Here is a 144,179-nt window from a genome sequence, read left to right as displayed (position 1 = left end):
TCTGAAGAGTGCGTGTGTGCGTGTGTGTGTGTGTGTGTGTGTGTGTAGATAATCTATATTTGGGCTTCCCTGGTGGCTCAGATGATAAAGAATCCATCTGCAATGTTGGAGACCTGGGTTCAGGTGGGAAGATCTTCCTGGGGTGGGAAGATCCTCTGGAGGAGGACATGGCTACCAATTGCAGTATTCTTGCCTGGAGAATCCCGTGGACAGAGGAGTCTGGCCGGCTACAGTCCACGGGATCGCAAAGAGTAGGATACAACTGAGAAAATAACACTTTCACTTTCAATCTACAGTTTGAGAAAATCTACCTTATAAGAATAATAGCTATAAATTCTCCCCAAATATTCTTTTGGACTCCTCTTTTGAGGAGAACCATAAGCTATAAGGGAATCCCCATGAAACAGACAGCTTGGGTTTAAGAAACCTGTTTGTTTTTATCTTAAACTTTTCATTTTAGAATATTTTTAGATTTACAGAAAAGTTGCAAAGGTACTACAAAGTGAGGGTTGGTTTTTTTTTTTTGTACTTTTTACCCAATTCCCTCAGGTATGTATGACTCTGGATACATAACCAAGATATATATTGAAAGTGAAGGTGTTAGTTGGTCCGTGTCCAGCTCTTTGCAATCCCATAGACTGTAGCTCACCGGGCTGCTCTGTCCATGGAATTCTCCAGGCGAGAGTGCTGACTGGATTGCCGTTTTCTTCTCCAGGGGATCTTCCCGATCTAGGGACTGAACCCGGATCTCCTGCATTAAAGGCAGATTCTTTACCATTAGCACCACCTGGGAAGCCCTAAGCTATATATCACTTGAGTGCAATTATCAAAACTCAGAAATTAATATTGGCAGAGCATTCTTAACTCACAGATTTCATTTGGATATTAACTATTTTTCTATGCATGTTCTTTTTCTGTCCTGGATTGGATCCCACTGCATTTAATTGTCATGTCATTGGTCTCTTCTAATCTGAGACAGTTTCTTAATCTTTCTTTCTGTTTCATGCTGTGGTTAGTTGTAAAGAATACTAGTCTGGGCTGGAAGAAGTCCCTCCATGTAGAACCATCTGATTTGATCAGAGTCATAGATTTTTGAGAAGATATCACAGAGGAGAAGTGTCCTTCTGGCTACATGATATTAAAGATATGTGATGTCAGTGTAAGTGATCACTGGTGACGGGAACTTTGATCACCTGATCAAGGTGGTGTCTGCCAGGTTTCTCCAAGATAAACTTACTATTTCCCCCTTTCCATACTTTATTCTTTGGAAGTAAGTCACTAAGTCTAGCCCACAATCAAGAGGGGAGGAATTAAGCTCTGCCTCCTGATGGGGGTGGAGGTCATAATACATCATTTGGAATTTTTGAAGGATGTTCCAGGGAGTCCGGCCTGAATGGCAGAGCCGTCATTGTATGATCTTAGTAATTCAAGTGACTCAAGCTTTCTTGGTTTCAGGTTTTCCTTCTATAAAATGAGAAGCTTCATGAGCTGCATCCCGTGGTTTGCCCAGCTTGAAAGTCCAGTGCTCAGCCTGTAATTTGGACCGTGTCCTTTACAATTAGAAAGATGAGTTTCCAACTTCAGTGCATGCTACCAGGATGGCCTTGGATAAGTTTCTTAACTGCTCTAACCTCCAATTGCCTTGTCTATAAAATAGAATGATGGTGGCACTGAGACTGCACCCATAAGGTGTTCAGCACAAAGCTTGTTATAGGGACGTACGACAAGTTTCAGCTAACGTTTTGACCAAACAGAAGCTCAGAAGTAGGATAGACAACATCACTGTTTAACGGTATCAGACGAGTGCATAGAATTATTTCCCTGCCCATGTGCTTGAAAAATGTCTCAGATCCTTTTCCAACTCTGTTGAAACAGGACACCTTTCAGAGAAGCATAAGAACATTGCTTGCAACCAGCTTCTGCAATGAATTCCACATAATTACAGTTTTGGTGAAGAAAATAGAACTTGCATTGAATGTCAAATGGAAAGCTTGACCCTGGACCAGCTCTTCCACTAAACTGCAGACTCTGCCAGTTTGTGCTTCGGTTTCCTCATCTGTCAAACAAACATGACCCTTGCAGCTCCCAGCATGGTGAACAGTATGTGGTGAATTTCCTGTTCCTGAGCTCAACATATGGCTTACCCACCATTAACTGCCTATTACAAAGGGATAGATGTACACACAGCCTTAATTATTAAAAGGCATAAAGGACCATGACATCCAAAGCGGGTAGCTGAGATCATGGCAGTGGTTTGATTTCCGATAATATAGTTCATGTTCATGCTAACAATAGACATGAAGCCTTTGCAAAGGGATTAGCATTTCCCTGTACAAATTTAATACCTTATTTGTGGAATCTGAAAAAAATGGTGCAAATGAACCTGCTTACAAAATAGAAATAGAGTCACAGGGTCACAGAAATAAAGTCACAAAAATTATGGTTTACATAGGTGGGGATAAATTGGGAGACTGAGACTGACATATTCACACTACTCTATGTAAAATAGATAACTAATAGGAACCAATGGTAAAGCACAGAATGGGTGTGTGTGTGTGTGTGTGTGTGTGTGTGTGTGCGCACGCACGCATGCACACTCAATCATGTCTGACTCTTTGGAACTCCATGGACTGTAGCCAGCCAGGCTCCTCTGTCCATGGAATTTTCCAGGCAAGAACACTGGAGTGGGTTGCCACTTCGTATTTCAAGGGATCTTCCTGACCCAGGGGTTGAACACTTGTCTCTTGCATCTCCTGCACTAACAGATAGATTCTTTGCCACAGTACCACCGGGGCAGTCCCATAGCAGAGGGTACTCTGCTCAATATGCTGTAATGATCTGTATGGGAAAAAAATCTAAAAAAGGGTGGATATATGTACATGTACTCCTGATTCACTTTAGGGCACAGCAGAAATTAACATAACATTGGAAGTTAACTATATTCCAATAAAAAAATTAAATAAATATATAAAGGCAAGACCATCAGATAAAGTTTGTTATTTAGGTATGTATTAATCATTTGGTGTTGGTAAAACTGGTGCACTCTTACATGCTGATGTGATGTAAATCGCTAAATTTTGTTTAAAAAATGCATATATAAATGTAGTCAGCAAGGCATAAAACTGTTCACATACTCTATCCCACAGGCCCATCCAGTGGTGGGGGGATGGGTGGGAGGCAAACCTAAAGAAATAGCTTAACTGAAGAAAATAGCAGTGTACATGGAGTTATTCATAGTTATCTCATATTTAATCATGAAAGAAAGGAAAACAATAGGAATTGTTGAGAGCTTCATAAACTATTTTGTAGCCAGATGCCACTAGGAGTGAAGCAATATATTAGATACGTAAGACAGACTGTTTCGTGGAAGTAATAGTAAGAACATGACGAATAGATCATGCTTGGAACCATGAAAATACATGCTCATGTACACAGATTCTAGAAGGGAACATACAAAAGCGAAAATATGCTTTTGCTAAGAGGAAAAGAAAGTAATTAGGTAAGAGCTAAACCAGTGTTCTTCCATTTTAAGTGTCCAAACAAACCTTTCAAGTTAAGGAAAACAGACGTGACTGTTGTTTGAATTTCTCAATGCTTTGGCATAAACATACAAAGGCCCCATGAACACCTTCTGCTGTGTGTAAATATTTCCCCAACCTCCTTCTTCCCTTATGCGCCTCTCAAAGCTCCTCAATAAAATTAATACAGTCAACAGAGCCATTTTTAAAGGACGGAGAGAAACAATTTCAGGACTCCACAGAAGGAGGGAATGAAAGGGGTTTTATTCTTTTCATTCTTCAGTGCCTTGTTAGAGTCTCAGAGCCTGTGTTAGTGAAACCCGAGGGTGACAAGCACTGAGGTGAATCTATTGCTGAGCCTGGATCTTTAATGAGAGCATTGATCAGAGAAGAGACGCAAGAAAGCGCAGTGCAGTGGCACCTGAATGAATATAAATTTAGCCCCGATTGAAACTCTTCCACAGTCGGCGTGTTCCCTGCTGACAGTGTTAGGGAGAAGAGAGAAAAGCAATTTCGGTCTTCTGTCTTGATTCTCCTCACGCTGTTGGCAGTTTTTAAGCAGAGCAAGTTAGGACTATTTTACCTCAAAAGGCAATGAGAACTTGTCAAAGAGTCCCTCCCTGGAAGCGACAACGGAAATGTTTCCTTGGTGCTAATTTTGAATCCGAAACCAATCTGCCTGGAGGAGGAAGTGCTTTCAAACCACGGAGTTTTCTGGGAACCGGACAGGCTGTCTCAGCAGGGAGTGAGTGCCTCATCACCAGAAGAATGCAAAAAAGACTGGGTTGACCAGGTGGCAGTGTTACTCAGTCCAAACTCCTACTGCTCACCAGATGACAGGCCAATAGATGGAGAAGTGAGGCATTAGGGCAAACAATAGTGACTTTATTCAGAAAGTCAGCAGACTGGGAAGATGGCGGACTAGTGTCCCAAAGAACCGTCTGAACTGAGTTAGAATTCAGTCTTCTTTTGTATTAAAAGGAGGAGGAGAAGTGGTTGGTTGCTGCAAACTTCCTGGTACCAGAATCCTTTGTATTTGCAGCTGTCCACGTAAGTCAGGTCGTGATGTTCCTGCGAGCTGCCAACAAGACAAATGTTCTTCCGTGTTCTGCAACTTTGTATTCCTATGTCAATGAAACAGTGTGATACCTTTAAAGGTAAGAGCCTTGAAAACTGGCTATCCTGTATATTTGAGTCTACAGGCAACATTCTTAACTAGTATCAAAAATAAGAGACTACAAAGGTTAAAGACAAAGAAGCGGATCCAATATGGGATCAGATTTGATCTTCCCTATTACAGCAAGATATTTCAGAGGGTCTCAAGCACCAAGAAGAGATCTGGGGAGTAGAGGACTGGGGTTACCTTTTAGATTCCTACAACATGGAGATTTGTTATTCTAGAAAGTCAGCAATGGAATGCTGAGGATCACAGGACTTTAGGCCCAGATAGATGGCATTTTGGGTTTTGGCTTCCCTATGTACTGTGTGATGTTGGCCAACTTCCTGTCCTAGTGACATGTACCTCAACCTATCAATCAAATGGAGATGAGAATATTACCTAACTCACAGATTTCTCACAATCAAATAATGCAGGGTGTCAACTGTTCATCACAGCGTCCAGAGTGTAATACATTCTGGGTAAATGTCATCATGATTATGGTTATTCAGGGAATTTTCTTTGCATTCAGCTACCATACCTAGAACCCTTTCTTGGGTGTTTGGCATTTTCAACCACGACACCTCTTTTACAAAAATTATTTGTTTATATTTTTTGGCCATGCTGGATCTTAGTCTCTGCACGCGGGCTTTCTCTAGTTGCCGTCAATGGAGACTACAGTCTAATAGCAGTGCATGGGCCTCTTGTTGTGGTGGCTGCTCTTACTGTGGACCACCGGCTCAAGGATGCGTGGACTCAGTAGTTGCTGCAGGGCCTAGAGAAGCTGGGACACATGGGCTTGGTTGCCCCATGGCATGTGGAATCTTCCCGGACCAGAGATGGAGCCCATGTCCCTGCGTTGGCAGGCAGATTCTTAACCACTGGACCTCCTGTCAAGACTCAATCATGACATCTCGCTTAAACTTCTGATATGGTCTGAATTGTGTTCCCCATCAAAATTAATATGTTGAAGTGCTAAACTCTAGTACCTCAGAATGACGGGAGAGAGGCGGCTTTTAAAGAGATAAGTATGGTGAAATGAGGTGCTATGGGTGAGCCCTAGCCCAGGATGACTATTGTCCTTGCAAGAAGAGATTAGCATGTGGACATGTGTAGCGGGAAGACCACGGGAAGACACGGAGAGAAGATCGCCATCGGCAAGCCAGGAGAGAGGACTCAGGAGAAACCCGAAGGTGCAGACGTTTGGTCTTAGACTTCTGATCTCTGGAATTGTGAGACAATTAACTTCTGTACTTTAAGCCACCTGGTGTGTGGTACTTTGTTACGGCAGCCCTAGTGAAGTAATATGTTCTTCTTGGGGGTTATGGATGGTTACCGTCACTTTTCAGGAGACGAGACTGAGGTTCAGAGAGGGCCAGTGATAGCTTCAAGACCACAGGGCTCCCTCATTTTCCCTGAGTATCATACTGAATAAGCATCTTAGTAAGTACCTAAGTACGCAGTGGGCTTCCCAGGTGGCGCTAGTGGTAAAGAACCCGCCCACCAATGCGAGACATGAGAGACACGGGTTTGATCCCTGGATTGGGAAGATGTCCTGGAGGGCATAGCAGCCCACTCCAGTATTCTTGCCTGGGGAATCCCATGGACAGAGGAGCCTGGTAGGCTACAGTCCATGGGGTTGTAAAGAGCTGGACATGGCTGGAGCGACAGCGCACACACAGCGCTTAGCACACAGCAGAAGCTCAATAACAGTGAGAGCCTGCCTGGTGACTGAGCCAGGTCTCCAGCTCAGCCTCCCCAACTCGCCCTCTTTTCACCATCAGCCTCTGCTTCCATCCTGCTCTGAAATACTATTCCCTGCTCATCTGCTTCCCCTACACGGTAAGGCTCCCGTTTCTTCTCTCTTTCTCCCCTCTCTCCCCCTCCAGACTCTGGCACATAGCACACCTTTTGATTTCTGCAGCCTCTTCAGAAGTATTTTTGACACAAACAATAGTCCCCATTTCTGCCTTTTCAAGAGGCACTCGCATAGCCCGAGCAGACCCTGGCAACTCATTTTCATCATCGCCTTAAAGCAATTCCCTCTGTGAGCCCAGACCCGGCAGGCCTCTCTGTGCTGTGAAATCTAATACTATTTTTATGCCTTTTAATCTATCTTTTAACAGCCTCCTTGTTTAGAACTCTAGGCCCTGGATTCATGGAAAGCATGTTTTTGAGATTGGTGAGGACAAAGCTGGCCAGTCTCAATCAAAGGTTCAGGGAGCCTGGTCTGGGGTCCTTCTCAACCCCCAACTTTCCAATGCTTCCCCCGCACCGCTCCCCTTTATAACTGCCTCAGTGGGAACTCCCTGGCCGCTTGACAGAACAGCTGACTGCTTTCTTTCATCTTAATGACTGACGGGCTTTCTGAAGCAAGAGGCTGTCAGAAGGTTTCAGGGTTGCACAACTGAGTCACTGTTATTGCAAAGTCCTTACCAAGATGACATTTCAGGATGGACGTGCGAGGGGGAAGTCAGCCCCTTCCTCAGAACCCCTCCCAGATGCCCTTAGCGGGGCAGAGCTCTCTGGCTGCTCCCGGAGTTTAAGAAAGCTTGGTGCAGTTTTTAGGGCTCTGTCCCATTTAATGCAACAAGCACTCTTGAAGGGGTTTTCCAGGTGGCACTATTGGTAAAGAACCCACCTGCAAATGCAGAAGATGTAGGAGAAATGGGTTCCATCCCTGGGGTGGAAAGATCCCCTGAAGGAGGAAAAAGCTACCCATTACAGTATTTATTCTTGCCTGGAGAAGCCCTTGGACAGAGGAGCCTGGCGGGATATAGCCCATGGGGTCACAAAGAGTTAGACACAACTGAACTGACTTAGACGCAGAGTTCCTAGTGCTGAGTCTCATTTAATGTAACAAGCACTCTTGAAGATTTAGCAGGAAGTGTGCCTTATGCTCACATCAGTGTCTTTCTTTTGCACTGTTGTGCTAGTAGGAGTTTAAGGTGGGGACACAGCACCCTGACCCTGAGTCTCACCCCTCCTGCCCTCTGGAGATCCAGACCGAGAGAGCTGTACATACAGCAATGATAGCCAAAGGAGAGATTAATCCACTTTATTCACAGAGTAACTGGGCAAATAACTCGTATCCTTCACCTCACAAAGCCCTGGAAGACTGAATGGGAAAAAGGAATGAGGGCCTGGGTCCCCTGCGGGACTTTAACTTCCCCCAGGACCCTGCCATAAGACCCAACAGGGGTCCTGAGACCTTGACCATGAGCAGCAGGGTGGACAAGCCGTGTCCTGGATGGCTTACTGCATGGGAAAGGAAGTAAAAGAGAGAGCCAGCCCCGGATCTGGGTCCTGATGCACCCGAGGTCACAGCCTATCAGCTGAGCATTAACTCGTCCCAATGGTTGGTAGGTTGCCAGAAAATCTCCCTTTTCTTTACGAGAAGAATGGGAAGAAATATTTCCTCTTCCCAAATATAACAAGAATAAGAGAAACGTCAGCAGAGAACATATTAACAGAAGGCTTCCAAACTGATCACAAACATGATAGCTGGATGGAAAATGTGATTTCATAGTGATTTAAAAAAAAATCAGTTAGTAGAAACCAAATCCAAGAGAGTGCGCATGTTGCAATTGCAAAGACTTTATTATTTTATTTTTTTAGGGCAATACATTTTTAACTTTGTTAGAGGCCAACACACGTTTTTCCATGCGTTGTACAATTTTATAGATCCAGCAATGGTAAAGGTGCCAATTGCCAAATATTTTTAGAAAAGTCTTTAAAATGACCATTGGAAAAAACTTCACATAAGGGAAATTTTGAGGGAGCAGATAGAGAAATTTAACAGAAAAATGTAAGCTATGAAGAATTCAAAGAAAATTCTAGAACTATAAAGAATGAACAGAAATGAAATGTTTAATGAACAGATTTGGCAGCAGATTGGGGATGAGAGAAGAAAGAGTCAGCAGACATGAAGATGGGTCAATGGAAATTGCCCAGTGAGGGACAGGAGAGAAAAAAAAAGATGGAAACTTAATCCTCTGCCTGTGTGTGTGTGTGTGTGTGTGTGTGTGTGCGTGTGCGTGTGCATGCAGGCACATGTGTGCATGTGTGCACACACCTGTGTGGCTTTAAAAGGCAGTTAGCAAGTGAGGTGGGTGGGTGTCAATTCTCTGCTCACAGACTTCCAGCCAATCCCCATCTCAGCCTTGCTCTTTGCTGGTATCTGGTCCCCTGCATGCGGTACTTTTTGGAGATTTCACAGGGCAATTTGGCGCATTTCTCATTGCTCTGCTCCACTAGTGGCATATCTGTTTTCTGCCCTTGATCTCGCCTTCTCCTTTATAACCTGAAGTTAGCAGCGCTCTCACTTTACAGGAGTGAAATGAGGTGAATCTGGGAAGGGGCCTGGCATAGTGCTTGGCACACCGTTTCTTGATGACAAATGGTGTCTGTTTTCACTGCCTCCCACCTTGCTGCCCTCCCTGCACTTTCTCCCTTCTTCCCTCCTTTTCCTCTTTCCTCCTCCTAAGCATTCTGCATTCACATATTTCAACCAACTCAGGCCGCTTTCAGGACAGCGGTTTGTAATTACTGCCACGTAGTGTATAATTTCTGTGGCAAATTTATTTCTTCTCATATTTCTTGTAAGTGTTGCTGATGCAGAATGAACATCTCAAATCACTCAGAGGCAAACAAATGAGACGGAAAACCTGCCTGTAATCGAGCTGGCACAGGAGGCGTGTCCATCTTTAAAAATACTGTTTCTCTATCTTAAACTGTGGGGCCAATTAGAGGCTTGTCTGGAGAGATAGCAATCCAGCCGCCTCCTGGGGGCCTGTTTCCTTGTGGACACAGCTGGCCCTGAGCTAAGGGAAGATAGGAAGGTTAGTGCCTGACCTCGGCCAACGGCCTCCATCCACAGAGTGAGTCAGCAAAGGAAGGGACCTTGGAGATGAGCCAGTCTGGCCTTTCCCAGGGAAGGTGAGCTGAGCTCTGATCCAGAGAGTGGGCTGAGTTCTCCCAAGGCCAGTGCAGTTAGTGCTTGAGCCTGGAGGAGAAACTAGGTCTCACCTGGCCTAGGTTCCTTTCCAGCTCACCAGGTACAAAAAATGATCCAGCCTATGACTGTCCCTAGCACCCAGCCAGCCAGTTTGGATTCTAGTCTTATTTGCAACATGAACTAAGAACTTCCAGATGTATACAAGCTGGATTTAGAAAGGCAGAGGAAGCAAAGATCAAATTGCCAACATCTGTTGCTGTGCTGTGCTAAATTGTGTTTGACTCTTTGCAACCTCATGGACTATAGCCCGCCAGGGTCCTCTGTCCATGGGGTTATCCAAAAAAGAATACTGAAGTAGGTTGCAATTTCCTTCTCTAGGGGATCTTCCTAATCCAGGGATCGAACCCAGGTCTCCTGCATTGCAGGCAGATTCTTTACTGTCTGAGCCATCGGTTGGATCATAGAAAAAGCAAGAGAATTCCAGAAAAACATCTACTTCTGTTTCATTAACTATGCTAAAGCTTTTATGTGGATCACAAGAAACTGGAAAATTCTTCAAGAAATGGGAATAACAGATCACCTTACCTGCTGCCTGAGAAATCTGTATGCAGGTCAAGAAGCAACAGTTAGAATCAGGCATGGAACAATGGACTGGTTCCAAATTGGAAAAGGAGTACGTCAAGGCTGTGTATTGTCACCCTGCTTATTTAACTTATATGAAGAGTACATCATGAGAAATGCCCGGCTGGATGAAGCACAAGACAGAATCAAGATTGCCGTGAGAAATATCAATAACCTCAGATATGCAGATGACACCACCTTATGGAAGAAAACAAAGAGGAACTATAGAGCCTCTTGATGAAGGTGAAAGAGGAGAGTGAAAAAGCTGGCTTAAAACTCAACATTCAAAAAACAAAGATCATGGCCTGCAGTCCCATCACTTCATGGCAAATAGATGGGGAAACAATGGAAACAGTGACAGACTTTACTTTCTTGGGCTCCAAAATCACTGCAAATGGTGACTGCAGCCATGAAATTAAAAGATGCTTGTTCCTTGGAAGAAAAGCTATGACCTACCTAGATAGCATATTCAAAAGCAGAGACATTAGTTTGCCAACAAAAGTCCATGTAGTCAAAGCTATGGTTTTTCCAGTAGTCATGTATGAATGTGAGAGTTGGACCATAAAGAAGGCTGAGCTTGGAAGAATTGATCCTTTTGAACTGTGGTGTTGGAGAAGACTCTTGAGAGTCCCTTGGACTGCAAGGAGATCCAACCAGTCAATCCTAAAGGAAATCAACCCTGAATATTCATTGGAAGGACTGATGCTGAAGCTGAAGCTCCAATACTCTGGCCACCTGATGTGAAGAACTGACTCACTAGAAAAGACCCTGATGCTCAGAAAGATAGAAGATAGGAGAAGAAGTGAGTGACAGAGGATGGTTGGATGGTATCACCGACTCAGTGGACGTGAGTTTGAGTAAGCTCCAGGAGATGGTGAAGGACAGGGAAGCCTGGTGTGCTGCAGTTCATGGGGTCGTGAAGAGTCCAGCATGACTGAGCAACTGAACAACAATAACAACTCGAGCAAATATTCATGGTTACACTTCATGATGCCAAACATCATTCCAGGCACCGCAGACTCAGATGAAGGAGGCTCTATCGATCTCCTCAAGATGCTCACAGAGGATTGGGATGACTGATATTGAACAGGCTCTCTCAACTCCCTGTGGCTGGTGACAGAATATAGGATAGTCTTGGGACAACAGAGTAAATAGCCCTAAGCCTGCCCGGCAGTGGTGGGTGCTCAGAGGGCTTCTGGGTAAGAAGTTGCTGGAACTAAATTCTAAGGAGAGGGGAAAAGAGAGCTTGTCCAAGAGGACTCATGAACGGGATGGTAGAAGCCACCAGTCCATGTGGGGAAGAACCCAAGGTGATGCTGGGAATTGCACAGTGGTGGCGGGCTCAGACCCCGCCTGGGGGTGCTGCAGTCTTAGAGGTCTCTGACGATGGGCCAGGCTGCCTGTGAGCAAGCGAGTCCCCTGTCCCTGGGCTTGTGCAGGCTCGGGCAGATCGGGTGCTTGTCAGAGAACTGGCAGAGTGGATTCCTGCCCTGGATAGGAGGTGGCTGGGCAGGTGAGGGGAAGCTCAGAGAGAGGAAGGGACTGTGTTGAGGCCCCACGATGCCTTACGGGCAGGATGAGGGTTAGGTGTCTACCTGCAGAGTCTTTTTTTTTTTTAATTTAAAAAATTTATTTATTATTTGTTTCGTGCTTTGGCTGTGCCGGGCTTTTCTGCACTGACTTTTCTTCATTGCTGCATAGGCAGTGAGCAGGGGCTGCTCCCCACTTGCGGTGCACGGGCTTCTCATTCAGAGGCTTCTCTTGTTACAGATCATGGGCTCTAGGGAGTGAGGGCTTCCCCGATTGTGGTTCCTGGGCTCTGGAGCACAGACTCAGTAGTTGTGGCTCATGGGCTTAGTTGTGCAGCAGCATGTGGGATCCTCCCGGACCAGGGATTAAACCTGTGTCTCCTGCATTGGCAGCGGATTCTCTGCCACTGAGCCACCAGGGAAGCCCCCTGCAGAGTCTTAATAGTGTAAGGAACTTGGGGGGAACAGTGGTGTGAAGGACACTTAAGCCCAAATGGCCCAAGACAGAGCACCACTTGGCTGAAGAATAGCGCGCCCACAACACCATGCCCACTGTTACCAGGTCAGATCAAGGCCCAGGATTTAGGAGGCAGGGGAATGGACATTATTATGCATCAGGGTTTCAGGGTGCCCTTCACATGGTGAGCTGTGTGAGACTCAAGCCTTTGTTGCAGAAACCCTGGATCTCCAGGGACCATGAGCCCTGAGCTTAGACTCAAGGCCCACACCAGCCTCCGTCAACTTCTCTTCTGGAACTGCACAAGGCTCTGGTTATTGCACGAGCCAAATGCTGGGTCAGCCTGACTGACTGATGGGGCAGTGATAAGAGGCACATTCCTGGGACGAAGGAATGTGCTTGGCCTGGCAGAAGTGTGTTGCTGGAAAGGGGGTGCTTACATGAAACAGCTCCTGCAGGGATGGGAAGACGTCATAGATATGTGAATAAAAATACCTCTGTGTTCAGGCTGAGAGAGAGGCAAAGATTAGCCGCACCTAACTCCAGGGGAGGGCAATTTGGAAGGGTCAGGAGTTACAGTCAGGTTTCTTCTCCTTTGTAGTGATGTTTTTTGGAAACCGCATCATTCCTGCATAAAGCATGCACACATTCATACCGTCCATCAACATTTCCCAAATATCTACCGTGCAAGACACTGAGCTTTGAAGAGGTATGAGAAAAGGTCTTTCAGCCCAAGCAGCTCACAGTGTAGAAAGGGGTGGGTTTAGGCAGGTAGGTGATCATGGCACTGTTTGGGTGATATGAGAAGCAGAGTAGAGAGCTACAGAATGTAAAAATGCTGTGAACCCAGCCACAGAGTGAGGGGGTCATCAGAGGAGAACTTCCTGGGAAGAATAGGGGAGAGTTGCTTGGGCTGGGGGTGGGGGCGGTGCATCACTTCTCCCACCCTGTGGCAGCCACTTCAGTCCTTGTCTGGCTCCCGTCCCAACTATCAGCTCCTGACTCCTGAGATCGTGTCTCAATTGTGATATCTGCAGCAGACAGGAGCTCTCGGTGTGTTTGTTTCATGACTGTAAGCAAAGGGCAAGGACGTCAGGTGAACATTCTCTGCAAAAGACCTTCTCTCGTGTCATGTGACTACAGTCTCCTCCAGGACAGGGACGTGATGGGGTTGTCTCTGGGACTCTAGTCCTTGCTTCAGAGCTTGGACTCAAGTAAGAGCTCAGTATAGGGTTTTGAATTACGGAATCAGTGAACAATGAATGAATAAATTAAACAGGGATGACCATGAGAATGAACTTTGTTGCCTTCTTCTTTAATTACTGATCTGATTTTCCTCCATGGCTTTCACCCTCGTCTCAGTAGAGGAAACTCTCCATCCAGGGCTGCTGTATACAGTTGTTCAGGCTGTGCACTGCACAAAATTGCCAGCTCTAATAAGATGCAACTCACATTGCAGCCATGCAGTAACTTACATAAGAGTTGAGCAGAAATTGTGGATCTCACCTCTGAGTCCTGGAGCAGTGGAGGGAGGGGCCTCTTATTCACAACCATGTGCGCACTTGGGCCCTGCCCTGTTGCAGCCGTGCTGTGTGCTTCCCTGGAAGTCCCTGCCCTCACCCACCTGCACTGGCCCTGACAGGGTGGCCTCACCCAGGAGGCACCTGCAGACGCTGTCCTGCAGGCAGTATGTGTCCTGGTTTTGGGGTGGGTGTGAGCTGGTGTCTGTGTGCTGCACCCAGGTCTGTAGCCTCCAAAGGCCTCTGGACATCCCCTACTCCTGCAGAGCTAGGCTGAAGCCAAAGGGAAGCTTTTTACCCATAAAAACCTGGAACATTGCCCTAGCCTCCCCTACCCCGCTGCAAGTGTGTTCCCTTTGGAGTCACTCAATTTGTCCAGAAGGGCATCTACTCACATCCACTTTGCCCCAGGTCAGCTTGACCATAATACGCTGACTTTGCAAAATGCATTTTAGAAAATAAATGATTATTTTGGGCTGTGCTGCTGTTTTTCCTCTGCTTGCAGTGCGTGGGTTTCTCACTGCAGCGGCCTCTCTTGTTGTGGAGCACAGGCTCTAGCGCATGGAGTGGTTGCGGCGTGTAGACTCAGTAGTAGTGGCACACAGGGTTAGTTGCTCCAAGGCAAGTGGGATCTTCCCAGATCAGGGATCGAACCCATGTTTCCTGCATCGGCAGGTGGGTTCTTTACCATAGAGCCACCAGGGAAGCCCTGCAAAATGTGTTTAGGAAGGGAAGTACCTATATAAAACATTTCCCAAATGTCTAGTACCAGCCTTGGGTGGATTGGTGTCAGGCTTGAGAAGAACTGAATGTCTGCCCTCCCATTCGGAAATCCTGCGTGGAGTTAGGAATGAGTGTGCGGAGCACAGGGGCAGGTGGCTGCAAAATTGAGGAGGCCCCCTCCCCGTCCTCCCCCACAGCGTTCCTACAGGCTAGATGGAGGACAGGTTCCACATCAGACCCCAGAAAGTGGGAATGGGGAGGGGGTGAGAAATGGATGGCTGTCACAGTCTTTCACGCTAAACACTGAATGAACTATCCCTCCCTTTTAAAACTGCCCCACCTGGGACTTCCCTGGTGATCTAGTGGTTAAGACTCCATGCTTCCACTGCAGGGGTTCGATCCCTGGTCAGGGAACTAAGATCCTACATGCCTCGCAGTGCAGCCAAACAAGCGAAAAGAACCCAGGCCGCTTGCTTGCTCCTTGCAGACCGTCCGTAATGTCTCCCCCACAGCCCAGCTCCATTCCCCCCACCAAACCCTCACCAAATGGTACTGTCTTGGCATCCCTTTTTCTTCTCTAAAACTGACTCCTTTCCAGCACCTTGAGCCCCTCCTGGAATGTAGCTGATTGCAGACGGGTTCTCTGCCCCAGGCTCGGGAATAAACACCTGCCTTCACTTTGTCTCAGATTCAGCTACATGGTTAGCACTTGGGACTGTATAATAGAAGATTTTGGATAATGATAACACTGAGAATCACTGAAGTTTACTGCAGATTTACAATGTGTCCACTACCGCTTTCACGACTATTGACACAGAAAGTACTGTGAAGTGGACACCTTTGTCTTCCTCATGCACATAAAGTACGGAGAGGAAAACAGACTTGTCCAAAGTTACTCAGCTGTTGAGTGATGGAGCTGGGATGTGAACCCAGGTAGTCTGACTCTAGGTGATTCTATACTCTTGCCCGCAATGCTGAAACGTGAAAGTGTTAGTCGTTCAGTCGTGTCTGACTTTTGCAAACCCATGGACTGTAGCCCACCAGGCTTCTCTGTCCATGGAATTTTCCAGACAAAAATACTGGAGTGGGTTGCCATTCTCTTTTCCGCAGGATCTTCCTAACCCAGGGATCAAACCTTGGTCTCCTGCATTGCAGGGGTTTCTTCACCCTCTGAGCCACCAGAGAAGTCCACAGTGCTATGTGGTTCTGATTCCAAGGAGAGATCTTTGTTCACATTTCTGAAGGATGGTAGCACTTTTGAGTAGGGAACCCATGGGCTGGAATTTGACCTTTGATGGATGGCTTTGGCATTCCTGAGAGAGATGGTAGCATCAGAGGAAGTCTGAGCCCCGGTGGGAGTCTCTGAGCCGGCCAGGCTGGAGGTAAGTGTTAGACTTGAGACCCCTCATCAAGGGTATGGTCACCTCTTCAGTACTGAGCCTTTAATGCCTTCAATGCCAACCGCAGACCTTGGAGAGGTGTGGAGTTTTGTAGAGGATGAATACACAGAGGATGAAGAAAGGAGTCACTCAGCTAACCTGTGGTAGAACAGGGTGTTGAGAAAAGGTTGGATGGCGCTTGATGGTGGACACAAAAACGGGGGTCACAGGGGTGTAGCTGTCCCTCCTGCCTGTGACCTGTTGGAACAGCCCAGGTTTTGTCCCATCTGTGGCTCCTAGTGGTAGATCCTGAAAGAGGCATTCTGCTTTGAGTCTGAGAGGCACTTTTGTACAGCATCCTTTGTCCCCAGGACAATAGTGAGCCCAGGGTCCTTATTTCCACCTTGCAGCTGGAGAAGTCAGTTCTTGGCCTCCATGTTTAGAGCGTATCGATTACACAAGTTGCCTCCATCATCTGATTACACTAGCGGCCACCACCATCTGCTTGCCTCACTTGAAAATCTGGGCAAGGTGGTGAAATCAACTGTAAGCATGTGTGTGTTTTCCTTTTAAAATAAAATTAAAGGATAAGCTCGAAGAATCGCAGCAATTGGAGAGTGGAGGTGAGCTCTAAGGCAGGCTTTCTGCTCTTCTGAGAGGCCACTTGACGCTGGTCTGATCTGCTTCCAGGCCCTGGGAGGCATCAACCTTGCGTTGACCGGAGCCCTCCACAGCTTATAGAAGTGGGAGTGCTATTAGGATCTGAAGTCGGTCACTGGCCATGGCTGGTAAATTGAAATCCAAAATGTGTGGAAGATGCCTTTGTTTCTTAGGAAGGTGACATCTTCTCTGAGTGCCTTGGGCTTTGGGAAAGTGTTATTTGCTAAGAAGAGAAGAAATCACACACAGCAGGTGATCAGTCTTCACGTGTTTTTTTCAAAACACCTTTCTCAATGACCGCCGTGGGGCGTAATAAATCTTCTACACTGAGGGAAAGCTGGAGAATTCACTTCACCAATAATACAGAAATGCAGGGAAATCCTCTGTTATCCTCTGTTTCTGTGTGGACACGTCTGTGTGTGTAGGCACACGTGTGTTTGCACACATGGGTTGATATATACACAATGCGTCTCCAGGGTTCATAGTGTCTCAAGGAGGAGAGATCAAATGGCTCCTTAGAAACAGCTACTTTCAAGGACTTAAAGAAGTGGCCTTGCCCTGGGAAGCTCAGAGCATCAGAACGTGGAGCAAACTAGTACATTGTGGCCCTTGGAAGGGATGAGGAGTAACGGAAGGAAGACCGATCTAGGAAGCAAAGTACTTAAACTTGGTTCTGCCCCCAGCCTGCTGTGTGACTTCATGAAACTCATTGCCCTCTCTGAGCTGTGATTTCCACGTGAAGTTGTAAAACCCAGACTCCTTCCCAAGGCCTGTAGTGGATGCTGTGGTGTATGGTCCTCCTTCAGGACTGAGCAGACTTTCTCCCAGCTGCTGGGAGTGCTGGCAGCTTGTGGCTTCCCAGAAATGAAGAGAGTCCCCTTAGACATGGTCACACTATCCACCCTGGGATCAGCTGGTCAGTGCAGGGGATCGGGCCTGGTTCCCTGTCCTTCAGGCAGGGCAACTTTGCAGGACCTTTCCGCTCCAGAGTTCCCTGGGGCGTTCAGCTGAGGGTGAACCACATTGCATGCAGCCCAGCTTCTCTCTCCTAGAATCCTGCTTCCTTTCCTCTCCCTTCCAAGCTGTGTTCCTGAGAGCACCCTCTGAAGAATCCCCTTGCATGCTGATCTCCATCTCAGAGAATCCAGACCAAGGCCCCAGTGTTCTGCAACTGCGTGATCTTCTCCCTTCCCCTACCCTCCCCCCACTCTCTGCTCCAGCTGTACAGCCCTTGTTCTCAGCATTAAACTCACCGAGCTTGCCCCTGCCTCAGGGTCTTTGCACATCCCTTCTGCAGGAAAACTTTTCCCTCCACCTTTTTTTTGTGGTTTTTAAGTCATCTATTAGTTGTTGTTCAGTTGCCAAGTTGTGTCCGACTCTGACACAACTGGATTTCAGCATGCCAGGCTTCTCTGTCCCTCACCATCTCCCGGAGTTTGCCCAAGTTCGTGCCCATTGAATCGGTGATGCTATCCAATAATCTCATCCTCTGTCACACACTTCTCCTTCTGTCTTCAGTTTTTCCCAGCATCAGGGTCTTTTCCAATGAGTCAGCTCTTCAAATCAGGTGGCCAAAGTACTGGAGTTTCAGTTTCAGCATCAGTCTTTTCAATGAGTATTCAGGGTTGATTTCCTTTAGGATTGACCAGTTTGATCTCCTTGCTGTCCAAGGGACTCTCAAGAGTCTTCAGCAACACAGTTGGAAAGTATCAATTCTTTGGCACTCTGCCTTCTTTATGGTCTAGTTTTTAATCACTTAAATCTCAGCTGAATGGTCATCTTCTCAACCAGGCTTTTCTTGACCACCCAGTCTAGGTTATCTTCCCAGGGACTCTAACTATACCTCCTTGTTTTATTTTCTTCAAGGTCCTTAGAAGGAAATGGCAACCCACTCCAGTACTCTTTCCTGGAAAATCACATGGACGGAGGAGCCTAGGAGGCTGCAGTCCATGGGTCACAAAGAGTCGAACACGACTGAGCGACTTCGCTTTCCTTTCCTTATCACTCTCTGATAATGTATTTTTCACTTATTCAATTGTTGATCTTCTGTCACCCACTCCATTGAATGCAAGCTCCCGGGACGGCATAGACTAAGGCCAGCTTGTGCACTGCCCCGTCTCCAGTGCTGGTAGCTACAACCTATAAAGTGATCCTTCTGCAGAGACCTACGGACTGAATGTGTGACAGTCCCGCTGGAGCAAGGGGTCTTTATGCTAGAATTTGAGATGTCGGTGAACTTAGAGGATGTGTTGGTTTCTTAGAGCTGCTGTAACAAATGACCGCATACTGGATGGTTTTAAGCAACAGAAACATTTTCTGGTCACATGGGGAGCAGCATCAGAGGCAAGAAGTGAACCCTGAAGCATTGAGACCCAAGAGCAAAGACCTGGGTTTGGAGGGAGAAAGTGTCCAACCCTCGTGATGTTTTATGTCTCCCGAGGATGGTTACCTGTCACCTCATGGTCCTGGCAGAGGGCGGGGCAGCAGAGAGCATGGAAAGGGCTCAGGGCTTGGGGGCAATCCAGAAAAGGCCAGCCGAATTCCACCTTAGAGCCCCTGAACCCACCGCTGGCTGGCGAGCATTCACAAAATGAATAAACACATAAAGCATGTTTAGAGCTCTGGTTCAATAAAAACCCCCTCTGTAGACAACTGAAACCAGCTCTGTCTCTAAAAAAAGCTTCTTCCCAGCAACCAGGTGCAAGTTGAGCCTGAAACAACTCTTCAGACACAGAGTTGCTGTTGTTCGAGCATCTTAACCTTCGGCCACTCCAGGCCTCCCTGGATCAGGCAGCCGTGGTCCATTAAAATGGGTGATAAATATTTCATGCTCTGAGCTGGAGGGTGCTGTTGGCTTCTGCTCACTTCCTCAGATGCCTGAAGCCGTGATGGCTTTGTTTCTCCATTAACTCTGCAGATTATGTCAAAGCCACCTAGACGAGACCTGCATGCTTACCCTGCCTGCAAATCAGATGAGATGGCTCCAAAGACCTCCGTGTATTGCCCGGAGCTTACTGTTCAACCTGATTTTTTTTTTCTTGTTTTGTTACCTACTGGTTTTTTAAGGTGTTTCTCTTTTTCAATTAAAATTTTTATTTCTTCAATTTTTGTTTTTTATTTTTGAAATTTTTATTTTATATTGGGCAATAGTTGATTAACAACGTTATGTCAATTTCCGATGCACAGCAAAGTGGTTCAGTCATACATACACATGTATGTATTCTTTTTCAAATTCTTTCCCCATTTAGGTTATTACAGAATACTAAGCTGAATTCCTTGTGCTATATAGTAGGCCTTTGTGGGTTAAGGTTACTTTCCATTCACAGCTCTTTGGTGTCTCAGTAGGGAAAGAATCTGCCTGCCATGAGGGAGACCCAGGTTCAATCCCTGGGTGGGGAAGATCCCCTGGAGAAGGGCATGGTTGCCCACTCCAGTAATTCTTGCCTGGAGAATTCCATGGACAGAAGAGCCTGGCGGGCTGCAGTTTATGGGGTTGCAGAGTTGGACACAACTGAATGACTAACACTTTCACTTTCATTTCCATCTACAGTTATGACAAAATATTAGTTGTATTCCCTATGTTATAAAATACATCCTTGAGCCTATCTAATGTCCAATGGTTTGTACCGCCCACCCTCCATCCCTGTAATGCCCACCCCTGCCCCACGTTTAACCATTTGTTTGTCTTCTGTATCTGTGAGTCTGCTTCTTTTACATTATATTCACTAGTTTGTTATATTTTTTGGTGCCACATATAAACGATCTCACAGAATATTTATCTTTCTCTGTCTGAGTTCTCACTCAGCATAACGCCCTCCAAGTCCATCCACGTTGCTACAGACGGTGACGTTTCATTCTTTTTTATGGCTGAGTCATCATATTCCACTGTATATACACCACATCTACTTTCAGCCTGAAATATTTTGAAGACAAGGATGTTAAGCTTTAAAGAGGAACAGTATGTAATTTCAGATAAGAGTCTGCTAACCCTTGCCCTTATGTTCACACATGAGCCTCACTTGGAAGGACTTGAGTGATGGGTGTGCCTGCCCATCTAAAGCCTGGAATGGGGCTGATAGCCTTGGACTTGGGGTGAGCTATCTCTGGCTGATAAGGACCCCACTAAAATGTCACAGTCTCGGCTTTCTCGTATGTGAAATGGACAAAAAGAATCCCTGATCCTTCCTGCTTCCTGGGTCCCCAGGGACCAGAATGAGAGAATGGATGTGAATTCCTGTGTGAACGTGAAGGGCTACAGATGTAGGAGGGGTGTTTTTATCTGTGTTTCTCATGGCCCTGGCCTTAGAAGTCACGTAAAAAGTGAACAGCATTGCCATTTCCTAAACAGCCATCATCATCCTGCTTATTCCCTGGGGGCAGCACTGACTGGTCTGTGCTCATGGGTCATCCTCCCACCTCCAAAAGGTGACCCTCCTCCCCCAGCAGAAACTCATGGACATTCTGCTCTCTTGCTGGATGCCGAGTTTGGTAGGGCCATGTGATGGTTCCAAAGAATGAGATGCCAGGAAAAGCCCATGTGGATGCTTGTGGTCTTGAACAAATAACCCAAGATGGTAATTCTTCTCTCCTTGCCTTTGGACATGTCATGTGAAGACAGTTGCCACAGATGTCTTAACGCTCCGAGGATGGCATTTCCACTATGTGTAGATGACAGAGTGGACAGATGAAAAGTCTCAGGCTCGTGATGAGATTGCCGAACTGGTTGGTTCACATGGAAACATCTACCTCTGATTTGCATCACGTGTGATGTTATGGCCTTTATCATCTATGCCATTTTGGTTGCATAATTCTATTTTAGTTGAATATTCTTTTACATGTACCACAAAGCATTCTAATGGATACTGAAGGCTATCAGAATTATGAGCAAATTGGGTCAGTATACTTAAATAGTAAAGATTTAGTGCATGGCTTTTGTGATGGCTATTGGGTCTTTCTCAGAATATTTTCCCCTTCCAGTGTGGTCTGGATGCTGAGCCTGGTAGCCCAACCATGTGGCATTAAATAAACAATAGTGGCCAAGGATTTCACCTTGACCTCCTGAGGCTCTGCCCAATACAGACACAACAGTAGTTCAAGGACTGTGAAGGGCAGACTACCTGTGTTGCCATTAAGCCCCAGTTTCCCCACTACTTTGCTCAGCCCCTAAACTGAAATCATTATTAATTTAATAGGTGTGTGTGAGCATATGCTTTCAGTCATGTCTGACTCTTTGCAACACCACAGACTCAGCCCACCAGGCTCCTCTGTCCATGGAATTCTCCAGGCAAGAATACTACAGTGGGAAGCCATTCCCTTCTCCAGAGGATCTTCATGACCAAGAGGTCAAATTCGTGTCTCCTGCAATGCAGGAGGATTCTTTACCATCTGAGCCACATGGGAAGCCCAAATATGACCATGCAAAAAGTACAAAGGCAAGCAGGAGGAGAAAGGGACGACAGAGGATGAGATGGCATCACTGACTCAATGGACATGAGTTTGAGCAAGTTCCAGGAGATGGTGAAGGACAGGGAAACCTGGCGAGCTGCAGGTTATGGGGTCACAAAGAGTCAGACACAACAGAGCGACTGAACAACTACAACAAAAAGTCAAAGATGTATCTCTTCTTCACACCATACAGCATGATCTCAAAATGAATCACAGACTCAAATGTAAACTAAAACTATAAAAATCTTAGACTAAAATACAGTAGCAAATACTCATGGTCTCAAGTTAGGCAAAGCCTTCTTAGATATAAGACTAAAAACACAAATGACAAAATAGATTAATTAAACTTCTTTTAAATTCAAAACTTCTATGCTCGCAGGATGCCTTTGAGAAGGTGTAAGATGATCTATGGAATGGGAGAAGAGATTTGCAAATCGTTGATCTTTTAATGAACTTTTATCTAGAATATAAAAAGAACTCTTGCAAGTTAATAATAATTTATGTCCACACAAAAACTTGTTCATGAATGCTCATAAAACATTATTCATAATACCCAAGCAATAGAAACAACTCATATGTCCATCAGCTGATGAATGGATAAATAAAATATGGCATATGCATACAGTGGAATATTATTTGGACATGAAAAGGAATAAAGTACTGATGCCTGCCACAACTGCATGCATGGCATATGGATAGAGGAACTCTGAAGACTTTATGCCAAATGAAAGAAGCTGGTCACAAAGGACCACACATTATATGAGCCCGACTTTTATGAAATGCCCAGAATTGGCATATTTATAGAGACTAAATGTAGATTAGTGGCAGCCTAGGCCTGGGGGGAAGTGGGTGGGTTGCAGGTTATATGATGACTAAAGCATGTGCGTGTGTTAGTCACTCAGTTGTGTCCGACTCATTGCAACCCCATGGACTGTAGCCCACCAGCCTCCTCTGTCCATGGGACTCTCTGGGCAAGAATACTGGAGTGGTTGTCATTTCCTTCTCCAGACTGGTCATTTTTAGAGACAATGGAAATGTTCTAAAATGGATCGTGGTGATGGTTGAGCAATTCGGAACATACTAAAACCCGCTGACTTGCATCATTTAAATGTGTAAGGTGTATGGTTTGAAAATGACATCTTAATAAAACTGCTAAAAATAAAAACCAGCCCTCTAGATTCCAAAGGGCTTGCTCCATCCTGGTGGTGGGTGGCACCTGGAGGTTGGGGTCCCCTGAGACCAGGGCAGGTCCCCTTAGTTCCAAGTGGGCAGGAAGGGGCTCTGGCTTAAGTGCAAGGGCAGAAGTGGCCTCTCTGGGGACCCTCCTTTGAATCCTCACTACAGATCTGCCTCCTGACCTCATTTTGGGCAACTTTAGGTCTTTCCTGGGCTTCTGTCTTGGTGCTTACTCTTTGCACACCTAGGGGTTTTGAATAGAATGGAAATGGCTATCCACTCCAGTATTCTTGCCTGGAAAACCCATGGACAGAGAAGCCTGGTGGGCTACAGTCCATGGGGTCGCAAGAGTGGGACACGACTGAGTGACTGAGCACATACACAGACACACACACACACAGAGGAGTCTTGAAAAGAGAGGTGGGTATTAGAGGTAACACACGATCGTCTGTGAGCTCTGGCTCAGCTCTGTGGAAGTTCCGAGGCACTGGCATGTCACCCAGTGTCTATGGGATTCCATTTCTTCCTCTATAAGTTCAAGAAGAAAAGATGCCACTTGTGTCCGCTGGTGAGAGGGTGAGATGGATACTCTAGGATCAAGTTTGGTGTCTGGTTCCTCACGAGTGTTCAGTGCTTAGCGACAGTCTCTGCCTCCCATCTCCCACATAAAAAAGATACTGATGATAAAGGAATAGCCCTGTCCCTTATCGAGGGCTTTTCTATCTCCAAGAAGATTTGCACATTTCAGCTGTTCAGTGCTGGCTCTGCTTCTAGCAAGGAACCTGGGACGAGGGGGCAGGAGGCGGCAGGGGCCTTTGGAGGGCTGTGGGGACCGCTGAGTTGGCCGGAGGAGCCCAAGTTCTTCCTGCAGCCCAGGCACTGCTCCCGGTCCTCACTTTGGTCTCCAGCCTCCCTCCTAGATCCAGGCTGCTTCCTTGTGTTCACGGCACATTCATCTGGCTTGGAACACAGAGTTCTGATAAGTCAATAGATGTGCAGGGTCCTTGAGAGGTCAAGGAACCTGGGGCCCAAACGTCATCTGTCCAGTGATGAGAGCCAGACGCTGCGGAGGAGCTGAAACCAAAGGGAAAATAAGAAGTTAAATGGAAAGGTCAGGAGGCCGAGAAGCGGCCACCAGCTCCGTGGAGGCTTGTCATCTCACCATCACTTTCTCTGGGCCCTCTCGGCGGGGAGGCAAGGCTGAGCCCCTCCTGCCTGCATCCCTGCCCTACCCTGGGCGGCAGCTGGGGACGGCGGGCCGAGGCCTGCTCTCAGGGAGAGGAAGACTGTGTTTACATCTGGGGCAAGCCCCTTACCCTGTGGCAGGTAGATGACAGGATTTATGGATTGGTGGCACGCCATGGACCCCACTGAGAAGCCACTCTCTCAGCCATCAACAAGGGAAACAGCAGCCCAGTGTAACAAAGGCTGTCATATATTAAGTTTCTACTATGTGCCAGATATTGACCTGGTGTTTATATACATGATCTCATCCAATCCTTAAGTCAGGGTTATGTTGCCCTGTTTTATTTTTTGCAAATAGGGAGATTGAGGCTCTGAGGGTTGAGTGACTTGTTAGTTAGTCATACTCTGATAGCTCAGTTGGTAAAGAATCTGCCTGCAATGCAGGAGACCCTGGTTCGATTCCTGGATCAGGAAGATCAGCTGGAGAAGGGATAGGCTACCCACTGCAGTATTCCTGGGATTCCCTTGTAGCTCAGCTGGTAAACAATCTGCCTGTAACTCGAGAGACCTGAGTTTGATTGCTGGGTTGGGAAGATCCCCTGGAGAAGGGAAAGGCTACCCATTCCAGTATTCTGGCCTGGAGAATTCCATCGACTCAAAGAGTTGGAAACGGCTGAGTGACTTTCACTTTCACTTTCAGGTTGGGGGTTAGGGAGCAGGGTTTGAATCCGCTTCTCATTTTGTTTCTTATTCTATACGCCACCCACGGTAGCTACTATTGCTCCATGAAGAGCAGAATCAACAGGTCGTTCCCAGGCCCCCTGACTTGCTTTGGCCAGTGAACTATGAGCCGAATGGAAAATTTAAGAGCAAGTACCCGGTCTGCCATGTTTCTGGCCACAGAACGGTTTGAAAATGGGCGAGATGAATCTTGAAGCCTCTATCAAGCCTTCCACAGGAGCTGAATCTTTCCTCTTGCGAGAAAGCGGAGCTATGAAGAGTTACTTATTAGGGCCTTCTCTGGTGGTCTAGTTGTCAAGACTTTGAGCTTCCAATGCAGAGGATGTTTGTTTGATTCCTGCCCAGAGAACTAAAGTCCCACATAACCAAAAGAAGAGAGAGAGTTACGTTTTAGAAAATTCACCTTCACTGCACTGTGGATACAGCTTGATACAGGGAGGCTAGTAAGGAGGCTGTTTTAATAATATAGGTAAGAGCTGAGGTGAACTTGAGTTAGGGCCATGCCATAGAGGTGGAGAAGAGGAGATAGCACAGAGAGAGCATTTAATTGAGTAGACTCTGTAGGACTTAGTGGCTGACTGCATATAAGGGGGTGGGAGAAGAGAGGTCAGCTTCATTCTGAGGCCTGTGTTCTCTCCTCCTTCTGAGCTGGCATCCTTCTGATAAACGCTTTTACATTCATCATCTAATTTGCTTCCCCAAAGTGTTCCCTAAATTCAGTTGAGCAGATACTATTTCTGCTTTACAGATGAAGACACCGAGCCTCAGAGAGGTGATGGGATGGGCTGCCTAAAAATCAAAGTGCTTGAACGCAGGTCTCCTTGTCACCAATCTGTTCTCCTTGCTTGAAATCACCCTGGCCTCGTTTACTTAGATATTTTAGGGGTGGAGGTGGTGGGGAGTAAGTAGGTGAGAGGGGGCTGGTAGGAGGCGGAGCTGTGGCTTTTCAGCCATGGTTATCCTGCTGATTTATCTCCGGGCATTCAGGCATATGCTGCACACATAAGGAGCAATATGCTCTGAGGAAGCGCCGTATAGCACAGTCTGGATTTATAAGACTCAAATGAGTGATTTTTATTCCATTGTTAAAGGCTTTTCCCCACTCCTACTCCATCAAAGGATTTCTCCTAGGGTTTCTTAAAAGAGCAATCTCAGTCTCCCAGGATGCTTTTAAAATGCAATTTCTCGAACACATTTTATTAGCATTCCACGAATGCAGAGCATTTTCAAAGTGGCATGCATCCACCCACCGAAGGATGCCAGCGTGTGATGTCATGAGTTTGGTATTTGCAGTTGTTTTCATGGTGGTTTAGGAGAGGTGCCCAGTGAGTCCAGTCTGTGGGGAAGTTTAAAATGGTCTAATTTCTCCAAATCAAACTCAGGGTGAAATATTCTATGGGCACTCCCAGGCAGAGGCGGGATGTGGGTCTTGGAGAGACGGCAGCTGGAAGACTCAGCCTCTGGTGCTGTCCTTGACATCAAACTACATGGCCTCTCCCTTCTGAGTCTCACTTTCCAGAAAAGGAAAGCTAGGAGGAGGGGAGAAGCCAGTGGCCTAACACTTCTGTGGCTTATTCCTTTTGTTTGTTTATTTTTCAGCTGCTGAACCCTTTCCCCCTAAAACAAAATATTATGCAGAAGCCCAAAATATGAAGTAAATATAAGCAAGCAGCTCTTGGAGCCCTATGCTCCTGGCCAAAGTTTATTTCCATGGAATGTTTTGGGAAACCAGGCTACAGGGAATTTTTAGGGATAGATGCTCACTGGTCACTCAGGTGCCTTCTAGCTGGGTGTATGCCTGGGTTTTTCTCTAGCCTACTTTAGCCACCCAGTAGCTCTGAGCTCTCAGAGGATCACACAGCTGCTTCCCGTCTCTTTTCTCCTCTAAAGTAGGGCATTCGTGATACACTTCATGGTTCTGATAGAGAAAAATTCCGGGATGTTGTTGAGACGCACATGGATGCTTATTGCGGTGCGTGTGTGTGTAAATGCTGACATTTACTGAGTACTGATTACATAATGGAACTAATGAAAACACTTTACGTGTATTAACTTATTTAAGGACTTCCCTTGTGGACTGAGCGACTTCACTTTCACTTTTCACTTTCATGCATTGGAGAAGGAAATGGCAACCCACTCCAGTGTTCTTGCCAGGAGAATCCCGGGGACAGGGGAGCCTGGTGGGCTGCCATCTATGGGGCCGCACAGAGTCGGACACAACTGAAGCGACTTAGCAGCAGCAGCAGCAGCAGCTTGTGGTCTAGTGGTTAAGAATCCACCTGTCAGTGCAGAGGACACAAGTTCGATCCCTAGGCAGGGCAGATTCCACGTGGCTCGGAGCAACTTTGCCCATGCACCACAACAATTAGAACCCACACACCCTGGAGCCAATGCTTGCCTCAACGAGAGAAGCCACTGCAATAAGAAGCTCACACACCTCAACCAGAGGGCAGCCCCAGCTTTCCACAACTGGAGAAAACCCTCATGCAGCCATGGAGACCCCGTGCAGCCAAAAATAAATAAATAAACTAGAAAAAAAAGGTATTTAATTCTTGAGCACTATAAAGAAAGCAATTTTATTCTCCCTCAATTTATAGATGAAGAAATGGAAACTCAAAGAGACTGGGTAACATCTTTGAGGTCAAAGAGCAAGTTATTGATAGATAAGAACATTGGCAGTTTTATATATATTTGGTGCAGACCTTGTCTGAAAACCTAGTCCAATTTTTAATAACCTGAAACTCAGGTTATTAAACCAGAACCCTGACCCCACAATTCTGCCACAAAACCTGTGCTTTCTGCATTTCTGTAGCATAGCCCCTTTGCCAAATGTTTATTCTTTTTAATAATTAAAAAGGCAATTTTTCTGACTTTTATAGGAATTTTACTAGGTGAGATATAAAACACCTTTGGAAGTTTCAGAATCAGTGACCAACCAGCTCAGAAACTTGGACTGAGGGTGCTGCTTCAGCTCTTTGTCTTTGGTGTGAACTGTTTCTTCAAGGCTGCATTTCAATGAGTCAATACTGTGGTTTTACTTGCCTACTCAATCCCTTTCAGATAAGAGTGTCTTGATAGTGGATGTGATAGCCGGACTGACAGCAGCCACATTCCAACCATGAGGTAACAAATATGAGGCAATATGGCAACTGGTAAGGAAGGCAGAGAAGACAACCCAGAGTTAGTTGGGTGTCTGATGCCATGGTCAAAGCGGCCCAACCGAAGTTAGGAGCCCTCTGTCTCCAGACCTTCCCCCATGTGCAAAAACAACAAAAGTTAAAAAAAAAAAAAGACAAGCCTTATTTGTTTAAGCCACTATTGATCCAGTTTTCTGATTTGCCTGTGAATATATTCCTAATGGAAACATCCTTCTAAAAGTAAAGATAGTGGTTGTATAGCTTTAATGGTGCTTTTGTGAGAACACCTCAGAGCACACACTCAGTACTCGCTAACGCCCATTATCAGCTTGCCATGTGACTCTGACTCCAGTCCGAGAAGCTTTCCTGTTTCCCAGGCTTATCTCTACCTCAGGGCAGTGGCATTCTGTAGGGGTCTCCTGCAGTCAGAGTTTATTTATCTCAACCCAATTAGCCTTTGGCTTTTGAACTCTTTTCTTTCCTGTCTGACATTCATCATCTTGTCAGCCTCCCCCAGAGGCTCTTCAGACAAGTCTGGGAATCTGAGGAGTTCCTGGAGCATGTGTAAGGGGTGTCTCTTCTCATCACAGCCCTTCCTGGAGCCTCTGAGCGAGCTGCTGGTCCCAGGGAATCTCATATTCAGAATTCATTTTTGCAGTGATGTCAACCCTGACTTTTTCCTTTGGGAGGATGAGGGGTGGGGAGTGGGTTATCATGGGGGCAGAGCTGGACAGTATTGGAGCTGAACAACGAGGCTTCCGCGTCACACCCTCCAAGAGCATCATTCCCCTGTGGTTGCCGTGATGGTGCCAGTGGAGTTGTAAAGTGCACACCTAGCACCGTTGGTGGACTGCATGCAAGAATCTTGCTGGCTGCAGAGCTGCAAGGCCTCTGGACATTGCCCTGTCCCATCAGCTCTTTATATAGAGGCCACTAAGGACCAGAGAGGTTGAGTAACTTGCTTGAGGTCACACAGCCCAGAAGGAGAGGAGCCTGGATTGTAAAAGAATCCGATTGGCTCAAAAGCCTTTGACCTGCAAGGTTATGTCTGGCTTCTGCCACCTGCCAGGACACATTGTGCTGTGGTCACACTTGTCTGATCTCTCACTTTTTCAGCTTGTTCTGCCCCAGACCTTTTGCACTGACTCTCTCCTCTGCCTGAGACTTCTTTCCTCCCTTCTCATGATTCAGGTTTCAGCCCACACGTCAATTCATCGAAGAGGATTTCCCTGATCACCCTACCTCCCCCAACTCTGCAAGCCACTTTCTTACACATTTTTCTATTTCTCATCTGTCTGTAGCCACCTTATCTACGTGTTATGTGAGAACACAGACCACATAAAAATGGACTGTCCACTTTCTCACTGTTATTTTGCTGAGACCCAGCACTTATCACATAGTAGCTGTTCAATATTATTTTAGATTTAGTGAATTAAATAGTTGGCACTGGGATTCTCATAGAGATAATATCCAACTATAATGTAAGAGGTTCACAGTAGGAAAAATGGGGTGTGAAGTCTGTTCTATCTTTCCAAGTTCTCTGTAAATCTAAAGTTATTCTAAAATCAAAAGTTTATCAGAAACAAACAAGCAACAACAACATTCAAAGGGAGCTGCAGGTGTTCACCCTTGCAGCTGGGCTACGGAAGACCGTCTTATGGTTTGCACAACACGGAACCCCTGGCTGAGCTCAGGAGGGATGGAAACTTCTACAAAGCGTCCCCACAAGGCAATGGGACCACAGAAAGGACTATGTACACCCATAGGAGCCGTCTTTTTCTTATGCCTCTAAAGGTTTCTTAAATCAAGGGCTGCCCTCCCTTCTCCCATCCCATTCTCCTTTCCTGCTTTCCTGCTTTTATTTCTGCCTCTTGCTGTGTTCAGTCTCCTTTTAAAAATGTTAAACTTTTCACAGATCGTTACCCAGGCTTCTTCTGATTATCACTGTTTCTGAGATGGGTTTCATGCCGGAAGGGTCCCTTCTGCTGACTAATTGCCCATGTGCTCCTACGTTTGAGCTGCTGGTATCATGGTTTGCCCTGAATTGTTTTGTTTCTCTCTGCTTCCTTGTGGCAGTATCTGTGGTGCCCTCCAGAGGTGCAGTGGGAATAACCCTCGACCAGAATGCGCCGCCTTAGGCCGCCATCCCTTTTCCCACTTCAGCAAATCCTCCCCCATCACTGGCCCTCGATGTCTAAGTGCAGAGCCAGATGAGCTGCGTGATGCTGACCGTGGGGCTGTGTCTCTCTGCGCTTAGTTTCCTCGGTGAGCCTCTACTTCCTTGTCTGTGAGCTGGGGATAGTCATAGTTCCTATTTCACAGGGAGGTTGTGAGTTAGCTCTTGTACAGCTCTTAGAAAATTTCCTGGCAAATACTGAGTGATCAACAAACACTAGTGTAATCAGCCCTCCACATCTTCAAATCGACCAATCACAGATTGAAAATACTGAGAAAAAAATTCCAGAAAGTCCACCCAAGAAAAACTTGAATTTGCCAAGTACGAGTAACTGTGTCCCTAGCACTTACATTGTATAAGGTGCTATAGGGTAATCTAGAGATGGTTTAAATGAGGTCATGCTTAGGATGCACGCACGCTGTATGCAAATACTCTGCATTTTATGTAAGGGACTTGAGCAACCTTGGATTTTGCCTTCCTTGGGGGAATGGCTCCAGGGACCGCCCCCCAACCTTGGATACTAAGTGAAGACTGTAATAATAATAATAATTGTTTATAATAGCTAATAATTATTACTGGCATTAATTCTTATTAACATGAATGCCAATTAGATAAAGCAATCGTATGAAAATACAGTTCTAAACAGAGTTTTCACTGTGTATAAAGTCCTATCACTGTACGAGTGTCCACTTGGTGCCTTTAGTCATGAACTTTGTAACATGAAGCAACACAAATCAACACAAATCAGAAAAGTACCATCTTACAGTTTAAGGGGTCAGAGGTAAAAGTGAATTTATGGGACTAAAATCAAGATACAGGCATGGCTGCTTTCTTTCCAGAGGCTCAAGGGGAAATTCTCCAGCTTCTAGAGGCTACTACCTACATGCCTCAGTTCTTCATGGAATCACTGTGACCTCTGTTTCTGCCACACATCTTCTCTGACCTTCCAGCCTCTCTCTGATAAGGACACTGATGACTGCATTGGGCTCACCCAGATAATCCAAAATAATCTCTGCATCTCGAGATTACTAATGTAGTAACACTTGAAAATCTCTTTTGCCATGTCAGTTCACATCCTCACAAGTTCTGAGGGTTAGGAAGGTCTTTGGGGAGCTGTCTACCTACTACAGACACTTTGAGGAATTCTTCTGCCTGCTACAATCCTCTTTAGTATAAAGCTTGAATATTTCACACTGGCATCAGATCTTCTAAAATTTGGAGTCACTCCAATATTCTGAGCCTTCAGTCTATTGAATCTCTTTTCCATCTCATTTGCTGTTTTCCCCACAAGCTTGAAATCCCCAGGTTCTTGCCTTTATCTTCCTGTTTCCATCTGGCAGCCCCCCTACCTTCTCCCTAATCCAAATCATATCCTTCCTTCAAGATCCAACTTATCTGTGTTAGACAGCAATTGCCACAAAAATGCCGCACGACACACCAACCCCAAACTCAGTGGCTTAAAGCCACAAACGTTCATTCTCACTCATGCTTCTCCAGGTTGGCTGGAGATCAGCTGATCTAAGCAATACTTAACCAGGATTGGCTCCCAGTAGGAGGCTGGATTCGGGTCTGCTCCACACATCTTGCATCCTCCCTGGTCCAAGGTTATTTTGGTCATGGTGACAGGGGTACTGCGAGGAAAAATAAGAAGTTTTGCACCAGCAAGCACACTCAACTCTGTTCTCTACCATGCTCACTAACATCCCATTGGCCACAAGTCACACCTCACATCAGTGGAACACGGAAATATACTCTGCTTATAGGTGAAGAGGAAGGAGAGCAAGTGATTTAAATTAGGATAATGTCTCCTCCTCCAGGAAGCCTTCTTTGAGTTTCCCAGCTTCAAGCTCGTTTTCCTTCCTTTGGCAGCTCAGAGCCCTCTGTGCTTTTCTTATAGCCCTGTGTTTTATCAAAAGCATAGTTTTCTTTACCAGAGTAGAGACACCTTCTAAACCGTGAATTGCTTCAGATCTGGACTTGAGGCTGATTCATGCCTGCATTACCACTAATTGCCACCCTCCACCCCACCCCAAATGCCCACTGATTGCTCAGTGAAGGTCTTTTGAATAAGAGAGCAACACCATCCATCTCGTTTCATGAAGATTAGAAGTAGAAGCCCCCTCAGACTCACCATATTGAAAATTCTCTTCTCAATGATGTCCACAAGCTCACAATATTTGGGGTACTAAGTTTGGGGCTGAGAACACATTCAGGACTCCCTGACATTATATTCTCTCCTAGTTACAAGAGGGAAAAGAAAAGTCTGGTCATTTGATGAATGACTTTAGGACACATTCTCAATGGACATTTTCAACACAACGGATTTTAAACCAAAGAGGACACCAGGACTCAGACACTAGGAATCTGCAGGCACATGCTCTATCAGATCTGAGCCAAACTTTCTGGGCCGTGGAACTCCCTTCTCCTGCATCACACATATTAACATCCTGTGGAGCTCAAGGAGGAGGACATTTACCCATGGGCCTATCCACAGGTGCACTTAAATCTCAGTTTAAAAAGTTTCTTTATTGAGGGGGAAACACACCACTCCACCACCAGCAGGACCAGTTCATAAGACTCTATTCCAAGAGCCTGCTCCCTGCTGGGATCTGGTTTTATTCCTCCTCAGTTGAGTGACCTCAAGCAGCTTAAGCTCTCTGAGCTCCAGTTTTCCACTTGATAAACAGGAGTGATGGTCGTCCTTTGTCCGGAGGAGCTGTGCGCACTGAAGCGTGAGGTTTGCAAGTGCACAGCCCGTAGCCGGCTTGGCAGGAGGGCTCTGTGATGGCCGCTGTGACCTTGCTGTGCCCCCTGGCCCAAAGCAGGATACGTGGCTTCTTTCCCCGGCCTGCAGGAGTTGGCTGGGATGGTTCCACGTTTCCTCCTTGCGTGCTGGCAGGTTTCTTCACTCCCAGCTGGTGTCTCATAAACCCACAGCTCAGAGTGGGTGGGTCAGTGCCCTGGAAGTGTCAGCTCACACATCCTTCCTGGCAGGGTGGTGTCTGCCCGACCCAGAGGGAAGCCTGGAGATCCAGGGTCAGGAAGGGGCTGGGGACTGTCCAGATGCAGCCAGGACCCAAACATGGCCAGTGTGTTTCCTGGTAAAGTGGAAGGTAATATCTAAAGGGCTACGTGGCTACTACCAGTCTGTTCTCTATGTCTGTGACTCTGTTTTTGTTTCAGATACATTCATTCGTCTCATATTTTATAGAATCTTATGATAAACCATAATCAAAAAGAGTATTTTTAAAAAATGTATATAACCAAATCACTTTGCTGTCCAACAGAAATTAACACAACATTGGAAATCAAGTATACTTCAATCAGTTCAGTTCAGTTCAGTTTAGTCACTCAGTCGTGTCCGACTCTTTGTGACCCCATGAATCGCAGCACTCCAGACCTCTCTGTCCATCACCAACTCCCAGAGTTCACACAAACATGTCCATCGAGTCTGTGATGCCATCCAGCCATTTCATCCTCTGTCTTCCCCTTTTCCTCCTGCCCCCAAACCCTCCCAGAATCAGAGTATTTTCCAATGAGTCAACTCTTCGCATAAGGTGGCCAAAGTACTGGAGCTTCAGCTTTAACATCATTCCTTCCAAAGAACACCCAGGACTGATCTCCTTCAGAATGGACTGGTTGGATCTCCTTGCAGTCCAAGAGACTCTCAAGAGTCTTCTCCAACACCACAGTTCAAAAGCATCAGTTCTTCAGCGCTCAGCCTTCTTCACAGTCCAACTCTCACATCCATACATGACCACTGGAAAAACCATAGTCCTGACTAGACAGACCTTAGTCAGCAAAGTAATGTCTCTGCTTTTGAATATGCTATCTAGGTTGGTCATAACTTTCCTTCCAAGGAGTAAGCGTCTTTTAATTTCATGGCTGCAGTCACCATCTGCAGTGATTTTGAAGCTCAAAAAAATAAAGTCTGACACTGTTTCCACTGTTTCTCCATCTATTTCCCGTGAAGTGATAGGACCAGGTGCCATGATCTTCATTTTCTGAATGTTGAGCTTTAAGCCAACTTTTTCACTCTCCTCTTTCACTTTCATCAAGAGGCTTTTTAGTTCCTCTTCGCTTTCTGCCATCAGGGTGGTGTCATCTGCATATCTGAGGTTATTGATATGTCTCCCGGCAATCTTGATTCCAGCTTGTGTTTCTTCCAGCCCAGCGTTTCTCATGATGTGCTCTGCATAGAAGTTAAATAAGCAGGGTGACAATATACAGCCTTGACGTACTCCTTTTCCTATTTGGAACCACCAGTCTGTTGTTCCATAAAAGATATTAAAAACTGAAAAAATTTTTAAACAAAAATGAACTACTTGGAAAAGAAAAAGAAATATTGATGAAGCTGGGATCCATTTGTGTAGAGGAAAGAAGGTTGAAGGAAATTAGACTAATACTAATGTAGTAAGGAAGATTCACATAGTTCTCTCCCCACCACTCAGTCTTTCCTTCTTTCTTCCATTTTTTCCATTCATTCACCCATAGAACATTCACTGAACAGCGCGTGTCTCCACCTTAGTCCCCCAGGGTCCTCAGCTACATGATGTGAGTCCACTAACCCTCAGCAGAGTTCAGCAGACAGCTCCTGAGCAGCTTCTCTGCCCCAGCATCAGATACGCCCTGGGATCCCATGATGGGTGAGACACAGTTCCTGTCCCACAGGTCTCTGTCTAGAGCAAGAAACAGACATACAAACCAGGAATTACAGTGCCCTGAGATAAGTGTTAAAAGAGCCACACACACATCCCTCAGGACCTCATTTCCTCATTTAGTAGAAGAGAGAGAATTTACTTCCATGCTGATTTCCAGTTTTGACACCCCTGTGCACCAATGCTTTCAGAATGAAAAGTCAGAACAAGCTGTTCTGCGTCTGCTAACCTGCTAACGCCCAGATCAAGCACTCACGGTCTTCATTGTCTGCCTTTAGTAATTCCTGATGAACAAGGAAAGGCTATGAAAAGTTTATATTTTAAGTCTTAATGCCCTATGAAATAATAATGGGTCTTGCACAGAAAACCTCATTTGAAATTATGAAGTCCTCCATGTCAAAACGTCAAAAGATGTTTCTCGATGTGCTTAGTGTCTTACAAGATTGAATAATAAAACATGTTGAGACAGGAGGTGGATATTTATTTATATGAGGTAGTAAAAGCTGGATTCATCCATAAAGGAATTTGAAGAAAAGAAAATTAATAAGTATTGACATTGCATAGACAAAAATAAATATTAAAGAGATTTAATAAAATGTTATAGTTGTCTTTGGGAGATGGAATTATATGTGATATTTATTTTCTTTTCCACATTTTTATGTATCTCCCCCAAATTCTATAATGAGTGTAAATTTTGTATATTTTTAGAAAATAAGCATTACTTTCAAAAAAACTCTTGGTGACTTGAAGATTGGATTGTTATGGGGCTGTATCTGCCCTGAATTTTCCTGGAGGAGATGATGAATAGCCTAGTGTGAAGCTCTTTGTTTCTAAAATGAAAATTAACTAGGTTTAAAATAACTTTATGAGCTGACCTCCTAAGTAGACTGGGCTGTCTTCACGTTTGTAAGGTGAGCGGGAGGTGCTGAAATGCCAGCCTTCTGCAGAGGAACCCTGTCCACTAAGCAATTAAGGGACTTCACAGGAACAGGGTTCGATACCTGGATAGGGAAGATACCTTGGAGAAGGGAATATCTACCCACTCCTGTATCCTTGCTTGGAGAATTCCATGGACAGCGGACTACAGTCCATGGGGTCGCAAAGAATCGGATACAACTGAGTGACTAGCACACACACACGTACACACACACACAAAGGGACATGACACTTGCTTCAACTAAGTGTGTTAGAAGTGAGCTGACGCTTATTATTAGAGATAATAGCAATAAAACCACCAACAACAATGACAAATGCTTATTCTGAACCAAAGCTTTGTTCCACGCCATTTTGTTTATGTTCCTCATATGTTAATTCCTTTCAATGATGATGATCAGCTGAGCAAACCAAGAGAGGTTTCGGAAAAATTGGGGTCTAGTCGTTTTAATTCTTTGGGCTCAGTTTTTAAATCTGTAATAGGAGCATAATGCTATCTTTTGAGTTGAGTTCATCAGAGGGGTGATGTGGAGGGTGGAGTGATGTTAGTGAGTGAACCAAATTCCCTCACAGACTCATTTATTCATTCAACAATCATCATACATTTTAGTTTAAACTTAATTTTGAAAAGAGAGATGGAATTCTCTTTGCCCAGTGGTCATTTTGGGGGTCATATAACTTCCTCATTTCACAGTAACCCTGCAAAATTCCCCCTGAAGGATGTGTCCAAAGTCAGCCAATCAGAGACTCCTGGGAAGGCAGGAGGGCATTGAAGGGCATCAGCATTAAGTTCAGTCCAGTGCCCCAGGTCAAGGCTGATACGGTGTCCCAGGACCTACCTCATTACAAAGCAAACTAGGGTCTCCAGTGAGTCCAGTGTCTGACCTCTTCTATACAATAACCTTTTGTTTCCATGTCAACAAATGATAGATTAAAATAATGCTTTTGGGTAAATCTTGAAATCCTCCTTGTTATTGAATGAGCCGTTAAGTACTTAAATTGCAGAAATGAGCTGTATCCATTTAAATGTGCAAGCTCAGTTGTTTTCAGCTCGACTCTTTGTGACCCCATGGAACGTAGCCCACCAGGTTCTTCTGTCCATGGGATTTCTCAGGTGAGAATACTGGAGTGGGTTGCTGTTACCTCCTCCAGGGACTCTTCCCCACCCAGGGATCCCCTTAGACAGTTCATCCCTATTATGCCAGTGAGGCAACTATGGCACAGAGAGGGCTATATTTACTCAGGATCACACAGCAGCTCACAGTAGAGAGGAGCCAGGGTTCTGATGCGCTAGCAACAAACGCCCCCTATCTCCATCCCCACCAGGATAGTCTACTGAGCACTCACCAGGACAGGGGATGGATTTGGGACATGAGGAGCCTACCGAAAAGATTATCTTTACCTCCCCACAAAGGAGAGAGAGTGTTTATACAGCGACCAGTTATCTAGAGCTTCCCTGGTGGCTCAGTAAGTAAAGAATCCAGCTGCAATGCAGGAGACTCAGGTTCAATCCTTGGGTAGGGAAGATCCCCTGGAGGAGGAAATGGCAACCCACTCCAGTATTCTTGCCTGGAGAACCCTATGGACAGAGGAGCCTGGCGGGCTACAGTCCACAAGGTTGCAAGAGGCGGACACAACTTAGCAGCTAAACCTCCACCACAGTTTGTTGATCTAGGGATGAGGACAGAGAAAGGCAGCAGATTGGGTTGTGAATAATCAGAATCCACAGAATTCTTGAGGGTTTTCTAAGTGTTGCACTGTTTCGTTCTTTGCTTGGTCCTCCTCCAGCTCTTTGATTCCTGGGCTGGGAAGATCCCCTGGAGAAGGGAAAGGCTACCCACTCCGGTATTCTGGCCTGGAGAACTCCATGGACTACAGTCCCTGGGGTTGCGAAGAGTCAGACACGACTGAGCGGCTTTCACTTTCACTTTCCTCCAGCTCTGTGCAGTTAGGGTAATCAGTGCTCCTCCTTCACAGACGCAGAAGTTGCTGCTCAGAGGGTCAAGGCCTTGATCCAGCATCTCTTGGCACTGAGCTACCACACAGGGAAGATCCCTAGGAAAGGAATAGATCCTTCAGTTGAGAGCCTGGGAACAAGCCTCAGGACACAAGATAGGAACACAGGGGGCTAAGTGGCTCTAGAGTGATGCAATAGTCTACAGGGTGCATAATTAGATTTTGAAAATCAAAATCTCCTTACCCTATACAGTCATGGTTTAGATTCAGAGGGGTTCTGTCTCCGTTTTTAATTGATCCTGGAACAGCTGAGCTCTGCCTTTTTTTCTTATATCGTTCACACCCTCAGCCTCCCTTTTCCTATCTCTGCTGAGATGTTCTACTACTAACAGTCACTCGTGTCAGGGAAACTACAAAAACCCAAGTCCTTTTTGTAGAATGCAATGAAAATTTTTAAAACTTCTGACTGCCAGTCCAAGGTAGTGTTTCTCTTGGTGTGTATATCTCAAAATCTGAAGATGCATTTGTTTATTTTCACTTTTATTTCCTTTGCCTTAGAAGACAATCCAAAAATGTATCTCTATGATTATGTCAAAGAGTATTCTGACTCTGCTTTCTTCTAGAAGTTTTATGGTTTGTGGTCTCACATTTAGGCCTTTAATTCATTTAGTTATTTACTTAAATAATGTATTTATTAATAATTATTAAGTCATTTAATTCATTGAGTTATTTTTGTATGTGAGAAAATGTTCTAATTTCATTCTTTTGCGTGTAGCTGTCTGGTTTTTCAAGGACCACTTGCTGAAGAGATTCTTTCCCCCACTGTACATTCTTGCCTTCTTGGGATTAAAATATACAAACTACTATACATAAAATAGATAACCAACAAGGACCTACTGTATAGCACAGAGAGTTATACTCAATATTTTGTAATAATCTATAAGGGAAAAGGATCTGAAAACGTGCGTATATATGTGTGTGTGTGTATGTGTGTGTGTTTTTATATATGGATCACCATGCTGTACACCTGGAACTAACACAACATTGTAAATCAACTATACTTTAATTTAAAAAAATGAGATGCTTAACAAAATGTTAAAAAACAATCTGAAGATGCAGAGTCTCGAGAGACAGAGATGACTTGCCAAACACACACAGATGAGCATAGGCAAAATCAACATGTTTTCTCTACATTTCTTCACAACGTGTGTTCTATGAATGTGTTACCACGTGCTAGGCATCTCGAACATACTCATGTTATTGCCTAGTTAAAGAAGGTAAATAAAAGAAATGTTGCTTGGTTGGGAAGTCCACTTTCTTTTTCTCTAGGTGGCCACAATGTAGTCTAACACATCCTAAGAAACTTCATATGATTTATTTTTTTATCCAGCGTGACTTTCTGACTGGACTGTAGCCCACTAGGCTCCTCTGTCCATGGGATTTTTTTTTCAGGCAAGAATACTGGAGTGGGTTGGAATTTCCTTCACCAGGAGCTATTACTGGCCCAGGGATCTAACCACCATCTCTTGCATCTCCTGCACTGGCAGGTGGATTCTTCATTACTGAGCCACCTGGGAAGCTTCTGAAGACACTTTGTGCAAATGCAACATCAATTTCCTTTTCCGTCCCGCCTAATCCTCGCATTTCCTGGACATCACCAGTGTTATTGATTTTTGGCCCTGTGCAAATGTAGATGGGATGCGTCACACTCTAACGAAATGCCATTTGAGGCAACAGATCAATAAGGCTGATAATTCACGTTACAAAGGCATCCGGAAGAGTGTATTGGAATAATTGGTTGCCGAGAATGAACATCTGTAGAGGGGCAATGTGGTCCGGTGAGAAAAGTCTCAGGCTTCTGACCCAGCTCTGTCTCTTTCTCTTTGGAATCTCTCTCCACTCTCTTTACACAGGAATGGTATAAATGGCAGGGGTAGCTGTGGGAGTAGAGATGGTGACAATGACAATGACGAAGTCAGTTGAAACTTATGGGTTTGCTTTGTAAAGTAATTGAAATGAATAATAATAATAAAAAAAAAAAAAACCAATTGCCCAAACAAAGAACAGAGGGCTAGACCACTGTCATGGAAATAAATAGCAGTGTTATTGTTGTTGCTTAGTTGCTAAGTCATGTCCGACTCTTTTCGACCCCATGGACTGTAGCCCATCAGGCCCCTTTATCTATGGGATTTCCTAAACAAGAATACTGAAGTAGGCTGCCATTTCCCCCTCCAGGGAATCTTCCTGACCCAGGAATTGAAACTGCATCCGCTGCATTAAAGGCAGATTCTTCACCACAGAGTCACCAGGGAAACCCCCAAAACAGTATGGATTATGACAATAACTCTGGGAAACCCTCAACCAAGAAGAAAGAGGAAGCGCTTTGAGGAACAGATATAACATGGGAAGACCTCACCCTTGGAGTGTGAGCCGGGCAAGACTCAAGGGAAAGTATTTGACTTGGAAAATTTTCTTTCCTGCAAATTAGACCCAGGCTCTGTCCATCTTGGCCCCCTTTGGGCGCCAGCGCCTTATTCCTGGTGGTCCAGGTAGATGCAAACTTTGGGGGAACACTCTTCGGTCCACCACCCCCTTCTTCTACCTTTCTTGGACTCACCATTGTCTGAGAGAATCTCCATTCAGTCATTTTCTGACTGCCATTTCAAGAATGCCAGCTGTGAAACTCTAGGGATCTGAGTCTGTCTGTCCCTGCTGTTGCTCCTTTGGTGGTCCTGATGCCTAATAGGGGCTCCCTCACCATGTGTGCGCTGGAAACTAGAGTCCTGGACCACTTCGGGGCAGCCTCTGCCTCTGTGAGGGGCTCCCTGAGTCAGCAGCACTCCTTTAGGCTGAGGATTCTCTCGGTCCCTGGAGTCTGAGCACTGGTCCCTATGGGCACTGCCCCAGGGAGCAGCCGAGGGGGAATTTCCTAGGGTTGTTCCACCAGCCGACCCAGCCCAGCAGGCAGAGGTGCAAGTGCTCCTTCTGCACAGCAGTTTTTATAAGAATTACCGTCTCTCTCTTTGCTTACTCTGATTAAGAAGGGAAAGCATGGCATGAACTTGATCAGCTGGGTGGGCCATTGTTAATGGCCTTTGCTGTATTTTAGGATCTGTTACTTGCTTTTACACTGCTTCTGGAGTTCTAAAGGGCCAACCAAATCAAATAAAAGAATAAGCAAGGCTTCCCCGGTGGTCCAGTGGTTAAGAATCCACCCTGCAGTGTAAGGAGATGGGGGTCCAATCCTTGGTCAAGGATCTGAGATCCCACATGTGGTGGGACAACTAGTCCTGGGCACTGTAGCTGGAGAGTCCTTACAGGGCAACGAAGATCCCGCATGCCAAAACTGAACCTGATGCAGCAAAATAAAAATTTTTTTTAAAGTAATGCATGCTCACTGAAGAGAAAAAGAAGCCAAAGATGGAAAAGTAAAATGTGAAAAGGAAAAAAATATCATCTGTTAGTCTACACCCATAGGCAACCGTCTTTGGTTTCTTCTCAAATAATTTTGTATGCTATATGAATAGTGGTTTTGATCATACCCTACACTCAAGTTTAAATCATGCTCTTTTTTCCCTTAAAATTAGGCCCTGAGCATTTAATCCCACATCATTGGAAGTGTTAGTTGCTCAGTCATGTCTAACTCTTTGTGACCCTATAGAGTGTAGCCCGCCAGGCTGCTCTGCCCATGGAATTCTCCAGGCGAGAAGAGCAGAGTGGGTAGCCATTCCCTTCTTCAGGGAATTGTCCTGACCCAGGGATCAAACCTGGGTCTCCTGCATTGCAGGCGGATTCTTTACCAGCTGAGCTACCAGGGAAGCCCTTCCACACCATTAGAAATTAATACCAGTTATTGATTGTGCAAGTGGTACCCTGTGCTGGACTCAACATACTCCTTTAATTTTCACAGCGGCTACAGGCGCTGAGACATGGGGCAGCAGCTGAAGGGCTGGGCTTTGGCACGAGATGTCATTCCCGGGGTTAAGGTCCCAGAGCTGTGCGAGTTTGGCAAAGCAGGTATGTTCACCTTCCATGGGAGCTGTAGCAAATTACTGGGTCTCTTGAAACAACAGCAATGTATTCTCTGATGGTTCTGGCCCAAAGTCTGAAGTCAAGCCAGGCCCATGTTTTGTTGACAACCGTCACTTTGTAAGGTAGTTCAGTTCAGTTCAGTTCAGTTGCTCAGTCGTGTCCGAGTCTTTGTGACCCCATGAATCGCAGCACACCAGGCCTCCCTGTTCATCACCAACTCCCAGAGTTCACTCAGATTCACATCCATCGAGTCCGTGATGCCATCCAGCCATCTCATCCTCTGTCATCCCCTTCTCCTCCTGCCCCCAATCCCTCCCAACATCAGAGTCTTTTCCAAAGAGTCAACTCTTCTCATGAGGTGGCCAAAGTACTGGAGTTTCAGCTTTAGCATCATTCCTTCCAAAGAAATCCCAGGGCTGATCTCCTTCAGAAGGGACTGGTTGGATCTCCTTGCACTCCAAGGGACTCTCCAGAGTCTTCTCCAACACCACAGTTCAAAAGCATTAATTCTTCGGCACTCAGCCTTCTTCACAGTCCAACTCTCACATCTATACATGACTACTGGAAAAACCATAGCCTTGACTAGATGGACCTTAGTCGGCAAAGTAATGTCTCTGCTTTTGAATATGCTATCCAGGTTGATCATAACTTTCCTTCCAAGGAGTAAGAATCTTTTAATTTCATGGCTGCAGTCACCATCTGTAGTGATTTTGGAGCCCCCAAAAATAAAGTCTGACACCGTTTCCACTGTTTCTCCATCTATTTCCCATGGAGTGATGGGACTGGATGCCATGAAGATCATTTTCTGAATGTTGAGCTTTAAGCCAACTTTTTCACTCTCCTCTTTCACTTTCATCAAGAGGCTTTTTAGTTCCTCCTCACTTTCTGCCATAAGGGTGGTGTCATCTGCATATCTGAGGTTATTGATATTTCTCCTGGCAATCTTGATTCCAGCTTGTGTTTCTTCCAGCCCAGCATTTCTCATGATGTGCTCTGCATAGAAGTTAAATAAGCAGGGTGACAATATACAGCCTTGACGTACTCCTTTAGGCAGGGTTTAAATTATTGGGTTGGTCAGAAAGGTCGTTTGGGTTTTTCATAAAATCTTACAGGAAGACCCAAATGAAGTGTTCGACTACCCCAATATACTGATGTGCTTCTACGATGAACATGAGTCTTTCTCTTTCATATTTCTTTCCCTCCTCTATTTTGTATATGCTTATTGGCAACCTAAGTAGCTCTGCGAATTCTTATTTTTCAGTATTAATTTCAAGGAAGTAAATTGATATTGCTTTACATTAGTTGATTTTCAGTAAGTTTCAATGGTTTTGGAGAGTGTTCATTTCTCTTATTTAAATCTTGTGGTCTCAATATGCTACATTTCTTGCCAATTTTCATGAGTTCAGTGCTGAGTCAAGAAGTTAGTCACCAAAAACCTTAGCTGTGATTTTTCCCCAAACTCATTTTTTGTTCATAGTAGTTATGTGCCTATTTTGATAAGTTTTGCATTTTTACATGTTTTACAGTCATTTTACACTTTTTTTTTCTTTCCTTGAGACTACTTCAAAAACTAAAATTTAGAAGGTCCTCACTGTTAAAGAAATTTGACAATAAGGTAACCTAACTTAGGATAGAGTTTTATGTTTTAATTCTGATAGTCTGCTTTGTAGTTTATCTGGAGGTTATTCTGATATGCAGTGAGAGTCCAAGCTTACTTTTCTGCCCAAATATTAAAATCAGTCTTTTAATTTCCACTTGTTGGTTCAGAGACACATAGACACACTCAAATTCCTGTATGTAGTTCTACAGATAAAAACACTGAGACATGCAGAGGCATAATAATTTTCACGGAGCCCCCTGGTTAACGGAAGATCTAACAGACCGTCCCATTTCTGAGGATTCCAATTCAGTGCTGTTCCATCCATCCCATAATACTCTGTCTCTTATCTCATTAGACACCACAGTTATGACGTCCCTCATTTCCACTATCCTTCCAAGTAGACCTGTGCCATATGGCAACCACCAATCGCATGTAGCTACTGAGGACTTGAAACGTGGCGAGTTCCACCTGGGATTTGCTGCAACTGACAAACACACCCTGGATTTTAAAGACTAAGTGTGAAAACAAGATTGTAAAATGCCTCATGAATAAGCTTTATATCAGTTACCTGTTGAAATGAAAATATATCAGAAATATGGGATTAAAAAATATATCATTAACTTTAATTGTACCTATTTCTTTTCACTATTTTAGCAAAAATTTTATTGGAGTAAGTTCACATGCTAGTAAAGTAATGCTCAAAATTCTCCATGCCAGGCTTCAGCAATACGTGAACCGTGAACTTCCTGATGTTCAAGCTGGTTTTAGAAAAGGCAGAGGAACTAGAGATCAAATTGCCAACATCCGCTGGATCATGGAAAAAGCAAGGGAGTTTCAGAAAAACATCAATTTCGGCTTTATTGACTATGCCAAAGCCTTTGACTGTGTGGATCACAATAAACTGTGGACAATTCTGAAAGAGATGGGAATACCAGACAACCTGACCTGCCTCTTGAGAAATCTGTATGCAGGTCAGGAAACAGCAGTTAGAACTGGACATGGAACAACAGACTGGTTCCAAATAGGAAAAGGAGTACGTCAAGGCTGTATATTGTCACCCTGCTTATTTAACTTATATGCAGAGTACATCATGAGAAAAGCTAGACTGGAAGAAACACAAGCTGGAATCAAGATTGCTGGGAGAAATATCAATAACCTCAGATATGCAGATGACACCACCCTTATGGCACAAAGTGAAGAGGAACTAAAAAGCCTCTTGAGGAAAGTGAAAGCGGAGAGTGAAAAAGTAAGCCTAAAGCTCAACATTCAGAAAACTAAGATCATGGCATCTGGTCCCATCACTTCACGGGAAATAGATGGAGAAACAGTGGAAATAGTGTCAGACTTTATTTTTTTGAGCTTCAAAATCACTGCAGATGGTGAGTGCAGCCATGAAATTAAAAGACGCTTACTCCTTGGAAGAAAAGTTATGACCAACCTAGATAGTATATTCAAAAGCAGAGACATTACTTTGCTGACTAAGGTCTGTCTAGTCAAGACTATGGTTTTTCCTGTGGTCATGTATGGATGTGAGAGTTGGACTGTGAAGAAGGCTGAGCACCGAAGAATTGATGCTTTTGAACTGTGGTGTTGGAGAAGACTCTTGAGAGTCCCTTGGACTGCAAGGAGATTCAACTAGTCCATTCTGAAGGAGATTAGCCCTGGGATTTCTTTGGAAGGAATGATGCTAAAGCTGAAACTCCAGTACTTTGGCCACCTCATGAGAAGAGTTGACTCATTGGAAAAGACTCTGATGCTGGGAGGGGTTGGGGGCAGGAGGAGAAGGGAATGACAGAGGATGAGATGGCTGGATGACATCACGGACTCAATGGACACGAGTCTGAGAGAACTCTGGGAGTTGGTGATGGACAGGCAGGCCTGGCGTGCAGCGGTCCATGGGGTCGCAAAGAGTCAGACACGACTGATCGACTGAACTGAACTGAACTTGCTCTGCTGTGTTAGTTCGGGTGTACAGCAAAGTGAATCAGTTATACATATACTTGTATTCACTTTTCTTTTCTTTTTTAGATTTTTCTCCCATATAGGCCATTACAGAGTAGTGAGTTCCCTGTGCTGTACAGCAGGTCCTTCTTAGTTATCTGTTTTATCTATCGCAGTGTGTATGTGTCGGTCCCTGCCTCCCAGTGTATCCCTCTTCCTTCCCGTCCCCTGGTAACTGTAGCTCTTTTTCTACATCATGTCTCTACTTCTGTTTTGTAAATAAGTTCATTTATACCCTCTTTTCATATTTTCAATATGGCTATCAGAAAAATAAAAAATTACATGTGTGACTTGTATTATGTTTCCTTTAGAGAGTATTAAGACTAGGTGGTCAACTCTATGCAGGGACTGCATTTTGCTTGCTTTTTCTTACCATCTTATCATGAAACTGAGAAGGATCCTGTGGGGTCTTCCTAGGGACAGACTCCCATCTCTCCTGCCTGCCTCTTGTCTGTAGAAAACTTTTAGCCTCCTAGGTCTCCCCAAGTTCCAAAGAGCAACTTTAATCAGAGCAGTGAGAAAATGCAGAAACAAAGGCAAACAGTTAAGCAACACAAAGCCATAATAGTTTAGCTATAAAACAAAGTCTAGGACCTTCAATTCCTCCTTAAGGGCTATAGATAATGTCCCAAGACACATCCTTGAGTTGTTTTGCAGATAATAAAATCCACACCATGTGGAAGAAGTTAATTGCTGACCACGAGCAGGTGGACTCTAGGTGGGTTGGAACTAGAAGGTTGATGATGTTGACTCTAGAAATATCACCTGGTTAATTCACCACCAACCAGTCAGAAGAATGTCCAAGAGCTGATCAGGTACCCTGCAACCCTCTCCTTGCCTTTCAAAACCCTTCACCAAAAGCTACTGGTGTGGAGTGTGAGATGTCCATTCTCCTTGGTTAGCCTTGCTTAACACTGTACTTTCTTTCACCACAACCTGGTGTGTATAGCGTGGAAGGCCGGTTGCCTGAGGTGGGGGAGGGCAGTGGAGAATGGGGAGTTAATGTTTAGGGGGACAGAGTTTCAGTTCTCAAGGATGAAGAGTTCTGACGTGGATGGTGTTGATTGTTACACAACAATGTGAATGTACTTCATGCCCCTTAAAAGTGGTTAAAATGGTAAGTCATATTATGTTATATACACTTAACCACAATTTTAAAATTGAAATTAAAGTTAAATAAAGAAGGGGAAAACATAGCATCGAATATTTATCGTATATCTCCAGAGGGTAGGACATCAATAAAGGACCAAGGCTCACGGGATCTCTCCAGGGCTGTGCCTACCTTCTCATGGGGAGGACCAATTAATGGGTGAAGCTTTGTGATACCGGAAGAGAGGTGTTCTTGGACAGACTCCCAGGGGCTGGGCAGACACAGACATCTGATTTTGGGGGTGGTGGTTTTCCTGAAGCACCTCCTGATCATCAGCCAGGTGGGGCAGTGAGGGGTGAATTTGGTTCCAGCAGAGGGCAAAGCAGGCCTGGAGGGTGAAGGATGAGAGAGCCCAGGACACACATGGGAGCTGGAGACAGATGCAGGTGGGCAGCGGAGGAGAGCATGAGAGATGAGAACCGGATGGTGGAGCTGGAAAGTGAGAAGCTGACAGATCAGCAGGGCTGGGTGAATCATTTCCTCCAAGGGCACCAGAGAGTTTTTGAAGGGCTCAGAAAAGGGAGTGACACATTCAAGTGAGCCTTTCTGACAGCAAACTGGGGCAGCAGCACAGAGGATGGGTGAGGTGACAGGAGGAAGATGGGAAACGTAGAGAACACTCAAGAGGGGCTTCGATGTCAAGGTGGCTCCCTCTGTAGCCGTGGCAGTGTCCACAGAGCCAAGTGAGCAGATGGCAGAGAGTCCACGGGTGAAGGACGGAGGAGGAGTCACAGATGGAGCACAGATGCCTGGCTTGGACAAGTGGGTAGATGGGCAGCTGAATAACTATTGGCTGCCTGGATGTTTGGTGGATGGATGGATGTGTAAATACTGTGATTCCTTTGAAACTCTGCCTTTGAACACACTGTTCACTTCCAAATGTTCTAAATCCTTTTAAGTCCTTGAAAATACATCTCAAGTCTCCTCTGAGCCCTTCCTTCCAAGCTCCTTCCTTTAGGTTCCCATGGCATCCTGCAATTTCCTTTTCTAAGCACTCTATTAAACTTGTCAGCTTGGGTCTCTGCCTCTATACACTTTAATAAAAAGAGGGACTCTATCTCCCTTCTCTGTGCTCCCAGTGTCTGCCTAATAGAGGATGTTAATTAATGCATGTTGAATGAAAGGACATGTCCCACAAGACTTCCGATCCACCAGATCATAAGCCCCCTGAGAGCAAAGTAGTGCCTGTCTAATTCTCTACCTCATTCTCTAGTCTCCTGAAACTCAAGAAGCATCTGATCGTGAATAGTTGGTCCATTTCAAGGCTGACCTCATGCTGAGGTAGAATATGGATTTTCTTAGAGGATCAGATATGAAAAATGTATGTAAATAAATCTTCGCTCCTAGGAAACTTGCCTAATGTGTGTGTGTGTATGTGTATTAGTTGCTCAGTTGTATCTGACTCTTTGTGACCCCATGGGCTGTAGCCCAGCAAGCTCCTCTGTTCAAGGGACTTCCCAGGCAAAAATACTGGCGTGGGTTGCCATTTGCTTCTCCAGGGTTATCTTCCCAACCCAGGGATTGACCCTGGGTCTCCTGCACTGCAGGTGGATGCTTTACCATCGGTGCCAGCAGGGAAGACTTCGTAGTACCATAGGACTACAGATCGTAGCATTCTTTCCCTTTCTTATATGTATCACCTATGAGGAGGAATTTTTCCCTTCAGGGCTTTAGGGCTTAGCACATAAACGTATACACTTTTTCACTCACTCATTCATTCATATAATCATTCACTCGTTTATTTATTCTTTCAACAATGTCTTTTGATCTGCTCTGGTCACAAAAGCCTGGAGGTGGGCTTGCTGTTTCTAGGCACTGTTCTTTAACAGCGAAGTAAAGCTATGGCAAAGATGAGGGTTGTCTTAAGGATGTGGTCCTTGTCCAGATATTAATTAGGAAAAAAAAATAGGAGGTCCAAGATCTTTTCCTTCATACTCTAATGATCTATGTGAGAAGGAATGGTCTAGATGAGTTATGGGAAGCAGATATCAGCTCCTCAAGAAAGTGGCCCAACCCAGCTGAGAGTGGCTTCCTGTGAGCTGGGGCCCTTGCTTCCTGTGTGGACAGAGCATCCCAGTGGCTGGGTGTGAACCTGGCTGAGATACTGTGTGGTCCTCTCCCAGGTAGAGTCACAGACCTAGACAGGTGAACTCCAAATTTCATTTTAAGTTCCTAGAATCCATAGACTGAGTCCCTTGCCATCTTACTTTCCTTTAATCCATCCGTGATGTTTTTCAACTAATTTGCTCACATCTTGAACAGAGGAACCATGTCATTAAGCCAGGGCCATGGCCCTAAATATAGCCGGTTTGAATTTTGCTTGACTGTCCATTAGCTGTGTGACCACAGGATAGCTTACATAACCTCCGACTCTCAATGTCCTCCTATAGTAAGGAGCTCTACACCTGCCTCGTGGGTTGCCATGCAAATTACTTGCGATAGTGTATGTGAAACTCCCAGGACCACCTCTGGTATAGAATGTAGGGAGAGGATCATAATTCATTGCTATTTATTGACAACCAACTCTCATTTTTGGCAAGTGACCTTGAAAAACTGCACAAAGAGCCTCATGTCAACACTCTTATGGCCAAAGAGAGCCCGCCTTCACGATTCTGTTAGTTCATAGACGCAGGGCTCATAGAACAGCAGCTGCCATATGTAAAGCACTGACAGCATTTAAATGTTAGCAACAATGATTACTTGTAGGTGTCCTCCAAGCAACCTGCACATCCTCCAGCCCAGTTCTCATTGGAGCGTCTTGTAATCACCAGTCTTGTCTGCCCCTTACAGTAGTATCTCCCTGCTCCAGCCCCACCCCGAATCCCACCTCTGAGCAGAGCCTGTGCTCAGTCCCTTCAGTCGTGTCTGACTCTTTGTGGCCCTGTGGACTGTAGTTCGCCAGGCTCCTCTGTCCAAGGGATTCTTCAGACAAGAATACTAAGTGGGTTGCCCTTCTCCAGGGGATCTTCCCAACCCAGGAACAGAACCTGCATCTCTTAGTCTTGTGCATTTTTGGCAGGCGAGTCCTGTATCACGAGTGCTGCCTGGGAAGCTCCAGTGGGTCATAACAAAAGTTCAAGTCATGCATGGAAATGAAAGAATGCAGAGCCCACTGTGGCCTGATGCTTAGCTCTGCAGCTCTGTGTTCAGCTCACTGGCTGGATTTCTCAGGAATACAGAGGAGTCCTGCCCCCAGGCCAGGGCTCCACACTGCACAGCGCGGGGGTATCAAGTACTTTGGTTTCTCTGCCGATGGCCCCACTGGGCACACTGCGTGTGTCTGCTTTCCCTGGGATCTCAGTGTGCCAGGGACACTGGCACGCAACACAGGGCCTGGGTAATTAGCACTTATCTGTGAGATATGAGGAATTCCTGGGAAGCCACAACCACTTATTTGAGTCTATGAGTTGATAAAGTATTCCAGGAAAATGTAAAGTGCTGACAACCATGTCTCATTCTGACTCTGCAGCTATAGAGAGCCTGGTGTTAGGACAGATAAGAAAGGGAATGATTGGGGAGTATCTGGAATTCCAATTAGTTCTGGGCTTCTCCCAGGCTAGACTTCACAACTCAGGATGAGTCTGTTGTGAAATATTTGGTGACGTGAGTGTTGACGTGAGGCTCTTCATACAGTTTTCCTGCGGTAACCAGGGCCTTAAGGCAGGTCTCAAAAGGGTTATTTCTTCTCCCTCGTGTGACATCTCATGGTGGGAAACAGTGGACCTCTTCTGGAAAGAAGCTGTGAAATACAGGTAAGAGTGCATTTGGGGTGGGGATGTAGGGTGGGAGGGGGCCATGTATCGGAAGTCATTTGGACTGAATGCAATATAAACAGACCCCAATTTGCTTAATTGAGACTAAAAGAGACCCATTTGTGGGAAGAATCCTGACCAGCTCAGGAACTGAAAGAAGAAATGAATAACAAAGATGTCCAAAGGAAGAGTCTAGAGTGCTTCAGGACACCCAAGCCCCTGGTGTTCGGGGTTCTCTCAGAGTAGAAGGTGGGCAATCTTTCTCTGTAAATATCTTCTGTTCTGGGAGCCACACTCAGCTTCGACTTTGTAGAGCAAAAGCAGCCACAGAGCGTATATAAACGAAGGAGCATGCCTGTGTTCCATTATTTAGAAAAGCAAGCACGTGGCAGATTTGATCGTCAAGTAGTACCTGGTGGGTGGGGGGCGAAGAGAACGTGGCCTGTGAAGCTGTAGAGAGGGGCGTGGCTTTCTTCTCCAACCATTCCCACCTCTGACTCTCCCAGTGTGCTCTCATCCCTGCAAGGCTTGGTTCTCATCCCTGCAAGGCTGATCCTGATTAGTTCAGTACCCCAGGGCTAAGTCAATAAATTCACTGATGCACAGCTGGACCTCAATGAGTGGGCCAATCAGAGTAGAGCAGGGATTTTTTGCTCACTGAAAGGAGAGATGGTCCCTCATCTTTCCCTCCATCCTTGCTACTCTCCATTTCCCCTCCTCTGCCTCCTCTTCCTCTTGCCCTCCCTCATCTCTGTACTTTTTCTCTCTCCATATTTTTACTCTCCTTCTCTCTATTTTCCTCTATTACTCCTGTACAGAAGCAGATGATACTGACAAAGAAACTTATGGAATTTAAGGTTTCCATTAGCCCAGGATCCAGGAATTCTTCCCCACCTCACTTTCCAGTTCAGGTTAGATCAAATTAAGATAATTTGGTGTCTGGAGTCATAACTATGTACCAGGTGGTAGTGAGTCCTAGGCCCTGGGGGTAGAGAAATGAATAAGCCATTCCCCACTTATGAATAAGCAAGCTCATGGCTGGTAAGGGGGGTGAACATGCAGTCAATAAAATCTCAGTACAATATGATACAGCAAACGTTAGCATGAGCACCAGGAACTGTCATTATGCAGAGGGTGGCTCATGGTTGAGAGAATGCAGAGGGTCCAGGCCAGAGACTGGAGGGATCCAAAGTGTGATGGGGAAATACAAACACACACACATATACACAGGGGCAAGCAAGTGCAGTCACAGAAAGTGGAGAACCCAGGTGTGTATTGGACTGAGTGAAGTGAAAGTCAGTAGTGTCCAACTCTTTGTGACTGCATGGACTACACAGTCCATGAAATTCTCCAGGCCAGAATACTGGAGTGGGTAGGCATTCCCTTCTCCAGGGGATCTTCCCAACCCAGGGATTGAACCCAGGTTTCCTGCATTGCAGGCGGATTCTTTACCAGCTGAGCCACCAAGAAAGCCCAAGAATGCTGGAGTGCATAGCCTATCCCTTCTCCAGCAGATCTTCCCAGCCCAGGAATCGAACCAGGGGTCTCCTGCATTGCAGGTGAATTCTTTAACAGCTGAGCTACCAGGGAGTATATTGGAGATAACTCTTCAAATATATCCTCCTCCAACTGCCCCATGAGACCTGGGCCTCTTTAGAATGGTAGATCCCTAGAGGAGCCTCAACATCATCACTTAGCAGCTAGTGGAACCCCTAGTTGGCAGAGCAGAGCCCAGAGGTGGCAAAATAAGGAGCTGGCCCTCTAGCGCACAGGTCTCCAGGCCTATCCCTGCACCACTGCCATGCATATCTGCAGCCCCCTGAACCCTTTAATGTGCAGTCTGAAGCTTGATTGAGGTCACATAGACTTGCCTCCCAATTCTGGCTTGGAAACCTCCCCCCACTGTATCTCTCTGTGTGTAGTTATCTTGTTTGTTCACTGGATCTATTTTCCAGGAACTGCTAGTGTGTTCGGTAAGCATGGATATAGAGTGTCTGGCACTTGGTAGGCATTCAGTAGACATAAGACTAACTGTGTTATTATCAGTTCAAAAGGCAAGTTCCAGGATGCAAAGTGGACCTATGGAAGCAGAAGATGTTGGAGGTAGGCAGGGGTGCAGTGAGAAATGTGGAATGAAAAAATAGTGGCACAACCTCAAAGTTGAGAATTATGTTTTATTCATCAGGCTTACTGAGGACTATAGCCCGGAGACGGCAACTTCTCAGATAGTCCCGAGGGACTGTTTCAAAGCATTAAGGGAGGAAACAGGATCTATAGGAGTTTTCTTGAAAAAAAAAAAAAATGTAGTCAAAATCAAAAGATGACTGCTAATTACAAAACCAGACATCTGAAGTTAATGGTTTTAGTGCTTTTCCATGTATGAGAAGTTGCACTAGTCTGTTCCTTTGCTGTTGATCTTGACTATCTAAGGCCAGTATCCTGCTTATACCTTGAATGCCCCGTGGGGTACAACCTTAGGGGCAGCTGCAGTGGCTGAGTGTTTTATACTCACAATATCCTTTGTTTACTGGTATGGTGGGTAATATTCTTTGTCCCACAGAGGATAGACCATGTGGAAAAAAATGGAGATTCCTGTCTACCTCCCTGGGCTGCTCAAGTCATCATCAGTTGACCCAGATGTGCCCTCAACTTGGTGATTTTCTCTTCACAAGTCAGGACCAACCTTTGACATCTGGGCTCTTGTCCATGCCCTTTCACCCACCCAAAGGCCTCAGCACTGGAGTTTCACCCACTCACTGTGTATATCTGTTTAAAAAAGAGATCTGTTTAAAGTTTTTAATTACTTATTATAAGGATATTAATGAACATATCTTAAAAAAAAAATAAGCCTGATACTATTTTTAAAAACAGCTTAGTGGGCCCAGGAGGGTCTGTGCTTTGCAGGAAGACTTTGTCATGCGTGATTTGGATGGTAGTTTTCACCAAACTTTAATTTCCTTTTCTTCCCACTGCATCCAGATTGTCAGTGAATGATCCCTTGGAACAGACATGTCTTGAGCCTTTTTGGGCGCTGATGTTTTGAGGATCAAGAGCGTTATTTGTTGTTTGGAAGAGGAGAGCTCCCAGATGGAGATTTGTTTGCATTGCTGAATCTGACTCCTGTACTTGTGGGTGATTCATTTTCACAGCTTTAGGCTTCCCAGCAGCCTTTGCAATTGACAGGCCCCTGTGTTCCTTCTAATGAATGAGCCCAGAAAGGGAAGTAGGCCTCAGCTGCCCAGGTGGATTGGAGCAGAACGAAATATCTTCATCAAAACCTTTGGCTTATCATGGAGGGCTCCCTGGGGAGCATTGAGAGAGCAGCCTTGGGTGACCTTGTAAGCAGCCTTCCTTCCCTCCCCAAGTATTTATTCAATGTGCAGAGCCCTAGACAAGGCCCTGGAGACACAGAGAGGAGCCAGCCACAGCCCTTTCTCTTACAGGCCTCTCAGTTCAGTGGTTGCCTTACTTTAGCTCTCTGGGCATCTGAGAGCCCAGAGTAAAGTACCCCCTGTCCTAAATTAACCAGTGAGATGAATACTCATGCGTAATAGATACTCTTTTGGGCACTAGTTGTTGTTGTTTAATCACTAAGATGTATCTGACTCTCTGTGACCCCGTGGATTGTAGCCCACCAGTCTCCTCTGTCCATGGGATTCTCCAGGCAAGAATACTGGAGTGGGTTGCCATTTCCTTCTCCAGGGGATCTTCCCAACCCAGGGATTGAACCAGAGTCTCCTGCATTAGCAGGTGGATTCTTTACTGCTGAATCACCAGGGAGGCCCCCTTTTGGGCATTAAGGCCACAGTAAATAAGGTCCACTCCCTGTCCCAGAGGTGCTCGCTTTTCTGGGGCACAGGTGGCCACTGCAAAGGAAGACATTCTCCTGGGAAGGACGAAAACCATCCCCAAGAAGAGAAGCTTTCTGCTGCGACACCTGCCGTGAGTTCAGCTCTGGGTTCAGCCTTTCAGATCTAATTAGTGTTATTAGATGGTTCATAAATGAGGCAGCATCTGATCTAACAACTAGAAGGGCGCTCCAAGAGGTTGTGCAAAATGGAAGGTTTTCATAGGAAGAATGGGGAGGCATGGAACTATTAGCGTGATAAGAGAAATGAAGTGTGTTTAAGGTCAGAACCTTTGGCGGAGGAGGAAGGAACTCCATATTATTATTATTATTAATGTTTAGTCTTGCAGACTACCTTTTCTTCCTCTAGGGGATGGAAAGGCCCACATGGCAGATTACTTCATTGGTGGTGATTTAGTCGCTAAGTCAGTTGTGTCCGACTCTTGCAATCCCATGGACTGTAGTCCACCAGGCTCCTCTGTCCATGGGATTTCCAAGGCAAGAATATTGGACTGGATTGCCATTTCCTTCTCCAACTTCACTGATGCTGAGCAGAAAATTCCAGACTGGCAGATTAAGGCTGCATTTCAGGTTCAGGTCAAAACTGCAATGAGTTTAGATATTAAATCTAGGTTCAGTAACACGGGCTTTAGCACAGGTGACATCACTTGGGGCCTGTGGTTTCTCTCTTTAACAGGTATCAAGCCAGTGACCACTGGGAGGGCCAGGGACTCTGCCTGCTCAGGGCCTTTGAGAGGTGGTGTGGAAGGGTGAGGAAGGTTGTACAGGGGACCACAAAGGGCTGGATACCCTTTTAGATGTCTGCTCTCCAGAACTGTAAGATGCTCCATTCATGTTGGCTTAAGCCACTATGCTTGTGGTAACGTGTTACAGCCGCTGTAAGAAACCAGGACAATAGGTGACGCGTTCCCATCTGCCTAGTACGTCTGGGTTCCCCACATGACAGATGGAGGGGCAGATGCTCCGAGGACAGTTCCACTGCAGTGAAGAGAGCCTTGAGCGAGACGGGAAGGTGAACAGAGCAGGGAACTGCAGGAAGCCTTGTAGAAAGCAAACTCTCAACCTTTGGGCACCATGTTCAAGGTCCTTAACCATTTGGCTGAACATACACTTCCTGTCTTCCTTGTCTCAGTCTCCCCCAGTCCCCACGCTTTGGCTCCGCCTGATCGGCCCTCACTCTCCCAGGCCTGGAATGTGCAGCCCGAAAGCTCTGTCCTGCTGGTCCCTCTCCTGGGGGACAGCTTCTACTCAGATTCATCTATTTCCCCGTCTCCATCTACCTTGCTCGTTCTTGCTGTTCAAGGTCAGTGGGGGACGCAGGGGCTTACTGTGCATATCGTACGGCGGGGCTCGGTCCTTGGAGAACCTGATCTGTGATAGGATTTTTGAGCTTCCACCAGTATATGGGGACGTAGAAAAATGTGTTCCTGTCCAGCTAGTGTGCTGGCACACACCTGCATGTTTTAAAAACTTATTTATTTTAATTGGAGGTTAATTACTTTACAATACTGAATTGGTTTTGCCATACATCAACATGAATCCACCACAGGTATACACGTGTTCCCCATCCTGAACGCCCCTCCCTCCTCCCTCCCCATACTATCCCTCTGGGTCGTCTTGTATTTTAATTAGAGTATAATTGCTATATAATGTTGTGTTCATTTCTACTATATATAAAGTGAATCAGCTGTAAATATGCATATATTGCCTCCCTTTTGAGCCTCTCTCCCACAGCCCCATCCCACCCTTTAGGTCATCACTGAACACTGAGCTGGACTCTACAGCAACTCCTCACTAGCTATCTGTTTTATACATGGAAGTGTATATACTGTCAACACTACTCTCTCAGTTCATCCCATTGTCTCCTTCCCCCGCATGTCCACAAGTCTATTACACCTGCACTTTAGATTCAAAGTTAGTCTAGGATCTTCGCGGCCAGGGTGGCAGGCAGCTAGGAGGGGGTGGGAAAAAGAAGGAACTCACTTTCATTGAGTACAATCTTCCTGCAGACACTGCAGGAACCCTTTTCCTTTTTATTCTTCAGAGTCACGAGGCCTTTCCAGTGTTTCCAAGTGTGAACTCCAGAGCCAGAAAGCTCAGGTTCAGATTCAGGATTTGTCAGCTTCTAGCTATGTAACCTTGGGCAATACCTTAAAATCTCTATTTCTCCGTCCCTTGGTCTGGAACGTGGGGAGAACAGCAGCAGAGGCCTTGTGAAGATGCATTTTTAACCTTCCTAGAGGTCTTTGGCACCTGGAAAGAGTGACAGAGGTGCTGGCTGTTATTAGAACAATTGTCAACTTCATAGCGTCCTCATTTTTCACTCCTCTAAAGATGTTGCTTCCCTCTGTTTTGCGGCAGGTAATACAGGCTCATAGAGGCCGGGCACACGTCCAGAGTCTCACGGAGGGCCTGGCAGGGCTGAGTTTCAAAGCCAGAGCCCTCTGTGCATTGTGACACAGACCGCTCAGCCTGTCTGTTCCCCGAGTCCAGCTCCTGTGCCCTCAGGCTCTGTCAGTTCAGATTCCCCGCTTTGCTCCTGGCTCTCGCTTCCGTAATGAGCTCTCTGTCAATTACCAGCTCCTGCCCCGGCTGTCTCCAGGGCAGTGGAACCTGATTGTTCTGTCAGGCCGGGGTCTGGGCAGGGCATCTCAATTTGGGCAGCTATTCAGTGGTCAATCACCATCTAAAACAGAGACAGCAGGGTGGCCTTCCATCCAGTGATTTCTGGAACGTGGCCAGCCCCTCTCCCCAATAAGGCACTCAATTTCTCAGCATGGAATTTCCATCAGACATTTCATGCTAAGCCAGGCTAGTCCTAATTATAATTGGTTCTGGCGAGTTTTTGTCGGAGCTATTAAATTCTTTATTTGCCCACCCTCTGAGGCTGTTTCTGACGTTGGGGAAAGAGCCCCGTGTGTCCCTGAAAAAAAGTGTTCTCCCCCAATCTTTGCTAAATCTCACTTTTGCTCCACTTCACTCCAGCCATCAGCAGTCTCTTTAAGTGGACTTTTTTTTTTTTTTGCTAGAATATTGGTGCTGGTTATTTCTGCGGTAGTTGGATGGTGTGTCTCCTGATTTCCTTGATAGACTTAAAAAAAAAAAAAGTTACTCAGTCATGTCCAACGGTTCTCTGTAGGGAATAAAAGAAAAGTAAAAGAGAAAGTGAAGTCGCTAAGTCATGTCCGACTCTTTGTGACCCCATGGACTGTAGCCTACCAGGCTCCTCCATCCATGGGATTTTGCAGGCAAGAGTACTGGAGGGACTGGTAAATCAACCTTCTCTTCAATAAGGACTAGCCAGTGGAAGTCTGGACAAAGTATCCTTGTGGTTTCTAAGTACACATTAAATCGGAAGTAGATGGGGTTCAACATGTGCCATCACTAAGTTTAAAAGTGTTGATTTAGGATTTACCTTTTAGCTGGTTATGGTTTGTAGTACCCATGGGGATTTTAGTACCCATGGGGCAGCAGAGAGGGTGGGCGGGGGCAGGGCTCTCTACAGTTATAAAACACAGGGCACATCCATTATTCTTTTTGGTCCACCTGAAACCAAATCTAAAAACTGATGATTATTACTTTCTCTGTCTACTGGATGAAGAAATGAGGCTCAGAGTGGTTAAATACTTTGCCCCAGGCCACACAGTTGGCACAGACCCAGGATAAGAATCTCATGTCAGTTGGATGACAAGCCTCTTCCTTCTGCCCACTCTCAGTTGTTTATTCATTCATTCCAAACCTATTTATTGGGAGCTTGCCAGACAGTGATCTAGGCACTTGGGAGTCCAGCAGCAATGAAGCACATTTTGCCTGGGGCGGGGGGGGGGGAGGGCAGACAGCCACCAACAACAAACACTCCTGAAAAGTGGTGATTGCTCTGCAGAGGATTAAACTGAATTGAGGCTGGTGGAAGTGTGACGTGGGACGACTTCTATGGAGGGCAAGGAACGGTAGCTATGAAAATGTAAAATGCACGTTCGCTTTGACTGCTGGTTTGATCCCTGGGTCGGGAAGATGCCCTGGAGGCAGAAATGGAAACTCACTCCAATATTCCTGCCTGGGAAATCCCATGAACAGAGGAAATTGGCAGTCTACAGTCCATGGGGTTGCAAAAAGTCAGACACAACTGAGCATGCAAGCACAATTTATCCCACAGGCATGTTAGTGCATATGGAAAACAAGGCTATTCATGGCATCATCGAGCTAGCAGATGAGTGGAAACAACTTCTATGTCCACCAATAGAGTGGCGATTAAATAGAATGGTGTGTGTCCCGACAGTGGAGCATTTTGTAGCCATTAAAAAGAGGCAGACAGTTTACAGATAAATGATTGACAGATGCCTAAGTGAAATGGCATCGAAGATATTTTGTCAAGAGAAAAAAGCAGCTTGTAGGGGAGTACATTTAGTGTGCTGCCACGTAATTATGGGGGAAAAAAATCAAACCAAAGAGTATGTGTTCTTAACTGCGTAGAGCACATTGGAAAAGCAGTAACAACAGTTGCCTCCAGGGGAAACTGAGCTGCCTGGAGAAAGAGGAAGAACACTTTTCTTTTTTTTTCCTCTGTAGACTTTTGTATCATTTAAATGTACATATTCACACAGTCTGGAAAATCATTTATTTTTTAGTTATTTTTAAAGATTTTTGTTTGTTTTTGATGCGGCCCATTTGTAAAGTCTTTATTGAATTTGTTACAACATTGCTTGTTTCAGGTTTTACCTTACTGGCCTCGAAGCATGCAGGATCTCAGTTTCCTGACCAGGTATTGAACTTGCACCCCTTGCCCTGGAAGGCAATGTCTTAACCAATGGACTTCCAGGAAAATATTTTAAATTTAAAAAGGAGCTACATGAGAGTGAAGAGTGGTTATTCAGTTAAAGTCTCCGGGTAGAGTCTCTATTTAAGCAGAGATGATGTGGTTACCTACAGCAATACTGAATTGCTTGGATGTAGGCCAAGGAATAGGTGAAGAGCAGAATTGATGGCCAGGTAAGAATGATGGGTGGGGAGGAAGATATTAAGACTGCTCTCAGGAAAGGATTTCTTTCTTTCTTTCTTTAATAAATTTATTTATTTTAATTGGAAGCTAATTACTTTAAAATATTGTAGTGGTTGAAGGCAATGGCAACCCACTCCAGTACTCTTGCCTGGAAAATCCCACTGATGGAGGAGCCTGGTGGGCTGCAGTCCATGGGGTCGCTAAGAGTTGGACACAACTGAGCTACTTCACTTTACACTTTCATGCATTGGAGAAGGAAATGGCAACCCACTCCAGTGTTCTTGCCAGGAGAATCCCGGGGACTGGGGAGCCTGGTGGGCTGCCGTCTATGGGGTCGCACAGAGTCAGACACGACTGAAGCGACTTAGCAGCAGCAGCAGCAGTGGTTTTGACATACATTGATATGAATCAGCCACGGGTGTACATGTGTTCCCCACCCTGAATCCCCCTCCCACCTCCCTCCCCATCCCATCCCTCTGGGTCATCCCAGTGTACCAGCCCTGAGCATCCTGTCCCATGCATCAAACCTGGACTGGCGATTTGTTTCACATATGATATTATACATGTTTCAGTGCCATTCTCCCAAATCATCCCACCCTCACCCTCTCCCACAGAGTCCAAAAGACTGTTCTATACCTCTGTGTCTCTTTTGCTGTCTTGCATACAGGGTTATCATTACCATCTTTCTAACCACATATATACATTAGTATACTGTATTGGTGTTTTCTTTCTGGTTTACTTCACTCTGTATAATAGGCTCCAGTTTCATCCACCTCATTAGAACAGATTCAAATGTATTCTTTTTAATGGCTGAGTAATAATCCACTGTGTGTATGTACCACAGCTTTCTTATCCATTTGTCTGCTGATGGACATCTAGGTCGCTTCCATGTCCTGGCTATTATAAACAGTGCTGTGATGAATATTGGGGTACACGTGTCTCTTTCAATTCTGGTTTCTTCGGTGTGTATGCCCAGCAGTGGGATTGCTGGGTCAGATGGCAGTTCTATTTCCAGTTGTTTAAGGAATCTCCACACTGTTCTCCATAGTGGCTGTACTAGTTTATATTCCCACCAACAGTGTAAGAGGGTTCCCTTTCCTCCACACCCTCTCCAGCATTTATTGCTTGTAGACTTTTGGATAGCAGCCATTCTGACTGGCGTGAAATGGTACCTCATTGTGGTTTTGATTTGCATTTCTCTGATAATGAGTGATGCTGAGCATCTTTTCATGTGTTTGTTAGCCATCTGTATGTCTTCTTTGAAGAAATGTCTGTTTAGTTCTTTGGCCCATTTTTTGATTGGGTTGTTTATTTTTCTGGAATTGAGCTGTAGGAGTTGCTTGTATATTTTTGAGATTAGTTGTTTTTCAGTTGCTTCATTTGCTCTTATTTTCTCCCATTCTGAAGGCTGTCTTTTCACCTTGCTTATAGTTTCCTTCATTGTGCAAAAGCTTTAAAGTTTAATTAGGTCCCATTCATTTATTTTTGCTTTTATTTCCATTACTCTGGGAGGTGGGTCATAGAGGATCCTGCTGTGACTTATGTCAGAAAGTGTTTTACCTATGTTTTCCTCTAGGAGTTTTATAGTTTCTGGTCTTACTTTTAGATTTTTAATCCATTTTGAATTTATTTTTGTGTATGGTGTTAGAAAGTGTTCTAGTTTTATTCTTTTACAAGTGGACAAGGAAGGGATTTCAATGATGAACCACAGTCCTTAAGGTGGGGAAGAGGAAGGTGTAAGACAATGCAAGGTAACACTCAGTTCAGTTCAGTTCAGTCGCTCAGTCGTGTTCAAATCTTTGCGACCCCGTGAATTACAGCACGCCAGGCCTCCCTGTCCATCACCAACTCCTGGAGTTCACTAGAGGACGATTAATCATGATGCAGATTTCCAAGGAACTGAGAGTTTTGAACATGAATTTTAAAGATAGTGAAGATTTTAAAGATGGTGAAGAAATAGTTAGGGAACAAAGAGGACACCTTCCTCACCTCTCATAACTGTGTAAAATACTAAACAGCATGGCAAAAATATTGCCTGGCCTTTTGGGGCTTACAGTCTAGTATGATTTACACAGAACTGGAAATTACTAGACTGTTGACTGTTCCAAAGCACAGGGTGCCATAAAGGGTTGTAAGAAGGGCACCTGTGCTTGACTCAGTTTTGACCTTCAATATTTGTTAAATGGATGGGCTTTCCTGGTGGCTCAGGAGGTAAAGAATCCGCCTGCAATGCAGGAGACCCAGGTTAGACCCCTGGGTTGGGATCCCCTGGAGAAGGGAACGGCTACCCACTCCAGTGTTCTTGCTTAGAGAATTCTATGGACAGAAGCATCTGGCGAGCTACAGTCCATGGGGTCGAAAAGAGTCAGACAGGACTAAGAAACTAACACTTTCACTTTTCACTTCATTTGTTAAATGGATACTTCTTAGCCTTTTATTGCAAACTCTCATCTTATCTCATTGATTTATGTATATTTTTCTTCCTTCTCCAATAAAATAGAAAGGTCTTTAAGGGTGGGGAATGTATGGACACATATTTTGCTTTCCCTACAGAGCCAAGAGTACTGTGAACCATCGTGAACTGTGAACTTTGGTGTTGGAGAAGAGTCTTGAGAGTCCCTTGAACTGCGGGAAACTGTGGGAAATCAAACCAGGCAACACTAAAGGAAATCAGTCCTGAATATTCATTGGAAGGACTGATGCTGAAGTTGAAACTCCAATACTTTGGCCACCTGATGCAAAGAACTGACTCATTAGGAAAGACCCTGATGCTGGGAAAGATTGTAGGCAGGAAGAGAAGGGGATGACAGAGGATGAGATGGTTGGATGGCATCACCTACTCGATGGACATGAATTTGAGCAAGCTCCGGGAGTTGGTGATGGACAGGGAAGCCAGGTGTGCTGCAGTCCATGGGGTTGCAAATAGTCAGACACGACTGAAAAACTGAACTTAACTAACAGAGCCAAGCCCCACAAGTTCAGGTATAAAGGCATATTTTAAATTGGTTTATTAACCATGATTTTGGTTGCAATTGACAGAAAGCTAACTCCATCTGCCTTAAGTGAAAAATGGAATTAACTTCCCCAGAAGACCAGAAAGTTCACAGAGTGAACCTGGTTCCTGGCACACCTATATCCTTGGGTTCTTTATGACTTTCTCTGGGATTCTGTCTGGGCTGCTCTCTCCCCACTTTGTCCATGCTGGATCATTGCCAGATAGTCCCTCCTGAGTGATGCAAAGGCCACTGGCAGCTCTAGGCTGCAGCGTCCTTAACCACAGTGAGAGGAATACCTTTTTCCATGGAATTCCCATGGTGGACAGGATGCATCTGCCTTGGGTCCACATGTCACCCCAGACTAGAGAGAGGGGCTTCCTTAATAGGCTGTGTCATGAGCTGATTTTGGAGCCAGGGAAGGGGTCAAGCCTATCAAATCTCATAAATAGAACATGAAAGAACCACATTTTCTCAAAGGAATGTTGGGATGCTGTTACTGAAGAAAGCAGAGGAGTCTGGCTGGGTAGGCGAAAACCCCAAGGATCTAAACACCTGGGGATTGCACCAGAAGCTGCTCACCAGGTTACTGGGAAGATTAAGTGAGATCCAGTGTATAAAGACCTGCCACGGTGCTAAGTAGGGGTTCACTACATTCATATTCTCTATAATGCTCCTGTTGTATTTTGGGCTCGGACTATGCCTTGTTGTGTGATGGCAGTTAAAAATCTCTGACCTCTTGGGGTCCATGAGATCTGAGGATGTTTCTTAGTCTGAGGTTTCTCGTGGTCCATCTCAACAAAAATGGCCACAGCTGTTCTCTCCGTATCGCACTCCTTACCATGTGACTGGCAGCTCGTTCCATCAGAAGTGCTGTCTACTCTCGCACATCTTGAATTGAGGTGGTGACATGTTTTGGACAAAGGAATGTGGCAGAAGGAACAGTATGTCATTCCGAGCTGGGCCTCACCTTTCCTGTGCAGTGGATCCTGAGCCTGCACTAGCCTGCTGGAGGGTTTCCCTGGTGGCTCAGTGGTAAAGAATCCGTCTGCCAATGCAGCAAGCGCTGGTTCGATTCCTGGGTCAGGAAGATCCCCTGGAGAAGGAAATGGCAACCCATTCCAGTATTCTTGCCTGAGAAATCCCCTGGACAGAGGAGTCTGGCTGGCTGCAGTCCATGGGGTTGCAAAAGAGTCGGACACAACCTAGTGACTAAACAACAACAAAACAGCAAAGCCTGCTGGAGCTTGAGACCACGTGGACACAGTGTTTCCAGCCAAGGCTCATCCTAGACTAGCCAGGTCCCAGCTGACCTGCCATCCATGCAGACTCTGAATCAAGCCAGGATCCGTAGGACTGCCCAGTGGACCCACAGACAATGAGCTAGATAAATGACTGTGATCTTATGCCAGTAAACCTTGGGGTGGTTTGTTCTGCTGAATAACAATTCCACATGTTCTTTTGTAGCCCAGGTCTTCTGTACCTTCAAATCTTGTTAAATGCTACTTTCTGCTCACTCCCTGAATATATTTGGGGAGATAAAGGCCCTTTGCTCCCTGCAAAGCTGAGCCCCTCTGCATATTAAACAGCTCTCTTTCCGTAGCTTCAGTTCCCAGGGTTTGGATCGACAAGTGTTGGGCAGTTGTCTCTGCAATACAAGCAGTTTCAAAGATGCTGCTCTTGATCATGTCAGCGTGGCATGTTGACTTTGCTTGTTTGCTGAAGTCATGCGTGTTTTAATGAGGAAGCCTATCCTTTCCCCTGGTTGCTGTATGGTTCCTGTCTGTGGTTTCTAGAAGTTACTCTTTTACACCTTTGTTTTCAATGTTTTACTAAACGAGCCTTTGGCGTCAGACATCAGAGGACCCAGGCTGTATCCCTTTGAGCGGATCTGCTCCAAGGTTTCCTCAAGGGCAGCTCTAGAGGTCGTCAGGATTGACCTCAGAGGACTTCAGAAACGATGAAATAGAACCAAATGCCTGAAGGTGTTAGCACAGAGTCTGACATGTGGAAGGGGCTTGACACACAAATAGTTCTTTTTCTTCCTAACGCTTGTCACCCTCATGAAGTCCCTGCCATGTGACAGGTCCTGTGATGGTAGCTGGGGATACAGCGACAAATAGGGTATCAAAGAGGCTATGTTTTAATTAGGGTGATTATTTTTTAAAAAAACATGGTAAACAAACAGCCTGGGCTTTCCAGTGGTAAAGAATCTGCCTGCCAATGCAGGAGATGCAGGAGAGGTGATTTCAATCCCTGGGTCAGGTAGATCCCCTAGAAAAGGAAACGGCAACCCACTCCAGGATTCTTGCCTGGAAAATTCCGTGGACAGAGAAGCCTGGCAGGCTACAGTCCATGGGGAGGCAAAGAGCTGGACATGACTGAGCGACTGAGCACATATGTAGAGAGCCCAGAGGATAAGGGAACACGTAGGAGGATATTTACTCTCCTCTGTAGCATGGAATGGCCATGGAGGAAAAATCTCAGATCTGCCTATTGGGTGGTGCTCAGGAACAGGGACTCAGGGTCGGTCGGCATGCCTGGTTTCAAAGCCTAGTTTTACAATTTATGACAGGTGTGACTCCATGTAAACGACTTCAATTGCACTAAGCCCCAGCTTCTTCATCTCCAAAAATAGTGAAATGTTGGTACCCAGTTCATGGGGATTTTGTAGCAATGAAATGAGAGGGAGTGGTCACCTCTGAGCAGAACGCCTGCTCCATGTCCAGAAGGATGTTTTTCTGGCCTTCCCACGGTGTATGAGAAAACCAAGCCTCTGAGAAGCGCTGTGACTTGCTGAGTTTGTGCTGACATGGAAGGGCAGGGCCAGGCCTCCTGGTTCCCAGATCAAATTTTTTTTTTTTGCACTCATTGTAAGTTTAAATAAGTGGTTATTGGAGTGGAAATCTTCCAGGGTATAAAATGATAAAACAAATTCTCAGAAGGGAGAAAAGCTCTCTTCCAATTCCTAAATCAAATAGTTATTTTTCAAGTTTTGAAAGAGAGTTGATTTTCTTTCTTTCTTTTTTTTTTAAATTTACAAAAAGAACAAGTTAAAAGGTAGCACTTTATTTTCTTTTTTTAATTTTTTAAAATTGAAGGATAATTGCTTTACAGAATTTTGTTGATTTCTGTCAAACCTCAACATGAATCAGCCACAGGTATACACATATCCCCTCCTTTTGAACCTCCCTCCCATCTCCCGCCCCATCCCACCCCTCTAGGTTGATACAGAGCCCCTGTTTGAGTTTCCTTAGCCATACAGAGAATTCCCTATTTTACATATGGTAATGTAAGTTTGCAAGTGACTCTTTCCATACATCTCACCCTCTCCTCCCCTCTCTCCATGTCCATAAGTCTATTCTCTTTGTCTGTTTCTCCATTGCTGCCCTGTAAGTAAATTCTTCAGTCAATTTTCTGAGTTTAAAAAAATTGATTACAAATTAAGCCAGTAAACCATCAGAGCTTTTAGGGAGTTTAGCGAACAGCCTGTTAGCCAGAGGGATTGATTTGGTTCCTGGGACAGGTCTGCTATCCTGTTCTACCAGGCACCGTGGAGAAGGTAGGAAAGCAAACACCTAGGATCCTCCGTCCAGCACACACGAAGAAGAGTGTTGGGAAGCGAGGGGCTGCATAGGGGTGGCGTAAGACAAACAGGGCGCTGGAGAGAAGGGAGCAGGGCAAGCTCCGTGTGTTCCAGGAGGCTTCCACCAGAAGCTCATCCACCTGGTGACAGCCAGGCCCCAGAAAGGCCAGACTGAATTAGCAAATCAGACAACATACATACAGGCCGAGCAAGGCAGCTTCGGGGTGGTACGAATACAGAACAAGTGCATAAAGGAACAACGGTGAGCTTCATCAGATGCTGTCTTTTTTTTTTTTTTTTTTGGCTGTGCTGGGTCCTAGTTACAGCATTTGACCTCTTAGCTGAAGCACGCACATTCTTAGTTGCAGCATATGGGATTTGTTTCCCTGACCAGGGATCAAACCCAGACCCCCTGTATTGAGAGCTCACAGTCTTAGCCACTGGACCACCAAGCAAGTCCATGACCTCTTTTCCTGATGTGAATGAATTCCCTTGTTATTGGGAAAATCCTATTTTATAAACACAACCATTAGGTTGGGTAGCTGTGTTGATCAGGGTGACTGATGTCAGTTGTTATAACAAACAACCCCATAATTTCAGTGGCTTAACGCAATCAAAATTTGTTTCCTCCAACATAAAGTTCAATGGGGGGGGGGGGGGACAGCTGAATGTCCTAAGTCCAGATGACTCAGTAATCCAGGTGCCATTCGGTCAAAGCCCCAGATGTCTGCAGAACATCAGAGTCCCTCTGCAGGCTCAGAATTCGATACTAGAAATTTTACATTCCGGTAGCACATGATCAGTAAGAAAGAGTAGAATAGTTCATAGTTCGGAACCAGCCATAAGATTAGGATCAGAGTCTGGGAAATACAGTTTGACTGTGTGCTCAGAAAGAGGAAGGTGGGTCTGGTGACCACTTGGCCAGATGCTGCCTTGATATCAGAGGCAAGAGCAGCAGTTGGATGAACTGGGAGGGTGGGTTCACATCACCCGCGGGTCCTTTCTTCAATCCAGAGTGCTTTGGTTTCTTCCTTCTTCTTAAATAACTCCAGCTCTTAAGGGAAGTGAATAGAATAGAAAGCTTCAGGTGTGTTTAAGGCTGGCTTCATCCTCTACTTGGTTTTGTGCCAGACCCAGTGGGCAAAGTGAGGAATGACAATGGGGTGCTGACGTTCACAGCTAACAGAGGACACAGGCTCTTGTTTCAGCATATGCGCTAAGTCACTTCAGTCATGTCTGTCTCTTTGCCACCCTATGGGCTGTAGCCCACCAGGCTCCTCTGTCCATGGGATTCTCCAGGCAAGAATAATGGAATGGGTTGCTTTGCCCTCCTGCAGGGGATCTTCCCAACCTAGTTCTGCTCTGGCAGGCAGATTCTTTACCACTAGCCCCACCTGGAATCCAGTTTCAGCATAATCCACAAAAGAATCCATGTACATATCAGACACTAAGACTTTGGTTTCTTGTCTAGCCACTTGCTGGGTTGGTCCAGGCACAACTGGTCTGTTATTCCTGGTAGTGTGGGTGCATCTTCAAGATCTTCAAACTTTCCTGGGGAAAAAAATGTGCTGTACAAGGCAAAGTTTAGGAGGGCAAGAGGGATAATTAGGGGTCTGTGATGGAGGTAAAGGTCTCTTATCAGTCAGTGGGAGAGGGAGGTTTGAAACTGAGCTTTATCCTTTATCAGTTGAGCTCTGTTAGCCTAAATTAATTATTTCTATGGTTTATCTTCTCATTCACACGATTGTCTTAAAGTCCGGCAGCTCTTTATTCAAATTCATTCTTTTATGCTTTGAGCTGTTGGCTTTTGGAAAGCCCTTTAACTGTTTTAAACTTCTATTTTTGTATTTCTAAGTTGGATTTGATGATTTCCAAAGCCACTCTGGACTCTCATCTGTTATGTCTCTCTAAAGGACAATCCAAAATGGAAGAAGTGGAGGTGAATGGCTAAGAGTCCTGGGGTCCATCTCCACTGAGATCTCAGATTTTCTCTCTGAGATTCTGGTAGGCGTTTCACAAACATTCTCACAACTTACAAGAGAGGTATAATTATTACCATTACATAGCTGTAATCATTACAGTTCTGCTAGGCTCAGTAACTAGACCAAGACTGAATTGTTTGTAAGTGGTGGAGCAGAGATTCAAATTCACTTCTGCTTACACCAAATGCTGACTCCCCTGTAGGGAGGAGCTGATTAGACATGAAGACAAATAGTAAACTCAGACAATAGAGTTTGTTCAGATATCCACATTGTTGAAAGGATTTACCATTAAAGATAGGATATCCAGGAAAGGGGTTATTGTTAGAGGAAAGAAAGAGACTGAGAGACAACAAACAAAAGCAACATAATAACAGCAAAGCAAGTGCAACTTGCAAACAGCACTTTTGCTGGATGGAAAAGCTGAGAGTTAGCTGGGTTTCCCAGGTATCCAGTGGTAAAGAATCTGCCTGCCAGGGCAGGAGATGCAAGAGGATTAAACAATCCCTCACTCAGGAAGATCCCTGGAGGACAAAATGCAACCCACTCCAGTGTTCTAGCCTGAAACATTCCATGGACAGCGGAGCCTGCCTGGCTACAATCCGTGGGTTTGCAAAGAGTCAGACTGAGTGACTGAGTACACACACACACAGGCAAGAGTTAGCTAAGGTTTATTTTGTGCTTAACATATGACTGGGTCTTTCTGGTGCATGTAATCGAAGCAAACTGGAACTAATGTGTTACAAGGATATAGTCTTAGAGAGCTCAAGGTCATGGAGTTAGCTGAATTTACGAGTAGGTTTGGAAGTGGGGATCAGAAGGATCTAAGGCTCCTAACTCTTGTCTCTACTTCTCTCTGCTGGTTTATTTTAGCCTTTTCTTCCTCTGCGACAGACAGGCTTCCCCTGATCTACAATCTTTGGGGTAGGACCGGGCTGTCCCATGAGTTCCTGGTTGGCGTGCTTCACAGAGCCAGCCACCCACAGAGGCTGACTTTCTGTCTCAACTCCCACTTACTGCCAAGTCCAAGTTCCTCCAGAAAGAGTGATTGGCCTGGTGGATTAAGGAAGCCATCCACTTGGTCCAGTCAATCCTGGCTTTCCATTGCATTGAAGCAGAGAGCAAGCAGTGATAGGCTGCAGAGGTTAGGAGCCTGGGAGGGCCCTGTGGGGTCCTGCCCAGGTGTCTGACCAGGAGTTGAACATCTATCAGCCCTCTTCTGACACTGCCTTGCCTGCAATCATGTCCATTTTATAAGAGAAATAGAGGACCTCTCGAGCCAAGGCGTGTCCACCTTCCCCTATCTGGGACATGTCTGAAGACCCTCTTGGTTCCTGAGGTCCTTTTGGGCTGGTGTTCGCCTGTTTGGGGCTTGAATCACAGCTTAACTTCTTCCTCTTCTCTATTCTATGTCCTTCCCTTCTACCCTGCAAAGTTATCCTCCATTAAATTTTCTGTGTCCAAATTTCCATTTGCATCTGCCTCCCGGAGAACAGAACCCATGGCAGCTGGTTCCCTGAGGTGCCTAGGAAAGAAGATGCTAAGGTGAGATTCTGGAACTACTTATCGGTGATGAGGTCTCCATCCATGGGGTTCAGAGGAGCACAGAGGCCTGCAGCACCAGGCAAGAGAAGATTCACTGCTGGTAAGCTGGGATGGTTATTGCTGGGAGCGGATGCATTCGTTGGCGTCATGTATCAGATGTCTTATAAATACGGGGCAAAGAGTAAATAGAAGGGCAATGAAATAGAGTGACCATTGCTAAGCTCAAGAGATACTCTGGAAAACCATAGTGAAAAGGAGACAGCAACTAAACTGGCAAAGAAGAGCGAAGAGTGAAAGCAGGGACCTCCTGATCAGCATTACAAAGAGGCTTTCAAGCACACAGCAGCAAAGCAGAGAAAGCTGAAGACAGGTCAGAATTCTTGAAAGAAAAATTAACGGATATTGTATATTAACGCACACATCTGGAATCTAGAAAAATGGTATAGGTGGTCTTTTTTTAGCTTTTTATTTTGTATTGGGGTATAGCCAATTAATAAACAATATTGTGACAGTTTCAGGGGGACTCAGCCGTTTATATATATATGCTGCTGCTGCTAAGTCGCTTCAGTCGTGTCCAACTCTATGCAACCCCATAGACGGCAGCCCAGCAGGCTCCCGCATCCCTGGGATTCTCCAGGCAAGAAGATTGGAGTGGGTTGCCATTTCCTTCTCCAATGCATAAGAGTGAAAAGTGAAAGTGAAGTCGCTCAGTCGTGTCCAACTCCTAGTGACTCCATGGACCGTAAGCCATCAGGCTCCTCCATCCATGGGATTTTCCAGGCAAGAGTACTGGAGTGGGGTGCTCAAACTTTGAGTTAAGACCCTCAGGCAAGGAGTCCTAAGGCATTGAATTTGGCGCTCAGGATGGTCGCTACACGGTTCTCGGTGACAGTGGCTAGAATCCCAATTCAGGACTGCAAGGAAACAGTGAAATTCCACTATCGTAAGGCTGTCATGATTACTAAGCTTCTCAAAAACACGGTTCTGCAGGTTGAGAAAAAGAAGGCCCTCAGGAAAAAAGCAGGAGAGAAAACTTAGCCCCCCCACCCCTGCGCAACGCACATCGCACTGCAAAACCCCCGTATGTATATATATACGTGTATCTATTCTCCCCCAAGCCCCCCTCCCATCCAGGCTGCCGCATAACATTGAGCAGAGTTCCATGTGCTATCCAGGAGGTCCTCGCGATCCATTTTAAATATAGCAGTGTGTTCATGTCCATCCCCAATTCCCTAAGTATCCCGTGCCCCCTCCTTCCCCTTGGCAACCATAAATCCACTGTCTAACTCAGTGAGTCTCTTTCTGTTTTATAAGTTAGTTCGTTTGTATCATTTATTTTTAGATTCCACAGAAAAAGGATGTCATAGGATATCTCTCCTTCTCTGTTTCAGTTACTTCACTTGGTATGACAATTTCTGGGTTCATCCATGTTGCTGTAAACGGCATGGTTTCGTTCTTTTCATGGCTGAGTCATATTCCATTGGGTATATGTACTACATCTTCTTCATCCATTCCTCTGTCGATGGGCATTTGGTTGCTCTCATGTCCCGGCTGTTGTAAACACTGTGGCAATGAACACTGTGGAGCATGGATCCTTTGGAATCATATTTTTCTCCTGATAACATGCTCAGAAGTGGGACTGCAGGTCATATGGTAGCTCTATTTTTAAGTTTTCTTTTTTTTTTTTTTTAATGGAACCTCCGTACTTTTCTCAACAGTTGCTGCATTAGGGTACACTGGGTACCTTAATTTTGATCTCAAGGTCTGTTGCTAGGGTAACCATCATGCTACAGACCCCACGCTCCTGATGGGCAGGAGACCCCAGAATATAGTTACTGGACATCTATTGCCGGGGTCCTGCCCCGGTGGATCCAGGGAATTCGAAGGGGAGATGGTGTAGGTGAGGAAAACTTATTTATTTAGAAATATAATAGAAATTAAGAAGAAATAGTATAGTAGGAAAATTTAGTGGAGAAAAGAGGCTGAATAACTTGGTTTATGGGGAAAGCTAATAAAACCTCAGGACAAGATATTTGCGCCATCTACATTGGGCTGCCAGCACCCATTTGAATAGTGGAGGGTGCCCCGCCTTGGGCTCCCTCTCTCATGGATCTTAGAAGCCAGGGCAAGTAAGTAGACATGGCAAGCCTCTCCGCTCCAGGTGGAAATTTAGCCAGAAGAGGAGAGGGAGGGAGAGGGAGAAAGAGAGAGAGAGAGACATGGGGGGAGCCAGATTTCCAAGAAACTAGTTCGAGAGACTAGTCTGAGAAACTGGTCCATCATTTATTGTTTGAAAAGCTTTTTATGCTTTTTGGTTGTACATAGAGATCAATGGATAATATAAAATTATGCAGTGTCAACAACCCTGACTCTTATCGAGACCAGGCTTTCTCTCTGCATACCTAGTTGTATACAGAAGTCTTAGGTGATTTATATCATCTTCCGGCCAGAAGGCCAATTAACATTTTATGGCCCTTTTCTGATAAGGGTCTGTCAACCAGAGAACTTATTTGTGTTGTTCTTCCCAAAGTCTGGTGCCACTCTCAGAAAGCACTAAATAAAGTTACATTCTTACATAGCAAGGATACAACAATTTATAACAATCAAAGAAATACAGTGATTTATAACAAAGAGAAAATTAATTAACTCAAAAGTCTAGTATTGCTAACATCAAAACTACTATATTCCTATTTCTGCATCCCATTTACACTGATTAATATCCTCTCAGGTGCCTAAAAGATAAAGGATATGGAGGCCTGGTGGCAAACATTAACTCAACAAACTCTTCACCAAACTAATTCTTAACTCTAAAAGGCTCTATATCTTTAAGACGTTTTGAGCTTCGTGCCTCTCACAGTTGAGGGCTGTAAACAATCCGCAAATTGTAAAGTCCAGTCCGGCAGACCGGTCAGATAAGTTAGAAAGCCATCAAAGGGGTTTAAGCCGAGACATTCTTTTTATATGCAGGAGACTGTTAACTGGAGCCCTAAGTTAATTCTTTCCAGAGAAAAGGTGGCAGTATCGGAAGAGTATAGTATAGCAGACAGTCAACAGACAGATTTTGGTTTCGGGTAGATGCTCAGACAGAGGACCCCTTGAGACCTGACTCGCCCTGCCCATCAGGCCTCTCCGCATGACCTTGTCATGGGTGGGATCTCCCGTGCTGGCTCCCAGCAATCTACTCCCTAGACTCTCTCTATATATACAGCCTGGAAGAGCAAATGATTTTCCCAAACCATATTAACAGTGCCACCAAGTTTCAGATGCAACTTCGTCTGTCTTCAAAGCCATTGTTCTTCCTTTTATATCCTGCTGTTTTCCTATTTAATGCATATTTTTAAATAATCAATCTGTTGGCAAAGTGTCTAAATTTACAGGCAGAGAGAAACCAAGTTGATAGACAACAACTGCAGCGTGTAGTTGGAAACAGTTGGAACACTGTGTGTAAGACAATGAGCTGAGTGTTCGTGATTTGTTCATTCATTCTTTGATTTATTATCTAACAAGCCTTTATTAAGCCCTTACACCATGCCAGGACCTAGGCTAGGTACTGTGGATACAACAAGGATTAAAGCTTAGATTCTGATTCCAAAAGTTTATGATCCAGCAGAACAGAACGGCTTGTAAACAAGTAAGTGTAATAAATCATTTAAAGGCAGATAAAGGAAGATGAAAGCTTCCATTTATAACCTATGAGAATAACTGAGCACCATTTTTTGAAGTCAGAAGCCTGCAGGACTACTGTGCCCACCAGAATCAGTTAAATGCTGGCATTAACTGGTATAGAATAGGCGATTAAACTGATAACCCTATCTTTCCCTTGCGCAACTGATCCTGGTGTGAGCCCAAATACCAGGAGGCATCCTGTGTCCCACGTCACAGAAAATCACAACCAGTGCTTTGTGAGGGGAAGCTCGAGCAGGTGTGGCTCACTGACAACTTTTGAGCAATGCAGAGTGTGTTGCCTACATCGTCACTTTAATTTCTCCATTCAATGATGATTTCCAGTGCCAAGCACCATTTTTTTGAAGTCAGAAGCCTGCAGGACTACTGTGCCCACCAGGATCAGTTAAATGCTGGCATTATCTGGTATCCTTCCATTCAAAGTTGGAAAGAGCACTGTTGCGTTAGGTGCTAATAAAACATGATGACATGGTCCACTATTTTTCTAGCACTGGGTTCTGTATGTCCCGTGTTTCTCTATGTCCCACAAACATATATGTATGTTTCTATAGTCTACAGCCGCTCTCCTACCCACTGGGCCCCTGTCAGAGCTTCCAATGGTAAAAGTTCAGGAAAGAAGAGCTGTTGGTTGCCTGGCAGGGTCCTCGTGGAGAAGAGTCAAAGCATCCATATGCCCTCCCTTCCGTTCCACCTCCCCACCCTTACAGGTGGCTGGATGATGAGTTCAGGCCCCACAGCTCCAGCACGCCAGCTCCCTGGGCCCCATCCCCCTCCCGTGTGCATCATCCATGCAGCCAGATGTTGACAGACCCAAGCTTTGGATTTCATCCGGTGCAGGGGTCCTCTTGGCCTCAGATGGCCCATCTATGCTGTGACTGTAGCATTCTGCTTTCGTGACAGGGGCTCAACTTCTAAGTCAAGTGATACTTTGCCTTTCATTCTGCTATCATGCCTTATGTTTTGAACTTTTTATTTTGTATTGGGGTATAGCCGATTAACAATCTTATGATAATTTCAGGCGAGCAGCGAGGGGACTCAGACATACATATATACACATCCATTCTCCCCCACACCTCGATCCCATCCAGGCTGCCACTTAACATTAGGCAGAGTTCCATGTGCTATACAGTAAGTCCTCGTCGGTTATCCATTTAAAATGTATCTGCTACTATGTATATTTTTTAAATTTTTAATTGGAGGCTAATTACTTTAAAATATTGTAGTGGTTTTTGCCGTACACTGACATGAACCCGCCATGGGTGTACATGTGTCCCCATCCTGAACCCCTCTCCCACCTCCCTCCCCATCCCATCCCTCAAGGTCATCCCGGTGCACCAGCCTCGAGCGCTCTGCCTCATGCATTGAACCTGGACTGGCAATCTATTTCACATATGATATGATACGTTTCAATGCCATTCTCCCAAATCACCCCACCCTCTCCCTCTCCCACAGAGTCCAACAGACTGTTCTTTACATCTGTATCTCTTTTGCTGTCTCGCATACAGGGTCATCGTTACCATCTTTCTAAATTCCATATATATGCGTTAGTATACTGTATTGCTGTTTTTCTTTCTGGCTTACTTCACTCTGTATAATAGACTCCAGTTTCATCCACCTCGTTAGAATGGATTCAAATGTATTCTTTTTAATGGCTGAGTAATATTCCATTGTGTATATGTACCACAGCTTTCTTATCCATTTGTCTGCTGGTAGACATCTAGGTTGCTTCCATGTCCTGGCTATTATAAACAGTGCTGCGATGAACATTGAGGAACACGTGTCTCTTTCAATTCTGGTTTCTTTGGTGTGTATGCCCAACAGTGGGATTGCTGGGTGATATGGCAGTTCTATTTCCAGTTTTTTAAGGAATCTCCACACTGTTCTGCATAGTGGCTGTACTAGTTTGCATTCCCACCAACAGTGTAAGAGGGTTCCCTTTCCTCCACACCCTCTCCAGCATTTATTGTTTGTAGACTTTTGGATAGAGCCATTCTGACTGGTGTGAGATGGTACCTCACTGTGGTTTTGATTTGCATTTATTATGTGTTGTGTCTACAAATTTTTTAGAATCCAAGGGAGGAAGAGGGGCCACTGGTGGGGCAGAAATCGGGTACTGACGCCTGAGTGCTCTTAGTACGGAAACAACAATTTCATTCCTGCAGCCAAGGCAAGAGCACAAGAGTTGAGGGGGAAACAGGCATGCTTCATCACAACTGCTCCATGTGCCAGACAGGCATGCTGAGTGCACACATCCACCAACAGGCGCTGGGCTCCGTGCCGGCCTGGGCACACTCATGGACCTCTAGCCTGGGTGGACTTGTCCTTGTTATAGCCAAGACTGCATGGGTCTTACTGCCATGCTTGGCACAAATTCACTCCCAAATAAAAAAAGGGGTTGATGCTTAATGTGGTTTAAGAATGGATGCTCAGTAGACTGTCCCAAGAAGGATGGTCACATATGTGACTCAAATGAACCCTCTATGCATCTGTATCACTCTCTTGGGGACTTCCCTCATAACTCAGCTGGTAAAGAATCTTCTTGCAATGCAGGAGACCCCAGTTTGATTCCTGGGTTAGGAAGATCCGCAGGAGAAGGGATAGGCTACCCACTCCAGTATGCTTGGGCTTCCCTTGCGGCTCAGCTGGTAAAGAATCTACCTGCAATGTGGGAGACCTGGGTTCGATCTGCCTGCAATGCAGGAGACCCCAGTTCGATCCCTGGGTTGGGAAGATCCCCTGGAGAAGGGAAAGGCTACCCACTCCAGTATTCTGGCCTGGAGAATTCCATGGACTATACAGTCCATGGGGTCCCAAAGAGTTGGACATGACTGAGCGACTTTCACTTTCATGTATTCTCTGTGTGTGTTTTCACACATGTGTACACACACACACGTATCTGAGGTTCCCAGGAGGAGGGAATTACTCCTGCAGAGAAGGAGGCTGGCATTGGCATTTCTGTGAGTCCTGGGCTATCAAGAGAAGTACAAACTTGGAAAAAGATTCAGAAATATCCTCTAAAAACAAGCCAGAAGAAGTTCCACGCAAAGAGGGGAGTAAGGGTCCACCACCAGGAAAGCTGACCCCTGTTTCCCCTCCAGCCTCAGCCTCCAGGCACCCAGCCTCACCCACCGCAGTGGCTTTGCCCGCAGACCTGTTTCTCCCACACACAACTCTTCCATCTTTCCCTGGTTCATGCTGTCTCCCTTCCTGGAAAGCCACCATGTATCCTCGCCTCCATTTGACGAGGGCCCCCTCCCCTGTGCTCCGGCGGCTGTGGGTGCTCCCCAGCCCCACCCTGTCTCAGCTCGCCTGCAGCAGCAGTGAGCGGCCACATCTGCTTCCAGCCACCAGCCCCTCCCGCCTGCTGCTTCTCTGCCCCATGGCTGCCTTTGGCAGAAGCCAGCTCCACAGAGCACAGGGAAGGTGTGAAGAGACTTCACACCTCCCGGAGCAAACCCCAGTCAGCAAGGGGCAAGAACATGTGAACACATACATGCCCAGCTTCCTGGGCCCTTGAGAGGACAATTCTGCGATGCATTTTACACAGTTGTCACTTGTGGGTACAGGGTCACCTGCCCACGAATGCCTCTTGAATGGCTTTTGCTCCTCTGGAATCACCTTCCCTTGGATCTCACTTCCTCAGGGTCAGCTGGGTTGGGGGAAGTCCTGAGATGCCAGATAAGATCTGCAAATTCCTCACAGCCTTAGCAGGTGCTTAGCTGGCACCTGACAAATGGTGAGGGTCCTCTCCTCCAGGTGCTTCCCAGGCAATGCTAGGGGTGAAGAACTCACCTGTCAATGCAGGAGGCATATGGGATGTGAGTTCGAACCCTGGGTTGGGAAGATCCCCTGGAGGAGGGCATGGCAACCCACTCCAATGTTCTTGCCTGGAGAATCCCATAGACAGAGGAGCCTGGAGGGCTACAGTCCACGGGTCAGAAAGAGCTGGACGAGATTGAAGAGACTCAGCAGGCACGCCTTTCTCAGAGCGCTGCCCATAACAGCACGTAGCTCCATGCATCACAATGGCCTGTTTTCTGCCCTGACCTCCCCCTTCCCCAGACCCTGCGTTCCTGGCGGGGAGGCAGCTATGTCTTTGTCCCTTTAGACTCCCAGTGCTTGGCAGATAGGAGAGTCTCAGTAAATATTTGTTTTTTAACTCAAGGATTCACCAACCTCAAGGCTTAGTTACTTCCTTTACAAACACGCCTATAATCCCCCTGATTAAGAGTTTCTGAGAGGACAACAGAGTCACATAAAGCTCCAGGCACAAGGGGGTGTCCTGATATATTATGACCACGTGTTATGGCCTGAACCACACCCCCTCCCCAGATGTGTATGTTGACGCCTAACCCCCAGCATCTCAGAATGTGACTGTATTTGTGAAACAAGCCTTCGAAAGAGATATATTTAAGGTAAAAGGAGGTCAAAAGGTGGGCCCTAACCCAATCTGACTGTTGTCCTCAGAAGAAGAGGAAATGAGATCACAGAGAGACTGCCACCAGGTGCAGACGCAGAGAAGACAGCATCACTGCAAGACGAGGCGAGCGGCCTCAGAAGAAATCAAACCTGCCCGCATTTTAATCCTGGATTTCCAGTGTCCGGAGTGATGAGAAGACAAATCTGTTATTTAGGCCATCCAGTCTGTGGTATATTCCTACCGCTTGCCCTGGGAGACTAATACACTGTGGTTATCTGCAGTTATAATCATAGATGCGGGGAGAGTGTATCCCAGAACCAGAAGAGCTGGCTTACATTTCTTAGATATTTTTAGGGGCTTTGATCTTGCTCAGATTTTTTAGTGATCTTTTCTGACCCAACTTTTTTTTTTTTTTCCCCATATAAATGCTGCTTCCAAGGCAGGATTAAGATGTGATGAAAAACAATCTGGGTCATAATACATAAACACACACATGCTGGGTCTGCCTTCCTGATCCTGAAACCCTTTTCCCAGACTCATGGGCCAAGTAGTGTAGCTATAACCGAGGTGAGCACTCCCACTGCCGCTCAGGCCAAGATGTGGCCAGAGCAAAGCTCGAGAACAAGCCTGGGCGACAGGGACAGAGAACACCTTGCCCAACGCAGCGCCCTCCTGTGATCCGTTCAAACCGGGTCAGCAAGGAGCTCACCAACACCGAGATGAGCCACTGGGTCACTCTGGATGGGCCCCCCACCACCCAGCATCATGGTTCTCCCAGGAAGGAGCCTGGTTTCCAGCCCCGTGTATGCCCTCATCCAGGAGAGAAAGAGCAGCTCGATTCATCGACACCACCTTGCAGATCTTTAATGTGTATCCAGGTTCAGGGCCAGTTATATTTTACAAATAGATTTCTTGCAGCATTAAGTTGCATGCCACAATACCCATCTGTTTTAAGTGTACAGGTCAATGATTTTTCACAAGTATATTTACAGATTTATGCAGCCATCACCTCATCATAATTTTTTAACATCTTCATCCCTCCAGGAAGAATCTTCATGGTCATTCGTGGTCCCCTTCCATCCTTCTTCCATCCCTCCTTCCACTCGAGGTAAACACAAATTGACTTTCTGTCTCTGTAGATTTTCCTTCCCTGGACATTTCTTATCAATGAAACCAGGCAGCATGTGGTCTTCTGCATTTGGCTTATTTCACTGAGCATCATGGCTCTGAGGTTTATCCATGTTGGAGCATGCATCAGTACTTTGTTCTTTTTAATTGCTAAACTGTATGTAATTAATTGCATACAGTAATCAGAGGTTACCGCTTTAAGTTATATTGTGTGTGTGGCGGGGGGGAGGGGGCTAATAGGAGTTGCAGACATGTGGGGTAGGTGGGGGTGGCTTGCTCTATATTAAGCTATTTTAGTGTCTGTCCATTCCTAAGACTTATGTGACCCTTTTATGGGGCTCTAAGCTGGGGCCAGACAGGGAATCTAGCTGGTGGCTGCTTCTATTGCAAAGGCAAGGGCTGGCCAGAACAACCTGTTTTTCCCTCCTTCCCAGGCCTTTGGCACATTTCCTCTGAAATCAACAGAGATCCCTGATTGCTCAAGCCGTAGGACCTTCTCCCTCATAACTGAATTATTTTCATGCTTGACTTGTTTTATTTCAAAAGTTGACCTCCTCATTCTCTTCAAGACCAAGGTCAAGGTCATAATGACCTTATTACGCTCTGTCCCATGAGGAAAGATCTGGGGCTTGAGTTGATAGGGAGTTCGGCAAAACGACACCTTGCGGAGCACCTGCCAGAATCCTCCTGCCCCGTGGTTGGCCTCGTGGGATTTGTTAAGTGGTACCCAGACCAGGCTCCATGCCGACCTCAGCGAGAGGACCCAGGCAGTGCCCAGAGGGATGCTGAAGAGTTGGAGCGTATCCCAGTGTTGTTATTGTTTAGTGGTTAAATCCTGTCTGACTTTCTGCGAACCCATGGACTGTAGCCCACCAGGCTCCTCTGTCCTTGGGATTTCCCAGGTAAGAATACTGGAGTGGGTTGTCATTTCCTTCAGGGGATCTTCCTGACCCAGGGATCAAACCCTTGTCTCCTAGGTCTCCTGCACTGGCAGGCAGATTCTTTACTTCTGAGCCACCAGGGAAGCCCTTATTCCAAAGAGGCCAGCCTAGTAGGCAGAGTATCTACCATATTCATGCAGCATGTTCGTACTTGTGTTCAAGAAGGGCCATCATATGGGAGGAATGAGCTAGGAGCTCCTCTCTGAGTGTCCAGAAGGCTAGAAAAATGTCATTTGTGTGAGTCACGGTGTGTGATGATAGGGTGACCGCTGCAGGGGAAGAGTCCCATGGGCAAGGGGCTTGCAGTCCAGCCAGAACACCAGACCCGATAGGTGATGTGGATCCCCGTTCGGAGTTTAGATAGAATTCTGGTTGTGTCGGCTGGGAAACTTAGCTTGTGCTGGGAGGAGAAAGCTGGTATTTGTGCCTCGGACTCTCTTCTGCTGAAGGCATGGGGATGCCAGCATCCTGCCTGCCCTTGGCCAGGACTGTTGAGTTTCTGGGCATGGCTGACCCTTCTCAAGAAGAGCCTCTGGGTACTTGCGAGTGGCTAATTTCTTTTTTGTCACTGTGGGCACTTTCCCGTTTTCTTGAGCTCTGGGCTTTGGGGTTAAATGGCTGGGGTTAAGTAATGAGAAAGAAGCAAATCCATGAGGGATTCCCCCATAGCCTGACGCCCACAACTCTATTGTCCCCAGTAAGTCCTCCCTAATATTCCCAGAGTTACTGAGGCAGTTTAATGGCTCCTGTATTTAACAAGGACAGCGAACTCATCCAGCAGACATTTTTTATAAGATCCTTTATGAATTGCAACAATGTCCACATTACGATTTTACATCCCACTTTAATAAGGATTGAATTGCCATGGGCGATTTTGAATGAGAGGGTCTTGTCTTCTAACTGCAGTAGGTCTTCTGGCAACAGGCCTGATTTACTTCCTGGCTCCGTACCAGATTAAATTAACTTTCTCCACAGTTCATCTTTTAACCCTCTTTGGGCAGCAACCTACATGGACAGATCAAATTTTACAGAATTTCTGGCTCTTAGGGGGCTTTAGAAGCTTCTCAACAAAGCATAGGCATCCCGGAAACAGCAGGACAGATCGGTGAAGGGTCCAATCTCTGCAGGATAATGTCAAGGCTGGGCTTTCCTGTTCTAGCAGCGGGCAGTTCTTGTGTTCAGTGATTCCATAGAAATTCCTACTGAGCAGAGAAACATACATCAGGCAAAATGGTCTTGGAAGCAAAAAGATCTGAGTTCTGTCTGAATGCAATGATTAATTTTATGTTACTTGACTGGGCTGAGAGATGCCCAGATTAACAGGTTAAAATATTATTCCAGCTGAGCTGATGGGTATTCATTGGAAGGGCTGATGCTGAAGCTGAAACTCCAATACTTTGGCCACCTGATGCGAAGAGCTGAGTCATTTGAAAAGACCCTGAAGCTGAGAAAGATTGAGGACAGGAGGAGAAGGGGATGACAGAGGATGAGATTGTTGGACGACATCACTGACACAATGGACATGGACTCTGGGAGTTTACAGGGAGGCCTGGAGTGCTGTGGTTCATGGAGTCGCAAAGAGTTGGATACGACTGAATGACTGAAATGAACTGAACTGAGTTGATAAGGATGCTTCTGGAAGAGATTAACACTTGAATTGGTCGGCAGTAAAGAAGATTGTCCTCCCAGTGTGGATAAACATTGACCTGTTGGGGGCCTGCATAGAAAAATGGGGTGGAGGAAACATGAATTTGCTCTCTGCTTGAAATGGGACAGGCATTTTTTTCTTGCCTTTGAACAATAGCTCTCCTGGTTCTTGGGCCTTTGGACTTGGACTTATACCTTTGGCCCTCTGGGTCCTTTTATCCACAAACCATACTTCATGGATAGATATGCTGGTTGTCGTGTGTGTGTGTGTGTGTGTGTGTGTGTGTGTGTGTATGCTCAGTTGTGTCTGACTCTTTGGGACCTCCATGGACTGTAACCCACCAGGCTCCTCTGTCCATGGGATTCCCCAGGCAAGCATACTGGAGTGGGTTGCCATTTGCTTCTCCAGGGGTTCTTCCCAACCTAGGGATCAAATTGGCATCTTCTGCATCTCCTGAATTGGCAGGATGATTCTTCACCACTGAGCCACTTGGGAAAGCCCAGTTCTCGCTTACTATGTGAATAAATGAAGGTTCAAAGAGGTTGGCCAACTTCCCTAAGGCCCCACAGCTAAGGCAGGATATATCCAGGACACAAATCCAGATTTGTTGAATTCTAATTTGAATTTTCTCCATGCATTAGTACACTCTGCACCTTCTGTTCTTCAGCAGATGCTGAGTTATAATTACTGCAGGTATGTGTATCTCTTAAAAAGATCTAAAACCAGTAAATAGAAAATTAATTTGAAATTATTTTTAAAAATATTTCTCAGCTAAAGAATAAAATTCCTGCCTTGAAAATCGAAGTCATAGAGTAATTACAGGGGCACTCAAAAAGCCCTTCAGTATTTGGTCCTGAACTTGAATGGGAGAATCTATTGAGATCTGGTATGAAAAGGTGACTTGGGGTCTGAGATTAGCCCAAAACAGATAAGGATAAATGTTTTCTTCGAAGCTGTTAGTGCTGGTGGGCTATGTACGTGTCTCTAAGTGGTAAAGAATCCAACTGCCAATGCAGAAGACGCTGGAGACATGGGTTCGATCCCTGAGTTGGGAAGATCTGCTATAGGGAGTGGCAACCCACTCCAGTATTCTTGCCTGGGAAAGCTCATGGACAGAGGAGCCTAGCGGGCTATAGTCCATGGATTTAAAGAGTTGGACCTGACTGAGCGACCAAGGACACACCACACCACACACACACACACACACACACACTCAATCACACACACACACAATCACACACACACTCACACACACACACTCAATCACACACACACGCACACTCACACTCATACACACACACACAGTCTGTATAGGTCAATCCCGATCGTCCAATTTATTTCTTCCCCCTGGCTTATCCCTTAGTAACCATAAGTTTGTTTCCCCATCTGTGACTCTATTTCTGTTCTTATCATCTTACCTAAACATCTTTAGGCAAAAAATGCAATATTCTTGCCTAAAGAATACAGGACTCGATTTTTTCATTTTCCAAAGTAAGAATAAGGACATCTATCTATTTAGAAAGATAATTTGATGAGATCAAATTATCAATGCCAGGCACATAGTAGACAATAAATGCTTATTATAAATAACTGAGAGGCCTCCCCAGAGCCTCACCAGTAAAGAATCCACCTGCAATGCAGGAGATGCTGGTTTGATCACTGGGTCGTGAGGATCCCCTGGAGGAGGGTACAGCAACCCACTCCAGTGTTCTTGCCTAGAGAATCCCATGCAGGAGCCTGGTGGGCTACTATCCATGGGGTTGCAAAGAGTCGGACGCGACTGAAGTGACTTAGCATCTATGCCTCAATAACTGAACTAACTTTGTAACGCGAGTCTCCAAGAATTTACAGAGGAAAAGAAAGAAGAAAAGAAGACAACATCAAGAAGTACCCTCCCCTCTGCCACACACACACAGACACACATCCCTGACTCCTAATGCTTTCCCCACATTTCCCATTGCTTTCTGAAGCCGGTCACATCCAGGAGAGATAGGTTTTCTTGCAGTGGACAGTTCCCAGATATTTTCAACTGTCACTTAAACACCAAGAGATGCTGAGTTTGTGAAGCTGCACGTGTATCCAGCTGTGCTGCCTCTAAACAGACAGTGAGCAAGTGCCTGCTTTCTGCCTCTGCCTTGGACCTGATACCCTCAGCTCCACCACGTGTAGCCCAGAGTAGGTGTTGTGTGCTGGTCTGAACTCAGGAGGAAGAAAGAGAAGAAGCGAAGGGAGAAAGCGAGGGTGGAAGGGGAGAGAGGTTGGTGTACATGTCCATACACATCCAGGCATATCCGTGCCACCAGGCGTGGGTGGCAGGAGAGTGTGGTTCTTGGGTAGATGTCAGAGCACTTGCTGTTTGAAAGCACCGTCACACTTCTAATTTTGCATTAATACCATGGCATGCCCCCAAATGTTGGCTCGGGATGGTTCCGTGTGGCCTGCTCTGCTGAAATGATCCTGCAGCTGTTGCTGAAGTACCAGAGGATTCTGGTCACTGGTAAGTTCAACACTTGCCAGATTCTGTTAATAGATGCAGGAATTCATTGATCTTCTAACATATGGTGATCTAACAAAGGGTAAGAAGTATTTCCAAGTGGCTTTAATGGTAAAGAATTCTGCTAATGCAGAAGATGCAAGTTCGATCCCTAGATCAGGAAGATTCCTTGGAGAAGGAAATGGCACCCCACTGCCTGGAAAATCCCATGGACAGAGGAGTCCAGAGGGCTACCATTCCCTGGGGTTGCAAAGAGTTGGGCATGACTGAGCATGTGTGCACACAGACACAATGGCAGCTTTTGCCTTTGCACAGCACTCTGGAGTTAATTTTCTCTGCAGACTACTGCCCTCTCCCTCCCACCTCCTGGACATCTCAGCATGTGTGAAAGCAATTAGAGCCCACTATCCCCCCAGGTCTCTGTCTTACCCCTCCTCCTGCACCATCCAGCTTGTCAACTGATAAAGCTGCTGGCCCCTGGAATTTAGAAGTCATTCCAGAGCAGTTGGTTTCCGGCTGACCTGGATTCAGATCCCAGCTCTGTCCCTTGTCAGCTGTGTAACCTTGAGCAAATTACCTAAATTTTCTGAGCCTCAAGTTTTCCCATATGCAAAATGGGAAAGAATGGACCTTACTCATTCATAGTTGTTGCAAGAATGGTAAAGGGTGATGCTTGCAAAAGGTCCAGTCTTGTAGATATGAGATGATCCATGAGTCTTCCCCCTCCTCTTCTCATCCATGGATATGTCCCAGAAATTTATAAAACATTCCAGGTTGACCATTTTTCTTTGTGTTTATCTCAGGATCCTAGCACATAGTAGGGCAGCAGGTTTCAAACCTCTGTCCATCAGTGTGAGCTGGGGCCTGTTACAGACACAGGTTCTCAGGCCTGCATGTAATGATTCTAATGTTGCAAGGTTGCAGAGCCTAGGAGTCTGCTTCTAAAGAGGAGCCTTGGGGGATATAGGAATCTCCCCTTGAGAAAACCTCATATTCTGTTAAGACCCAGGGTTTCACTGAAGCTCACCTGACAGGCTGTGGGTCTGTGGGGCAGAGGAAAAAGGAAAAGGGGGATTGAATTACCACCTCACACCCATCAGAATGACTATTATCAAAGAATGTCCACACAATAAGTGCTGGAGAGGGTGTGAGAAAAGGGAACCCTCTGGCACTATTGGTGGGAATGCCAATTGATACAGCCATTAAGGAGAACAGTATGGAGAGTCCTTAAAAAACTAGGAATAAAACTACCATGTGACCCAACTATCCCACTATTGGGCACATACCCTGAGGAAACCGCAATTGAAAAAGATACCTGTACCCCAATGTTCATTGCATCACTATTTACAATACCTAGGACATGGAAGCAACCTAGAGGCCCATTGACAGATGAATGGATAAGGAGGTTGTGGTACATATACACAATGGAATATTAGCCATAAAAAAGAAACGTATTTGAGTCAGTTCTAATGAGGTGGATGAACCTACAGCCTATTACACAGAGTAAAGTAAGACAGAAAGAGAAAAATAAATATGGTACATTAACACATATATGTGGAATCTGGAAAGACGGTACTGATGAACCGTTTTGCAGGGTGGCAATGGAGACGCACACAGAGAACCGACTTGTGGGCCCAGGGGAGTGTGGAGAGGATGGGACGAGTTGAGAGCGTGACACCGAAGCATGCATACTACCATATGGAAAAATAGGTTGTCGGTGGAAATTTGCTGTATGATGCAGGGAGCTCAAACCTGGTGCTCTGCGATGACCTAGGGAGGTGTGACAGGTGGGAGGGAAGCTCAAGGGGCCCTGTGTATGCCTACGGCTCACTCGTGCTGACGTATGGCAGAAGCCAACACGGTACTGTAAAGCAATTGTCCTCCAATTAAAAATAACTAAATTTTAAAAAGAGAGAATGCATTTCTGTTGCTTTAAGCCAAAAAAAAAGGGGGAATTTTCAAAGATTGAGGAGGACAGAGAGGGAGGGACCCTTCACAGCCATCTTTCTCTAGATGGGGAACGTTTACAAAGCTCTGTCTCTTGTTACCCATAAAACAGCTATTGTGCTTAAATTGGCGATGTTTAGCAAAAGAGGAATGCCACCTTGGCTCCAAGTGACTGTAATCACAGCACTTAATTAAAGGCTGCCGGCGGGAAGGCCTTCTTGGCATCAGAAAACTCCCTCTGGGGCAGCCGCCCAAACGCCAGCAGTTGGTAGCTGGAACTCTGGGAGGATGGCTCCCTGGGGGTTCCTGAGGAACTTAGTTCTGATTCTTTGCACCTCCTGATCAGCATCAGGGAACCGTAGCGGGGAGACTAAAGGTTTTTCAGCATCAAGATCCACCTGGTCTTCAAGGACTTGTGATGCCGAAAAAATAAATTACCCCCATTCCTCCTCCTGTCTCCTGCTTTCACCTGAAGACGGTTTCCAGGAGGGGAATAAGTGGTCCGGGGGGTGAATCAGAGGCGAGGGCTGCGAACACCAGTCCCCAAGCCCAGGGCTCAGTTTGGTTTCTGCCCTCGTTTCAGCAATTTTGCTCTTTCATGAGCCTGATGAAAGTGACCGCAAAGTCCAACAAGAGATTTCATTGGCTGCCGGTTTCAAAGTTATTTCACAGAAGGCTTCCAGAGAGGGTAAAGTTTTAAAATAAGAAACTAAGCCAGCCTCATTGAAACCTCAGGAAAAGCAATCTAGTAAAATATATACATATGCAGAGAAATATATGTACCTGTAGAAGAAACGGAACTACACTGGTTTTCTTGAATCCATGTGTAATCTGGAACAACTCAATTCAAGGGCAAAAAGAAAAATGAGGTTTAGGGAATATTCAAGAAGGGAATAAGCCACTTCTCCTGAGCTAGATTGCAGTGTAATATAAAAGCTAATCTGAGAACTTAATTTCTATGAAAACAATCTAATTAAAACACCAGTTGTTTTGTACATGTCAGAAGAGTTCTGACTCCTCAGTTAAATAGCAAATGGACATTCCTATGGCAGAGCTCTGACTCCTCAGTTAAATAGCAAATGGACATTCCTATGGCAGAGTTCTGACTCCTCAGTTAAATAGCAAATGGACATTCTATTTCTGAATGGCCAGAATGGCCACATTCTCTGGATGTGTGTCCAGAGAGTAAAACGGAGGCATTTGACTCTCTAATTCCTCAAAACATCCCATCTGTGGAAATAAAATGGATTGCAGTATATGCCCTGGCTAAACATATGTCATTTATGTTATTGTATGTTGGACCTGTTAAAGAAATGAGCCAAGATGCTGGCTTAGAGTACTTTAAAAATTTTCTCATCGCTATTACTTTTTTAAATCAGCATGTTATTGAGAAAATAAATGTAATGTGCAAGGTGCCAGGCTTTAAAAAAAAGAGAGGTTTGGGAGTGGGAGAGCTGGGGTTGTGGTCCAAGGCTGCACACGCTTTTCACAAGGCTGCTGTAGGCGCGGTCCATGGCCGTCACCCCTTCATCCAGACTATCCCCGCCTGTAACACGGCACTACCCTCTCCTGGAGTTTGCGTAGAAATGAATCATCCTGCCTCTCTTCCAGCAGCACAACTCCAGCCGTAACAATTAATCACCGAGAAACATAAAATAAAGCAGGAGAATATGCATGCATGATTCCTTTCCATCTGGGCCTCAGTTGCTGTGTGAAGAGAGGTCTTGGGTACATTTCTGATTCCACCTCCTGGATGGTCCCATACCTGAACAGCAGGCTGGGAGGCCCACTTTCAAGATTTCTAACTCTACCTTGAACACCTCCCTAAGTGGTAAGACACACAAAGGCTTTTCAAAAAACAATTTATCTTGTCATTTATTTTTAAAATTAAGATATAATTGACATATAACTTGGTATTAGTTTTAGGTGTACAACATAATGCTTTGTTATACTTACATATTATGACATGAATACCATGACCAGTCTAGTTAATATCTATCATGCATGATTACAAATTTTTTTCCTCATAAGAACTTTTAAGATCTCCTCTCTCGGCAACTTTTAAATATGCAATACTGTGTCATCACCCTGCTGTACATTATGTCCCCAGGACTTGTTTATTTTGTGAAAGGAAGTACATGTCTTTTGATTACTTTCACCCATTCATTATAAGCGCTTTTTAGTTTCATTTATTATATGATTATATCTTAAGTGTTAGTCGCTCAGTCGTGTCCAACTCTCTGAGATCCCAAGGACTGTAGCCCACTAGGCTCCTCTGTCCGTGGAATTCTCCAGGCAAGAACCCTGGAGTGGGTAGGCATTCCCCTTCTCCAGGGGATCTTCACAACCCAGGGGTCAAACCTGGGTCTTCTGCATTACAGGCAGATTCCTTATGGTCTGAGCCACCAGGGAAGCCCCCTTGATCCTAAGGCTCAATGTAAATATACACATGTACATGTATATGTGTATATACATATATAAGCTCATACATACATATACTTACATGCATATTCTAATAAACAGATATAAACACACGGATATATGTTTTATATACATATACACATATACACACAGGCACTTATACCTATATACACATACTCATAAACATGTATATAACATTCACCCACTACGCGTACACATATGCACACACACACACACACACACATATATGCACATATGATCAGCATGTGATGGGGAGTCCAGCTGTTCCTCGGGTGTCGAGAGGGGTCAGCAGGGCTCCTGGGCTCTCTGAATTCTAGCCCATCACCTAGTGAAGCTCCGAGGTGTCCCTGTCCCTGCTGGCCTCCTGGCTTCTGCCCGGCCCCCTAGTGCCATCACCTCAACTGCAGCTGCTCCCCTCAGGCCCACAGGGCTTAGCGGGAGACCAGCATGGCCCCATCTCAGTTGCTCCTGACCTTGGTGAGACCTCACTGCAGAGCTGCCTGGGCTCTGGGAGACTCTAGCTTTTCTCCCAGCCTGTCAGGGGCAGGTAAGGTGAGCTGATGTGTGCCTCTGTCCCAGCCAGCCGGGGCCCTGCTGAAACCCTCACTGCAGGACACCTTGGCCTCCTGCTCCATCCCCTCCCCTGCCCCCCGAACATGCAGCATCGCAGGTCTCCACAGGCCTGGAGGTGTCTGGATCCCGACTTAGCATCTGTTGTTGGTTCTTTTCCTGGGCTTTCCCTTGGCCTCCACGTCCATAGCACAGGGAAGTGGCACCTGGCAGAGATACAGGGAGGATGGAAACCAAGGATGCAGGGGCCAGGCAGAGCATGCGGCACATAAAGTGGGGATGGTGCTATCCCGGGTGAGCCGCTGGTGGTGAAGAATCATCGGGAGCGATGTGCCCCACATCACCCTGCTGAGCAAGTGGGACACGGAGCGTCCAGGGTGCCAGCCTGACTCAGAGGCCTGTGGTCTCTGCTCGGCCTGGCCCCACCGTGTAGGGGCAGGACTGGGAACCCACTGATTCCCGTGGCTCCAGGCCCAGTGTTCTCCGTGTTCAGAGTTGAAACCAGACATCAGAAGTACAAAGTCTGCAGGGCCCAGAAAGTATCTGGGGCCCAAGAGACCACAAGTGAGGAACAGGAGCTGAGACCAGCCCCAGGGAGTGGACGGAACCTGGCCAACTGCAGACACACACCCCACCTGAAGGGAGAGCTTCCCCTCAATCCCTGGCCCATGGACCCGCTAAGAAGAGGTCCCAGAGTTGCCAGATCTGCCAAAGCCTTAAATATAGGGGATTTTAGGAAAATCTCCCAAGGGTCAGCAGCTAATTCACATAAATGTTTCAAAATAGCATATATGTTAACAGAACCTTGCCAGCAAGCTACCCCTGGGCCTATGCTATCAATCATTTTACAATTTAATGAAGGCATTTTGTAAGTTTTTTTCTGATGCTGATGACTCTAACATACCTATTCCAGCTTCTGCAGACCTTTTCTGACCAGCCTCAAGCTTCCAGTCAGGCATACCAAGGGCAAAGCCTCCTGGGTTGTTACTGAGAAAGATCGGGGTAAGGAACTGGGGGCTGGGGGACACTCCATCGGCTGCACCTCATCTGTGCAGACTGAGCTCCTAGGTGGAGCGGGTTAGGAGCTCAGCTTCCTCCTCTGTAATCTGGAGAGTGCCAGGCTTGTGAGACCAAAGAGACATCCTCTGCTGGGCTGGTATTTGTGAAGTCCCGGGTGGCTCCTGGGACAGAGGGGAGTCGATAGATGGTAGTCACAGGACCAGTGTAGTTTGCGTGACCCCATGCAAAATAAAGATGAGAGATCAGATTTTGAAAAACTTATTCAGAATTTCAATATAGTGACAGTAGAATAGGAAGGGCTTCCCTGATGGCTCAGTGGGAAAGAATCCGCCTGCCAATGCAGAAGACACAGGAGAAGCAGGTTTGATCCCCCTGGGTCGGGGAGGTCCACTAGAGAAGGAAACGGCAACCCGCTTCAGTGTTCTTGCCTGGGAAATCCCACGCGCAGAGGAGCCTGATGGGCTATAGTTCATGGGGTTGCAAAGAGTTGGACTCAACTTAGTGACTAAATAACAAGAATATGAAACCAAGCCATGGCTCTGCTAAGTGTTCGACCGTACGAGGCTGTACGAGGCTTCTAGACCCATGCGGTCATCAGACCTAATACTTGAGAACGTACTGGGTACTGGGTACCATTCTAAGTGCCTGTCATGTTTATATGGACTCTTCAAAGTGGGTTAGCTATGTTCCCATTTAACAGGTGAGGAAAATGAGGCACATAGGGGCTAAGCCACTTGTTTACCATCATGTAGCTCAAGAGAGGCAGAGCTAGAGTTGGCTGTCTGGTCCTGAAGCCATCCTGTTTTCATCCTCCTTCTTCTGGACTTGAACTGGGAGCTTTGTCCAAGTAGGATGGAGGATCTGGAACTCCCTGGGCCCATGCATAGTGGCCAGGACCAGAATCTTCTCCCACAGAATCTTCTGCCACACAAGTGGCAGGACAGGTCCTCCCAGACACACTGCCAGCGCCATGCTAAGCTGAGAGGTCTGGGACCCAGAGGGGAAGGGATGGAGTTCACATGAGGACACTCAGAGCCGAGGCCTCCGCAGGACTGAAAGCACTGGGCTTTATTCTTCGATCCAAACTGTGGATCAGGGCTGATCAGCCTCAGGGTCATTACTCACATTACAGCTGCGGGCTGACTCAGCACTTTCCGAACCCACACTGATAACAGATCCTCCCCATCCAATGCCACTTAGAGTTTCCAGGGAATGGGGCTGGGGCAGCTTAGGCAACTTGAGGCTGCAGCAAACTCTCTGGTCTTCCTCTGAGTCACAGTGGTCCTTTTCTGTGGCTTCTCCTGCCAGGGGGCAGCACCTGAGTGGTCCCACTTGTCCAAGTCATCTCAAGAATTCAGGATTTTACACTGTAAGACAAAGGATGACATGTCAGTAATATCTGTGAAAATGAGAAAAATGGAGCAAAGATATATCCCACTGTGAATGATTCTCTCAGAGTCATGGTTTTGTTTTTGGTCCATGAAATAAAAATGATGACAATAATAGTAATAACTAACATATTGTTGTTATTGCTGTTTAGTCGCTAGGTTGTGTCTGATTCTTTGCAATCCCATGGACTGTAACCAGCCAGGCTCTTCTGTCTGTGGGATTTCCCAGGCAGGAATACTAGAGTGGGTTGCCGTTTTCTTTTCCAGGGGACCTACCCAACCCAGAGATCCAACCCACGTCTCCTGCAGATGGATTGCAGGATCCATCATTGGCAGATGGATTCTTTACTACTGAGCTACCAGGGAAGCCAATAACTAACATATATGGAGCCCTTAAAATGTCCCAGGCACTGTGCTAAATGCTTTACTCGAATTATCTCACCCACACATACCTACTTGACAAAGGTGTGATTCTGCTGTCCAAACCACTTACGATCTCTTTTTTCCAGTCACACTAAATCACAGCTCAGGAAATTTACATGCAATTAATCTCCTTAATTGAACCTTTATGGTTGGATAATATAACCATGGCGTAGATGAGGAGTAATTCATCCAGCTCCTCTGCTCAAGTTGGAGCTTGACTGTTCTAAGGGGAATGTGTGTGAGGATGTGGAAGGGAGGGAAGAAGAGGAGGCGTGGCTGAGATGTTGACCAACTGACCACTCATCCGCCCTGCTCCATCCACACTGTCCTCTATTTTCTCTCTTGGCTCCTTAAATCCCCTGTGTTCTTCAGGGTCCTTGAAAATACTGTTGCCTTTGCCCAAATACTGTTCTCTTCCCTTTTTTTTTTTGTATTTAATTTTTTAAAATGTAGTTTTGACTGCACTGGGTCTTGGTTGCAGCAGGGTGCTTTCTCTAGTTGTGGTGAACTTTCATTTCGGTGAGCAGGGGCTACTCGCTAGTTGTAATGTTCAGATTTCTCATTTTTCTGACTTGCAGTGACTTCTCCTGTTGCAGAGCATGGAATCTAGGGACCTCGAGCTTATTCGTTGTGGTGCTTGGGTTTAGTTGCCCCGTGACATGTGGAATATTCCTAGACCAGGGATCAAACCCATGTCCCCTGCATTGGCAGGTGGATTCGTAACCATTTGACCACCAGAGAAGTCCTGTTCTAGTCCCTTTGTGGAGGGAACACCCACTCATCTTTCAGACCCTCAGCTTGCCTCTCGTGGGCCCGGGGTCCTCGCTGCCCTGTGTGGTTTTCCTTTGGCCTCCTTGCTGAAGCTACAGATGGACATTTACTTGGGGTCTTATCTGGTGATGGTTCTCATGCATTAGGGCCTTCCCAGGTGACTTTAGTGTAAAGAACCTGCTTGCCACTGCCGGAGACATAAGAGACTCAGTTTCGATCCCTGAGTTGCATAGATCCCTGGAGAAGGGCATGGCAACCCACTCCAGGAGTCTTCCTGGGAAAACCCATGGACAGAGCAGCCTGGCAGGTGGCAGTCCATAGGGTCACATAGAGTTGGACACGACTGAAGCAACTGAGCCTGCCGGCATGCTGATGGATTCGACTTTTCACGCCATCAGGACAGAGACCACTGCTGTCGTCTTCATTGTTGTTTATTGGTGCATCCTTCCCACCTAACACACAGTATGGATTCAACCAAGGCTTGTTCAAAACCAGGAATGAATAGACAGGGTGTTTCGTTCAGATCATAGGTGGATACAGGTTCAGCTCTGTGGATGTGGGTGGTAACTTCATTCTGAGTTGGACCCTAGTTCTTACTTAGGGTGTGGGCTAGAGTGCGGTGGTCTGGAAAGGGAGAGGAGCTTCCAGAATGTGGGGTGTCAGGCTTCCTCAGCTGTCAGGCTAATGGTCCCCCACTGACCCCAGGTTCTCTCCTACCTGATGCAGAATCACGGACCCCTCCAGGTCTATACTAGGGACTGGCAAACATCCTCTGTAAATGCCATTATCTTTGTGGCCTCAGGGTCTCTGCTGCAGCTGCTCATCTTGGCCATCATCTCACGGAAGCCACCACAAACAGCGCGGGAAGGAATGGGCGTGACGTGTTCTGACAACATTTTACTTAGGATCACTGAAAAGGGAATTTCACACCCTTTCATGTGTCACACCTACTTTCCTTCTTTTGATTTTTTTTCTTTTCTCCGGCCGTTAAAGAACGTAAAAACCATTCTTAGCTCATAGGCTGTGCAAAAACTGGTGACCGGCTGGATTTGGTTCCTGGGCTGTGGTTCGCCAACCTCTAGGCTACACTCTTATTTCAGATCCCATGGTGTTTTCTCTGCTGTTTTCCTAGAAGGTGTTTCCTGCTGGCTGGGCTTAAGTCTCCACTCTGTCCTTTATACCTTGTGTGGCATATGGGGTGCCACTCATCTCTCAGGGCCCAGGCACCTCACTGGTTGGGAAATGTTAAAGCTAGGGGGTCCCTGCCCATGGCCCTGCAGGCAATGGGGGCTCCCCAGGAAGCTTCATTTGAAGAAGACTCTGAGGGTCAGAGTACATCATTATATGCAGAGTACATCATGAGAAACGCTGGGCTGGAGAAAGCACAAGCTGGAATCAAGATTGCCAGGAGAAATATCAACAACCTCAGATATGCAGATGATACCAGCCTTATGGCAGAAAGCAAAGAAGAACTAAAGAGCCTCTTGATGGAAGTGAAGAGGAGAGTGAAAAAGTTGGCTTAAAGCTCAACATTCAGAAAACTAAGATCATGGCATCCATTCCCATCACTTCATGTCAAATAGATGGGGAAACAGTGAGAGACTTTATTTTTCTGGACTCCAAAATCACTGGAGATGGTGACTGCAGCCATGAAATTAAAAGACGCTTGCTCCTTGGAAGGAAAGTTATAACCAACCTAGACAGCCTATTAAAAAGCAGAGATATTACTTTGCCAACAAAGGTCTGTCTAGTCAAGGCTATGCTTTTTTCAGTAGTCATATATAGATATGAGTTGGACTATAAAGAAAGCTGAGCACCAAAGAATTGATGCTTTTGAGTTGTGGTATTGGAGAAGACTCTAGAGTGTCCCTTGGACTGCAAGGAGATCCAACCAGTCCATCCTAAAGGAGATCAGTCCTGAATAGTCACTGGAAGGACTGATGTTGAAGCTGAAACTCCAATACTTTGGCCACCTGATGCAAAGAGCTGCCTCGTTTGGAAAGACCCTGATGCTGGGAAAGATTGAAGGCGGGAAGAGAAGGGGATGAAATGTTTGGATGGCATCGCCAACTCAATTAACATGAGTTTGAGTAAATTCTGGGTGTTGGTGATGGACAGGGAGGCTTGGCGTGCTGCAGTCCATGGTGTCTCAGAGAGTCAGACACGACTGAGGGACTGAACTGAACTGAACTGAACTGAACCGCGGGTCAGAGTAGAACCAGAAGCACAGGGAGCTACCAGTGCTGAGGAAGCAGATACCAGCTCCTGGGGCTCCGGGCACCACCTGGGGTCTGGCTGTCCTCTCGTCCATCCGGAGAGCCTCATAGTCATGCTGACAGTTGAGTCTGAGCCACACACTCATTCATGTTTCCCCTGTCCCTTCACACACTTGATTATCACAAAACAGGCTTTGACAGCCCTCAAGGCTTTGGAGATAAAACTCTGGACAAGATAAAGGGTAGGGTTGCCTCATGTGGTGTGTGGATAAGCATCACAGATTACAGCTAATTTAAAAAAACAGAAAGAAAAAAAAAAAACTAACGAACCTGCTCTTTTCTCTTATAACCTGTTCTCATAAATGACCATGAAATATATTCAACTCAGAAACCTGAGTGACCTTGGAATTCATCCTCCCTCCCACAAAATTAATCTTGGATGTCTGTGCACTTTTCCCAGGACCAAACACCCCGGATATCTGTGACCTTTCTGGCACTTCCTCCCCTACTTCCTCCATTCCTCCAACTCTCCTTCACCCAGACAGCTATCTGACCTTTTAGAATAATCTCCCTGGCTTTAGATATTCCCTGGTTCCATTTTTTTCCATAAAAGACAAATTCAATCATATCACTTACCTGACAGACTTTTTAGCTCACTCTAAAAAAATCTTATTACTGGAATATAATTCCTTTACAAGGTTGTGTTGGTTTCTGCTGTATAACAAAGTGAATCAGCTATGTAGACACACATGTCCCCTCCCTCTTGAGTCCACCTCCCACCAGCCCCATCCCACCCCTCTAGGTCATCACAGAACCCTGAGTTGAGCTCCCTGTGCTTATAGCAGCTTCCCACCAGCTATCTCTTTTACACATCATCTATTCTAAGTCACTTCAGTTGTGCCTGACTTTTTGAGACCCTATGGGCTATAGCCTGCCAGGCTCCTCTGTCCATGGACTTTTCCAGGCAAGAATACTGGAGTGGGTTGCCAAGCCCTTCTCTGGGCAATCTTCCCGACCCGGGGATCAATGTCTCCTGCACTGTCAGGCGGGTTCTACACCACCAGCACCACCCAAGAAGCGTGGTAATGTATTGATGAGGGTTCCCTAGGTGGCTCAATGGTGAAGAATCTGCAACGCAGGAAACACAAGATTCAATGCAGGGTTCGGCCCTGGGGCAGGAGGAAATGCCAACTGACTGCAGTGTTCTTGCTTGGAGAATCCCATGGACAGAGGAGCCTGGTGGGCTGCAGTCCGTGAGGTCTCAAAGAGCAGGGCTGAGCACAGTCAAGCCACACAGGCACACAGTGTATACATGTCAATGCTGCTCTCCCAATTATTCCCACCCTCTCCTTCTCAACCTGTGTCCACAAGCCCCTTCTCTGCATCTGCATCTCTATTCCTGCCCTCAAGCAGGTTCATCTGTACCATTTTCTAGATTCCATATATATGCCTTAATGTACAATGCTTGTTTTCTTTTTTCTTTTCTGACATACTTCACTCTGTATGACCGACTCTAGATTCATTCTCATTAATATAAATGACCCAATTTCATTCCTTTTTATGGCTAAGTAGTATTCTACTACGTATACGTACCACGCCTTCTTTATCCATTCACCTTGACAAAAAAATTTTAATGGCTTAGGATGATGAAAAAGTTCTGAACGTAGCGGTGATGATCACCCAACAATATGAATGTGTTTAGTGTCACCAAACTAGACGCTTAAAAATGCTTAAAATGGTAAATTTTAGATAATGTCTCTGTTTCTGTAGCACAGAATTCTTTCATGAATCCCTGTGAATCTCAGAGTATCCTGGTCAGGTTTGCATGGACCTCAGACAACCTCATGATCCCTATCACGCAAGTTTCATTCTCTACCCACTGATCTTAAGCTTGACCAACTTACCAGCCCCACCGGCACCTTTTTGTCTCTGTTTCATCTGCCTGAAGCATATTTTATTTCTTCCTTCTTCCTGAGCAAACTCAACCTTTAAGATCTAGGTCAATAGGAAACAGAACCATGTGTTTCATCAGCCTTTCCCATTGACTTTATTCTTTTCATGCAGGTAGAACTAAATGAGTCATTGTTTAATGATAATATCAAGTTGTGGAAGAGAGGGGAGAGCAGAAGCCAAAAGTCAGGTAGAAAGAACCACAGTAAACTGCACACCTGTGTGCCCACAATTCAGTCTCGTCAGTACTGTCATCACCTTCGCAATCTTCTGTATGTTCCTCCACTTTCAGAAATGAGTCCTGCCAGGCATTCTGTATCTGTCATTCCATTTCATTCTTTGTAGTTTCATCATGCTCATTTATTTCCCTGAATGATGCAACATCTAGTCATAGCTGATTTTGAACTTTATGCAAACAGAATTATACTGCTTATTCCCTGTGAGCTGCCTTTTCCCCCCTCAGAATTACATCTGAGAGATTAATCCACTCTTTTGCCCTTTGCTGTGATCGGTTCATTTTCACTGCTATATACTTTTCCATTAGCTGAAAAGAGCACATTTTTCAAAAAACCCATTGCTGCTGGGGATGGGCATTTCAGTTATTTCCAGTTTTTGCTATTATAAATTGTGAGTGCACACTGCTATATTTAAAATGGATAAGCAACAAGGACCTACTGAATAGTACAGGGAACTCTGCTCAGTGTTATGTGGCAGTCTGCATGGGAGGGTAGTTTGGGCAAGAGTAAATACATGTTATATATATGGCTAAGTGCCTTTGCTGTCCACCTGAAATGATCACAACATTAATAGGCTACACCTCAATACAGAATAATTTTTTTTAAAAGAAACAAATGGATTGAACTTGGACACAATAAAGTGATCGCCAACTGGATTTATCATTCTATTAAGCTCAATAAACACTATGTTGCCCGAAAAAAAAAAAAAAAAGAAAGAAAGAAATTCTGTTGACGTGGCCAACTCTATACAGGTTTCTTGGAGCAATTGCAAGATATCACAGGGTGTCTACCCAGAGAGGAATTGCTGGGGCAGACTCACGGAATTCCTCAATGCTTTTTCCATGATGCCTAATTGCTATCTACAGTGATTTTATCAAATGACACTCCCATCCGGCATTGGTTGGGGATGGGGACTGATTGTCCCACTTCCTGGCATCATTTGATTGCCAGACTTTAATTTTTGCTAATTTGGCAGATGTGAAATGACATCTCATTGTGGTTTTATTTCATGTTTCCCTGATGACTAGAGAGGTTGGGTTTCTTTTTGTATGTCGATGGCTCATTCATTTTTCCTCTTCTATTGAATAGAATCTGTTTTGCCCATTATTCTACCGAGTTGTTGGTTCTTATTGATTTGTAGTTTATTGCACATTCTGAGAAGTAATTCGTTGTCAATTTTCTATGTGCAAATATGTCTTCCTAATTCTGGCTTATCTTCACACTCTTTATGGTCTCTCTTGATAAATTGAAGCTCTTAAATTTAATGTAGACATTTGTGTTGGCTTTTTCCCCCCTTATTGCATGTGGTTGTTGTGCCTTGTTTAATAAATTGTTTTCTAGCTCGAGTCCATAAAACCATTCTTCTATGTCATCTTTTAAAATTGCTATAGTTTTACCTTTAACCTTCATATCTGAAGTTTAAGGTTAGTTGTTGGTCAGAACAAACAACTCAGTAGAATAATGGGCAAAGCAGATTCCATTCAATAGAAGAGGAAAAGTGAATGAGCCATCAACATACAAAAAGTCACCCAACCTCTATAGTTTTATCTTTAACCCTGAAGTCTCTAGGTCTCCTGGAATTAATTTTTGTGTATAATGTGAAAAAGGGGTGCCAGTTAAATTATTTTTCTACATGGATGGCCATGATCTCATATCGCTCACTGAACATCTATCTGCCTTTTCCCTGCTGAGGAGTCATCTGCTTTTCATAGACTGTGGTGCCCTCCCTAAGCTCTCCCTTTAGCCCTAGCATCCATCCCGGTATCCACCCCCCACTAACTTCATCCCTAGAGCTTGCAATCAAGTCTAGATATCTGGTAAGTTATGTCACCAATTCATCTTTTGGAAAGTCTTGGCTATTTCTGTTTCTTTGCTTTTTCATTTACATTTTGTGACCAGCTTGTCAAGTTCCATCAAAAAATAAATAAAAAATAAAACTATCATGATTTGAATCCTATAATTCTCATCATTGCTCTCCAGAAATCTATGCCCACTTATTTATTCACAGAATCCACATCTTACCACTAAAGCTTTTCACAGTGCCTGATACATAGCAGATTTCTTGAATGAGTGAATGATTGACGTCCTTCATTCAGTTGAGGTTCACTTTTATATAAAGCCCCAAATTTATAGCACAACTCAATTGTTCATCTTTCAAAAGAATCTTTCACTCCACAGAAGATAAAAGAGAAGAGTCCCTGTCATTATTTGAGTGCTTACTATGTGCCAGGTATGGTGCCAAGGAGAAAGGGACACAGCCATTCTGGACTCTTATGAAAAGTCAAGAACCCTAAGTACTTTGAAAATAGGACACTATTTTCCAAAAAACAGGATCTGTAACCATCTTCTCAGGGCCACGTGGCTTGTGGAAGTCTCTTCCCCGGGCTTCTGTATGTGTGGGTTTCATGAGTAACTCCCCGGGCTGGCCTCCTTGACACCTTTGTGTTTGAGAACAAGACACTGTCTTGTATTTGAGAACAAGACGTTCCAAAGGTAGAAGTTTCATTAAACAAGGCTTCAGTTCAGTTCAGTCACTCAGTCGTGTCCGACTCTTTGCGACCCCATGAATCGCAGCACGCCAGGCCTCCCTGTCCATCACCAACTCCTGGAGTTCACTCAGACTCACGTCCATCGAGTCAGTGACGCCATTCAGCCATCTCATCCTCGGTTGTCCCCTTCTCCTCCTGCCCCCAATTCCTCCCAGAAGCAGAGTCTTTTCCTGTGAGTCAACTCTTCACATGAGGTGGCCAAAGTATTGGAGCTTCAGCTTTAGCATCATTCCTTCCAAAGAAATCCCAGGGCTGATCTCCTTCAGAATGGACTGGTTGGATCTCCTTGCAGTCCAAGGGACTCTCAAGAGTCTTCTCCAACACCACAGTTCAAAAGCATTAATTCTTTGGCGCTCACAGTCCAACTCTCCCATCCATACATGACCACAGGAAAAACCATAGCCTTGACTAGACGGACCTTAGTCGGCAAAGTAATGTCTCTGCTTTTGAACATGCTATCTATGTTGGTCATAACTTTTCTTTACTAGACCAAATACTTAGGCCCTTTTCTACCATGCACAAGTTAAAGAGGGGTTCCCTTTCAGGTGGCTGGTGTTTGTTTTGCCTGAATAATCTTCGGAGAAAACACACATGCAAACAATGTAAAGAAAGGGGGGTAACATTTATTTTTCTTAATTTACTCATCAAGTGATTTGAAAGGCAGGCTTATCCTTGAGCTGAAGGTACCAAAGCTTCACTTCTTCAGCTTGAATGCCCATCACATTTCTCCTTTGAGAACCATAGTTTTGTTTTTTATGTCTGCAAATCTGTATTATAAATAAGTTCATTTAGATAATGTTTTTAGGTTCCACATAAAAGCTCTGATTTATCTCTGATCTGCCTGATGCATCTGCATTTCCTCTTGAGATACAATAGCATGTGTGCTCTGTGTGCTGGATCCCTTCAGTTGTGTCTGACTCTTTGCGACCCCATGTACTGCAGCCCTCCAGTCTCCTCTGTCCATGGAATTCTCCAGGCAAGAATACTGGAGTGGGTTGCCCTGCCCTCCTCCAAGAGGTCTTCCCGATCTAGGGATCAACCCCACATCTCTTATATCTCCTGCTTTGGCAGATGTTCTTTACCACTAGCACCATCTGCTGCTGCTGCTGCTAAGTCACTTCAGTCGTGTCCAACTCTGTGCGACTCCATAGACGGCAGCCCACCAGGCTCCCCCGTCCCTGGGATTCTCCAGGCAAGGACACTGGAGTGGGTTGCCATTTCCTTCTCCAATGCATGAAAGTGAAAGGGAAGTCGCTCAGTCATGTCCGACTCTTAGCGACCCCATGGACTGCAGCCTACCAGGCTCCTCCATCCATGGGATTTTCCAGGCAAGAGTACTGGAGTGGGGTGCCATTGCCTTCTCCAAGCACCATCTGGGAAGTATGTAATATGTTATAGTATGTTTGTTCTCATATCTAAAAAGGTCATTGGTAGCAATATACACAAGAGTCCATTCATTCTTTCATTTCAGTCAGTTCAGTTCAATCGCTCAGTCATGTCCGACTCTGGGACCCCATGAACTGCAGCACACCAGGCCTCCCTGTCCATCACCATCTCCCGGAGTTCACTCAGACTCACATCCATTGAGTCAGTGATGCCATCCAGCCATCTCATCCTCTGTCGTCCCCTTCTCCTCCTGCCCCCAATCCCTCCCAGCATCAGAGTCTTTTCCAATGAGTCAACTCTTCGCATGAGGTGGCCAAAGTACTGGAGTTTCAGCTTTAGTATCATTCCTTCCAAACTTTCATTTAGCCACCTATTATATTTTAAGCTTCATCTTTGTTTCAGGTTCTGCAGTAAGCATGCGTGTGTTAAATGCTCAGTTGTATCCAGTTCTTTGCGACTCCGTGGACTATAGCCTGCTAGGCTCCTCCGTCCATGGACGGGGTTGCCATTTCCTCCCCCAGGGGATCTTTCCAACTCAGGGATTGAACTTGGGTCTCTTGGATTGTAGGCAGACTCTTTACCTAAAGAGTACCTTTAGCCACCAAAGAAGCACTTACATTCCATAGCTTACCTGGTCCTCGGCCATCCTATGGTTGCTGGTTCGATTCTGGCTCAAAGGAGAGGGGCTTCTTTTTGGGTTTTCCTGGTGGCTTAGACAGTAAAGAATCTGTCTGCAATGTGGGACATGCTAAGTTGGGAAGATCCCCTGAAGAAGGGAATGGCTACCCACTCCAGTGTTCTTGCTTGGAGAATTCAATGGACAGAAGACACTTTCACTTTTCGCACTGAGTTGTGTGAATAAGCCTCATAAAAATAAAGCATTAAACATATGGAGAATTAAACTTGGAGTAAGACATGGCCTCCCAAGGAAGACTGATGTGCAAACAGAAATTAAACTGATATGAAACAGCTCTAGTGATTCATAGAAGCTGTAGGGGCCTAAAGGGGGAAATGTTTGCTTTCCTAGAGAAGGGTCTTCATAGGTGGGGCATTGCCTTTGGGTCATGCAAGATCGGGAGGAGTTCACCAGATGAACAGGGTTTTTAGCTCAGGCTTCCCCTCTCCAAACAAGCTAAGGAAATGCAGGACAACAAAAGCAGCCTGTTTCTTTCCTTCCGCATGAATTTTCCATGATGCTTATCAGAGTAGGGCTCTGCAGGTGCTGATGCAGAAAGAACAAATTCTCCCACTGGGGTCTCCAAGGAGCTTGTCTCAGGGGAGAAGGAGGAAGGAGGATGACAGAGATGGGAGAAGGTGCTCAAGCCAAGGGCTGTCTAAAAAGTCATTATCAGCTTTTAAGTAAATTCTCAATTATAATTATCCTAATGACTTTAATAAGCCTGCAATTTGGAGCTATGATGTTCTAATGTGTCAGCTGCTGCACGCCTCAGTGAGAAGCTCTCTTTTTTCCTTTGAAAGTCAACATTAGGAGGTAAATTCTACCAATTTCTCACTTCACAGGGGTTGAGACCTCATACTGTATTTAATCCCAACTCAGCCACCGAGGTGCAGCTCACAGCCCATGATACCAAGAGCTTTCTCCCTGGACTCCACCAAACGTGGGCCTTAAATGACAGGAGCAGAGAATGTTCCAATGGGAATAAACTATTGTGTTAGAGATGGCTCTGGATTCAAATCCTGCCTCTGCCTCATAGCAGCTAGGTCACATTAGCAGAGTCAGTTCTTTTTGGCATGCCTCAGTTTTCTCATCTGCAAAATGAGGGTGATCAATGCCCAGCTCAGTGTTGCAGGAATAAACCATCCTGTGCATAGAAATCCCTGTTTGCTATATAAAAGATTTTTCCCATTTTTGCCAAACTCCATTTTTTCCCCCCAGAGGAGGAGAGAAAGATAAATTAGTTGTTCCATGTCACTTAGCAACAAAACTGGTCCCCAAAACTGGTCCCACTGATCCAGCAGGATGTGGCCACAGGACCCCAGGAAGAGCTCTTTTGGGAGTCAGAAAGAGCTGGATCAAATCTCGACTTGGCCCCGTGTCCTGTGTGGCTTTTGGGTCACAGGGCTCTTTCACGTGCTTGCCTAGGACCTGAGAGCTCTTCCCTGTAGAATAGCATTTTTTCAAGCCAGTTCTTCAAGCCTCTGCTCATCGTGACCTGTGCCATCTGATGTGGCTTACTGTCTGTCTTCTCCTGTCAGGAGCTGCTTCCTTGGTGGCTCAGATGGTAAAGAATCTGCCTGCAGTGTGGGAGACCCACCTTCAGTCCCTGGGTTGGGAAGACTCCCTGGAGAAGGAAATGGCTACCCACTCCAGTATTCATGCCTGGAGAATCCCATGGACAGAGGAGCCTGGTGGGCTACAGTCCATGGGGCCACAAAGGGTTGGACACAACTGAGTGACTAACAGTTCCTCCAGCTGGAAGGGAAGCTCTCCGGGAACAGAGAATTATCTTTAATTCACTGCTGTGCTTCCGCATCCTGGGTCAGCACATGGCACAGACCGTGTACATAACACTGTTTGCTGCATAGAGATTGAATGAACTTGTATTATTTCTCTAAGCTTTCTGCCTCTTCCCAGGAAGAGAAGCCACACCCTCCTAGGGCTACACGCGGACAGCTTATATTAAGTGCCTAGCCTGGGACACGGCGTGTGGGAGAATGTCAGTCAACAGCTGTGATCATAATGATCCGTCCCATTTGGATCCCCATGGCTGGGGCAGGACTTCAGAGCTGACCCTGCTGCTAAAGCCCTTTGCCAACAGAAGACGATTTGAGTCAATGTTTCCCAGATCTGGCTGTGGATCAGAATCACCCGGGGAGCTTTGAAAAAACACAGCTGTCCAAGCGGTGCTGTGGTTGTTCTAACCCAGATCTCTGGACTGGGTTGAGAAATCTGTGCATTTGAAATGTTGGAGTGGCCACTGCATTTCCATTCAGGAGTTAGAAAGGATGTGGCTTTGGAGAGAGATGCTGTGATGCCAGCGCTCCACAGAAGGGTCATTTCATGATCGTAAAAGCTTCTTGAACAGGGTAAGGACTCCATAGAAAAGTGAGGGAAGGGGAGTGAACTACTGAACAGAGAGAACTTGCTAGCAAGGAGCTGGCACCTCCTGCAGCCCCATTCATGCCTGGTGGGAACATTTCTGCAGGTGGAGCCCACGAAGGTGATGTGATACTTGCATTTCTGCTTTTCAGCCTTGACAACGTTGTGCAGCAGGTAGGCAGGGAATGCTGGTGAGACTGCGTTTCTGAGTGTTTAATCTTTTAATTACGACTCTTGGAGTTTTTACAGTGCAATGCTAATAAACCAATACATGGCCTCTTTCTTGAACTTAATTTCGTGCACGGAGTGTTTTCATAACTGTGACTCCCTGCAGTGCAAAATACTGGGGCCGAGAGTTAAACCCGTTGTGTAAACAAACTGAAGTCCTTCCACATTTACAATAAAATAAGTGTATGCCTAATTCACTGGGCGGATATTTTCTTAGTAATTACCTAGACTTGTGTTGTGCAGTCCTGTTGCCATTAGTCACATGGGGCTAAATAAATTTAATTAAAAATTCCATTCCCCAGTTGCGCTAGTCAGATTTCAAGTGCATATTAGCCTTGCAAGACCAGGATTATGGTATTGAGCAACACAAACAGAGATCATTTCCACCACTGCAGAAGCTTCTAGCAAATAGGCCTGATATACTTTTTCTAAGAGTATATGTTTCTAGCAGATGACAGCTAGTGTCTGGAAATCTACCAGATCAAGTCTGTGCCCGATGAGTACTAATGACCCGAAAAAGGGAAGAATCAAAAAGGTGTGTCACTGAGCCTCCTTCCAAGTTTTTTTTTTAACTTTTAAAATTATCTTGGATATTTAAGAAGAAGCTGTAAATTATTGATAGGAAAGCACCAGCAATTTGTTGAGCAGATAATTAAAGGAAAAGCAACTTTGGATAGATTTGGGAAGTTTTCTCCACCAAGATAACTTTCCTTGTGCAGCAAGTGGGAAGCTGAGACCCTGAATCTCCATCACCTCCCACGTGAAGACGGTTGTTCTGCTCACAGCCCCTCCTGGAGTGCCAGCAGAATGGGGAGCATACAGTTTTGGATTCCTATCTGTACTGCTCTTCCCTAAGAATAACAGCCATATTGAACTTAAGAACAATGATTTCCTGTACTCACAGTTTCTCTCCACTTCCCTCGTGAAAGATAAGCTGGGGTCTTCCAAGGAGAACAGTCATGTCTGACTCTTTGCAACCCCGTAGAATATAGCCTTCCAGTCTCCTCTGTCCATGAAATTCTCCAGGCAAGAATACTGGAGTGGGTTGCCATTTCCTTCTCCAAGGGATCTTCCTGACCCAGGGATTGAACCCGCATCTCGTTATATTTTCTGCATTAGCAGATGGGTTCTTTACCACTAGTGCCATCTGGAAAACCCCAAGGAGGGCAGTACACCGTGTATTTAAACCTCAGAACCTGGCACCAATAAGACCTTGCTGTGTGACATCGATGGAGTTATCTCAAGTCTCTGAGCTTCAGTTTTCTCATAAAAGAATATGTCTATTGGATGGAGCTGTTTCAAGAGGAAACTGAGACAATACACGCCAAGCGCTGAATACACCTCCCACCTCATAAGGCACACATAATAAATCGTTTGTTGTAATGTGCGTACGTGCATTTGTGGGTCAGGCAGTCCTAGGCACCAGTCCCAGCTTTGCTATTCATCAACTGCTTGCTTCGCTACATCTATTAACGTGTTTTGTGTTGATTTCCTCATCCGTAAATTATGAATGCTGCTGTTTCTGTGTAAGTTTGTTAGGAGGCATAAATGAAACAAAAACAGGGAGGAGCAGTGACATGGCCTGACCCATCTTTAGGGCTCCATCAATGCTGTTGCTTCTCTTCATCTAAGAGGCATCCTTGGGTGCAGAACCTTTCTGCTTCCCAAGCTATTTCAGTTTCCCTGTTAAGGTCAAGACCTAGCTGGGCCATATTCTACTGCAAGCGAATTTCCCTTCCACCAAGAGCTGTGTTTTGTCCAAGCATCCTTTTTGCCCCTTGCAGGATGCGGCAGAGAGCTCAATGCTGCAGCAGAGGGTCCCTAAGAATACCTGAGTACTGCAGGCAGGTCTGTGGGAAGGAACAGAAAATGTGAGTGGAACTGGTTGCTTGATTCTTGCCTTCCTGTAAAGGCTCTGGCTTAGCATGAGGCTGGCTCCCTGCAGAGCTGGGCTTTCAGGCAGGTGGGAGGTCCAACAGCAGGACAGCCCGCAGCATGGCTATTCTTCCTTCCACCCCTAGAGACCCAGCCCTCATGGGATTTTCATGATCCACGTAATGTCCTAACATCCCGGGCAAGCAGGCAAGCAGGCAGGGCATCTGCTAGCTCCACAGACCAGGGTGGGACATTGACCCCAGAAAGGAGGAAAACATTTCAGAAAGGCATAGTTGCTCAGTGGTCAAGCTGGGATGAGGGCCCATGGCGTCAGAACCCTGGTTTTGCTTTGCTTTTTTTTTCCCCCTCACATTTTAACTTCCTTTACACTTTAGAGTTCTCTATTCTTTTCCATCTCTCCCACCCCTCCCCAGTCCAACCTAAGCTGGCTTTATTCACAGCACCTCTTTCTCCTCGAATAACTTTCATCTTCACAATGTAACTGAAAGATATGTAGTTGGATCAAAATAATTCTCTCTAAAGGCTTAATGACTAATATTTACCAGGTTTTGAAAGAAAAGGTTGGTTTATTGCACTAATCAGATCCCTGTTTCATGAATTCCTCATCTGTGAATTTCAGATGAGACACTTAAAAACACAGATCCTGTGTCTACGAGCATATCAGGTGGCATTGCTTTGCCACCTCTTGGCTGTGACCTTGACTTGCTGTCTTAAACCTGAGCCTCAGTCTTCTTGTGTATGAAATGGGGTCATTCAACCCTGTGTCTCCAGACAATCTTCCCAGCTCTAAGCTTCTGAGCCCCTTTGCAATGAAAGGACACATTTGAAACTTACAGAAGGAGGTTATCTTGGTCCATCCTCTTCCCTTCACTTGGCATAGGATGCTTCTGCATTTGGTCTTGGAGGCAGTTACAGACACAGCATGATCAGCATGATCAGTTGTTACACATTTTGTAACAACTGTGTCTGGGGAGCTCTGGGGGAGCAGAACCCAGGAGTCTTTCCTTATTAGAAATTCCTAAGAATTCTCCCTCTTTCTTTAGTTTCCTAGGGATGATCCTTTTATGGACCAGTTCCAGAGATTTTTCAGGAGGCACAGGAGATTCCATCCCTGGGTTGGGAAGAGTCCCTTGGAGAAGGAAATGGCAACTCACTCCAGTATTCTTGCCTGGAGAATCCCATGAACAAGGAGCCTAGAGGGCTACAGTCCACACGGTTACAAAGAGTCAGATACAACTGAGCGACTAACACTTTCTCTTTCTTATCCTGAATATTTGTCTCCAGACACCTTCCTTCTGCAAAGAGCCTGCGTGATTCCCCTCAAAGCCAGGAGACCTAGCAACTTTTGTGTCTAGAATTTCTTCAGGCTTTGCCCCCACCACAGATGAAAGCTTGAGGCATGGAAATCAGACTGTAATGGGGAAGACCAAACTACTTGCAACGGGGAGGATAAAATACACATGAATTCTTCAGTCCTGCCATCCACCTGAATATGGATATGTCAGCCAGGTGCTAACAAGCACAGTTCAGCACACTTCAAACTTTCATTGAGTACCTCCCATGCTCAATGCATATTTGCAAATTGCTTCATTGTTTACAGGACACAGTTCATGAACTGAATTAGTCACGGTTCTGTGGCTGGCAAAAATGTAAGACCAGGTTGCTTAACTCAGTTTTCAGAAAAAGTATGTGTACATGCACACACATGAGGGAGAGAGAGAGAGAGACAGAGAGAGAGACAGAAGGAGGGGTTGATACAGGGTGGGTAGAAGCCTGGAGTTCTTTGAATTAGTCAGGATCGATAAGCTGGGTAAGCAGAAACCATTTCTATGACTCCCAAAGGGAGGGCATTTGGGACATTTAAGAAACATGTATTTGGTCTCCGTCTGTCTCTGGTGCCTGACACAAAGCTTTGAATCCCAGGGATTTCCTGGGGGTTTTGTTCTAACACGGTGTCTCTGGGTAGGTTCCCGGACAGCTTCAGGATGGAGGCTGATCACAGAAAGACCAAGCCGTGAGTATTAGCTTGGAACTTTCAACCCCTTCCCCTATCCTCTGGGAAGAAGGGAGGGACTGGAGACTGAGTTAATAATTGATACGCCTATGTGATGAAGCCTCTGTAAACATCCCTAAACTATGGGACGCAGAGAGCATCTGGGCTGGTGAACACATCTATGTGCTGGGAGACGTGTTTCTCAGCCCCATGAGCACAGAAGCTCCTGTCCTCAGGGCTCTTCCAGATGTCACAGCATGCGCCTCTGCATCTGGCCGATCATCTGTATCCTTTAACGTGCGTGCTGTGTTCAGCCGCTTCAGTCATGCTGCACTCTCTGTGACCCGCTGGACTGCAGCCTGTCAGGTTCCTGGGCCTTTGGGATTCTCTAGGCATGAGTACTTGAGTGGGTTGCTATGTCCTCCTCCAGGGGATCTTCCAGACCCAGGGATTGAAGCCATGTCTCCTGCATTGCAGGCGAATTCTCTACTGCTGAGCCACTGAGGAAGCCCATATCCTTTAATATCTCCCTTATAATAAATCTTTCCATAAAAGTTTCCCTACATTTTGTAACCTGTTATAGCAAATGATCAAATCTGGGGGAGTTGTGGAACGCCTGATTTGTAGCTTAAGTTGGACAGAAATGATGGAAAACCTGTGATTGGCATCTGGAGGGGGTGACAGTCTTGTGGGAATAAACCCTTCACCTGCAGGGTCTGCACTCACTCTAAGCAGTGAGTGTCAGAGTTGAGTTAACTTATAGAATACTTAGTTGGTGTCCCCAGGGAACTGGAGAATTAGTTGCTGTGGAGGAACAGTTCAATTCAACTCAGTCCCTCAGTAGTGTCCAACTATTTGTGACCCCATGCACTGCAGCACGCCAGGCTTCCCTGTCCATCTCCAACTCCCAGACCTTACTCAAACTCATGTCCATTAAGTTGGTGATACCATCCAACCATCTCATCCTCTGTCATCTTTCCCAGCATTAGGGTTTTTTCAAATGAGTCAGTTCTTTGCATCACATGACCAAAGTATTGGAGCTTCAGCTTCAACATCAGTCCTTCTGATGAATATTCAGGACTGATCTCCTTTAGGATGGACTGGTTGGGTCTCCTTGCAGTCCAAGGGACTCTCAAGAGTCTTCTCCAATACCACAGTTCAAAAGCATTGATTCTTTGGTGCGCAGCTTTCTTTATAGTCCAACTCTGACATCCATACATGACTACTGGAAAAACCATAGCTTTGACTAGACAGACCTTTATTGGCAAAGTAATGTCTCTGCTTTTCAATATGCTGTCTAGGCTGGCCATACCTTTTCTTCCAAGGAGCAAGTGTCTTTTAATTTCATGGCTGTAGTCACCATCTGCAGTGATTTTGGAGCCCCTCCAAAATAAAGTCTCTCACTGCTTCCATTGTTTCCCCATCTATGCCATGAAGTGATGGGACTGGATGCCATGATCTTAGTTTATTGAATGTTGAGTTTTAAGCCAAATATTTTACTCTCCTCTTCCACTTTCCTCAAGAAAGGAGTGAACAGTGGCTTCTGGATTTTTCACTCTCCTCTTTCATTTTCATCGCATTGGCTTCTGGTTAATCCTATGACCCAATTAGTTCATGGGAGGTTTTAGCTTGGTCAGTGAGAACTTCCCCATCTCATTGAAGAAGATTGTTCTGATGTAAAAGATCACCCAGAACAACCTGCACTATATGGGAAAATGAGATCAAGATCTAATGTGTGAAATCTCAGCATGGAGTGGGGCCAGGGGAAAATTGTTTCTTGAGGGAAAATGTCTTACCTTTTTTTTTGTGGATAAAGCATAGATATTTATACAGTATATAAACAGCAAGAGTACAACTTTGGTATTAAAATCTCATGATAAGGAGGTAGAGACTAGGAACAATATCAGCTCAGTTCAGTCACTCAGTTGCGTCCGACTCTTTGCGACCCCATGAACTGCAGCACGCCAAGCCTCCCTGTCCATCACCAACTCCCAGAGTTCACCCAAACCCATGTCCATCAAGTCGGTGATGCCATCCAACCATCTCATCCTCTGTCGTCCCCTTCTCCTCCTGCCTTCAATCTTTCCCAGCATCAGGGTCTTTTTGAATGCGTCAGCTCTTTGCATCAGGTGGCCAAAGTATTGGAGCTTCAGCTTCAACATCAGGAACAATATATCTATATCTAAAAGGCTCGTTAGAAGGCGATAGTGAAATGTCCCCTGGTCTCTCTGGAAAGCCTTCTGTTGCTCAGCAGAGACATCCCCAAGGGGATTGGGGAGAGGCTGGGGGGACGGGAGTTTAGTTAGCCTCTGGAGCTTGGCGGGCTACAGTCCAAGGGATCCCAAAGAGTTGGACATGGCTTAGTGACTAAACAACTGAAGGACCACCAGGTCTGTTGGGCCTGGCTTGGGCTCTGAAATTAGATTGAAGCAGCTTAGCATTATCTCCTAAGAGATAGGAGCTCTATTGTCTCCTAAGCACGTGACCTTGAGACACTGCTTTATTTCTCTGGACCTCGGTTTCTTCCACTCCGCCTTGAGGGAGGTGATTTCTCTTGGAAGATGCACAGGAGTTCAGAGCAGTAAAGCCTACAGGCCACAGTAACTGGCCCATCTTCGCTGCTCCATGACTGGGGCTCACACCAACCCTATTTCATTCAAGACTTGGGTCTTGGAGTCTTTTTCTCCAACCCTGATTTTCACTTCATGGCCTCATCCATCCCCTGACCCCTTCCTCCTGCTCAGGTGCCTGGTGCTTTCCCTGGATCAGATTGTCCTTCAGTAATTGAGACCCACTCTCTCGGTATTCACCAAGTGTGCAAATTGCTTTGGATGTGTTTCGAGGGTGGACCAGCCTGTCTTGTCTGTCCCTGAGCCCCATCTGCTCGTCCTCAGCCCTAGTGTCAAGGTCATCAGCAGTCAGTGCCATACCCCAGCTCACAGGAGCGGTTGTCCTGGGTGCTCAGGGACTTTCCTCCCTGGGTAACCTCAGAGCCTGATGCTGCAGAGCTGATGGCTGGCTCCTAAGCCACGTGGAATGACACTGCTGTCCCCCTCCTCTGCCCTGGGGCTAGGCTTCCTCTGTGGTTATGCATGGGTGGCTGAGAAAGGATGCCCTGGCACCATGCTCGACAAACACTAGAGATTTGTCCCCTTTTCAGATGCCGGCTTGGTCTCCATTCACCCCCAGCCCTGCCTCTCGGCCCCTTGGGATTTGTTTTTATTCATTCACTCATTCATTCATCCACTCACTCATCTAGTCACTCAGCGAACATTTGTTTTCTGACTTTTAAAGGAATTTTATTCATTTTTTCAAACTTTTTATTTTGTTTGGGTATAGCCAATTAGCAATGTTGTGATAGTTTCTGGTGAACAACAAAGGGACACAGCTACACATATACATGTGTCCATTCTCCCCTAAAGTTCCCTTCCATCTAGGCTTCCACGTGACATTGAGCAGAGTTCACTGTGCTCTACAGTAGGTCCTTGTTGGTTATCTGTTTTAAATATAGCAGCGTGTACATGTCCATCCCAGACTCCTTAACTCTCCCATTCCTCTATTCTCCCCTCCCCCAATTCTGGCAAACATAAACTCAGAATATAAAAAGAAATGATACAAAGGAACTTACAAAACAGAAAGAGACTCACAGATTTTGTGAATGAGCAAACATTTATTAATCACTTACTATATTAGTTTCCTTGGAGAAGGCAATGGCACCCCACTCCTGTACTCTTGCCCGGGAAGTTCCATGGATGGAGGAGCCTGGTAGGCTGCAGTCCATGAGGTCACAAAGAGTCAGACGCTACTGAGCGACTTCACTTTCACTTTTGTGCATTGGAGAAGGAAATGGCAACCTACTCCAGTGTTCTTGCCTGGAGAATCCCAGGGACGGGGGAGCCTCGTGGGCTGCCGTCTATGGGGTTGCACAGAGTCGGACATGACTGAAGCGACTTAGCAGCAGCATATTAGTTTCCTGGGGCTGCTGAAACCAAGCACCACAAAAGTAAGTGGCTTATAATAACAAAAATGTATTCTCTCACAGTTCTTGAGGCTGGAAGTCCAAAATCAAGGTGTGAGCAGGGCTGTGGCCCCTCTGAAGGCTCCAGGCAAGAATTCTTCCTTGACACTTGGTTGCTGGTAAGCCCTAGAATCTTTGACCTGTCAACACATCCCACAGATGTACGCCTCCACCCTGCACGCTGTCTTCCCTGTGTGTCCTTTTGTCTCTTATCATCAAGTTTTTCTCTCTGTGTGTCTATGTTCAATGCTTTTCATTTTATGAGGACACAAGCTGTTAAACTGGGGTCCCCTCTAATCCAGTATGACCCCATCTCAGCATGATTTTATCTGGCAAGATCCTATTTTTGAGTAAGGGCACCTTCATGTACGCAGGCAGAAGGATCAGGAAGTCCAGATATGTTTACAGGAACACAAGTCAACCCAACTCTGTGCTGAGCACCCCACTGACCAATTCTTAGTGTTGGCTTGATGAGTCCTCACCTTCAAGGAACTTTCAAGCCCTCAGGAGTCATCAAACAAATTCTTTGATTTTCCTGGTTATAATTCTCAGCCATAGCTGCCTGGAACTTGAACTTTCTCTTTTCTCTAGAGCTAAATTTCGCAAGGCATTTTATTTTATATTTTCAATCACCACAAGATCTTTGTCTAATTCCTAGGAAACAGAAAGTTTAGCTCTGTGGGATGTCTGTGCAAATATCTGCCCGGTGAGATGGAGCTACTCACTCAGGGTTAAATAAGAACTGGGGAAAGGAATTGAATTAAAAGGAGCAAGAATGATCACCTGTCTCAGATTCTCTTAGGGGGGAAAAAACATGATTTCAATCATTTTCAGGGGAATCTCTCTCCCAACTCAACAATTCTACTTCATTTTCCCTCCAGACTCTGGCAAATTCAACAGCTTTCCAGAAAAATGGGTTTTAGGAATAAATGGCAGACTTTCTTTTACTGAAAAGGGCCGGAGAGTCAATATTTTCATCTTTGGGGCCACAGAGGTTTGGTCACCACTGCAGAACTAAGCATTAATTCTGCTGGGGTGAATGAGAAAGCAGCCCCAGGCTGCTTCTGAGCATCACCCTAGGGGGCCCAGCCCAGCCGTCCTAGGGCTAGACTTTTTCTCTTCCAGGTTCAAGGTTTACTTCTTCTCCCTTTTCAGGTCACCCTCATCTTGTGGGATGTCGACTTCAGACAGGAAAAGCAGAATGACAGAGTGTGGTTCACCTTCTACCTGGGAAACTCACCTGGGGGGAGAGGTGATTGGCTTCTGGGGGCATGAGCTTCTGTGGAACAGGGGAGATTGCATGCTGCCCTCATGGGCTTGCTGTCAATGGGAAATAGGAGCTATTTGCCCCCATGGTGCCTGGCACTCGGCTGGTCCTGCAGCATCCCTCAGACTGGTGCAGGCACGAGGCATCCTGGAGCAACAGGTGTGTGAGCCACCTGCTCGTGCAGCTAGCAGTGCCCACTGATGTTGCACCCGCCGGGTCTCAGGTGGTCCACCGCTTCTGTCTCATGAGAGACGCCCGCTCACTTTTTCCAGCCTGATGACTTAGTGGTTGTGACCCAGCTCGCGACGGGTGGTTCCAGCCAGACACCAGGAATATACAGGACTTATTTTCAACAGACATAGGGCTCTCCTGTAAATGACATGACCTTGAGCTAAACATCAATGTCCTTCTGGGACCCACCCCTGGAGCACGTCACACAATCCGTAGGGTATCTCTTCCTGTCACTGATAACTCCAGCAGCATCAGATTTGTTGAGTCACTTGGTTCATCAGGCAGCTTCTTGCACTGCAGCCTGAACCTACCACAGAGCCCTCTGAGCTCTGATGCCCACTCAGAACTGGCAGCTTGTCATGTTATTCCATCTATGTGTCTAAATATTACCCTGCATGTGCCAAATGTTCCAATAAGAACAGGGAGAGGCCATCCCTGTTTGAGGAGGGAGATGGAAAACAAAATAATTTCCCTTTTACTTTGAAGATGACGTCTTAAGCATGCCCCTAGCCACCACCAAATCCCTGAACAGTCCTCTGTATGTGACAGAGCCTGAATCTCCACAGGGTTTCTCTGTCAGCCTCTGATAATTTCGTGGATGGTGGAGCCTGGCAGGCTGCAGCCTATGAGGTCACAAAGAGTCGGACACGGCTGAGTGACACTTTCACTTTCACTGAGGGCTCCAGTGTGCCAGCCACCTCTTGCTCACTGGCCCTACCAGCCAACATAATATGTCAAAGTGAAGTTGTGTGGGCTGTCTGACTCTCCCTGATCTTTTCTGACAATATTATGAAAATGGACAGGAGAGTCGAAGTGCATACTGTTGCCCATTTCGAGAGAAGGCTAACTGTTTCGGATCGTCTTTTCTTCCTGGATGCAACAGACATATTTGCCAAATCAGTGTCAGTGTATGGAGCCCTGAGGCTGTTTTAATTGTTAAATACAACAACTGGGATATGAGCTACCATCCTGGCTTCCACTTGGTGAGTTTGTGATAGCTGAGAGTTATCCTCCGTGATCGGCCTGGTTTCCGCAGGGGTGACAGAGTGAATTGAATAGAAATATGGCGACTATCCAGGCTCCCCAAATCCTTAGATCCTTAAGAAAGGGTGCTTTTCTCCCGTATCCCCTTTGATCAGGGATTGTAATTGCTTGCTATTGCTTGACTAGTTCAGCTGATATGCTTGTTGGGGGGAATTCTAGAAATTTGTATTTGGTCTTCCCCACTATGATAGCTCTTACCCCTCAGGCCACTGTGGAGCTTGCAATACACAACCAAACACTGACTACCCCTTTAAAACATGTGTTTCCAATCTTCCCCTCTTTAGTCAATAGACGTTGCACAATTTTGGTGTTTATCCTACAGGTAGTTCCAAGATTTTACAAAGGGATGTGTGTGAGTCTTACCGACGGCCTTGGCACCCAGGTGTCAAGAGGGCTCTGGAGAAGGTTTTGATGTCACAAGAGACCAACACTCATGAGATTGTCTGAAAGGTCCTCAGACGGCCCACATCTTCCACAGAGCTCCTGTATCCACCCTGATGATGCTCACTTCTCTTTTCCTAGAATGTCTGTTGCTATGGTGACAAAGAATGAACTGCGAGGGTCCATGAAAATAGGTTAATTGGGAAGAAGGCATTTTAACCAATATAAAATGTTTTCCAAATGATTCCTTTCAATAAATCCCAACAGTTACATCACATCACCAATAAAGGTTGTCATGGAGTCACCAGAGGCAGGTGAACAACAAAGGACTGGGTGAGGGGAGGGATAAGTTGAGAGACTGGGATGATATATACACATGCTGCTGCTGCTGCTAAGTCACTTCAGCCGTGTCCGACTCTGTGTGACCCCATAGATGGCAGCCCACCAGGCTCCCCCATCCCTGGGATTCTCCAGGCAAGAACACTGGAGTGGGTTGCCATTTGCTTCTCCAATTCATGAAAGTGAAAGTGAAAGTGAAGTCGCTCAGTCATGTCCGACTCTTTGCGACCGACCCCATGGACTGCAGCCCACCAGGCTCCTCCGTTCCTGGGATTTTCCAGGCAAGAGTACTGGAGTGGGGTGCTATTGCCTTCTCCAGATATATACACATACTACTATATATATAATGGGACCTCCCTGGTGGGAAGAATAAAGAATCTGCCTGTAATGCAGGAGACCTGGATTCGCTCCCTGGGTCGGGAAGATCCCCTGGAGAAGGAAATGGCAATCCACTCCAGTGTTCTTGTCTAGGAAATCCCATGGGCAGAAGAACCTGGTGGACTACTTTGAATGCAGTTGCAAAGTTTCAGACATGACTGAGAGACTAACACTTTCGTATGTAAAATAGATAACCAACAGTTCAGTTCAGTTCAGTTCAGTCGCTCAGTCATGTCCAACCCTTTGTGACCCCACGAATCGCAGCACGCCAGGTCTCCCTGTCCATCACCATCTCCCGGAGTTCACTCAGACTCACGTCCATCGAGTCAGTGATGCCATCCAGCCATCTCATCCTCTGTCATCCCCTTCTCCTCCTGCCCCCAATCCCTCCCAGCATCAGAGTCTTTTCCAATGAGTCAACTCTTCACATGAGGTGGCCAAAGGACTGGAGTGTCAGCTTTAGCATCATTCCTTTCAAAGAACACCCAGGGCTCATCTCCTTTAGAATGGACTGGTTGGATCTCCTTGCAGTCCAAGGGACTCTCAAGAGTCTTCTCCAACACCACAGTTCAAAAGCATCTATTCTTTGATGCTCAGCTTTCTTTATAGTCCAACTCTCACATCCATACATGACCACTGGAAAAACCATAGCCTTGACTAGACGGACTTTTGTTGGCAAAGTAATGTCTCTGCTTTTCAATATGCTATCTAGGTTGGTCATAACTTTTCTTCCAAGGAGTAAGCGTCTTTTAATTTCATGGCTGCAGTCACCATCTGCAGTGATTTTGAAGCCCCAAAACATAAAGTCTGACCTACTATTTAACATAGGGAACTCTACCCAATACTCTGTAGTGACCTATATGGGTAAAGAATCTTAAAAAGTAGTGAGTATATGTGTCTGCGTAACAGATTCACCTTGTTGTACACCTGAAACTGACGCAACATTGTAAATCAAAGTGAAAGTTGCTTAGTTGCGTCTGACTCTTTGCGACCCAATGGACTATACAGTCAATGGAATTCTCCAGGCCAGGATACTGGAGTGGGCAGCCTCTCCCTTCTCCAGGGGATCCTCCCAACCCAGGGATTGAACCCAGGTCTCCCACATTGCAATCAGATTCTTTACCAGCTGAACCACCAAGCTATACGCATATATATATATCCATTAAAAAAAGACTGTGAGGGATACTTTCACCTCTGTCTTTGTTTGGCTATCCTGGTAAACCCTGGGATCTTGGGCCAGGAGGAGATTCTAGGTAGAGGAGAGAAGAACTGGCAACAGCTAAGTCCTTTAAGAGTAAACAGTCTTTTGAAAATTGCTAGGTAAATTAGTGCCTGCTAATCCCTTTATCCCCGCAGTGAAACTGATGCGAGGCTGTCTCACAGGTAGAAGAACCTAGGCTCAGAGAAATACAATGTGTTGCCCAAGGCCATGTGGTGGGGGTGGGAGGCGTGATGCTGGGGCCAGTCCCCAGGTCCCCAGGTTTTTGGGCGCCTGTCTGACGAGCAGGGCCTCTCACAGGTGGCTTCAGGCCAGAGTCAGGACCAGAAGCCCTTCACCTTGGCATTGCTCTTCTCCCTGCAATGTGAAAGCAGCGAGGGCTACACCTGATGCTCTCCTTAGCAGAATGCTGAGATGAGGAGGAAAGAGCTCACTCTGGCTTCAGAGAGCATAGTGTGTTTTCTGTCATCTCAAAGGAAGCCGATAGAGCTGCTGAGCCAGCCCGCAGGGCTCAGGAGGGAACCTGCCCAAGAGCAGGAAGCCTAAGGGAGCAGCGTGCGGGGTCCCCGGACACGGTGAGCTAAGGATGGTCCAGCCGGGCTGACCTGGCCGCTGGGTCACCATGCCCACCTGGGCCCCTCAGCCTCCTCCTAGATGCCACTGCAGCGAGGCTGAAAGATGGAAAGGATGGCTGATCCAGAAAATGGCAGAGGCCCAGAGAGAGGAGTGGCTGGGCCAAGGCCACAGAATATGTTAGCCACTGAAGTGGGATTAGAAGCCTGTCTCCAGGTTCCCAGCTCAAGTGCTTTCCCATTGCAGCCCCGCGCCACTCAAACAGCCTCGGTTGTCCTCTCATCCCCACCCTCCCCTCCCTTTGCTGGGGCAGCGGCCAACTGCGGGCACTGTGCCAGCCTCCATCGGCCTCTTCCCCATCATCCCCGCTGGCCCTCCCCTTCTCCTGCAGTAGGTTCTGCTGACAGTTGCCCAGGAGGGAACCGATGCTCACCTCTCACTGCTCTCCTGCTTTCTATCCAGTTGTTATCAAATCCTGGAAGCTTGTATGCAGAGGCGTCCTGCGTGGTTAGAGGTTCACAACCCCGTCCTCTGTCCCCAGGTAACGTCAGTCCACCTCGCCTGGTTGGCTTCCGCCCTCCATCCTCAGCCTCCTTTCAGCTGGCAGACACCAGCCTTTCGTCTACACACATACCCATTCGTTTAATGTGGTATCGTGAGGATCTGCTATGTGCTGGGTGCTTTGCGAGGCTTCATAGATGAGGCTGTGAATAACACGGACAAACCTTGCCCTCCTGAAGCTTACATCCCAAAGGGAAGGGGACAGACAATGAACAAATAAACAAGCAAAGGAATATAGTAGGACATAATGATAAAAATGGGCTTCCCAGGTGGTGCTAGTGGTAAAGAACCCACCTGCCAATGAGGGGGGCATAAGAGATGTGGGCTCCATTCCTGGGTCAGGAAGACCCCTTGGAGGAGGGCATGGCAACCCACTCCATTATTCTCGCCTGGAGAACCCCGTGGACAGAGGAGCCTGGCGGGCGACCGTCCATGGGGTCACAAAGAGTTTGACATGACTGAGCTACTAAATGACAATGAAAATGATGCATATTCATGAAGAATTTGCTCATTTCATATGATCTTTCATTGGATTTTTTCCTTACAACAATCTTGTAAAATAAGCGGGAATACACACACAAACACACACACATTTCTAAATATACCAGGATACTTTCAGAAAGCGGGCAGAGACACTGCAGAGAGGCCAGTTGCCATGCCGGTTGCTTTTATCTTATCACCTTCCTTATTGCAAAATTATAGAAGTTCATCTGTCTCTTAAATAACAGTGCAGAGCTAAGTGTTCTCAGGCAATCTACTGTCCTGAAGAGCTGGTGCTCATCTCTGTGTCTAGAACAGCTGCTCCACTTTTACCTGGAGGAGAAGGAGGAGGGCAGGTTGTACCTCTTCCTTTTAGAGGCTCAGCCTATGGATTTCGTGGCACCTCTGCTCACACTCCACTGGCTGGAAAAGAACCACACAGCCTTTCCTGCTGGCTGCTTGTTGGGGAATAAGGGTATTTGTTGCTGAGTGGCCATGTTCCTAGCTACAACTTGGAGCTGCCTGTTACTAAAATAAAATGGGGATGAATGTGGGGGAGTGGTTAGTCTCTGCTACACTTATTCCCCCTGTACCCCCATTTAACTTAGAACTTGACCTCAGCATGATGCCAAACCTCCCAAATTGCCAATCTGACTGCCAGCATCCCAAAGGGTGAAGAGTATAAAAAGTATCAGTTGCTCAGTCATGTCTGATCCCATGGACTATAGCCTGCCAGGCTCCTCTGTCCACCGAATTCTCCAGATAAGAATACCGGAGTGGGTAATCTTTCCCTTCTCCAGGGGATCTTCCCTAATCAGGGATTGGACCAATATCTCCCACATTGCAGGCAGATTCTTTACTGTCTGCGCCACCAGGGAAGCCCTAGAAGGAAGCCTGGACACTCTAAGTGCTAAAAGCCCATGTGACACCACGAGAAATCTCTGGAACTCCAATGATTTCAGGCACCCAAATAATAGTAACAGTGACTCCACGGGAAAAAGCTCTGCCATTCACAAGGAACGTGTCCAGATCAGGGACCCTCGCAATAACTTAACGGTGATGATGGATCAGGAAAAAAAAAAAAAGAAACACTCAACTTCCAGGGTGCCAAAGTTGAACTTAGGAAAATTTCCCAAACTTTGCCCTGCCACCCTCTGAGACTTCTGCTCATCCAGCAAGAAAATGGTAGTACTTTTCCACAGTAGCCACTGAGCCTCCTAGTCTAGGCAAAAATAGGTGCCCCCTCATTCTACTTCATACATTTGTATACCCAAATATTCTTTTTATTTACCTTTTATTTTATTTTGGGGGGTATGTGGCATGTGGGCTCTTAGTTCCTCAACCAGGGATCAAACCCATGCCCCTTGCATTGGAAGCTCAGAGTCCTGAGTCCTAACTTGTGGCACTGAGCCACCAGGGAAGCCCCCAACACTATTCTTTTTGAAAAAACAAATGTTCAGAAAGAATTCTCACCACCCTCCCCATTCCCTTCATTCATATATTTAACTTGTGAGTTGCCTAAAGATTGGTGTATGCACCAAGGAAACCAGAATTGAAAGAGACACGTGTACCCCAGTGTTCATTGTACCACTGTTTACAATAGCCAGGGCATGGAAGCAATCTAGATGTTCATCAGCAGATGAATGGATAAGAAAGCTGTGGTACATATACACAATGGAGTATTACTCAGCCATTAAAAAGAATACATTTGAATCCATTCTAATGAGGTGGATGAAACTGGAGCCTATTACACAGAGTGAAGTAAGCCAGAAGGAAAAACACCAATACAGTACACTAACACATGTATATGGAATTTAGAAAGATGGTAGTGGTAACCCTGTATGCGAAACAGCACAAGAGACACAGATGTATAAAACAGTCTTTTGGACTCTGTGGGAGAGGGCGAGGGTGGGATGATTTGGGAGAATGGCATTGAAACATGTATAATATCATCTATGAAACGAATCACCAGTCCAGGTTTGATGCAGGATACAGGATGCTTGGGGCTGGTGCACTGGGATGACCCAGAGGGATGGTACGGGGAGGGAGGTGGGAGGGGGGGTTCAGGATGGGGAACACGTGTATACCTGTGGTGGATTCATGTTGCTGTATGGCAAAACCAATACAATATTGTAAAGTAAAAAAATAATAATAATAATAAATGGTGGATATCTTAAAAAAAAAAAAGATTGGTGTATGTTCCTATAGGAATTGCCTGCATGTTTATTAAGAACTTCTTTTAATATTGAATACAATTTGTCAAGTACAAGTTTTACTAGTTTTCTTGCAAAAAAAAAAAGCCAGAAAATGACTTTCTCCTAGAAACCCCATACCTCACCCATGTTCTTGTTTTAAATCTGTGTCTTACCCTCTCTTTTCTGTGGCTGCAGATCCAGAGTGAGACCCTCACAGTGTCCTGGCCTTGGAGTATACTGGGGGAAAGAAGAGATGTTGGGGCAGCCTGTCCATATCCATCGACAAAGACTGCAAACCTAATTTTTTTATGAGAACACTTTCTAAGCTGTTCATGTACATACAAATTGTGTACTAAGATGACAAGTCAGGTGCAGTGGAAAGCGAACTTGAAAACACTGAACTTGTAGAATACAGAAGAAACGGAGCGGGAGAAGGAATCCATTTTACCGAACTGTTCCCGCACATTCCCCAGATGAGTCTCCGAGGAGTCAGGGATCAGGACACCTCGGACTTAAACCATTAAGCCACATGGTAGCACCAAACCAGGATGACCCCCTCTTCCACATTCCTCAGGATGTGCCTCCGGGGATGTTATTTAGGAAATCAATGGGCTCATAGAAGAGGGACTTGGCACACGGACTTAAGAAATTTTTCCCGGGGGGGAATGTGCTTCTTTTGATTATACATGGAGACATGAAAGTGTGTTTGAATGGACAATTTTATTGCTTGATTTGAGCATTATATTTCATTAACCTAGTAGGTGTGTTTTTTCATACCCATCACCCCTGGTTAAGAGAGAGAGTCAGAACATATTTTGACTTTGCCAGGGGAGGAGATCCAGAGCGGTGTGCCGGGAAGACCTGCAGAATCACACTGGTTCTCTGAAAGTTCCAGGCTCCCGGGCGGCGGCCGTTTTCTGCCATGTCTAGTTCCGCAGATCCTGCAGGATACAGTGGAGTGCTTGAGTGCAGGAGCCACCTCTGATGTGACTCTCTGTTCAGCACATTGCCAGGCATAGGATCCGTGCTCAACAACTATCTCAAAACAAAAATTGATTAATTAATTAATTAATTTGGTTGTGTGGAATCTTAGTTGCAGCACATGGGTCTTCTAGCTGAGGCATCCAGGTTCTTTAGTTGTAACATGCAAACCCTTAGCTGTAGTGTGTGGGTTCCTAGTTCCCCAACCAGCAATTGAACCCAGGCTCCCTGCTTAGGGAGTGTGGAGTCTTAGCCACTGGACCACTGGGGAAGTCCTGCTCAATAAGTGTCTTGACTTACGTTTTCTGCTTTTGATTCTGGTGGCTGTGTTCTCCCCCTGCCCTGTGCTATCCGTAGAGATGGAGCAGGCTTTTTGCCCCTCCTTGTAAAGTTCATACCTCCTCATTCACCAAAACCCATTCCCCGTGTCCAGAGTAATTCCTTTGTCTCCGAGGATGGCCTATGATCTTGTAGATGCAGGATTCCCTGCAGAGGCCCAGCTCCTGTCTGCTGCCTGAGAGAAGGGCCATGAACTGGTTGAGTTCCGTCCTGACCTAGTAGGTTTCGGTGTGATCAGCCCAGGAAATGGATGGGCAGGCAGGTTGGAAAATGCTGCAGAATGAATGGTCCTTGATAATCAACCTGGAGCCAGAGTCAGAGCCTGCAGAACAATGTGTCACCAGAAAAAACAGCACAAGAACTTGGGGAGAGGTTCAGGGTGCTGGCTTTTGGGCTGAGAGCTCTGTGTTAAGCTCTCGTATCCCTGCAGAGAGATGTCTGCAGTCATAGAAGATATGGGGAGTGATCCTGAGTTACCATGGAGACAAGCCCTGGAGTTGGGATAACTTGGTCTCATCTCTGACAGCTCCACTTACCTGATGGGCTTTAAGAAAGCTGCCTGAAGATGAATGGATAAGGAAGTTGTGGTACACACACACAATGGAATATTACTCACCTATAAAAAAGGAATGCATTTGAGTCAGTTCTAATGAGGTGGATGAACCTAGAGCCTATTATACAGAGTGAAGTAAATCAGAAAGAAAAAGACAAATATCATATGTTAATGCATATGCATGGAATCTAGAAAGATGTACTGATGATCCTCTGTGCAGGGCAGCAAAGGAGACACAGATGTAAAATAGATAACCAGCGTGAGTTTGATATATGATGCAGGGTACCCAAAGCCAGGGCTCTGGGACAACCTGGAGGGTTGGGTGGGGAGGGAGGCGGGAGGGGGATTCAGGATGCAGGGGACATATGTATACCTATGGCTGATTCATATTGATGCCTGGAAAAAATCACAATATTGTGAAGTAATTATCCTCAAATTAAAATAAATACATTTTAAAAATAAAAAATAATATACCCATACTTCAAGAAAAGAAAGCTGTCTGGGGTCTCCAAGCTTTAGTTTCTTCATCTATAAAATGAGTAGAGTCATTTTGTGAGGGGTACATTAATTAGTAGAGATATACATGTAGTTGGTACTTGGTAAATAATCTGTTGAATGAGTCCCTGAATATAAATTGACTTTCCTAGTGTTCAGCCCATTATTTGTGCTTTTAAGGAATGAAGAAGTGAGTGAATGAATATACACTTCCTACCATGGTGCAAGGCACATTTTTGTTCTTAAAGATCAAGTCAGCACTTTCGATGAAAAGAAATTCATAAAAGAATGACTTTTAATTTCCCTATTAATATCCAAGGTAGATGAAGCTGTCCACACGTAAATCTGGCCAATGGGTAAAGTCAGTATCAGGGGCAAAAATGGGGCCATTGGTCTACCCCTGCTCCAAGTCTATAGTAGTTAAGATTATCCAACTAACTCCCTTCACTCCAAAGCAATGTAGGCAGCAGTTGCTCAATTAGTAATATGGAGTTTGATGCAGTTTTGTCTCTAGAGAGATTTTGCCCAACAAGCACACATACTCTGGTCTTCCTCAGAGAACCTGGTCATAGGTGAACATTCTGATTTAATACCCTGTAGGAACCCAGTCAATATCTGTTAAATAAGTGAATGAGTACAGTCTCCAGGGGATTTGGTAATCATTAATTAATAATGAGAAATGTGCTAATTCTTAAAATACTACTCAAGCAGGATTCTGAGTTGAAGATTAAATCACAAAGAAGACTTCAGCTTTGTGTTTGCAAAGGAAGTACACACAGCCCCTTTTCCTTATCCCTCAGCATATTACACACAATTCAGTTCTTAATTGTACACCTTTAAAAAGTCATATCGCAGTTGTTGCCTGTATAATTATACATATCAAACTAGAGTATGGACTCTTTTTTAAATTTAATTTTTATTTTATATTGGAGTACAGTTGATTTACAATGTTGTGTTAATTTCAAGGGTATAGCAAAGTGATTCGGTTATACATATACATATATTTACTATTTTTCAGATTCTTTTCCCATATAGGTTATTACAGAATATCAAGTAGAGTTCCCTGTGCTTTATGGTAGGTTCTCACTGATTATCTATTTTATATGTGTGCTGTGCCTATTCACTCAGTCGTGTCTGACTGTTTGTGACCCCATGGACTGTAGCCTACACAGTTCTTTGTCCATGGGATTCTCCAGGCAAGAATACTGGAGTGGGTTGCCATGCCCTCCTCCAGGGGATCTTCCCAACCCAGGGATCAAACCCGGGTCTCCCACACTGCAGGTGAATTCTTTACCCCCTGAGCCACCAGGGAGGCCCATTTTATATGTAGTAGTGTGTATATGTTAACCACAAGGACCTGCATGCATGCTAAGTCACTTCAGTCATGTCCAACTCTTTGGGACCTGATGGACTGTAAGCCCACCAGGCTCCTCTGTCCATGGGATTCTCCAGGCAAGAACACTAGAGTGGGTTGCTATGCTCTCCTCCAGGAGATCTTCCCCACCCAAGAGTCAAACTCGAAAATGTTAATGTCTCCTATATTGGCAGGTGGGTTCTTTACTTCTAGTGGCACCCAAGGACCTACAGATTATCATACTGAGTGAAATTAGTCAGACAGAAAAAGACAAATAGGATATGAAATCTCTTATATGTGGAATCTAAAATAAAACTTGTTTCCAAAACAGACTCACAGACATCAAAAACAAACTTTTGGTTACTAAAGTGGAAAGGTGCAAGGGAGGGATTATGGACTCCCCTGGAGAGCAAATCCTCAGGTCATTTTCTCAAGGCAAATCACTGGGAGCCATTGAATGGGTGATGGGAGGCAGACTGAGACTCTGATGTTGATGTGCAGTGATTGATAAGATAAACTTGAAGCTGGTTTGTGTGATGCAGGAAGTTCATTTACATGTGCAGGCTGCCTGCCTTCAGAGTCCATGCCCTTTGGGGACAACTAGAGATTTCAGACAGGGGGAAATAATATGGTCAATGGGAATGGCATCTATGGGGACCTCCATGGGACCATCCTTGGAATGGACCAGGCAAACCCTATGGTGAGGGGAGCTCAGAATTCTCCATGCAGAGACAAAAGCACATGAGTGATCACACCCACGGTCATCTCCTCTTTCTAAAGGAGTTTAATTCAAGTGCAGAGGTCCTCCTAGCCATCATCAGCAGACCTCCCACGAGGTGGACTCAAGGAAAGAAATTGAGTTGAGAATTGTCTTGCGTATTTGCTGAGAATAAGTGAGAGAGAGAGAGAAGCATACAGCTGTGAAAGGTTAATTAGCATTTAAACACACAATTATGTTTCTATTTGGTCTGACTGGGAAAATAAATTATGTTTTTTCAAAGCAGAGACTTGCAGGCTATAATTGAAAATGGGCATTTTGAGGGCATCTCAGCCAATGCAGCAGAAGAAACCAAAGAGAAATAAATGAAAGCAAGCAGAGGCGTCCTCCCCAGCCCCAGCTGGGGGCTGAGTGACAAGGGTAGGAGGGGTGCAGGGGGACAGAGAGAGCTGGCTGCTTACTTTGCCCCTGTTCCGGATGCTTTCCTCCTGGTCACTTTGCGATACTTTGCTTATCTGAACCTCTAGATTCTCTGTAAAATAGAGTTAGTAGTATTTTACCATGTGTTGCTAGGAGGTAAAGTTTAGGAGAGAAACTGGCATGATGCCGGGCACAGGAGTTCAGTAAACACATGTCTCCAGTAAATGCTTGGTGAACCTACTTTAATCTCCCTCTCCTCTGAATTGCTATGATATTTCTCTTAAAGCCAGGAAAACCAGCCCTTAATGAGATGGCGTCTTCTATTGTGTCCCAATTGTATCGTGTTTAGATTGCCAATACAATCCAATTTCATTTCATTTACTTCAATTAAGGAATATGTGTTGAGAAATGACCATATTTCTCGTGCAGTACTAAGGAATCCAAACCCGCAAAAGAACCAGCACATACCTTCCAAGGGTTTAAACCAAGCTAAAAATACAAAATGCGTCTGAGGACCCTCCCATCAGTACCTGGACACTTATTATTGACTGGCTGAGAGCTCCTACTAGGAGGTGATCGTGTCCTTTACGACATGTGGTTTTCACAGTAAACTGGTGATTTTTGCATATGAGTACACTGAGGCTCAGAGAAGGTAGCAGGCTTGTTCACAGTTGCTCAGGACAGAGGACAGAATGGAGTTTGACTCCATACCTGCTCACCTGAGCCCACGCCGTGCTTTGGTTTTCCCCGTGGTCTGCCCCTTTCCCCCGGCCCCAAGCCTGCCTGGCCTGGCTCACCTCTCACCTTCTAGTGTTCAGTTGTGTCTGCGTGTTAAAGCTCAGCGACCGATAATCCTTCATGTAAAACCCATGGGGAGAAGACATGTGTCATGTAAACGCTAAGGACAACGAAATTGAGAGTCTCACTAAGAAGACTTTCTTGGGACTTTGTTGATGGGCCAATGATTAAGACTTGGTGCTTCCAAAGCAAGGGGCATGGTGTTCAGACTCTGGTCGGGGCACTAAGATCCTGCATGCCAGGCAGTGTTGAAAAAAATGAGGACTTAAAAAAAAAAAGTCTTTCTCCATGAGCGGTAGGCCCTATTTATGGTTTATGTGTACTTCCTATTTCTAGAAAGAAAATCTGAAGTAGGTGTCTCTGCAGTGTCGCAAATAACCAGAGTTACTGTAAGATCACACTTTGATTTAAATGGATAAATCCACATGGCTAGAGACTTTTCTGTCTTGTTCTTCTTACATCATCAGTATATAAAACAGGGCTTCCCCAGTGTAGGTATGCAATACATATTCTCCCTGTGATGATGAATATTTTTATCCTTTCTGTTGTTCATACTTATTTCCAATATTCACACACAGCTAATCATTTTTCTAACAAGTTCTAAATGTATTCTTCCTCTCAGTCATTTTCAAGAGGTACAAATTATCTCATCACTTTCCATATTGAATGCTTGGTATCTTTCTTGCTGTCATTTTCAATTCTACCATCTTAAAAACAAGGAACAGTCATTACCATTAATGTATAAATGGTTAAAAATGTTTGGCCATTTATTTTGCTAGTTTCTGTGTCCGCTTTCATTTTCTCCATCCCTCCCATCCTCCTGCAGATTTCGTTTCCACTGAAAGCCAATGGCTAGCAGACGCTTTGGCTGTCTGAACATCTGTATTTCACTGTCATGAAATGATCGTGCTGCTGAACACAGACCTCCAGGATGCTATGCTAAGTGCCCAAGAGTTGATAGCTACCACTTATTTTTCTTTTTATTAGATTTTAAGTCATTTTGCCTCAACGCTTTCAACATGATACTTCCCCTTTCCTGGTGTCTATTGTTGGGAAGTGAAGTCTATGTTAAGTCTAATCGCCATCCCTTTGTAGGTAAGCTATCTTTTTCTCTGATGATTTCTAATATTCCCTAGTTTGAACTTTGCTGTGTCACCCAGAAAACCCAGTGGTGTCAGTTCCTGCCTGAAAGCCGGCAGTCTTGAGACTCAGAATGGTTTTGATTCAATTTCAAAGACAGCCCCAGCTCAAAGTGGAACCTGCCATCATTGACTTCTCTGGGTGACAACCTCAGATCTTGAGATTCCCCAGCCTCCAAGATCATATTCCTTATAGTAAACCTTCGTATCTTCCTCTCTCCAGCCTGTGGGTCCCGTTTCCCTGAAGAATTGACTAACACAGGTATCTTTTCTGCTTCTGTCTTGAACTGACTTTACAGTGCCCCTCTGACCCCATCTCCTAGTTTTCATGTTCTTATATAATCCCTTCCCCAGCCAGGGCTTGTGATAACTTGTAACTGATAGAATATGGCAAAGGTGTCGCTATATTGCTCCCATGATAACAAGACATCATGTGATCATATGAGGCTCTTTAATTATTCACCTAGAACCTATTATCACTAATGATCCTATGACAAATGATATAGTAGCTACTCATAAAGATTATTTTTTGAGAGAATAAATAAACTTTGGGTCTCCAATTTATCTCATTAGTCTATGATAGTATGTTATTCAATGCCTGTTCTTCTTTGTGTGTGTGTGTGTGTGTGTGTGTGTGTGTGTGTGTATTTAAGAGCTACAATCCAGCCTAGAGCTCCTTCTACACCATTTTCCTCCCAACAGATACCAGCTTCCCTCTGTGATTCTGGAAGAAGCATCAGGCACTCCAAACATGAGTAAGGATCCCACAGTCCAAGCCTGCAGTGTATGGGCCTCTTTCAGGGGCAAAACTCCAGGGCTCCTAGTCAACAGAAAGTGTGTAGCCTCAGCAACTGTTCCCGGGGGATGAGATTTTATGCAGGAGTGAAAGTCAGATTGTAGCTGAACAAAGAAATAATAGTACGTGATGCCTTCATGCCCGTTAACCCTGCACCTGCGGGTGGAAGAAAAGAGAAAACCAGAAGCTTCTCTCTGCCCGTCTGGTCCACGATCCATCTCTAACTGCTGAGTCAGTTGTTCCCGTCCCATCCCAGCCAGCAGGGAATGGATGCCTATTATGCATGGTAATGATAGAAAGTAGTAGGACTTCAGATTCTGATGGATAGGAGTTTAAATCCCAGTTTTGTCTCTCGCAGACTGTGAGTTCTTGGGCCATACATCTAACTCCTCTCTGCTTTGGGTTCTTTATCTGCTAACTTGGATGTCAATAGCTCCCTTTCTGGGCCATTGTGAGGACGGAAGCACAGTGTCAAGCTCCATAAAGTGGTTATTTATCTCACAATGTCTGTCCCCTCATGGCGCTACTGCTGCAAACCTGGATGATTGTTAACCATCAATCTTTATTCCCCTATTTCCCATGCCTCCTCCCTCCAACTTGGTGCTACTAGATTCATCTTCTTAAGGTTCAGTTTTAACAATGTGGGTCCCCTGCTGAAAAATACGCTTTGGTCCCGTCTTGCCTCCTTGGTGGTGGTGGTTAGTCATTAAGTCATGTCTGACTCTTTGCAATCCCATGGACTGTAGCCCACCAGGCTCCTCTGTCCATGGGATTTCCTAGGCAAGAGTACTGGAGTGGATTGCCATTTTGCTCTTCGTGAGCTCTTTCTAACCCAGGGATGGAACATGTGTCTTCTACATTTCAGTCTGTCTACTGTATTGCAAGGGAATTCTTTACTTCTGAGACACCAGTAAAGCCTTCTTACCTCCTTGGTAATATTCATATTGTCCAGCATAACTCACAAGATGTCTGGCAGATCTGTCTTTCCTGAGGCTCTCCCTAACCCCAACTAAGGAGAAACATCCTCTAAGCCCACAGTCTCTGGGCCCAGCTCAGAGGGGGTCCCTCTCTTAACTCTTGTACTTACTAGCTCTGGGATTTGGACACATTGTTAAATGATGATGCCACTTTGGAAAGAGCACTTTGAGAACTGAGTGAGTTAGCTTTTAGTAAAGTACTTAGAACAGTGTCTGGCACATACTAAGACCTGTGCAATGCTTGCTACATGCTTGTCTCCTTGCTTTGAAGCCTTTGGACACAATTTATAACAGACTTTTTTCTTTTAACTTTATGCCTGATATTCTAGATAATTGTATATGATTCAACATCTTCTCTTCTTGACTCTAAATTCTTGGAGCAATATCTTGTTTATCCTCTGAGTGACTGAGTAAGTCGCTCAGTCGTGTCCAACTCTTTGCGACCCTGTGGACTGTAGCCCATCAGGCTCCTCTGTCCATGGGATTCTCCAGGCAAGAATACTGGAGTGGGTTGCCATTTCCTTCTCCAAAGGATCTTCCCAACCCAAGGATCGAACCCAGGTCTCCTGCATTGCAGGCAGATGCTTTATCCTCTGAGCCACCAGGGAAGCCCTTATTTATCCTCTACAGTACCTCAAATAGAGGCTCAGGCCAAGACAGTGTTCAGCGAATGTCATTGAAATTCCATTACTTTTCATATTAGTTTTCTAGGGTTGCCATAACAAAGTTCCACAGAATGGGTGGCTCAAACAACAGAGATTTATCTTCTCATAGCTCGGAAGCTGATAAGTCTGAGATCAAGGTGTTGGCTAGGTTCATTTCTTCTGAAGCCTTTCTTCTTGGCTTGTAGGTGGCCACCTTCTCTTTGCGTCTTCATGTGATTTTTCCTCTGTGTGTGTCCTAATCTCTTCTTATAACATGCCAGTCAGATTGGATTAGGGCCTAAACGTATGACCTCATCTTAATTACCTCTTTAAAGACCCTATCTGCCAACAGTCACATTCTAAAGTACTAGGGGTTAAGGGGATTTTGGAGGGATGCGACTCAGTCCATAACATGTATCAAAAGACAATCTGAAAAGTATATGTTCAGTTCTGTCAGGCTGTGCTAAAAGCCCACTTGGATTAGTCAGCTTTTTTTGTTAGCTCAACTACTCTGCCCTCAGTTACACTGTTGGAGAAATCCATGTGATCTTCATAGAAATGTTAAGAATAACTGAGGCCTTGGAGTCAGAAAGTTCTAGCACACTGGGGCTCATGAGTCTGCAGAGAAGTTTGAATCCACACCCCAGATGCAGCTAGGAAGCCAGAGCCCAGAAATTCCAATAGTCGATATAGGACTCTGTTTCTGCCCAAAACAGAACGCAGAAGAGTGACGCAGCAGATTATCTGCCTGCTGCAAGGATTCTGCTGCTGCTGCTGCTGCTAAGTCGCTTCAGTCGTGTCTGACTCTGTGCGACCCCAGAGACGGCAGCCCACCAGGTTCCCCCGTCCCTGGGATTCTCCAGGCAAGAACACTGGAGTGGGTTGCCATTTCCTTCTCCAATGCATGAAAGTGAAAAGTGAAAGTGAAGTTGCTCAGTCATATCTGACTCTTAGAATGTTACAGAAGGAAGTTGCCCCATTTATACAAGACATGGCTGTCATCCCCCTGAGTGGTTGGAAATTAGATGTCCATCCTGGCTGTATGACCCTGAACTTGCTCTTTCCGTATCATGAGTCCAATTTTATTAACTCTTTTTATTTTTTAACTTTTACGAAGTTTAGTATAAAAGAACCCTTTTATTCAGTGCAAATCAAAACCATGATGCCATCCATAACTAGCACAGTTCAGACGCTGACCTGAGTGGTAGTGGGCTGTGAGTTTGAACAGCTATTTTGGAAAGCAACTTGGCAATATTTATCAGGAAGCTTCAAGATCTCAATTATTTTGTTCCAGTAACTTTACTCTGAGAAATTTACCCAAGGGAGAGAAGAAAAAATGTTGACAGGATACGTTTATACTTAAGCATATATGTGCGTATGTATTAGGGGATAAGTGATAATAGCAAAATTTGACAACAATCTACTTCACAAGTGTGCCATTAAAATAATGATAATATGTTCAAAAAGGAATATGACACAGTCACTGAAAATGACAATTGTCATGAATGTGGAAAAATTATTGCAATGTGACGTTAAGTGAAAAGGCAGAATACAGCATTGTATATGTATTTGGATCTCATTTATGTTTTTTGATATGTGCATTTGTTTAAAAAAATTTTTGCTGAGAGAAAGGGAGTTAGAATACTATGGATTCAGGTCAGTGGTTCTCACTGGGGGAAATTTTTCTCCCTCCAGGGATATTTTGCAGTATCTGGAAATGTTTTTGATTGCCATGCTCTGGGGAGGGGGTTGTGACTGGCATTGACTGGGGAGGGGCCAGGGGTGCTGCCAAGTGGCCTGCCAATCACAGAACATCCCCCACTGCCAAACTTAGCAGTCAGGTAAGAAATCCAGCTCTAAGTTCTCACCTTCATTCTGCCTCGTTCTAACTTGAGCAAATTTCCTCCCTCCCTCTCTCTCTCTCTTCTTTTCTTTCTCTTTATAACACTTACTGAGGCTTTGGTACATGTCAGAAACCGTTACAAGTATTTTCTGTCTATTGACTAATGTTGACACAGAACAATTCCATGAGGTAAGTACTAATACTGTCACCCTAGGTGAAAAAAATCTCTTCTGTTTCGAGGTTTCAAAAAATAGTTCATCAAAAGTGCTTCATACAGAGCCCAACCTGCAGATAAATGAAAAGAAGTTTAGACAGACAGCAATGTGTATGCATATATATATATACACAATGCATGACTACTGTGTATGCTGTCTGTATATGTTACAGTGGCGTTGCTAGTCACTCAATTGTGTTGGGCTTCCCTGGTCGCTCAGCTGGTAAAGAATCCACCTGCAATGCAGGAGACCTGGGTTCGATCCCTGGGTTGGGAAGATCCCCTGAAGAAGGGAAAGGCTACCCACTCCAGTGTTCTGGACTGGAGAATTCCATGGACTGTATAGTCCATGGGGTCACAAAGAGTCGGACATGACTGAGTGACTTTCTTTTTCACTTTCATAGTTGTGTCTGACTCTTTGCGACTCCAGGACTGTAGCTTGCCAGGCTCTTCTGTTCATAGGACTTTCCAAGCAAGAATACTGGAGCCGGTTGCCATGCCTTCCTCCAGGGGATCTTCCTCACCCAGGAATCGAACCCGAGTCTCCTGCATTGCAGATGGATTCTTTACTGCCTGAGCTAACAGGGAAGCACATGTATTACAGTGGACCTGTAAAAATGGCTAGCTTTATATGATGGAATTAGAGGAAAGTTTCATACTTTTTCTTTATACTTTCCTTAATAGTCCGTATTTATACTTATCTATGTCTCTTTGGTTTTTTTTTTAATATGTATCAATCACTTTTGTTACCGAAACAACCTAACATGATATTAAAGCCCCTGGAGAACTGCAGGGCTGGCTATGAAAACAGTCCCTGTTACATGAGAAAGTCTACAGAAAATATTCCCATTTAGCCGTGTGACACATTTTACTGAAACAGAGCACTGGATCTCCTTGCCCAAACCAAACTTCGGTTCTGATCCAATACAGTCAAAGTTAGTGCTGCAGACCCTGCATGTACTGGCCAATGGCTAGTACCTTATTTTACTGTGGCTAGCTCCCTCGGGATTAATTATCTCCCAATGATCTTACTAGGAAATAGAAAGCCGTTTCATTTTCCCTTGGAATGACCCTTCTCATTTCCTCTTATACCAGTGATACTGTTCTAGGGAAGACATTTTCAATCCAGTGGGTTTTGTATCAGATTTATCTGAGGAGCTCTTAGGAGATCTTAGCAAATGACCCATTGCCATCCTGAGAAATTCTGATTTGTCTTGCCTGGAGCTGGTTATCATTTTTTTAAGATTCCCCAGAGTTTTCAACAGGGAGCCAGATTTGAGAACCACTTCCCTAGGCAGAATCATATGCACAGTTCTTGAACTGGTCCAAGGAGGGGAGTTAGCCTTCTTCAGCTGTAGCCTGTGTCAGGGCAGCAGGGTGACTGTGGAGGCCACGTACCTGCAAATCCTCCATCTCCCACTAATGTTTGAGTTATGTCAGAAGCATCCCATTTTCAGGCGGGCTTTATGGTTGGAAGCTCTTCGCCCAAGCGCAAGCCTTGATGCTTGGAATGTCTTCCATGTACCAGCTAATTGGAGCATCTGCAGTTTTAGCATGCCAACAGCTTCCAATCAGGACATCTCTGAAAGCCTTCCCTTTTTTCTTTTTCCTCTTTTTTTTTTGTTATGAAGCTTTTCCTCACCTCAGTCTGCCTTTGAGTCTCTGCTTATGTTTATTCTCGTTTGCTTGGTGTTTGTTTCCATACAGCATATTGAAGATGTCTGATGGGGTGAGCACCAAAATGCATTCCTGTGATAACAGCACCAGAGAAGTGAAAATGTCAAAGTTCTGCTTTTCTTTCCAAAGCAGATGTTACATGACGCCGATGCACCAGCCTCGTGCAAGTTCTAGAGCATCTTTAGGTACGTCTCTCATGCCTTCAGCTCTTCCACCATGTGGTCAGAAACCCACCCTCCACCGACTGCCTCATGTCTATAGTATCCTTAAGAAATTCAAGGCCAGTTTACTGCTTCGTTATTTTTCAGACTTAAGCCAAAGCCTGCTGCCGACAATGCAGCTTTTGTCCTTTTAAATAACTTGGGAACAGAGCAGTTTTCACGGCTCAATGAATATGAACCTTTGAAATACATAACATAAATAGAATGGAAACTTAGCCCATCAGATTTGGCAGCTTCACAAAACTGACCTAGACCTTCTCATGACTCTTGGTTCTGGTTTTCAGCTTGAGGCGGGGAACGAGAGACACTCTGATGTACCTAATACTCATGAGAACCGCTGGAGGGTAGGAAAGGGAACCCAGAGGGAAAGGGCCAATGAAGAAAGAGGAGGTGAGGAGGGGACTCTTTCTGCCCTCTGGAATTTAACTTTCGGACGAAGACGGATTTTTTTTAGTTTGGAGCTATTCTGTGTTTCTTCATGAGACATACTAAAGAAAGAGGTTTCAGTTGCAGGGTTCAGGATTCCCTGAAAGATAAGCGTGAAATGCTCTCTTGGATTTGCTCCCTCTGTCTACCTGGCTGCTACCCACCCCCACTTCCACAACCAAGGCAGCGGTCACAGGATCTCTCTGGGGTCCCTCAGGTGGCCATCACCTGGCCTTTACCTCTCTACCTGGAGCAAGTAAATCCCCTCTTTCATCCTCCAAGGCTGTGTGGAGATTTGTTCTCCAGGGAAGAACAAATCGGACTCTGTATTGGATCTGTTTCTTTTACTTTAACCTTTGTATTTTATTGTTTTTGCTAGACGTTAAGCACTATAGGAATGTTGCCCACAGCTTAAACTATACAGCATGGCTCATCTCTGGGAACCCTGCCCCCAGTGTCTGATCATTAATCTAAAATACCTTTGTTCAGTTCACAGGAGACATCCTGATCAGGCCCACCTGTGGATGGCTGCAGGCAAGAAGAAATTAGCACACCCCTTGTGGTGCTGGAGAAGACCCTTGAGAGTCCTTTGGATTGCAAGGAGATCAACCAGGCAATCCTAAAGGAAATCAACCCTAAGTATTCACTGGAAGGACTGATGCTGAAGCTCCAACACTTTGGCCACCTGATGCAAACAGCCGACTCATAGAAAAGAGCTTGATGCTGGGAAAGATTGAGGGCAGGAGAAGAAGGCGGGCAGCAGAGGATGAGATGGTTAGATAGCATTGCCAACTCAATGAACATGAATTTGAGCAAACTCCAGGAGACAGTGAAGGACATGGAAGCCTGGCATTGCTACTGTCCATGTGGTTGCAAAGAGTCGGACACGACTCAGGGACTGAAGGACAACTTCGGAGTCTGGCCAGAGCTAGGAAATATTTGCAACAACTAATCACCTTTTCTACTCTATCTCCTCACCTCCTTCTCTCTTTGCTCCATAAAAGAAGCTAATATCCAAACCCAAGCAAGATGGTTCTCTGGAACTCTAGTCTACCATTTTCTTAGCCTGCTGGCTTCCTGAATAAAGTCACTCTTCTTTGCTCCAACAATTGGTGTCTTGATTTATTGGCCTGGCATACAGCAAGCAGTATGGGCTTAGACTCGGTAACACATGGACCCAGTGAAATGAACCTTGGCACTCAACCTGGTACCAAGGTTTCCTAAACTGTGACCCCCCGCCCCATATCTGACACCCCATCACAGCTTCAGCTTCTTGCTAACAGGCATTAGCAAATCAGCTTTCCTCTCAGCATCTGGGCTCTCTTAAGAATGGAGACATAGAATTAATGTGAGAATCAAAGGCTTGTAATAGATACAAGCATGTGTAGATTGCCAAGTACTAAAACAAATTGCTGTGGTTTCTATTATTATTACAAGAACTCAATGATACATGTAAAAATGAGTTTCTTGGTTGTATAGTTAAACATTGATATTATGAAAATTACTTAAGAGACACATGGAACCTCTTTGAATGGATCATAAAATCAACCACCTAGAAAAGACCCACAGTGGTGAGTACAAACTTCACCATGAACCCTGGCTTATGGCGAGTTCAACACCTTGGTGTTAAGAACAGTGCTCATGTTTATTTTATAGATGCCTGGAACATAAAGGAAGCTAGAGATCCTTCAGTTTGATCCTAATGATTCATGGATGGAAAATAGAGGCCCTTGGCCTCCTAAGGCTGAATGATTTGCCCACGTTTGTTCAGCTAGAGAAAGCAGTGCAACTAATAATAATAGTATAAGGGTGTGCAGCTTACAGTGAAAATGTCGCTCGTACATAAACCTATTCAGCCTTCAGAACCATTCAGGAATGGACAATATCTACCTCCCCAGTGTTCATCAAGGACTAATTTTCCAAGCTGGGCTCTGAAGATAGGTTGCAGGGGTTCTCAATAAAAAACAACTATTATAGTTAGTTTCTCCCATCAAACAATGACTATTTAAATGCTTTAGGAACCCATTTATTGCTTTCATCCATTTTATAGGTTGAAGTATTAGTAAAGATTTTCTTTGAAAAAAAGCATTCTGCTACTGAAAATGCTTTTTTTAAAAAACCCATTGACCTAGAAGAAAAATAAAATGCTGAAAGAGCAAGAATAAAATTGAACATGGTTGTGTTTGAGTGGATAAGTGGAGCTGTGGCGTGTATTAGGATGGGAGTAAAGGAAAAGCAAATTCCTTCATCAAATTCTCTAATAACTCAATGTACAGGAATCACCCATGGGAAATGGGCTCTCTGATTCTCCCAGAGTCGACCAGGAGAGCTTTACTATATCACTGTCCTTTACTAGAAATCTCTCTGAAGGGAAGGACCCCTGTCTTTCTGAAACCGTCATCTCCAGAATGCACACGTTTCTGTTCAGGGGGATATGTGTGCTCGGTCACTCAGTCATGACCAACTCTTTGCAAGCAGCCTGTCAGGCTGCTCGGTCCATGGAATTTTTCAGGCAAGAATATTGGAGAGGGTTGCCATTTCCTCCTCTAGGGAATCTTCCCAACCCAAGGATCAAACCAGCATCTCCTGCACTGGCAGGCAGATTCTTTACCACTGAGTTACCTGGGAAGTGATTCTTTGGGGATGGATTACTCCAAACCTTGGGGAGGGGGCTGTGAATACAAGTTAATCTCTGTGTTCCCAAGGACAATGCAGCTGAAGTGGTCTTATGGGGAAACATGACGCGGAGTCATTTCATTTTATTTTACTTTATTTCATTATTTTGAGGGGCTTCATAGGAAGAGAAAAAACAGAGAGTTGTAGATAGTACTAGTCAGTTGGGCTTCAATGAGTTTGATAAAGAAGGGTTCAAGACAGTGCTTTTTAAACTATCCTGTCCCACGACTTACAGTAAAAGATACATTTGACATCATGCTCCAATATGCATGCACATATGCAAACACAAGAAAAAATACATACAACTGTGTAAATATATCACACAACACTTAGCCTGACTGTATGAATGCACTCATTTTCTTTCCTATCATATCCCATCATAAGGATGGAAAAATTGACTATTCAGAAGGCAAGATTAATGGGCCTTTTTGACTGGATATGACAGGTGAAGGAGAAAGACAGATAAAGATAACTCCCTGACTTCTGACCTGGATACCAGCCCTGTGTGGCTTCTATTACCTGCATTAGGAGACAATGGACAGTGGAAGAGATGCTGAGGGTAAGAACGAAGAGTCCTGTGGGCAGTATACAGAGTGTGAGATGCTAATGGGAATGCTTTTAGTCTGAGAAACCCAAAGGGAAAGTCGATATGCAAGGGACTGAAGTCAGACAGGAGCTTTAGACTCAGCATTCACTGGCATGCCAGTGGTAAATAAAGTCAGAAAGGAGTCCCATCCTTTGGAGAGGAGAGAGATAAGAAGAGGCTTCCCAAGTGGTGCTAGTGGTAAAGAACCTGCATGCCAATGCAGGAGATGTAAGAGACACGGGTTCAATCCCTGGGTTGGGAAGATCCCCTGGAGGAGGGCACAGCAACCCGCTCCAGTATTCTTGCCTGGAGAATTCCATGGGCAGAGGAACCTGGTGGGCTACAGTCCATGGGGTCGCAAAGAGTCGGACATAATTGAAGTGACTTAGTATGCATGCAAGCATAAGAAGTCCAAGAATAGCGTCCTATGACTCATCAACCTTGAGCGGGTAAGCAGAGAAGCTTGAGCGCACTGAGACTGGGGAGAAAGAGTCCCAGAGCTACAAATCTAGCCAGGAGAGCGAGGTCCCAGAAGCTGAGGGAATAGGGACAAAAAATACAACTGGGAAACCATGAGATCTTAAGGGTCTTTTCTACCACCATGCTCGTGTAGGCTGTGTTCCTGAAATTCTCACGGGGGGAGAACTTGTTGTTAAGAAAACATGTACAATCGAGCTGAAGAGGCAAAGTCATGAGTGAAAGTTTGACATCACTAGAGATTTTATTTTAGCATCTACCAACTTGGATTGGTGAAAGTCGCTCAGTCGTGTCTGACTCTTTGTGACCCCACGGACTATACAGTTCATGGAGTTCTCCAGGCCAGAATACTGGAATGGATAGCCGTTTCCTTCTCCAGGGGATCTTCCCAACCCAGGGATCAAACCCAGGTCTTCCGCATTGCAGGCGGATTCTTTACCAGCTGAGCCACAGGGGAAGCCCAATTAAACAGCATTTTACTTAAAGTAATTTGCATCTTGTATTAGCAACAATAATGTAAATTTGATCACTTTTTCCTGTTCCATGACAAATATTGTGTACTGTCATGTGTTAAATGATATTAATCATCTCATTCAATAATTAAATTACTCTGTGGGGCAAATATTTTATGTTTACTTTCAAATGAAACGCACATGCACACACAGACACACACATGCCACCAGAGGCCTGAAATAGTTGAATGCCCAAGGCCATGCGTAAGTAAGTTTCAGAGCCAGAATTCCAACAAGGGTTTGTCTACCATGGACCTGGGCTGGCAGCCACTGCCCTGGGCAGTATCAAATCCACTGTGCGTAAGTATTTAGTCACAGATCCTTCTGTCACTAGGAACTCTTCAGGATGTACACGTTTCTGAGTCATAATAAGATGCTTATGCATTCCATTCACTGCAGAGAACATGCCGACTAAGATCTAAGCTTTAGCTTCTGGTTTTCTGACTAGTGAATACCTTTTGAGCTTCACCACTCATGGCTCTGTATTTTTCATCCTAAGAGACTGCAGGGAATGCCATGACATTTGCATAAATTTAAATACAATTGCGTAAATAAAGGAAGTCATCTGTAAAGGCTACAATTACATATGGAAGGTATTTGAGGACAAGGAGGGGTTGCAATATGTTCTTATTTTCAAGTATAATCATGAGTCCATCTTGTGGGGAGGAAAAAAACCCAGTTGCATCATCCTACAGTAAAGAGCTATCATCTCCTAGAAGTGGAGCACACAGATTACAGTCTTTCTCCTCCGTATGAACATTGTCAGAAAGTAGAAAAGACAAACCTATTCCTTGTGGTTGGCTTGTAGGTGTTCTCTCTGATCCCTCTTCAGATTGATAAGAAATGGAGAAGCAGATCCCTTGACTTCATTTTTTAGAAAGAGGGATAAGATTATATCCTTTTACGATGTCTGTCAGCTTGAAAGAGCCATGAATCACAGCAAAACAGCATTTTATATTTAGTAATTTGTTTCCCGTTCAGATCAAGGTGACAAGTCTTGTGCAAAATAGCTCCCCGTGATTCACATCAGCTTTCTGAGGTTTTGGTAACAAAGTTTGACGCATCGTTATCAATCCAGCTTCGAGGGTGTACACAATTCGTCTCGGTTATTAATAAGATATACAGTCTCCATCTGACTCAGGACGCAATGACTATTTCTTTCCCCTGACATACCTCTCACCCAAAGAGAGAAGATGTATTCCAGACTTGAGAGAGGGCTTTTGAGCCGTCCCAAAAGCAATGCTGCTTGATTCTGCCACATCTAGAAATCTCAGGACGGATTCGAGACAGAAGACGAAGTTGAGACATGCAGGCAAATTTATTAATATCAAAATTTATATAACAGGTGAAAAAGGTTAAAGAGCTGCTAGTCGTAGAGATATCGTATAGTTGTCATACTTAACATGGTATTTTTATTGCTGTTTTCCCCACTAGAATAAAAGGTCCATGAAGTTGAGAACTGTGTTTTGTTCACTGTGGCATCCCTGATGTTTAGATGAACACCTGCATAACATTTGACGAATAAATAATGGAATGCAATACAACATAATTTGACACAATATAATACAACATAAAATAAAATAATGTATCATAATTGCAATTTTTGTCTCTTTAGCCTTTACTACCATAGAATAAACAGCCTTTTGTGTTGACCTTTGGATTCCCGTGTCTTTTACTGCTGCTGGACACAGCAAGTCCTCACACAACCCTTGATGAATGAATGAATGAATGAGAGGCTGGAAGAAGGAGGCTGTGCTTCAAGGTGTGAATTGGACCAACAAGTGCAGGATGGTCCACTGGCACAGCCCAGGTCTTGCGGACCTCTTTGGAGGTCCTGCGTGAGGAGCCTCCCCAGGCAGCTCTGAAAGCCTGTGCTGGGCTTGTTGTTATGGGTCCCCCTGCCCCTGATGCCAAGCCACCCAGCGTTGCTGCCTGTAGGAGGGCAGCCCTCCTGTTAAACATCAGGGTGCTGGCTTAGATACATGTAGTGATGTGTGCAGCCCTGTCATTGCCAGTCTTCACCACTCAGCTGCTCACTACGTCTTCAGCAGGAGCTCAGCCTTTCTGGAACCTTCGTCCCTACTTCTTAGAGGGCACTTTCCATGGATACTCGCACACCTGTCCTCCATCCTTCCAGCTGAGGGATGCCCCCCAACTCCCTGTTGACATGCATCACACGCTCTGCTTTCCCAGCTGTTGAGAGCAAATGGGATCATTTTATGCAGCAAGAGACATCACAGAGGGGGTTGGGGGCATGGAGGGGGAGACCCTGGACCTGGGATTTGAAAGTCCAGCAGTGTGAGGGCAGAGGGAGGTGGAGAGAACACTCAGGCATGTATTAGGGAGCAGTAGATGTCTCTGTGTTGATTGTTCCTGGAAAATCATTACGTCTACATTGGTGGTGTCTTCACCCTTATTTAGTGTGTGAGTTTCCCCAGCATCTTCTCCCACCAAGACAGACATTTGGATCCTGCCTGCAATGTGAGCACACTGCCCACCACGCCTGCCCAGAGGGGTTTGAGATGATTCCCCAGGTCGAGAAGACACCTCTATCCTCACTGCTTGTCTCTCAGTGGCTCAAGGTTCTTCTCAGCTTCCCTCTCTCCCCTCTTCTTTCCCAAGCTCTTCACCCTGGATCCCTCTGCTTTCCCACATGATTTCTAAATGTTCCCATCCCTTTTGTCTTTCTCGTCTCCGTCTTGTGCAGGCTTCTGTCCTGACCCTCTCTGGGTCCTCTGTTCTCAGTACCTATTCTTATCTTTCCCAGTTCCCTCACTGTCATAAGCTTCTTTCCCTGTGCTGTCTTTTCTCTTCCTTCCTATTCTTGGATTCTCTCCTTGGTCTCTGGTCGTCTTTATTTCATTTATTTACTCATTAAGGGATTCATGGGCTAGATGTCCATGTAGAGCCCACGATGGGTCATATACTCCAGCAGACCCTGGAACATAGCAGAACTTAACTGGAAAAACAGTTACTGCTCGCTCATCAGCACTCCTTCAGCACTCACTTATCAGCACTCCACTCTAGTACTCTTGCCTGGAAAATCCCATGGACAGAGGAGCCTGGAAGGCTGCAGTCCATGGGGTCGCTAAGAGTCGGACAAGACTGAGAGACTTCCCTTTCACTTTTCTCTTTCATGCATTGGAGAAGGAAATGGCAACCCACTCCAGTGTTCTTGCCTGGAGAATCCCAGGGATGGCGGAGCCTGGTGGGCTGCCGTCTATGGGGTCGCACAGAGTTGGACACAACTGAAATGACTTAGTAGTAGTAGTAGTATCAGCATTCCATCTCCCCTCCTTCTAGCTCAGGAGAGGAGTTTCCTTTGGTCCACATGGAATAATGATCTTCAGTCACAAAGACCTGAATTTGAGTGTTGGCCTGATTGCTCAGGTGGTAAAGAATGCGCCTACAATGCGGGAGACCCGGGTTCAAACCCTGGGTTGGGAAGATCCCCTGGAGAAGGGAGAGGCTAACCACTCCAGTGTTCTGGCCTGGAGAATTCCGTGGGGTCGCGAAGCATTGGACACCATTGAGCGATTTTCACTTGCCTTGCTCAAAAATTATAAACCTAGGCAAGGCCGTTGATCTCTCTGAACTTCTCTCAAGTCTGTGGATAAAGTACTTGGAATATTGTGGGTGCTAAATAAATCTAAGTCACCATTCCTTCCCTTCATCTCCATTCTAATTCAATTCTGCAAAGACTAGCCCAGCACCTGCATTATGACAGACATTTCGCTAAACATTATCCATCAGACAAAGTTACATTTTACTTTCCAGGATCTTGCACCCTGGTGGAAAGGACAGATTGTGTGTAAATTATGCTATCATCCGAGTAGGATCTGTGTCCCTGATGGTCCAGCTCCTATATGTGGTCACAGTGAAGGGAGCCTAGTCCAGCCACGAAATATTTTCATAAAGCAGTGGCAGTGACTTTCCTGGTGCTCCAGTGGAGAAGACATCACCTTCCAATTCAGGGGGTGCAGGTTCAATCCCTGGTCAAGGAGCTAAGATTTCACATGCCTGTGGCCAGAAAACAACAAAAAGACAAAAAAAACAAGCAATATTGTAACAAATTCTATAAAGATTCTAAAAATGGTCCACATTAAAAAAAAATCTTAAAAAAAAAGCAGTGACAAACTTTTCTTATTTCTTTTGAGGAACATTGTTATTCAATCACTAAGCAGTGTCCGACTCTTTGCAACGCCATGGACTGCAGAACACCAGGCTTCCCTGTCCTTCACTATCACCTGGAGTTTTCTCAAACTCTTGTCCATTGAGTCATCGATGCCATCTAACTGTCTCATCCTCTGTCACCCCCTTCACCTCCTGCCCTCAGCCTTTCCCAACGAGTATCAGGGTCTTTTCCAGTGAGTTGGCTCTTCACATCAGGGGGCCAAAGTATTGGAGCTTCAACTTCAGCACCAGTGAGGATCTTTGACCAGGACCCAATGTGTAATTCCCACCAGCCATTCCTAAATCTTCCTTGAACCCCTGTGCACTCAGATTTTGCACCTGCTCCAGACTCTCTCTCATGCCACCCCTCCTCCCATTCCCCAAATCTCCTTTAAGCTCCCAGGCCATCTAGCTTTTCCCTTCTCCTTCTCTTTATTCCCAAACTCATCAGTATGCATACTGACTCAGCCTCTTTGGCTGAGATCTCTGCCCTTTCCTCTAGTCTCTCTTGTTGAGATTTTATCCGTTCTTACCTGATGTTAACATTTGCTTGTAATGAATCTTGCATGAGGACAAAGAACACATACATTAGCGACTCCAGTCACTGGGATAATGATGATGCAATGCACGTGTTGATGATCATATCTAATAGTTAATAACTTCCCAGAATATGTCACCTTCACCTATACCATCCTTCAAGCTCACAGAACTCGTGCAAAGTAAATGTGGTGAACCGAGCCGTAAACATTCATCTCTTCCTTCGCACAGACCTGAATGAACCCATTCAAACTCTAGAAAACTACCACGGAAAAGACGGAAACAGATTCTTCTCGCTCTGCTGCTGGAGATGAACAAGGGAGCACGTGGCTTTAGCTGTCAAGGAAAAATTTTCCCCTAAGCAAGTAGGCATTGAAAGGAAAGCAGAAAATCACCATGAAATGAGCAGAAACTAATCACCCCACGCCCAGACTCACATTTCCTCTTGACTTCCTGTCCAGAAATGTGCTTATTTTTCAGTTCGCTCTAAGTCAGAACCCCAGGGATGTGATAACAGCAGTTAACTGTAAGCTTTGGGGGTGATTTAAATTTCTTCTTGACAAAATGTGTATTTTTCATATTTCCAGCATGAAGCATGTGGGTTTAAAAAAAATAATAAAGCCAGGGAAAACATATTTGTAAGAAAGAAGCAATTTCTTTTCACAAGTTGAAATTTGGAAGAACATCTGAGGGCGGGCTGCGGCTGACTTCATCTCAGCCGGTCACAGGGAACTGACATCACCGTTGACTTTGGAACACGTTCGAGGCTACAGAAAAGAGTATCTCCACCAAAGAATTCTGGGATTTAAAAATGACCACAGGCCATCGTTTCCTTTGGAGTAAAGTCTGGAGAGAATTCACTCATCTTATAATCAAATTAGATGAGAGGGTGAAAGGCTGGCTGAGCAGAGGGTCCTCGTGGGATCTATTTATACCAATGGGTCTGAGGAATAATTGAGCAACTGCTTGGCCTGAAGTAAGAGCAACTGTAAACAGACATGTTTGGTTCTATGACAACGCTCCTGAGTTAGAGAGGGGGTGTGACAGTCAGCAGACCTTCGGGTAATCCCTATGTCTTCTGGACTGATCTGAGGGTTGTTTAGTGCCCCAAGAC

At 45.5% G+C, this 144,179-nt stretch overlaps 1 protein-coding gene across 40 annotated transcripts; it reads left to right on the top strand.

The window, feature by feature from the left end:
• The first annotated feature begins 47,235 nt into the window (after window positions 1-47,235).
• LOC138446165 (uncharacterized) lies at window positions 47,236-135,213 on the top strand. Of its 40 annotated transcripts, none has more exons than XR_011259170.1 (7): window positions 50,275-50,462; window positions 59,043-59,319; window positions 69,384-69,532; window positions 77,584-77,765; window positions 78,581-78,644; window positions 79,099-79,566; window positions 80,947-81,373. XR_011259170.1 is itself a non-coding variant. In XM_069600941.1 (7 exons), exons 1-7 carry the CDS (start codon window positions 50,415-50,417, stop codon window positions 114,828-114,830), a joined length of 612 nt encoding a protein of 203 aa, XP_069457042.1. In that variant the 5' UTR covers window positions 50,276-50,414; the 3' UTR covers window positions 114,831-114,920. The 40 variants fall into 40 exon arrangements, 2 of the variants coding, with proteins under 2 accessions (XP_069457042.1, XP_069457043.1); XM_069600941.1 differs by lacking the exons at window positions 77,584-77,765; window positions 78,581-78,644; window positions 79,099-79,566; window positions 80,947-81,373 and adding exons at window positions 107,797-107,844; window positions 111,866-111,960; window positions 112,997-113,093; window positions 114,706-114,920 and having other exon boundaries at window positions 50,276-50,462; window positions 59,043-59,092; XR_011259195.1 differs by having other exon boundaries at window positions 50,316-50,462; window positions 59,043-59,092; window positions 69,379-69,532; window positions 80,929-81,373.
• The last annotated feature ends 8,966 nt before the right edge of the window (window positions 135,214-144,179 follow it).

Source organism: Ovis canadensis, chromosome 9 (assembly GCF_042477335.2).
Source record: "Ovis canadensis isolate MfBH-ARS-UI-01 breed Bighorn chromosome 9, ARS-UI_OviCan_v2, whole genome shotgun sequence".
Taxonomy (NCBI): domain Eukaryota; kingdom Metazoa; phylum Chordata; class Mammalia; order Artiodactyla; family Bovidae; genus Ovis; species Ovis canadensis.
This window is presented reverse-complemented; position numbering and strand designations above follow the sequence as displayed.

What these genes read in the sequence shown, in the direction of transcription:
- LOC138446165 (XM_069600941.1), top strand. Translation starts at nt 50,415, where the DNA reads ATGGTGGGAAACAGTGGACCTCTTCTGGAAAGAAGCTGTGAAATACAG. An exon ending in GATCACAGAAAGACCAAGCC is followed by an intron (nt 107,845 to 111,865) that starts GTGAGTATTAGC and finishes ATTCTCTCACAG; the next exon opens with TTCTTGAGGCTGGAAGTCCA. An exon ending in TCCTTGACACTTGGTTGCTG is followed by an intron (nt 111,961 to 112,996) that starts GTAAGCCCTAGA and finishes CTCCCTTTTCAG; the next exon opens with GTCACCCTCATCTTGTGGGA.